The sequence below is a fragment of the Scaptodrosophila lebanonensis genome, unplaced genomic scaffold (assembly GCF_003285725.1).
Source record: "Scaptodrosophila lebanonensis strain 11010-0011.00,11010-0021.00 unplaced genomic scaffold, SlebRS2 tig00000110-arrow-arrow-pilon, whole genome shotgun sequence".
Taxonomy (NCBI): Eukaryota; Metazoa; Arthropoda; class Insecta; order Diptera; family Drosophilidae; genus Scaptodrosophila; species Scaptodrosophila lebanonensis.
The window spans coordinates 2,430,920-2,575,098 of NW_022060573.1; the positions used below are offsets into that span (position 1 = coordinate 2,430,920).

The following is a 144,179-nucleotide window of genomic DNA, read 5'->3' on the forward strand; positions in this document are numbered from 1 at the left end:
GTTCTTGAACTTTGTACAGTGTTGTTCCTATAATCTTTGATTTTATTACCTCGACCGCCAAAGACTCATGAGGGCCTTTTGTTAGGTTAACCAATTTAATCGCTGTCATGAATCGTTGCAAATGAAGTTTCTGTCCATTGAATTCGGGTATGGCGTGCGAAATATCTTTGATATAAGCCCGTTGGGCAACTGGGTCGTCTGCCATTCTGATTTGTTCTCGCTCTACCACACCATTCAATGAATCTGAATCAGACAAATCTTGATCTTGATATTGTGGTACTGTTAACACAGCTGGGATCGTTAGATCGTGTAGATCTTTTTCTTCCACATTTGTTTCTGGATCAATTGCTTCAACCTCTTGGTCAAATTCTTTAGTTTGACTTGTTCCAGGTTGTTCTATGTCTATGGTCAATGGAGTATTCAAAACTGTTGGAATTGAAATATCCAAGTTGAATTTGTCTTGAATCGATATCAAATTTGATCGAAATCTGATCAAAAATTTTGATACCTGCGACCAATGTTGTTCTTTTTTGCGTTCTCTATTTTCATGTATTAGTTTACGTGCCTCGTTAAAACACTCAACCAATATGGTCGCATGCTTATTCACTGTAGCTCCTAGGATTGTCCTATTTTGTGTAAGAGATTTGTATGATTTGTCAAATCTACTTTTATTTTCTTCTAATGATTTGTAAATTTCCTGCCATTCCATTATTGGTTTTAAGTTTTAAATACTACAAAGTCAATGACTCTGCTATGTTTTTGAACAGTCCATTAAGGGCGAAAACTCTAACTGAAATGTACCCATGTACATATATTCGAGCTCTAATATGCTCCTCGGGGTCGTTAAGACCATTTGTAGAATTCTTTTCGTAAAATGTGGGTCCCTACTATAAACTTTCCTAATTGCGTTTAGAGTTGTCATACTTGCCATGTAGACAATTTATATTTTGTCTAAATCATTAGCCTTACTCAAATATTTCTTTTTAATGCATTTATTGTGTAGCTTATAAATTTTGAAAAATACGTTGGCACACATAATAACAACAATTATTATCAATAGGGTATTAGTAAATCCTAAATCAATCTCTTTTGATTCCACTTTATTAATTACATTGGCAGTGGAATCCACTGTCCTGGTGTCCACTAAACCCATGCTGGTTATAATTCTTGCTTTTCTATGAAGAAATATGCCATTTATATATGGCTCATTATTGGTATCATTTCCTAATTTACTTATATTATTATCCCTCATTCATATTAATTGATTGCAAAATTTGATTTTTGGCATGCGCTAATTATTCCTTCATTAATTTTTTTTGTATACTCAATATCAATTCAAATTTCAAATTTAAATTTAGAAGAACAAATTTTTGAAAATATGAAGATAGTATGTGTTAGAGCATATGGCCGATTTACATTGGTTTTGCTCTATATAATTACAATATCAGCCATATGTTTTTAGTAAAAGCCTAACAGATATTAGTATTTTACAAGCAGCGTTTGCACGCATCGACTTGTGGGTAGAAGTTTTATAGGTAAATTATTGGCAATTCAGGCATTGGCATAAATGCAGCCCATATTGCGTTACTTTGCATCGCAAAGATTCCAGTTTAGGTCCTCCAGTTGGTTTTTTAACGATGGCGTAAGGGGCGACAGGCCTCTCACGTTTATATTTGTACGCTGCAGTTGTCCGGGGCCTTTGGGCTCAGGCGGTGCCGGTGCCGGTCATCGCACAGGTCATCTAAGTACGCTCTATGTAGCGTTGTCGGTGCCTTTTCAGGTCTTTATCTTCTTTTATTCTTCTTCCACTCTCTTATTGGAACTTTGTTTAAATTCAGTGATTTGTTAGAAGCACTTTAAACGTGAAATTTGGAAGTGTATTTTAAATCACATTTTATTTTTTTTTTGCGTGAGAACTGTTTTTGCAGAATTTTTCTCAATGTCACATTTCTTTTGCGTGTAAACTGTTTTGCAGAATTATTTTCTTAATGTCACATTGTAAAACACATTTCTTTTGCGTGTAAACTGTTTTGCAGAATTATTTTCTTAATGTCACAATGTCATGGTCGCCATGTAAAACACATTTCACTTTACTTGTAGATATTAAGACATCCGTCTTCTTGAGTTGGCTTTATTCAATTGATTCGAGTATATTTCTTAAATTCTACTTAGCTTAGGGCAGCGTAGCTGCGCTGCCAGCAACGCCGGCAGCGGAGCGGCCGCATTTATGTGTTTAATATATATGTATGTATATATGCCCAGCGCTGCTGATAGCGGGGGGCGCGAGGGACATGCATGCACATTCAAACGGATCATGTTTGGGTGCCGCCGGTTACGTGAAAGACGCCGACGTTGCACTCTTGTCCGCGAGGCATATTTGTGCGATCGTATTACCGTCGCACTCAAGTTATTTATGATTACCTAAACACTGCAAGAAAGTGTTACAGTGTGTTGTCCCTTAAGTACTCTTGGTACAGTGGGTATTTCCTATGCATGCATACTACATCTCCCTCCTTTTGAAAAATAACGTAATATATGTAGTTATTTTAAAAATGAAAATTAATTCTTATTATTATGTATTGTTTAAATGGAAAAATGTATTGAAATTGATAGTATATTTTATGAATGAATTAAATTATTGAATTTGAACTAATATTGGTAAAGTTAAAATTAATACGCTCATGAATGGGTAATGAAATTTCAAATGTTATAAAAATTCCTAAATGTTTGTTTCTATGCATGGCCATGTTACAAATGATTTGGGGTTAAAAATCTTTATCCTATCCTTATGCACTTTTTGTTTCTTTTTCCTATCATCAGAGATTATGATGTTATCTCTTTCTCCGATGTTTTCTACTGTATAGGGACCTGTATATTTAGATTCTAGCTTATGTCCCGATCCGTTTTTTAATAGAACCTTATCTCCTACTGCTATTTCTAAATTGTTTATTTTTAAATCATATAGCTGTTTATTTTTCGCCTTATGCTCCTCGAGCATAATCCTTGCTCTTTTATATGCTCTTTCTAATCTATATTTGCTCTCTTTAGAGTAATCTTCTATATTATATATGGTTGAAGCTATGATCAGCCAAACGAGTATTAGATGGAATTTTCCAATGCGTCGTATCGAAAATAATGTTGGGCTGGTTGTCCGTGATATTCAAAGCCACCAACGCCGAAATGTTGGTTGAATAATCAGACGACCGAGACTCCAGACTAATGTCAACCGCGAATCCATTCGAAATGAAATTTCCCTCACCAAGGCCAGAGAAGCAAATTTTTGTTTTCACTTTGCGCAATTGAAGCTGATGAGCTAGTCGAGAAGTAACTATATGCACCTGCTATCCAGAATCGAGCAAGGCACGACAAGGTACCAATGTACCAGCGCGACTCTTCACGTTGAGATTCTGGCCTGAAATGGGCGGATGCGGAGATGTGACAGTCATGACGCTTGGAAATGATGACGATGTTGGCAAATGCGTTACTGCTTGCTGAGAGGAATCAGAAACTTGGGATCAGATGCAAACACCTGCGCTACGGATCCTTCAAAATGCAGAAGGCTGTGATGCCTTGCACCGCTTGCTGCAGTTGTGTATTGAATGGCCCGTAGCATCACAAAATACACAGACTTTCGTACTAGGATTAGTAGCAACATAAGACCTTCTATTACCTTATATTAGTATTTTACTACTCTTTTCCATCTGTGATCCAGAATTGTACACTGTGGTAGCCTGTTCCATATTTTCCAACTTCTGACATCGCTTTTCCAGAAATGATGTGAACTGTTGTAGCGTCGGAACCGTGTCAAATGGGACAGTTTCTTCCCATTTGGCCTGAGTCGCATTATCCAATCTCTGCAGCAGCGTATGGTCGATGACACAATCGGCGATCTGCTCCGAATTTCCCATTCCATGTAATGCCCGCACGTGCGCATTCAGCTTGTCCGAAAACTCTCGCAATCTGGCAGTCGCACCAACATCAACCTTCTTTAGCCCCAGAACCTCAGCAATGTGTGCCTGAAATATAAGACGGCGGTAATTAAAACGTCGATTAAGCAAATCCAATGCCACTGTATAATTTTCCGTCGATATCTCTAAAGAGCGAATTGCATCTAATGCATTGCCCTTGAGACACGAGCGTAAATGCTGCAGTTTTTCCACTTGGGTTAACTCCAAATCCTTGTCGATCATTGTTGAAAAGAGCGACATGAAATCAGCATAATCCATGTAACTGCCGCTGAGCGGTGCGCAAATTGTGTGCATTGCCAAAAGAGGATGAGGTTGGAAGTCCGTGCCTTCCAACGGGGGGAGGATGTTTGGTCAAGCAGCAGGCGCAGGCAGCGCAGTCGTCCGCAGCAGACGCATAATTATTCATATATACAAATTGTACCTTGCTCTGCGAAGCAAGAAGCGCTAAACGTTTAATCACTCTTATATAGTAATGTTTGCTTTGATCGCGTTCAATAATTGCTTTCTTTGAACATTTCCTTTTGTTATCCTTTTCTTAGTTTCTGCAGCTGCCAGTGCAGCTGCAATCGAAGTTAGTTGACCTAGATTCGCCGTGCCAATCTAACGCTTCTCTCTGTGCTGTTATACGAGACAACGCACTTCTACTTTTGCGCATATTGCTTAAAGGCTGAACTTTTTGAGTTGGTGGCCTCTTAAATTCGTGTATATTAATTCGGTTTACAGACAAACATAATTGGCCCTGCGCGGCAAAATATACATATGTACATTTAAAAAGAAATCGTTCTTGTTTCAAATGTCGTGTCTGACGCCCGATTCAGTAAAATCCATAGACTAAAAAAGGCTACCGAAAAGGCTCGGTGCCTCAACAGTCGATATTAAACAATTACCAAATGAACACCTCACAAATGTGTAATGTTTATCCAAAGAACAAAGTAATTTTGATTTGGAAGGCAGTAGCACGGTAGCCGATTGCAGTGCGCAAATCTTCGCCGTTTGAGAATGTAATGCACCTGTAAGCAGTACCTTCTACAAGAGGTTGCAGGTTGTTTGGAATCGTCGCAGATTGTGCTTCTCACCCAGGACATTTGAAGCCAACCACCCTGATTGACAAAGGTCTTCTTGTTATCAACGATGCGAATTGCGACCATTAAGGTCGAAGATAATAATGGTATCAGTCAGCTAATTTCGGGAACATATCTGGCAGCCTACGATTACCGCATTTCCTTGAACGGTACACTATGCATCAACCATCGGAGCGTCTTGAGGAAAAAACCTGCGGTGTCCGCCATGTCACAAATCAACGTGACCAGGGACCGAGAGGACCTAAGTTTGTCCTTCTAACCCAGCCATCTCAGACAAAACAAGTAGAGAAGCTACAGTCGGATATCCTGACTTTGAAATACTCTGTATATATGTGTAGAATAATTATGCGTGTATCAAACTTGCACAGCGTACGCTAAATTTGGTGTATCAACCTCTTATCCATAAGGCATCTTTGTGCAAAATTTGGTGTCTCCAGCTCTTATCCAGGTGAGATCTAGGTATTCATACGGCAGACAGACATACAGACCGACAGACAGGGCTAAATCGACTCGTGTTGTCATGCTGATCAAGAATATATATACTTTGTGCGGTCTGCCACGCCTCCTCCTGCCTGTTACATTTTTCAGCTCGCGCAAAGCTAATATACTCTTGTACATTTAATGTACAAAGTATAAACACCTCTTAGCACTGGGTCGATTTTTGCCGATCGAATGTGACCTGGGCCAAGGGACCATGGGAGCTTGTTGTCTTTTCAGATGAAAAAAAATATATTAATTTGGAGGCTCTGGATGGCTATGCTTACTACTTTCATTATCTAAGAAAAGAAGAGCATACTTAAGATCTGCTGCACAGCCGTGTCGGTGGTGTAATGGTATTGGAAGCGATTACGTACTATGGAACCATAAAACTGCAATTTCTTACAAGCCGTATGAATGTCACAACATACACCGATGCATTGAAAATATCTTTTCCTGCAATATTTCTGGGTCCTTGGAATGGAAGCGCACATATCTACACTGCAAGAAATGTAAAGTCTTGGATTGGGAGTCTAAACATGCCTTTACTGATGGAATAAGAAGTGTTTGGGAGACCACTTCACTTAATTATATAAAGAAATTATATGACTCCTTACCGAACAGGGTGTACAAGGTCATAGTAAACCGTGGTGGCTCAACACATTATTAGTTATTTAAATAAGTTAAGAAAATGCAGTAATCCACATAAACATTTGATTTGGGAGTATTTAGTGCCCCTTTTCTTGTCATGCGATATTTACCTGAAGGTGTGCTAATCAAATATCGCAAAAATAAAAGTGAATTTTTGGTATTAAATTCGTTAAAATTCAGTACAAATATTATTTATAAAGCTAATACGAGAACTATTATTTTTCCTGGTGTATAATTTAATATACTTAATAAAAGTATATATTAGTTAATAAAACTAAAGAGTTAATTTTACAACTTTGTGATAGGTGCAAATGACCTTAGACCTTGAATATCTTAAGTCGCGGACACGATATTATCAGAGGTGCCACAGAAATCTCTTCCGCCCAAGTTTCGCCTCAAAACCAATTCTCGCTCGTTTTTGGGATGTTTCAAATATTGTTTGCTTTGCTAGGAGTTTTTGTAGCGAGGCTCCTACGGTCTTAGATGATAAATTCTTGTGTTACTTAGCGCCACATAGCGGCCGTATTTTGTTGGTGACGGTTGACATGGGGAAATTTTAATTGTCATAGGACCTGTCACGGCGGTTCAGTGTCTCCTATCATGGCGCTTTCACCACTGTCGGAAGAAAAAAGGGCTTAATCAGGCGATAGAAGCCAACCTTCGGCCTTGTCTATTTCCGACCGCCAGAGAGTGCGGACGTCTCTATTCAGCACCGAAAAAGAGTTTAAAGAATAGTGTAGTTCGCTCAACGAGTCAAACTACGCAACGCACGAAAAACTCCAACGAAGAGGTCGAGTCTAATGCAGTTGAAAAATCGCTAGCTTTTTAGCGAAACGACAACAAGAATATTTAACTATTTATTAATGAGACGCGGTATTCTTCGATTATTAATATTGCTTTATTGGCTTGGATAATTGTACAAACGACGATGTTGACCGTGCGAGAAGTATTTAACAAGTGATTTGCCTGCTGCCGCTACAAGTCAGCGGGCCGGCATAAGAAAAAGAATGCACAAAGAGAGCGCCACAGAGATCGCAGTAAAGGGCGCGATAGAGAGCGCAAAGAAAAGGCTTAGAAGCTAATTAGGGTGCTCCAACATTCCGGCCCCTTTGAAGGACTCCCGGTCTTTCAAATCCACACGGAGCACCGCCAACATCGTGGACTGGTCGCCTAGCAGCGCCGCTGCCTCCAACAATCCTCCTATGTGAGGAGGTCGGGGAAGAATGAACCACCAATCGATTCGTCGCTCTGCCGCATAGTCCGTCAGGGCGTCCTTTCTCCGCTCGAAAGCCGACGGCATGTCCCTCAGCAAGCCGCTTGTTCCCGCGAAGTTCGTCACGTTGTCGCTAAAGACCATTTCCGGCAGGCCGCGCTTCCCGATGAGCCTTGTAAAGACGTTAAGGACAGTATCAGTGGATAAATTAGCTACCAGTTCGAGGTGAACGGCCTTCGAGGCAAAACAAACGAATACCGCTACGTAATTTGTAACGGGCGGTCTTCCGCGTATGCGATAGCTACCATGGAATGGGCCGCAAAGTTCGAGTCCACAAACCCTGAAAGGTCGACCTTCTCGAAGGCGATCACCTGGCAAATTTCTCATTATTTGCTCAACTAACTTGGGCTTGCATCGAAGGCAGTTATGTAAAACTGCTGAGCAAACCCTACGAGTATTTATCACCCAAATCTGTTGCTGTAGCAGCCCAACTAACATCTTAAATCGCCACAGCTCTTGCCACAGAGTTTTGGCCGCTATGACGATGGGGCACAAAGGTCCAAGTTGCTCAGACAAACGAGGTAATATATTCCGCTTTGTCGGCTTCAACCAAGTAAAGCTATCCTCATGCAGATGATAACGAAATACATCATTATGAGGAGCCAGCATGTCGTCAACATAAAAACAATTTTTAATGACATTTAACGCGACATGGTGACATCGAGCATAAATATTTGCCAATTCAAACAACAAGCGCACAGCAAAAAATGGCGCTGATGCAGTCCCGTATGTTACAGTGTTCAACTTAAAGGACTGCAGCTCATGAGGGGCGCTTTCTCGCCAGAGAATGAGCTGGTACTTTTTGTCTTTTTCAGACACGTTTATTTGCCTGTACATCTTGGAGATGTCGGCAGTAATTGCGTATTTATTCAACCGAAAATTTACAAATGTTGAATAAAGCTCCCTCTGAATAGTCGGCCCAACCATTAAAGGGTCATTTAATGATAGGGCCGTTGACGTTTTACTAGAAGCGTCAAACACCACACGCAATTTGGTTGTGGTGCTTTCAGGTCTCAGGACACACTGATGAGGAATGTAGTAGTGCTGTCCTGGAGGAGGAGATTCAAGAGGAGACATATGCCCAAGATCACGATACTCTCTCATGAAGTCATGGTACATGTCATGGAGAGTTTTGTCTCTTGCGAGTTTGCGCTCAAGTTGCAAAAATCGTCTTTCAGCAGTTTGAAAGGAAAGCCCTAGTACAGCGGGGTCGGATTTGAACGGAAGTTCGACTTGAAAACGTCCTGTAGACAGGCGCTGTACTGATTTGGTGAAGTTAGCTTCACATGCCTTTTGTTCAGCTGTCTGGCGCACAGCCTTCGACTCATTTGGGCTCCGATCGAGTTCCCAAAAGCGTTGAACTAAGGTGTCGAGAGAACAATCATTAACTTGAGCGACAACGTTAACGCTGAATTGTTGAGGAGGTATTTGCCCTGTATATCTTCCAGCAACAACCCATCCCAGCAATGTCTTCTGCAACAATGGAAGACAAGAATTGAGCTCGATTTGCCCAACGCATAATAACTTGTAAAAAAGTTCAGCGCCTAGGAGAATATCAACCTTGGCTGGCTTATAGAATTCTGGGTCAGCCAACTCAATTCGATGTGGGCACAAAGTTACCAGGCTGACAAGTAGATATGGATTTAAGAACCCAAAAATTAGTGCCAATGCTGTGAGAATTCAAACGAGATTGAATATCAGCGCACACCTTGTGTCTACTACCAGTAGTGGTTCCACCTGCCATTACAATACTCACAGCTGTGTCTTTACGCTTTAATCGAAGGCGCTTCGCAAGATTCTCAGTCATGAGGTTCAACTGTGAGCCGCCATCAAGTAACACACGAGCAGGATGGTAATGACCGAATCTATCTTTAATTTTTACGACTGCTGTGGCAAGAATTACTTGATCGGCACTTAAAACGTGACCTAAGTACGCTTCTGGAGGTGCGACTGCGTGTGGAGCGGGTGAATTTGGCACAGCTACAGAGTATCTGTGCAACAACGAATGCTGTGGTTTTGAACACACCCGACACTTGGAAGCCTCGCAGCTGGAAACTATATGGCCCATATTCAAACAATTGAGGCACATTTTTTGAGTCTTAGCAAACTCAAATCGCTGCATAACAGATATAGAACCGAAGGAAGGGCAAGAATAAATATTGTGATCCGCAGAACCACAATATGTGCACTTCGAAACCGGTTTTGAAGGCTTTGAAGGACCCTTTGTGCAAGAAAACGAAGCTTTACTATTTCTTGCAGGTTCTACTCGCGGTTTATTTGGAACCCGAGTTGTCTCTTCAGCCGCTAAATATTGGTAACGCCTGTTTAACTGCTTAGCGCAATCATCCCAAGAAGGCAACTTGTCATAATCGAGCTGTTCCTCAAAACGAGATTTGGTTGCATGATCAACTTTGGCCATAACCATATGTATGATCATTGCATTCGAAATGTCCTTTTCACTTCCCAACGAAGTTAAAGACGCATAAATGGCAGAAACAGTGTCAATGATGGACCGCAAAGTAGACGCATTAGGTTTGGTCATACTTGGGATGTCAAACAATTGCGAGATAGTGTCGAAAAATATCAAACATTTGTTGTCGTACACAGACTTGAGGCTAGCAATGGCTTTCGAGTAATTGCAGTCCGTTAACTGAAACGGTTTCACAACTCCTAGAGCCTCACCTGACAAGCACGACACCAAATGATTAAACTTCTCGACGTTGGTCAACGAAGGATCGTCATGAACTAGGCTTTCAAATAAGCACATAAAATTCTTAAATTCGGCATGCTTTCCACTGAATGTAGGCAGCCGCATTTTGGGTAACTGGGACCGTTGACTGGCCATCATAGAACAGTCATGAGAAGTCTGACATTCAACTTTTTGTTTCGTTGCCTTCACATACAACGCCTTAGTTGAAATGCACAAATCCTCAAGTGGCCCCCTACTATCATTACTTGGATTGAGACTATCCAAATCTGCCTGAAGCGCCATAGCTTTCTTTATGTAATCTTCTAACAGCTCGAGACGACACTCGAGTTCTGTTTGTTCAAACGAAATTGTCTTTAACTGAAATGCTGTTCTCATACGAGCAATATCAGCGCTAACCTTATCAAATTTCTGCAAGCATTGTACTAGTTTAGAACTAGATTTAGCTACTACTTGTTGCTTTTCAGATTCCGACATGGTAGAGTATAACCAAAATAAACTCTAAACAAGTTGCAAACCAAAGAAAATGAAAGCCGAACTTTCCTAACAGCCCTCGCAAATAACAACGCGCTAAAACAGCAAGAGACATACTGAAATGCACGCAGATTACGTACACACGCACTCAATACAGTATGCACGCAAGCAAAGTAGCAGTCCAAGCGACCGCAGAAACAACAACGAAATCTGCAAGCAGTCTCAGCTGTACTCAGAAAATAGGCGTCGATTACCGCAAGCACGCTTGTAGGCAACGCTAATCCAAACGGGTAGCGGGGGGAAGTTCGTTGGCCCAGCGACAAGTGTAGCCGAAAAAGGGCGCGCACAAAGGAGAGAGCGACAAAAATTGCGCTAGCGGCGCAAGCAACAACAAAAGCTATGTTTCTATGTATGCAGCTGATGCATCAAATCTTCACCAAAAAACCAACACAATAGAACCAAAATAACTTCAAAATATTTGTTTTCTATGTTAAAAATCAGCTTAACAGCCCTTTTTTAATTATTGTTGTTTGTTTTGCCTCGAGGTTTTGTTAATAGTTATGTTTATGAGGGTGTATAATGTGTTAAATTGTGCAAGGTATGACGTATGTATGTATATAATATGTATTTGTGTATGTAATGTGGTTGCACAAATAATTTAAGTGCCAAAAATTGAGCCTGCATAAGCATACACGTACTATATATACATATGTATGTATGTACGTATGTGACTAGGTTTAGACAACTTTCGCTTGCACAAATTTGCAGCAATTAAACTTCTTAGAGTTTTATGCTCAATTGTTGGCACAGAATACCTGCAAGCTCTCAAAAGAGTCCACCGAAACTTCCCTGGATTCCGAGCGACGATCACCCATTAGCCAAGCGAAACGATGCACAAGTAGGGCAGACAGCAGCTCCACAGTCCAAACGAATGGATGTAGTTGATGATATCAAGAAAGGCACCAAGCTCCAAATCCCAATCAAACGAAGTAATCACACGACCGCGCACAAAAACCAAGCCACAAAGACCGCAAACAATCGAGAAATTAATCTTGAGAAAACCGAAGTCCCTGCTCGGGCGCCAATGAAAAATCGCTAGCTTTTTAGCGAAACAACAACAAGAATATTTAACTATTTATTAATGAGACGCGGTATTCTTCGATTATTAATATTGCTTTAATGGCTTGGATAATTGTACAAACGACGATGTTGACCGTGCGAGAAGTATTTAACAAGTGATTGCCTGCTGCCGCTACAAGTCAGCGGGCCGGCATAAGAAAAATAATGCACAAAGAGAGCGCCACAGAGATCGCAGTAAAGGGCGCGATAGAGAGCGCAAAGAAAAGGCTTAGAAGCTAAGTAGGGTGCTCCAACAGCAGTCATAATATATAAGCCAAGCATTGCGCTCACAACTCAATCAGCCAATTATTGCATTATGAAAACACCTGCACAAGCCATGGCATAGGTGGCAAACAATGATGAATGTCGGCAAAACTAGATCAGCCAAGAAACAATGCAAGAGCCAGCAGAACACCAATAGGGCACAACATCATGACATTTCTAAAAGGGTCAAGCAGTCAGCAGTAAATTGAATAGTTCAAAGGGTAGACACATAAGCATTATTTAAGTAAATTACCGCTATATAAACCCATCTCGGGCTCAATCAAATTCAGCGTAGGAACCACAGTGCACAGCTTTCTGTACGACAAGTGCAAATCAAGCCACGTCAAATTTGAAATCCACAGCCTGGTCTACTCATTTTCAACCTGTCTTTTAACAAACAAGTGTCCAATCACATCAAACTGTTGCCGAGCAGGACCAAGAATCCTGCAACAACAGCATTCAAAGGTGTTGCTGAAGAAGTTAGCAAACTCTAACTTCAATTCGCAATCTGTCCTACACGGACTTATCCTGCGAAGAAACATTGGTGACCCCGACGTAATCCTTGATATAGGATCACAATCACTGAGCACGTAACTCAAAAGACAAGTAACAAGATGTCGAGCGCGACAAGTCCGTAGCCGTGCAAGAGCAGCGAGGCAAGATCGAGGAAATCGAACGGCTGATATCAAACTACAAGAAGGATGGCTGGGAGCGCAATTCCAAGCCGGAAAAAACACTACCTAAAACACACCAGTCGACTGCAAGGTTTGGCCGAGGAGTTGGTAGTGCGCCACAGCGCTCTGATAGCCTCAGGAGAACTGCCAGAAGAGCATGAATATTTTCTGATCTATGATCACACTGAGAAGCAGGCCCAGTGGTACTTAGAGTTCTTCCAGCAGCCGCCGGGCCAGAGCCGCAGCCCAAGCCGAGAGCCCGAAGGGAGAGCAGCTAGCGCCGAGTAAAGTATCCAGCTGCAAGTTCCTCTGCCCAGTGGTTCGCCGAGGCCGGCCACCCCCATCACCCTAGGAGCGGAATTGAACAACTTAGCAGCCTTGGAAGCAGGAAGAATGAGGCCTACAAAGATAACGGCCCCGAACGTAGTCTTCTTCAACTACGAGCTAAACGTGTTTGAGATCAACTGATCAATTGATCAACCCAACCGGTCCTGCCGAAATGACAAGAGTTGGCATTGATGGCGCTCATGGAGCAACCATCAGCCACAAATGACACAAGGGCCATTCTGTCACTGCATGACATCACCATTAAGACGCTTAGCGCTCTCCGGCAGGTGGGACTGGATCGCGTCATCCTCCGTTGGGATAGTATACTCCTGTATGTACTCGCAGTTCGTACATTCTAGCAGAGGACACCGCCGACGAGCGGATGTGTTGCTTGCCACTGCTTGGGTCAAACTGTCCGCGTCCAGCGGCCAGCAAAGGGTGGTGCAGGCTCTGCTGGACTCCGGCTCTCAAGTGAACCTGGTGTCCGAACGCCTCCTGGGCGAGCTCAATATCAAGGCGCACAAGACGGCCACTCGGCTGATGGGAATTTGCAGCTGTAACCAGCCCGTATCTGTGACCCTGTCACCCTGTGACCCTGTCAATTTCGAGATATCTTCCATGGACGGCGTTTTTAACACACACATGGAGGCATTGGCTTTAGACACCATTGTGCCCAACCAGCCATCGACGACGATGGACAAGGATTTCAATCCCAGCTGGGATCCAGTTGGCTGACCCAGAGTTCTACCGCTCAGCAAGATCGACTTATTAATCGGAGCAGAATTCTATCACCCATAGATGAATCCACATCAGTTGTCCCTCGGCGTCGGGCAAACTACGCTACAGAATACACTGCCAGCATTGCTCGGGTGGATAATATCAGGAATGTTCTACACTCGAACCAGGCCATAAACCGCATCCGTAGGAGCTATTACGAGAGGACAAACTGAGCACCTCGCCACGTTAATGGAACAGTTCTGGCAGCTGGACAAGGTACCGGATGACGAGACACCCAGAAAAAGTGCCAAAAAGTAGTGCGAACAGCTCTTTGCGGATCATGTCACAGAAGCCCCTAATGGTCGGCTCATTGTGGCCTTTCCCTTTCGCACCCTCCTAGCGCGCCAGGGTCATCACGGGAATTGGCGACGCGACGCTTCTACGCAATTGAAAGAAGGCTGGTGCTCAAATCACCCTGCATTGTTAGAAGGAATTCCCGCCGCCGACCGGAAGGAAGATTTGGAACTCGGGAGTACGAACGATGTCACCATCAAGACTTTGGGAATGTTCTGGAATCCCGCCCTCAACAAGCTGCAGGGGCGCACTCACACCAGTGGCACGGCAGCAATCTCCAAAAGAATCGTGTGTAGTGAAATCGCTAGAGTTTTTGACCCGTTAGCTCTGTACGGTCCCGTCATCACCGCAGCTAAAGTTTAACTGCAAGGACTGTGGGCACAGAATCTGGGCTGGGACACACCTCTGCCACCGATTATAGCTTCCCGGTGGAAGGATTTCCGTGAGGACCTACCAGCCCTCAACCAGGTGTCATTCCAAAGATGCATCTATCAAGCTCAACATGACAAAGAGCTGCAGCTTCAGATTTTTGTAGACGCCTTGGAGGAAGCAAACGTGGCGGTGGCGTACATTCGCGCCACTTATCGACATAAGCCACCCAGCGTGCAGCTGCCGTGATCCAAGCCTCGTGTCACATCACTTGCAAAGGTAACCATTCCACGTTTGGAGCTATGCGCCGCTGTCCTCGGTGTAAAGTTGGCAGCTAAGATTCAACGTGATAATCAGCTACAAGACCTCACTGCAAGCTTCTGGTCAGACTCGGACATCGTCCTGGGTTGGATAAATGCCAAGGTGTCGTTGTTCCGGACTTTTGTCGCCTACAGGGTGGCCTCCATACAGGACCTGTCAACGGCACAGTAATGGAGGCGTGTGGCCTCAGGCGACAATCCGACCGACTGCCTCTCAAGAGGGCTCAGCGCCACCAAACTAGCAGATCACGCTCTGTGGAGTCAAGGACCCCGTTTCCTACTAGTTGGATTTTGTAGGAGTTTGTTTCTATCTAGTTTGAAAGATAATAGCTTGTGAAGTGGATCAGGGGGTCGGGTTCCCTCATTTTGATAATGAGTTGTTTTCGGGAGATAAGAGTTAGTAATTCGCTTTGTGTTTCTATTTATACAAGATGCGTTCCAAAGTAACAATTTTATGGCGATGATTGCCTATCCCGTAGCAGACTGCAAGAGTGGTTTCACCGTTTCAAAGCTTTCGTGAGGACATAAATGACGATCAAATTCCATCGAAACTGTGCGTGAATTCATCAAAAATTAGCCGAAATCATCATTGAAATTGATGGAAATGGAATTGAACATCTCCAAAACATCGTTTTATCGCATTTTGACTGAACATTTGGACTTACAAAAGATGTGTGCACGGTTTGTTCCGCACATATTGACTGACGACCTAAAATTGCTCAGACGATCGACGCTTGTGACCGATTATTTGACCAAAAATCCGATTTTAACCATTACCCACTCGCCGTGGGGCCTCGGTGGCGTAGTGGATAGCGCACGCTCACACCAAACAAGAGGTCGTGGGTTCAAGCCCCACTCATGGCGAGAGCGTGACCCCCGAACTAACTTTCTCCTCTCGACAAACTCCCCGAAATACATGCCTTCAACGTCGTGGTAATTTTAATAACCACCAAACACACCCATCCACGCTATCTGGACAGCACCAACAGTAACCCCCCCAAGACGCCCCCCCCAGGCGGGCAATCACCAGTTCGATTGACAATTCACTGATTACCGAAACTGATACAAGGGAAATAAATCCAAACGACGCCACTTCGATGACGACCATAGGCATTTCAAAACGGACAAGAATCGGACAATGGAACGTGAGAACTCTAAAGGAACCATCCAGGCTAGCACAATGTGAAGAAGAAATGGACAAGCTGCAGATAGCAATAGCGGGGATCAGTGAGATGAGATGGAGCGGAAATGGGACTACAACAACATCAAACGGCAACATAGTTCTTCATAGTGGCAACAGTAATGGCAGCAAATACGGATAGGGTGAAACAAGGGTAAAAGACAAAACTAAAACAAAACATCGCCGGCATTGCGACAGGGGATGCACTGGCAAAGGCGGACATAACAATGGATGCGGGAAAAAATACACTTTTCCACAATGATGGCTGATTGTAGAGGCATTTAATTAACTCGAGCAAAGATTTTGTCCCTATTAGGCGCGTGTTTACCAATAATATTCGTGCAAGCAATGCCATCCATTGTAGAACATGTTCGCACGAACAAGCGTAAGATAGAACAAGTAGAGAAGCTAAAGTCGGGTGTCCCGACTTTGAAATACTCTGTACATATGTTTACAATAATAATGGAAATTAAAAAAATAATGCTGATCGATTTTACCTGTCACGGTATTCGAACTCACGTAAAGGGTGTACAAATCAATTGCGTCTATGTAAGTGTATGCATATCTGTGTGCGTCTATTCGTGTCTGTGTGAGCATGTTTGCAGTCAACCAAAGCACCAACATCAATAACAGCTGCGGGCAGCGCTTGGGCAGCAATTATATGTATGGCTATAAATTCCTGTTAAATCGTTATATCATACGGACACATAATCAGTAACTGAGGGTTTGTGCAAAATTTGAGTTCGAAATTCCAAGAATTACGGGAGTTAGAGAAAATTACGATTTGCGTGGGAGAGGGCGGAGGAAGGGAAATTAGAAAATACACATTTTCTGCGTATTCACATAGTGCAGTTTTACCAACGTTTCATATCGCCTGAATCGAGCTGGGAGCCCTGGATCGAAAAATGGATTTTATTTTATTTTTTTTATTTATTTACGAGATTACTTTTTAGTTATTACGCTAGTCATTACATATTCATTTCATTCAGTTAATTGTTAATTTAATTACAGGATTAATTTAGTTTAAATTGACATTTAATATTACAATTACATTTAAGAGTTTCACAATTTTCCTTAGCTTTAATTATTATTTCTTATTTTATATTAATAGTTTACTTAAATTAATAATTTCTAAAGTTGTTTCGTTGTGTGTGTTGAAGAGAATTTAGAAGTACTATTTCAAGTGTGCTTGAGTTTTAAGTCTAAAGTGCGTCTCGCTGGTAATTGTCTTCAGGTTATGTGGAAGATCGTTCCACAGCCGAACAGCGTATATAAAAAAGTGCCTTACCGAGCTGGCTAGTTTATAGCTTATGCAGACTAAATTATTTGTTCTTCTCGACGTGGAAAGGGTGATTTTTTCATATAAATAACTCGGTTCTCTGCGTGTTATAATTCTGTGCAAGAAAATTAAAGTTCTCAGTTTTATCCAGGAGTTGAGGGTCAGATTGTATATCTTGTTTGCATACGCCGTTTGTTCGGGTTTACTTCCAATCCACTTAACCTCGCCCATTTATGTATCTCACAAAGATCGTCATTACAGGCACTAACACATTCAACAATTCTACTTAAAGGATTATGTATTTATTGTTACAAATACTCGTGCCAAAGTAACAGTCATGTAAATATTGGCCAACTCTATCTTAGAGCATGATAACTATTGATAGTAGAGTCCAATGTTTTTGATAGTTTTGTATAATCCATCGATACTATCGATAGTTCCATCTAAGTTTGAATGTCATACAAAAAATTAAAGAAAACATATATGTATTTTATTTAAAGTCACGATCCTTTACAATGTTGAAAGGCTGCACATCCAATGCGATCATACGCATCAGAACTTTAACCATAATTAATTATTGAGAAGATTTATTTTTGTACATGTTAATGGGTTGCACTGAAATTTGTACACAATGTTTCTCTCTTTGCTGTGGCGCTTTCAATTTTGGGTTCAGAGACTGTTGTTTCTTTAAAAAAAAAAGAAGAAAAACACACATTTTACTAATACAAGACTTACTCATTGAAAGATGTTAACTTTCACTTTTTATAAATTTGTTTACTTTTTTTCCAACCCCAGCCGCAGCCAACAGCACCAATTGACTTCCAGAAATATTATATTAATGTTAATTAAATAAATATTTAAAAATTAAAATTGCACTTTCCAATTTCCTTTATTTCTTTTAACGTGCAGTTCTACGAGCGAACTATCGATGGTGGTCATAATTCCATCGATAGTTTTAAAAATTTAAAACTGTCGATAGTGCCATCGATATTTCTCATGCTCTATATTTGCCAGCACATCGTAGGCTGGCCATTATCAATACGGAAAATGCTACCAAAACTTAAAGTGTCTATATTTCTGCTCAAGGTGTGTATGCAGCAGTCTCAAACTTAAGTTTTTTATTGTACTTAATTTTCAGCGTCTAGAACGTGTTAAGCTGCAATGTAGCGGCTGTTTATATGGAATCGTCTACGGTGAAGGAACTTTGCTGCTCTTAAGTTTCAACATTGAACCCACTATAGGAAAACGGAGCTACGAGCAAATAGAACATAATTTCCCCGCAGAAATTGATTTGTGCGGGTTGGTTAAGTTTGGAGACTGTGCTGATGGTCTTCTTAGTGAGGTTCTCTCGTCAGTCGACATAACTGACAATCCTATCGTGCTGCAGTGTCAATTAGGCACACTAGTCGGATTGCGCGCTTCATTTTTCGTTCACGGTAAACTGGAGGAAGTTCCCTATGAAGTTATGGAAGCACCGCAACTTTACAATGACTTTTGCTTTGCTCGGCTAAAATGTGGGTTAAATATTAAAACTTCATGGACGAAAGAAGATTTAATGCAAGAGATGCACGTACTACGTAAAAACGTAGCCGATGGTGGACTCGTTTTCAATATACAAAATACGAAGGTTTATGTAAATTGCAGTGGTCCACAAAGCAAAAACATTTCTAACGAATCCCTAATAGAGCATCTTCTACAGGCCTTACCAAATCTAATTCCGAATGACATACAACGGGATAGTAACTCAATGGTTCGAGTTTCTCAACAATCGATTGCGTTGGGCTGTGGCTATGATGTTATTAACATTGACGTCTTCCGGTGTCGCACTCGTGATCCTGTTGCTCGAGATGCGCCACCTCATCCGTCATTGAACATTTGCATTAAGAACGAAGAGCAAGGTAAAGTTGTAGTTCCGATGGAAGTGGATACTATGGCAATACTTTGTAAAAAAACCAAATTTTGCCGCCTCTATGATATATTAATTGAAAGCATTTGTCGTGCGCTTCGATTATTCGAGCAAAGTCTTACCGAATCACTTTTGGAAAACGATACTAATCGGTTACCTGTGCCGCGTAGTTATCATTTTTATCCTCATGAGTTTGGCCATTTTCTAACATGTTGCTACTTGGATAATTGTAGTGACGATGAACCTCATATGCAAGAGAAACGGAAACAGCTGCACCGACAACTTGCCTTACCTGTCACCCGGCCATATTTTCGACGAGCCAACCAATGCCGGTTTAATTATGATATTTCGATTTGGACTCCTTTAATGAACCCACACATAGGCTTGAGGCCTAGTGGCGTGGCTGACGGCAAGAAATATCTAGTCAATGGAAATTATTATTATTATCACTACCTTCAGCAACAGGTACTAGACAAGGGATGGGGTTGTGCATACCGTTCTATACAGACAATATGCTCTTGGTTTATGCTACAAGGCTATACAACCACCAATATAACAGCCGTACCAACGCACTTAGAGATACAACAATATTTGCACAAAATAAACGACAAAGCTTTTTCGTTCGTTGGATCCACCCAGTGGATCGGGTCAACGGAGGTTAGTATGTGCCTGCAAGGACTTCTTAATGTTGAGTCAAAGATTGTGCACGTTGCCTCTGGTACTGATCTAGGTACAATAGCACCAGAACTTGCCACCCACTTCCAAACTCAAGGAACACCTGTCATGATTGGGGGTGGCGTTTTGGCTCACACTATTATTGGCGTGGACTTTTGTGTTCAAACGGGCGATGTTAAGTTTCTTATACTCGATCCTCATTATGTCGGCACCGATGATTTGGCCATTATTCAAGGCAAGGGCTGGTGCGGCTGGAAAAATGTAGATTTTTGGGATAAAAAGAGCTACTATAATATTTGTTTGCCGCAGAGACCAATTTTGTACTAATTCATTCCCATAATTTATCATATGGACACATTTATTATTTAATTACGCAAAATATTGAGTTAATATGAGTAAATATGTATTTTTTTTATTTAATCTATTGTAACACGGCAGTAAAGCAGACGAAAATTTTTATGTGTAATATACAATATTAGATTAAAGTAATCTTGCTATCCTGCGATTTTTGAATATTTTTTCCAATAACGCTTGACATCATCATGGCCATTTTTTTGCACAACCATAGTACGAGTACGCTCATTCTGCCATACCAGTACGTTAATGGACAAAGCATAATCGCGAAGTGTGAGATAATCGTTTTGAGATAGGAACTGATTATACACCACACCCTCAGTGTAGATAAATCGATTGCGCTCCATTTCCCATAGTTTAATTTGATCAACTACAGTAGGTGGCAGACAGGATTTGGACCTAATGGCCGATTCCATTAATTTCATGTTGGGATGCGCGTACTGTTCCAAATAGCTTACGATTTGTTCAGCAGTTATGCCCCCTCGTAGCGCTTGCCTTACCGAATCTCGCGTGAGTACGCCGACTACCAAATTTGGAAAACGATACAGCAACTCTGTAAACAATCCTAGGACAGCTACTTGTAGCGGGGAATCCGTATATGCATAAATACGGTAATTGGTTTCTACCACAATATAACCGGAATTCTGCAGGTGCACATCTTCTGTTAATGTCGTGCGCACTACTTGCCCTTCTTCTTTATTGGTTACATTGACGGCTAGGCGAGTGGGATAAAATCGGCCTTCTTTGCGTTTTCGCTGAAAGACCAAGCCAAATTCCCGCAAATGTTGTAAAAATGTAAGCATTTGACAACTCATACCCTCTGAGCTGTAATCTCGACCGAGTGTTGAAAAACTTAACTGAAAAAGCATTGATAAGCATTCAGGAAGAGGTATTCCACGCTCCTCGCAAGTATCGAGGTATTGCAACATAAAGTGCCAGACTTGTGCTCGTGTGTCTAGCAGCAAGAATTGAAAGCCCTGCCGTGTTATAGTGATTCCGTCGCGGTCATCCCTTTTCATCAAATTCGCATGGAGCAATATGCGTACTGCATCAGGACTGATAGCCTCTGCATCGGTTGTACCGCTGCTACGGGCGCCAGTGCCCACCATGTAATGGAGCACACAACGCCAGCGAGACATAGCATAGGAATCCAAAAACGAAATGTCCCGCGGCTTAGAGTCTTTTTCCACTGTATTAGTCATTGTCCAAGGCTTTCCGCCTCCCAATAATGCTTGTCGTAAGCTTTTTTTAAATGTTGGAGACAATTCCCACGCTGCAAGACCGCCTGGTATGGCTGTTACACGCCATACATTTAGATTAGTTAGGCAGCTAGCTGCCTCAGTCTGATCCCTGCAAATGACCCAGTGGAAAATTACAGTACAATTCTAGTGTATAAATACTCACTTAGCACAGCGTTGCGCTCCCCAGGAACTCACTACAGCTTTTGGCACTGGTTGATCTACAAATAAAATGCGAATTATAAACTGTCGGGCAATTTCGGGGAGTTCTCGATAGACAGCCAAGCAGATTGGTGGATGAGTGTACAGTTTCTCAAGTGTTTCGGGCGTGCGTGATTGTAGATAATCTTGTAAATTCTTGCATTCTAAGTTAGTTAGACCTTGTACAGGTAATGACATGTTTACAGAACTACAGCTAGCATAACGACCGAATTTAGTATCAGCCATTGAAAACAATAATTGATTTCGGTCACGGTCGATGGAATTAAATCATGAAAAACGCTGCAAACTCTGCTTAAATTCTTAATTTTATTAAATTCAAAGGACACTGCTAGAAGCCGAATTTGAAACATGTTCAGTAGAGCTGGAAAAAATATCGATGCCAGCATCGATTTTTTTAAATATTCAAAACAGCAATGTTTGATTTGCCAATATCGATACCCAAAAATAGTGCACATACATATATTCTTGATCAAGATGACAAGAGTTGATATAACGACGTCAATTCGTTCGTCTATTAGTTTTAATGCAAGGATCTTAGAAACTATAACAGCTTGGATAATCAAACTTGGTAACAAGATTCTCCTAAGACAACCTCCACTTCCATGCTATAAGTGAATTGAACAATCACATCCAAGTAGTACTTAACTTGTCAAGTTTAATTAAAGTTAGTCCATTTTTAAGAAACTTATAACCAAAAATGAATTCTGTTTTGCCTCCACAGCTGTGGCTTTGTATTATCTCTGTTCTGCAAACACGTACATAAACAATAAAGTTTGAAAATGGGGGAGTCAGCAACATCGTATGCATCTAAAGCACATTATGCAAAACTGACCTTTTAAACTATGAAGAAGATCCCAAACACGTAGTAAATAAATTGGTATTTCTAAACAAACAAATTGAGATGGAAGCAAATTCCAAACCATATACCATACATTAAAGTATCGATGTTTTGAATTTAAATGATCGAAAAAATCGATGTTCATAAACATTGATTTTTATGAGGGGTGCCACAGAAAACTCTAGGGATTTCAGTTTTTGAAATTTCTTAAAAAATCCGTAGATGACACAGAACTTCGAATGACTTCATTTTTTCGAACTTCCCCTCCAAGCCAGCTGTGAGCAAAAGCTGACTGATGATGACATAGTGGAACAGTCTCGCCAGAGTTTTCAGTGCACGAAACTAAATCAGTTCCGCATTTTCATATTTATTATACCCTGTACCGAAAGGGTGAAAGCGTATACAAGATTTGTGCGAATGTATGTAACAGGCAAAAGGAGGCGTGACAGATCCCACAAACACAACTTTGTGCTGCATACATACATATACGCATATAATCACGCAGAGACACGATTCTGAAGTAAATTTATTCTATTGAAATTGTACACTTATGTATGTGTTCATGTGTTGAATATTTTATATTTAATTTAATTTAATAAAAAAACTACTTTTTTAAATATTTGTTTTTTTTTATTTTTCTTTTTTTGTGGAGAGTACAGTTTATTTTACTGTCGGGCTTGCTCGTTCTATTTTGTTTTTCTTTTCGTGTTGGCATTTTTAGAAAATTAGGTACATACATAACTTTAAATAATTTTTTAAATAATAAAACCGCACACGATATACTTATAAAAATCATCAAAATAAAGTTTAAAATTTTCCGCCAAACTATGCAATTCACATGGCTGCCCTGTTATGCACAGCATTTGTAACAACGGATTTGCCTACTCACCGACAATCAATCTCCGCCAAGTACGTTTAATGAATACACAATTTATTGATACTTATTTGAAGCAAGAATTGAGTCGAATATATTATTTATTTATTTATTTATGGGGCTAGCTTAAAGTTAAAGCTAAATATGTATAAAAACAGGTTTATAGCCTGGCTACCAGGGCCTTAGGCTATATTTGTTTTACTTACAATTAATATTATAATATATTAACTAATTGTACTATTTACATTATTTACATTTATAATATTGACAGGTGTTAATACGTATTGGCCTTAAATTTTGCTGTATAGTTTAGTTTTTTTAGGACGTTTATTATTATTTTTAGGTTTTCTGCTGTAGGATTTGGATGAGGTCATTTCAGATAGGTATTTTGTGCGTGCGGCTGTTAATGTGGGACATTGAATGAGTAAGTGTTCAATATTCATATGGCTATTCGTTTTGCATAGGGGACAGAATTTGGAGATGGTTTTATTCAAGTAGTGTTCGTTTGTGAGTTTTGAGTGACCCAGTCTTATTTTGATAATTTTGGTTTGGTCCAGCCTTGAAAGTTCATTGTGTTGTAAATTTTTCAAGATATTTTGGATGTTATTCTTTTTATACTCTGTACATGAAATGTACAAGAGTATATTAGGTTTGCGCGAGCTGAAAAATGTAACAGGCAGAAGGAGGCGTGGCAGACCCCACAAAGTAAATATATTCTTGATCAGCATGACGAGACGAGTCGATCTAGCTCTGTCTGTCCGTCTGTCCGTCCGTCCGTATGATCACCTAGATCTCAGAGACTATAAGAGCTAGAGACACCAAATTTTGCACAAAGATGCCTTATGTGTGTACGCTATACGAGTTTGTTTTATTTTTTTGATTCCCCCCCCCCCACTTCCCCCCTGGGGGTTTTCCCGATTTTCCATTCGTATAATCGCCTATATCTCGGAGACTATAAGACCTAGGAACACCAAATTTTAGTCCAAGATGCCTTGTGTAAATACGCAGAAAATGTATATTTTGGAATTTCCCTCCCTCCCCCCTCTACCACGCAAATCGTAACTATCGTAATTCTTGGAATTTCGAACTAAAATTTTGCAAATACCCCCAGTTGGTTATTAAGTGTCCGTATGCCAAGTTCACTATGAAAGACCGATTTAACGAGAAGTTATAGCCATAAATATATTTGCTGCTGCAGCGCTGCTCAAGCGCTGCCCGCGGCTGTTGTTGATGTTGCTGTTTGGTTGACTGCGAAAATGCTTACACAGAAACGAATAGATGCGCATAGGCATACATACACTCACACAGACGCAATTGCTATGTAAATGTGCAATTATACACCCTTTACGTGAGTTCGAATACCGAGAGAGGTAAAATCGATCAAATTTTTTTTTTTATTTTCTTAATTTTTATATTTTCTATAATTATTGTAAACATATGTACAGAGTATTTCAAAGTCGGGACACCCGACTTTAGCTTTTTTACTTGTTTGGGTTTATTTTCTTATACCAGATGGAGCAAAGATTGTGGTTTTGTTGGTTCGATGTATATTGAGTTTTATAATATTTGTTGATGTCATTTGTATTGTTCTGTAATGTTGATATGACTTGGTATCTACATAAGCTTTATTTTGTTGGGTAAACGCATAATTAGATTTCTAATTATATCCGCATAGAAGCTGTGGACATCAAAGTTTCTGATCGATTTTAGTGCAGACAAGGAGTCAGAACATATCACAAACTTTCCCCTTTTTGTTTTGATTTGGTTAATAGCTTTTTATTTTATTTTTATTTTATTTATTAACCTTATCCTAGCGTTACAAGTATCGGTTACTTTTAAATTATTATTATTAGGATGGAAATTATTTCTGCTGAGTATATGGATGAATATGTTGGTAGGATTCCAATTTTAAGCAGTGATTGTTCTGTTGTGATAGCAAAAGCTGTTGTGTGTGTGGTTTTTGATCCATCTGTATATATGAACTGGTATTGTTGGTGAATTCTAAAAATATTTGTTAGTATATTGTTGGATTGGTAGAATTTTTTGTATGGTGGGGAAGGGTGATGTTGAAAGTTTCTTGGTTGAATTGCCAGAATGGTTTGATGGATGATTGTATTTTTAGGATGTGGAGTGGAGTGAGCAAATGTTAATCATTTTGGAGATAGTTGAATTGATTATTACTATTTTGTTTATATTGGATTTTTTTTATTATTTTTTCAAGAAGAGAGTTTTTTGATAAGATTAAATCTTTGCTGGTAAGACGTCTCTTCTGCTTGTTATGTACGGGATGTTGGACTCGATGATTAGGTGGTTAATGGGTGTTGTTCTAAATGCTTCTAAGCATATTCTAATAGCACTATTTAGGATTGTATTTTTTTGATTTGTGATATTGGGGCGTAACCATAAAAGGTTAAGCCATATTCTATTTTGGATCCTATTAATGCTTTTAAAATATTTAGTAGGATGGAGGTATTGCAATTAAATCGGGTTGAAGAGAGACATTATATGAACATGTTTGCATTTGTTTGGGAGAGGTTGGCGCCGGATTGGAGGCACCATTCTTGGATAGTGGTAAAAAGTTCGTTTAAGTTTAGAGGTTTTTGCCTCTATTGTGGTGAATTAATAACTGGAAATCGTCGGCGAAGGCACAAAAGCTTATGTTTTTTTGAAGTTGGATAATGTAAGCTAATTTGTTGTAGGCTATGAGAAATAGAATAACTGAAATTGGTGAACCCTGTGGTATTCCGTTTTGGAGAGAATATGTATTTGACACATGGCTATTGACTTTTGTTATTATTTTAATGCTTGTCATGTAGTTTGCTATGAAATTTAATATTTTCAGTCAAATTTCCCATTCCCTTAATTGATTAAGGATTGAATGGTTGCCTACTCTATCGAAAGCCTTAGAAAAGTCTAAAGATATGATAGAGATGTGGGCGCGAGCTGCAAGGGATTTTGTTATCTGATGGTCTATATACAAGTATAATAGGTGTCCGTAACGCTTTTCCCTTGCCTAAAACCTAATTGATTTGGGTGAATTAATTTCTTGGTGTTGACATACCACCATAGTCTTCTGGCTACAATTTTTTCAAGAGTCTTACTTAAACATGGATTAAGGGAAATTGGTCTATATGAGTTGATAGAAGTTTTGTCGGAATTTGACTTTAAAATTGGGACAGTTAGACTGGTTTTGTAGGTTTGTGGGATGTAGTTGTTAAATATGTTGTTAAAGTGTTAAAGTTAAAGTCTAGAATCCTTTGTTTTAATATTATAGACGAATTTTTGACCATTTGGTATGAAATTCTGTCTATTCCAGGAGTTTTTCCCGAGAGATTGGACAGTTCGATCATTGTTATTTTGTTTTCTATAGTTTCAGCTTTTTTTTGATGTGGTGCTGGGTGGCTGTGTTATTGCTGAATATTTATTTGTAGAAAATTATGGTGGGAAATTCGAATCATCTGATTCGTTTTGCCAATGAAGGGCGAAGGCATTTGCTATGTTTTGACTTTCTGTTAATTATTGGTTTGTTATTGGGTCTTGGATACAGAAGATTGTTTTCGGAGGGTTAAGTCCGCAGAAGCGTCTGATGTTGTGCCAGGTTTTGGAAATGGGAGTGTTTGGGTTGATTTCTGACGTAAATTTTGTGGTCGATGTACGTTTTGATTTTTTAATTTCTAGTCTATAGGTTGCGTTGGCTTTGCGTAATGCTATTATGTTGTCTGTGTTTATGTTTCTTTTAAGATTTTTTTTCAGGCGTTGTTTTTAGTTTGTTTTAATTTGGCTATTTGGTTGTTCCACCAGGGGACATTCCGGGTTAGTTTTCTTAATGGAGTTTGGGATATGCTTAAGTGGGCAGACTGAAGGATTATTTTATTGATATTTGCTGTTTCTTTTTATATGTTTGAAGATATGTCTATTTTTGAGTTGAATGTTGAGGTAAGAGTGTGAAATTTGGGCCAGTCAGCTTTGTCTAATTTAAAGATTGGCTTATGGTGTGGTGTGCTATTGTGGTTTTGAAATAAAGTTATTGGGAAGTGGTCGCTTCCATTAAGATTGTCTGTGATGGACCAGTTTGCTTTTGTTATGATATCCGGTGTACTGAGGGTGAGGTCTATATGTGTGAATGTGTTGTGTGTTGTAAAGTGAGTAGGTGACTTATCGTTCATTAGTATTAGATTCCAATTGAATGTTGAACGACGTCGGACGTGTTCCTTTATCGCTCCGCCGTGTAACAAATTTTAAGTGCAATTAACACCAATTTAATTCGCGAAAAGACGCTTAGGGTACGCATGAGCACCTGTGCTCGTGTTACCCATATAAATTATCTGTTAAAGGGTGGAATATTGCTTAAAATAAAGCAATGCTGTTGAGTAAAAGCGCAATGCTGTTGAGTAAGAGCACAAGCTCGGTAAACACCAAAGAAAAAATGAGCAAAACTCGTGCTCAGCAGCAACAACAACAAGACGACCGTCGACTTTCGGCTGTTCGTACCAACAACGCATACTTCACCATACGCTCACCAGAGGTAACGGCACCTGAAACAACTGCATCACTGCAAGTTGACACGGAGAGAGCACGCTCTCTCTCGCCCGCTATAATATGCTCAGTCAGCACATTGCAAAGTGAGTCATGGAGTGCCCAGTGCCCGTCCCCAGACCCCTGCAGCCCACAATCAACTAAAAAAACCAACACACCTAAAATAAAAAAAACATCGGAAAACACTGTGCCAAATGAAGCGCTGAAAACAATAGATTCGCGATTCTCAGCGAAGCCGAAGAAAATAGCGTTGAAACACCAAAGGCCAAGCAGCTAATGTCGGCACCTATTTATGTGCGTCAAGCAAATTGTACAGATTTGGATAAAAAACTCAGTAATAAAATTGGCGAAAACAAATTCTATGTTACGTCGATAAGAAGAGGTAACATCAATGAAATTAAAATACAAATCAACGACGAAAAAAACTATGGATCAGTGGCCAAATACCTCAACGATGAAAAAATGAGTAACTACACGTACCAACTTAAAAATAGCAAGGGACTACAAGTGGTCATCAAAGGAATAGAGCCAACCGTTCCAGTCGAAGAGATAAGAGATGCACTAAAAGATAAGATACTGCACCGTAGAATTACAGTTGAGGAACCGCATAAGCGAAATGGACCTGTCCAATGCACAAACTGCCAGGAATATGGGCATACAAAAACCTATTGTACCCTACGTGCAGTCTGCATTGCCTGCGGGGATGTACACCCCTCTGAGCCCTGCCCCGTAAATAAGGAGGACCCATCTGCGAAGAAATGTAGCAATTGTGGGGGAAACCATACTGCCAACTATAGAGGTTGCCCTGTGTACAAAGAGTTAAAAAGTCGCATAAGCCAACAAAAAACCGCAGCTCGAAACCCTGTCATCCGACAAAACTTGCCATATATACCACCAACTACGATTCCAGGAGTATCTTTTGCTCAGACGTTAAGTAACACTAACGAGTCGAATACCTCAGTTTCTAAACCGAAACTTCAACAAACCACTGCAGGAACAATGCACCATCAGGTACCGCAACAGAGGCCAGAAATGACTGCTCAACAGCCCAATGCGAATCCATCCCAATTGCCTAGTAGAATTGAATCAATTTTGGCAACTCTCACCAATACAATGGTAGCAATACAACAAACGATGCAGGAAATTATGCGCAATCAAAATCTCCTCCTGGAATTACTTATCAAACAGAAATCTAATTAAATGGTCTCTCTAAAAATATGTTTCTGGAATGCAAATGGCATTTCACAGCACAAATGCGAGCTCTTGTAGTTCCTCGATCATCATGACATTGACGCCATGCTCATATCAGAGACTCACCTAACGAACAAAAATTATTTTCATCTCAATGGCTTCAACTTCTATGCGACAAACCACCCCGATGGTAAGGCTCATGGAGGTACTGGCATTCTTATAAAGCATCGCATCAGACACTATCCGCTGCCATCATTTGCCACAACTTATTTACAGGCCACAACAATTCAAATCGAAACTCAAAGCGGATACTTAAGCATATCCGCAGTATACTGCCCACCGCGCTTCTCTGTTTCTGAAGCAGAATTTGTAAAATTCTTCGATCTGTTAGGTAACCGGTTTATAGCAGCTGGTGACTACAATGCCAAGCACACCCATTGGGGATCCCGACTCATCACCCCGAAAGGAAGACAACTATATAACGCCATAATAACACCAAGAAACAAGCTTGATTTTATTTCTCCAGGCTGGCCTACATTTTGGCCCACAGATCCAAAGAAGCAACCCGACTTGATAGATTTTGCTGTTACAAGAAGGGTGCCACAGGCTCAGATTCGTGTGGAGCACTTATCAGATCTATCATCGGATCACTCGCCAATCCTTCTTCACCTTTGTGACCATCCACAGTTATTGGAACGACCACATTTTCTTACTTCTAGAAAAACAGATTGGCTTAAATACAGGAAGTACGTAAGTTCCCATATTGATGACTGCCCTAGCATTTATTGTAAAAATGACATAGATACCTTAGTTGAAGCATTAGTGTCTGTAATGTCACTACAGCTAATAAACTTCACAAATGCAGCCGTGTCCCCAGGCCCGTTGAAGAGCTACTTCGCAATAAGAGAAAACTTCGGCGGGAGTGCCAAGCCCACAGAACACCTGAATCGAAGGAGCGGTTAAAAATAGCAAAAAACACCGAGCTCAAATGGATTATATGGAGCGACTCTCTCCAAACAGCAAACGATTCCCATTGTGGAAAGCTAAATCAGGCGTATGTCCACCAATCGAAAGTGAATCACCATTACGTACACAAAGAGGAAAGTGGGCTCGCAGCAACGAAGAGAAGGCAAATGTATGTGCCGCCCATTTAGAAAAAGTCTTCAAACCACATCCAGCAACAAATAGCTTTGTGCTCCCACCAACCAATTATCTTGAAGCTACCACGCCTATCGTATTTCAAGTTGGAGAAGTTACAAGTGTCATTAACGACCAAGTTTCAAAGCAAAAAACAGCACCGGGCCACGATTTAATTTCCCCCAAAATGATCATCGAATTGCCGAGCTGTGCAGTATATCTTCTCACCATTATTTTCAACAGCATGATGAAATGGGGCTATTTTCCTCAACAATGGAGAAAATCGGTAATCAAAATGATCCATAAAGCTGGAAAGGACAAGTCTCAGCCATCATCATATAGACCTATCAGTCTCCTGCCGATATTCAAAAAACTGATCCTGAATCGCATCAAACAGCACCTACACACTAACAGTGCAATCCCATTGCACCAATTTGGTTTTCGCGAAAAACATGGAACCGTTGAACAAGTCAACCGAATAACCTCTGAGATACGAAATGCATTTGAAAAACGAGAGTATTGCTCCGCTGTTTTTCTGGATGTCGCCCAAGCCTTCGACCGCGTTTGGCTGGATGGCTTAATTCACAAAATCAAAATATTACTTCCACAGAACATCCACAAAATACTGGAGTCATACCTACAGCAAAGAAGTTTCGCAGTTAGATGCAAAGATTTCCTCTCCGAATACCATCCAATTGAAGCTGGTGTACCCCAAGGGAGCGTGCTTGGACCAACACTGTATATTATATACACAGCAGATATACCGACAAACAGTCATACAACAATTTCGACATTTGCTGATGATACTGTCATCCTAAGTCGCTCCAAGTGCCCAAAAAGAGCTACAGAACTTTTATCATCTCACCTCGTGGCCATACAAGAATGGCTAGCAGACTGGCGCATACATGTAAACGAGCAAAAGTGCAAACATGTCACCTTTACCCTAAACAAACAAACCTGCCCTCCATTGTCGCTAAACAACATCAATATTCCACAAGAAACCGAAGTATCATACCTTGGTGTCCATTTGGATAGACGGCTTACTTGGCGTGAGCACATCAAAAAGAAGAGAGATCAACTAAAACTAAAAGCTATTAATCTATATTGGCTGATAAACGTCCCTTCACGACTAAAACTGGAGTACAAAGTACTCTTGTACAATGCTGTTCTCAAACCAATTTGGACATATGGCTCTGAATTATGGGGAAACGCTTCCATTAGTAATTTAGAGTTAATCGAGAGAGCTCAATTGAGGATACTGAGAACTATCACTGGGGCACCCAGATACATACGGAGTGAAAATATCCGGAAAGATTTAAATGTGGGACCTGTTAAAGATGAAATCGCCAAGGTGAAAGCAAGATGAAAGCTTGTCGTAAGTCTCCTAGAGAGAAGATCCGATAAATAAAGAAAGCTTAAAAAAAAAGTATTAGATTAGAATTTTGGATGAATTTGGCAATTGTGTTGCCCTTTTTATTATTTTTTTGGGACCCCCATAGTTGGTGCCAACTATTGAAGCCTCCAACTATTATGGTGTTATGTTGGAAGTTAAATAAATTTTGGAGGTTGAGAATGTTGAAATTTTGCCTAGGAGATATGTATGCCGAAATAATTTTGATCTTTTTTTTTATTTGATTTCGATGCAGATTGCATGAAATTCGTTTTGAAGGCTAATTTCTTTTGTGTGGAGGGAGTTGTGGGTTAGTATAGCCACACCACCGAAGTGCGTTGAAGTGTTGAGTGTATGTAGTGTGTAATTTATTGGTATGTTTGTAGAGGTGAGTAGGTGTGTTTCTTGCAGTGCTATTATGTTTGGGTGGAATTTATTAATTAGTAATTGTAATTCTATATAGTTGTTGAGGTAACCTTAATATTCCATTGGATACATTTAAGTGTCATAGGTATTTGTTTTTTTTTTTTTTAATGAGTTGTTTTGTTGGCTTTTGTTTTTATTTCTGTTTTTTCTTTGGCTTTAAAGGGGGTGGAAAGGTTGCTAGATTTATATTTTTGTACTCTGTACATAAAATGTACAAGAGTATATTAGGTTTGCGGGAGCTGAAAATTTAACATGCAGAAGGAGGCGTGGCAGACCTCACAGAGTATATATATTCTTGATCAGCATGACGAGACGAGTCGATCTAACCCTGTCTGTGTGTCCGTCTGTCCGTCTGTTCGTATGAACACCTGGATCTCAGAGACTATAAGAGGTAGAGACACCAAACTTTGCACAAATATGCCTTACGTGTGTACGCTACACGAGTTTGTTTTTTTTTTTTGGATTTTCCCCCACTTCTACCCTATGGGGATTTTCAATTCGTATAATCGCCTATATCTCGGAGACTACAAGCAGTGCTGTAAAATTACGACGAAGCCAAGCAGTGACAACCTATAGTGCTATATCAACATTTCTACTTGTAAAACGTGGAGTACCCCAAGGTTCAATCCTTGGTCCACTCCTCTTCTCGTTACATGTTAATGATCTCCCAGCCTCGTTGTCCAATTGCAGTGTTCATATGTACGCTGATGATGTCCAAATGTATGTTAGTTGTCCGTTACGTAGTATAAATGAGTGTGTGAATTTATGTAATGATGAACTGTCAAATGTTAGTAAATGGGCTAAGTGCAATGGCTTGTCACTAAATCCTGCTAAATCGAAATGCATTATAATATATAAAAAGTTACTTAGTACGGAAAATTTGCCTAAGTTATCACTCAATAACGCACAAATTGAATACGTGGATCATATTCTAAATCTTGGTATCACCTTCAACCGTTCTTTGTCCCGGAGTGATCACATATCCAAGGCTGCAGGAAAAACTTATGGCTTACTCAGACAACTTTCGTTGACTCAGCAATTCTTGCCCATAGATATCAGACTATTAATCGCTAAAACCTATCTGATACCCACGCTCTGCTATGGTATCGAAATTTTTAGTAACTGCGATAGTGCCTCTCAGCACAAACTAAATGTAGCATATAATAATATAGCCCGATATGTTTATAATGTAAAGAGGGGAGAGCACATATCCAGTTTGGCACACAGCATTTACCATATGAAGTTTAGAACATGGGTAGATTCTAGAAACTTAATTATGATGCTTAAAATTATATATACCAGAGAACCGGGCTATTTATTTAAAAACTACGTTTTAGTGCATCCTCAAGAACCAATAATATAAACAGTATACGATACAATCTTGGCTGTTCTGAACGGCAGTTCTTTATTCATGCTATTCGCCTGTGGAATCAGCTACCTCAATATTTAAAGAAAATTAGTAGTGCACCGCAATTTAGGGAAAAATTAAATTTGTTCTTAAAAATAAGTAACTAACAACATCGCAAATTGCAAATCGCAATTTTCTCTAACTCCCGTAACTCTTAGAATTTCGAACTAAAATTTTGGAAATACCCCCATTTGGTTATTATGTTTCCGTATGCCAAGTTTCACTATAATAGACCGATTTAACAAGAAGTTATAGCCATAAATATATTTGCTGATGCAGCGCTGCTGCAGCGCTGCTCAAGCGCTGCCCGCGGCTGTTGTTGATGCTGGTGCTTTGGCTGACTGCCCAGTGTTCAAACAAGTAAAAAAGCCAAAGTCGGGTGTCCCGACTTTGAAATACTCTGTACATATGTTTACAATAATTATAGAAAATAAAAAAAATTAAGAAAATAAAAAAAAAATTGGATCGATTTTACCTCTCTCGATATTCGAACTCACGTAAAGGGTTTATAATTGCACATTTACATAGCAATTGCGTCTGTGTGAGTGTATGTATGCCTATCCGCATCTATTCGTGTCTGTATAAACATGTGTGCAGTCAACCAAAGCACCAGATTCAACAACAGCCGCGGGCAGCGCATGAGAAGCGCTTGGGCAGCGCTGCAGCAGCAAATATATCAATGACTATAACTTCTTGTTAAATCGGTCTATCATAGTGAAACTTGGCATACGGACACTTAATAACCAACTGGGGGTATTTCCAAAATGTTAGTTCGAAATTCCAAGAATTACGATAGTTACGATTTGCGTGGTAGAGGGGGGAGGGAGGGAAATTCCAAAATATACATTTTCTGCGTATTCACATAAGGCATCTGGGACTAAAATTTGATTTTCCTAGGTCTTATAGTCTCCGAGAGATTGGCGATTATACGAATGGAAAATCGGGAAAACCCCCATAGGGGGGAAGTGGGGGGAATACACACATAAGGCATCTTTGTGCAAAATTTGGTGCCTCTATCTCTTATACTATAGTCTCCGAGATCCAGGTGTTCATACGGACGGACAGACGGACAGACAGACAGGCAGGGCTAGATCGACTCGTCTCGTCATGCTGATCAAGAATATATATACTTTGTGGGGTCTGCCACGCCTCCTTCTGCCTGTTACATTTTTCAGCTCTCGCAAACCTAATATACTTCTGTACATTTCATGTACAGAGTATAAAAATGGGTTGGTGTGAATAAATGAATTATTATCTGTTCTAGTTATAACAATACATTTTCCTTCGTTAGAGTTTTCGTTGCTTGTTGCACTTCTTTTTAAGTCAGGTGGTTTCATTGTTATTGTTTTGGGCTTAAGCCCGGCGCTTGCACTTTGCACTCGTTGCTTTTGGTTTTTTTTCACTTATTGCTTTTTCAAGGCTGGTGAGCGTCTGTTGATGGCTGTGGTTAATGACCTTTGTTTATGCACTGTTGTCGAAGTCACACGTCTATGCTCGAAGAGGGTTGAAGTGAAACTGGAGTCTAATATATATTTTATTCTTAACTTCCGTTTGACTCACAAAATAAGACTTCACTCTGCAAAATGTGATATTCGAAAAATATAATTAATATACCTTGTATCCAAAGGGTAAAATCCTATACTAGTTTTGTGCGAATGTATGTAATAATATTATTGATTAGGATTACAAGACAAATCGATATAGCCATGTCCGTCCGTCTGTCTGTATGAGCACAAGGATCTCAAGAAGTACTAGAGCTAGAATAATCAAACTTGGTATCCAGGTTCCCCTAAGTCCTACGCAGGTCAAGTTTATTTGGGTCCCAGGCCATCGGGACATAGAGGGAAACTGCATAGCCGACGAACTGGCAAAAGAAGGTACCACCGTTCCCCTCCTTCCAGACAAGGAGAGCATCGGTATACCGATGGCCAGCTGTAAACTGTCCATTCGGAACCACTTCGATTTCATTGCAAATCTAATGTGGACCAATGACACAAACCACTACAAAATCACATATCAAACGTAGTCTATCCGCGGCAGGAAACGGACTTTAGAACTCTGTAAGCTGAGCAGATGCCAATGCTCAGCTGTAATCAGAGCCATCACGGGGCACTGGCTGGACCACTATAACTAATATTTTTGACCACTATAACTAATATTTTTTAAGCTCGTTTGCCCCCCTTTGGAGCTCGAATTTACCAAAAGCGTTTCTTTGTGAGCAAATACACTATGATGGATACTATGAAAGGATACTGGAGTCAAAATTTCAGCTTCCTAGCTTTTACAGTTTGGGCTGTGCATTGATCACCAATCAGTCAGGACAAACTGTTTGAAATATATACCATCTGGGGCCCTTGGCAGTTCTTTTGAAGGGGTCTATCAGTAAAAATCGTCACATTGTACTCAGTTTAATTTTAATAAGCTTCGAGATTTTTAGCGTACTCAACATGATTATGTCCCACTAATGGCCATAGGCCTCCTCTCTTAGACGAGAGGGAATGGTCTGTAGTCCCTACGCTAGCCCAATGCGTATTTGAGACTTCATATTCATCCATAGAACATAATATCTCAATGCATTCATCATCTATTCGCTAGCTTTTCATTTTACATTTTCAATGAAATAAAAATAGCAATTTCAATAAGATATTTATTAATAAAATTCTTTTTTTCGAGCTTTATGTTCCGCAAAAGTGTGTATAACATCATCGAAGCTTAAAGATCGGGCCATAGAATTTTCAATAGACAGATTAGCCAAGTTACATAGCCTGTCTTGTCTCATAAAGTTTCTTAAAAATGTTTTTATCAATTTTAGTTTTGAAAATGATCGTTCAGCACTAGAAGTAGGAATTGTAAGAAATATCATTATTGCAGTACATACTTCAGAAAAGCTGCAGGAAATAAAATGTTTTTTTATTATTAATAAATCAGCAAGGTCTCTAATACACGAAGATTTTTCTATTTCGTATCTAAAAGTGGATCGAAAACTGATAATTTCTCTGGCAAATCATTCAGATAGGTCTTTTTTATATATTTCAACAAATTCTAGAGCTTTTTTAATAGGATCAGTGTCATGGCTGCAAAACACTCAAATTTGAAACAATTTCATTCATTGGAAGGAAACGCGATTTGGTTGGTTTATAATGATGTCCAATACTCGATAAAAATATGTTCACTTTGAACAAACTTTCTGGATCTTGGAGACGCTCATCTTCTCAAAGCTCATCAAAATGGCATTTTACCTTCCTCCGACGAGTTTTAGAAAATTCAGGGGTGATGGACCATTTTTCTGCTACAGAATTTGCTTCCATTTTTAATTTTAAAATTCGTGTTGATACCTTTCAAACTCTTCTTCCAAATTTTTAAATGGTTTAAGGCCTTTGAATGATCGGTTGCTTTATACTGAAGTGCTTTAGAGGCTGCATCGATACTAAGTAGGATCTTGCAATGGAAAATCAATAACATAATAAAATTCTAGTGTTTTATCTTCTTTTTGAGTGAAACAGCTTCATTTCTATAATCTGATTTATAATTTAACAGAATTATTTTCGTTAACGCTTTTTGGACTTCAACAAACCGAACTTTTAAAGCAAATACGGCATCAAAACGTCCTGCCCATATAGTAGGGTTTGTTGGGGGTAGGGGTTGTTATTGATGTTGAAAATGCACTTTCTTTATTAGATATGTCTTGACAAAATATTCCAATGTAAAAATATATTTTTGTGCTCGCGGCCTCTTGGGCCATGGCCCTCTTTGGTCGGGGGCCCGTGGTATTTTGCATGCCCTGACACCTATTGCTACACCACTAAGTATGTCCTAATTTTAAATTATAATTTTTTAAATTATTTAAATTTTTAATTAAATGAAATTTGTATGGCATGCTTGTGTGTATATATTTCCAGGCAGAATGGGCGCGACCCGTTTCATCCCTTATAGCTACGCTCAGTTGTTATATTTCCTGCCTTCCTGCTCACAACTGCACACCGCCTCTGCCGGCCTGCAGCGCTGCATGTGTGTGCAGCAGCGAGCAGTGTGCTCTTGGGATGTTTCAAATCTTGTTTGCTTTGCTAGGAGTTTTGATTAAAAACACTAACAAAGACATTTTTCCAAATAAAATATATATTTGATGCAATTCTTGTTTCAAATAAGTAGCACATAACTGGTTATTAATTAAACAAACTTGGCAAAATCGTGTGTCGCCGATTGGGCAGGTCTGTTTGTTAGCGAAAATGTGAATGGTCATAAACTGCCATTTAAATTAACAGTACGGACCACCGAAATAAAATGTACTTACAGTTTTGTACTTTCTGAATTCAATTTCAAATGCTAGTTTTTTGCAAGGGAGTTTTCCCGTCATTAGATCGTCATAACAGTACGCAATTTTAGTCCAATTTATGGATATCGCGTAGAATTCCAAATGATGTTATAAAAAATGTTACAAACAAATTTAATATTTAAAAAGCAATATAAGTGGAATTCTTAAATGGGATCAGATGCGCTTCTCAAGCATTGGCGTTGTAACTTTTCAACAATAAGTTGGTTTGTGCAAATTTGCGCGGGCCATTTTTTATTTAACTTAGTACGTTACAGAATTTAAACACAAATGTAATCGTCGACATTCTGTTGGCGGAGTCGCGCAATGGGTTCAGATATAAAGTCATAAGTGAGTATACTAATGTGCGATGCGCGTGTGCTTAGGTCGAAGTTTACAAGACGAAGGTGACGTAGACGTAGAGAGTAAGTTGCCAAATCGCTACTTTTATGTATAAACATATGTCAAGTATGGCCATATTTCAACACGCCCCCTCAAAGTAGCAGTTCTTCAGATTATTTATAAGTGACGCCCAAGGATGAAATGCACTTTTGATGCTTAGTGCTATTGAGACCCTTCGTTAGGACGTCTGCTGCCATCAGTTCCGTCTGCAGGTATTAAACATTGATGTCGCCGCTCTTACGCTTCTCCTGTATGAAGTGGTGACGCACATCAATATGCTTAGTGCGCGGATGAAAGCCGAACCCGTTGACTAATTTCTGTGCACTCTGATTGTCGTTTAGGAGCGTCATCTGCTCATATTTTCGGCCGATCCTTTTAAGAAGTGCCTTTACGTATAAGGCTTCCTTAACTGCGTCAGGCATTGCCAAATATTCTGCCTCTGTACTTGACAATGCCACTGTGTGCTGTTTTCGCGCCTCCCAGCGGATAGCTCCACCAGCCAGGACGAATGCTAGACCTGAATAGGAGCGCTTGTCGGTAAGGTTTGCGCCCCAGTCTGCATCTACCATGCTATATAAGTCGTCGCTTGTCTTCTTGTATAACAGGTTGTGCTGCTTTGTACCGTTTAGGTGACGTCGTTTCGCTGCCTTCCAATGTTCACCGTTGTAACATGAATTAAACTGCTTCGATTGGAGTTAATGCCGGTTAGCATTCTGCCATTTCAAATCATCTCAAAATTGCATCAGTGTACTACTCCTGACAAACGAAGATTTGTTGTTTGCCCAAGTTTTGTTGAAACTCTATGCTGAGACTAGTTTTAACTGGACCGATGTCCTTCATTTCAAATGTTCCTCCGAGGGATGCCTTGGTTTGATGTAGCCATTCTGCATAATTTGATGCCCATAACAAATCATCGACGTAAATCATGACCAGAAGAATGGTCGCTTCAAAAACATGCATGGATCATTCTTGGTTGCCTCAAGACCCATTTCTTGTAACTTTTCGGTTAATTTGCAGTACCATCGTAGACCAGATTGACGTAATCCATACAACGCCTTCTCAAGTAGACAAACTGCCATGCCTTTGCTGCTTCGATGTGTTTCTTCTTACATGAAGAATCTTTTGCGCCTACTGCTGTCCTCGATTCCAACTTTTTCATGAAATCGGAAAATACCTCTGGGATTTCTTCCTAATCTCCGTTTGGGTATGCTGTTACTACATCCATTTGGTGGACTTCCATATCAAGCTCTGCTTGTAAAGCTGCTAACATTCTTATCGATGTGAAACGCACTACTGGTGAGTACCAGGAATACCATTTTGTTTCCAATCACTTTTCGATCTTTGGGTCTTATGCAGAATGGCTATTTTCCATGTGTTGCTGCGAATATGTGGAATGAACTCGTCTTCGATTGCTTTGGTCCGATTTTCCGCTTCGCTGGAGCTTTTCGCTTCCTCTATTGAAATTGGATCTCCCACTGCTGCAAATGCCATTTCGCAGTCTTCATACATATCCGCTTTTGATGAGTCTGAATGCATCTCATCGTCGTTAGCCTTTTCGGCTGCTGGCTGATAGACCTTTCGAGGTCTTCCACGTTGACCACTTCTCACTAGCTTGGGTCGTTCTCTACCATGTCGCTGCTGCACCTCTTGGAAATCTTCTTCGCTGGATGAGCTTTCACTTAGTTGCGGCTGGTTGCATAAATTAATGCTGATGCCATTCTCTGCGAGCTCTTCTGTGTTGTAAAACTCTCTGTTTTCGCTGTTAAAGCCTGGAATGTTCAAAAATTTGACACCATTACTGATTATTACTGTGCGCCTTTTCGGCACGTATAATCTATATGCTTTCGATTCTGATGAGTAGCCAACAAGTATGCATTCCTCTGATTTTGATTCGAATTTTCCACGACTACTTCCTTTGACGAGAGCGTATGCTTTTGTACCAAATATGCGTAGATGTGCCACTGTTGGAATTTTCTTCGTCCAGTATGTGTGCGGTATCTCTCCAGATAGCCCTTTCGTGATACATCGATTTCGGATGTAACACGCCGTATTCACTGCTTCTGCCCAAAACGATGGTGGTGCGCCAGACTGTTTCATCGTGCACCTAGCCATTTCAATCAGGGTACGATTCTGCCTTTCTGCTGTTCCATTCTGCTGACGTGTATGCGGTACCGAAAATCTACGCAGAATCCCTTGCTTTCTCATATAATCATCGAACTCTTTGTTGCGATACTCCGTGCCATTGTCTGATTGCAAACATAAAGGGTTTGCATTTTTTGTGAAGTTTTCTACTTTAGTTTTATATGTTCTAAATGCTTCAAATACTTGCGATTTCTGTTTAAGAAAATAAACTTCAAAATATCCAGATCGGTCATCTAAAAACGTTACAAAATACTTAGAACCACTCAATGAACTCGTTCTCATTGGTCCGCATACGTCCCTGTGTATAATTTCTAGTAGCTCACTCGTGCGTTTTTCATTTACGCTTTTATACCTGTTTGCAGTCTGCTTTTCGCTTATGCAAATTTCATACTTTGATAATTTCACATTTTTATCAATTTTCAATCCGTAAGCTTTTCCATCCGACGCCAATTTCTTTGATCATTTTCATTTATGCTTCATGCTCTTCGCATTTCAAATAATACAGGTTGCCATATCTTTTTGCATGAAGTCAAACATTATTATTTTTCATAATAACCGCATCATTTTTACGAAAATGCACCCCGTAGCCGTTGTCTGTAATTTTTGATACTGACAATAAATTGTTGCGTAAATCGGATACATATAACACCTCTTTTAGAGTTATGTGTTCTTTGTCTTTATTTTTCTTTGCTGTTACACGTATTTCACCAATGCCTTTTATACTCATTGTGTTATTGTTCGCCAAAGGCAAATTCTTTTCGACTGTTGCCATTTTACTAAAAGCACTTCTATTCGAACCTCAAATGTGCTGAAAACCACTGTCTAGGCACCATAAGTCGTTATTGGATTCCGCGGCGAAAACATTTTCTATTGGGCTTAGCATGCTGCTTTCTTCAGTCGCTCTTCCCGCTTGTTTACCATTTACTTCATTTGTTGTGTAATTCTTCGCCTTACTTTTACAGTACCGGGCAATCTGTCCCATTTTGCCACACGCGAAATATTTTCTGCTCCTTTTTGTACATTGCTGCTCTCTGCTTTGCTATTGTCTTTCCGACGGTTAGCGTACATTACGTTTTGCTCTTCACGATCATCCTTTGCTTTTCGCGCTTCTGACTCTTCTAGTACTTTCACGCGCAATACGTCGGAATGTTTCATATGACTCGGGCTAAGATCGCTAGCAAATCATCGCCAATTTCCTTTAGTATTTTCACTGCATCGAACAAATCGTTTAAGTGCTTGCGCATCATCTCCTGCATTCATTCGTGATAATGCGACTCGCTTCAATAGGCTTGCTTTTCGCACGGGCCCTTTCGATTGAAATATTTCCATTAATTTCGACCAACATTCACTTGCTGTTCCACCATTTTCTATAATAGCCAACTCTGATGGGCTCACCGACAACAAGATATCTGCACGTGTCTTTTCGTCACGTGTTTCCCACTCGTTCCGTTCGTCTCCTCTCTCTGGGCAACTTTTCGTTCCATCGACATATTTCCACAGTTCGTTCTTCACGAGTACTGCACACATCTGTAGTTTTCACGTATCATTGTTTTCCGCGTTTAGCGGTTCTATTTTAATGAATGCACTAGCCATTCTTCACAGCGGACCGCTTTCGACTTTCACTTTTTACTAATTCACTTTATGCTTTATCTGGATAACTTGTTGGCGTAGACGCGCCAATGTGTTCAGATATAAAGTGGTAAGTGAGTATACTAAAGTGAATAATGTTTTATTACTGCGCGATGCGCGTTTGCTTAGGTCGAAGTTTACAAGACGAAGGTGTAAGGCGAACTGCACTAAGAATGAGGCAACTCATAGACATATAGAGTAAGTTGCCAAATCGCTACTTTGATGTATAAACATATGTCATGTATGGCCATATTTCAACACATTACAGGTTTTTTACAGAATGTGATTTATACAAATGTGAGCGTCGACGGTCAACTGTTGCTGACAGCTTGTAGGGGAAGTTCGAAATAATGAAATCTTTCGAAGTTCTGTGGGACCGGCGTATTTTATGGGAGTTTTCCGATACATTTCTAGCCAAAACCACCGGAGTTCAATTATAACAAATCATACATACATACATACCAGAGAACTGTAGTGCGAGTATGTTCGACCACCCTTGCTGAAAATTCAATCAAATCAGATCTTTGCTTGGCTGCAAACGAGCTCGAACGAGTTGAGTACAACAAGCACAGGCCTTGATTGGTTTGCTTTCGAACAATTCAGGCTCGGTCACTTCGGGTATTCTGCTCGTTGCGAACGGGTACCAGCCTTGATGGGTTTGCTTTCAAACACTTCAGGCTCGGTCACTTCGTTTAAGATTACTGGGTCCTGATCGAAGCAAACCAGACTTTGCAGAATGAGCGTTTGATCGAAAAAGTATAGTGCCGTTATTGGTCGAGTATTGTTTGGGTATTGCGCAAGCTATACTCGGGTATTACTCGAGTATTGCGCAGGTTTTACCCGAGTATGCCCGTATAAAATATGCATGTATGTACTCTGTATTGTGCATGTGTTGTTTGCAATTATGCGCAAACATGTATATATGTATGTAGGTATTTTAAATAAAGAGGTACAGAATTAAAAGAAAACATATGTATACATATATTTATTTTTATATTATGATATTAAGCATGATTTTATTTCTTAAAAAAGGAACTCAAATATCTAAAAAAAGCAAATTAATATAAATTAAAATAGCATAGCTTTTTGTAATTTAAATAAAAAGGAAGGTATTTCTTTTCGCTAATAGTTTTGTTGGCTTCCCTAATTTATATGCATTTACATACTTGTATATGACGTTACTATTTAACTAATAACCGAAAAAACAATAGAAAATGCAAGTGCACGTGCACCCGCCGATATCATTGGTCATTTCGGTCATGCGGGTATGATTGTAATTACGACGTTAGATCATTTCTTCGGTCACCGCCGCTCATTCTGAGTCTTTGCAGTTGTGAGTCGAACTGACTGGTTGGCAAGCGTTCGTTCACAACCGATCATTGCTTGCATTCATGCAAGAAGTTTCGGGCACAACCGATCACTTCTGAGTTTTTGCAGTTGTGAGTCGAACTAACTGGTTGGTGAGGGTTCGTTTAAAACCAATCATTGTTTGTATTCATGCAAAAAGTTTCGGGCACAACCGCTCACTTCTGAGTTTTTGCAGTTTTGATTCGAACTGAGTGTTCGTTGAGGGCTCGTTCGCAACCAGTCATTGCTTGTCACTATACCCAAATGAAATAATCATACCGAGTATGGGTAAATACTCGAGTATGACCGAAAAAGTAGTACTGGTTGCAGTTCTCTAATACATACATACGTGTACCCGCAATGCGAAGCAGAATATGCGTAGCTCCGTTATTCGGTTTCTGCTTTACTATCGCTTACTAAGTCGTTGGCTAGCGACGGTCACTGTAAACTTTTAGCATTTTGCCTTTGCAATTCAATTGTAAAATTATTTAATTGAATTTAATTATATAATAAATAATTAGATATATGTATATAATTACTTTATTCTTACTTTTTTAAATATGGTAATATTTTCGAAGCACAATTAAAGTTTTCACTGCACAATTAACGTCAAATGCAACACTTTATGGCAAACTAAATGTCATAAGAAGATAAAGAAATCAGAGGCAGAAGAAACGCAAAAGAACTAAAACAGCAACGTCACTTGCCTAATAATTGTTGGTGTAATTTGACGAGCGAACAAAGTAACGAGACTTGCCTAATATTTGTTATTGTTCCGTGATAACGAAAAAAACGCACGAGCATTAAATAGTTATACTCTGTACATGACAAGACGAATCGATTTAGCCCTGTCTGTCCGTCCGTCTGTCCGTCCGTATGATCACCTAGATCTCAGAGACTATAAGAGATAGAGACACCAAATTTTGCACAAAGATGCCTTATGTGTGTACGCTATACGAGTTTGTTTTATTTTTTTGATTTTCCTTCCAACTTCCCCCCTATGGGGGTTTTTCCGTAACGCCGTTCGTATAATCGCCTATATCTCAGAGACTATAAGAGCTTGCCAACTTTCGCTTATCATGAAAGTGATTATATTTGTTTAAAAATAAAAGTATAAGTATGGAAAGCAAAGATCAAGATATGTAGAATCAATTTCTAAGCCATATCGTGACGTCATTGTATGTGTGTTCGTGTTATCAGGTATTTTGTGTGTCTATTTAGCAGGAATGTATAACAAAAGTAATTGTGTTTTGTGAAGTATTCCTTTAGCAGAGCGCTTCAGAGCGTGGAGCTAACAATGTCAATGTCTTAACAAAAGTACACACACAAAAAAACACACGAATTGTTTTGCTTTTAACATGGTTGTAGAAGTTGATGGTCGTTTTGAGTATTGATTAAAAATGCTACAGTCGAGCAATCCCGACAGTGAAATACCCTGTACCGAGACAAACTTCCGGCACTAAGTTATTTGCGTCCCTAGCGGAAGCAAAAGGAATAAGAAGAGCGGACTTGATGCTGCAGTTTGTAGGCATAGTACTGGACTGAAATTATTTCGCTAATAACTTTTCTATAAATTGATCGATTTCGCTGAAATTTAAAACAAAGCTAGATAGTTGTAAATAGAATCCGCGTCAAAATTTGTTTGTTTTGTTTATGTAGCTTTCGAAATGTGGACAGTATTGACAATATTCTGTATAGGTGAGAGAGGGTGCCCTCCCCTCTCTATTAAAAAAATAAAAACTATTTTGTAAACTGAAATATATTGCACTGGAGAGAATTATAGGCCAATTCCTGTTTTGATACGGCAAAAAATAGCAATGTTAGTGAAAATTTATATGATTTTATATAAATTATTAAAATAAAGAAAATGGGACGCTTGCTTTTTAACGACTTTAATGCGGAAAATTAGCTCTATTCTATTTAGCTCTAGTTTACAAATAAACTTCAAATTGGGCTTACATGCTAAACTAAGTCTAAGGCGGCGGAAAAACGGCGCGAGGCGACGGCCGCAAACGGCCGCTCTCGCACTCTCTTTTCGCCCTAAACTAAAATTCAAATATTTTCTCTTAAACTATCTTAATCTAAAGCAGCATCTGGGCCAACACCGGCCCCCTTGGGGGGACATCGTTTTTCAACAATGGCAATGGCGCCAGCCGGTGAATCGCCCTTCGTAGATTGCCACTACTCGTGGCGACGTCGGCCACCCGCACCTTCCCGTCTGTCCCCGCGTGAGTCGTGGTGACCCTGCCAAGTACCCACTATTGTGGCGGCACGTTGTCTTCGGCCACCACGACGAGTTGTCCCACAACAACGTTGAGTTCCTCCTGGAACCACTTCGCTCGAACCTGGAGGCTCGAAATGTACTCCCGGGACTATCGCTGCCAAAACCTGTGCTTGAGACACGAGGCATTGCGCCATAGCCTTAAGCAGGTTTGGCTGTCGATGTCCGGGAGCGGTGGAGCTGGAGTCGCCAGTAGAGGCCACCCGATTAGGAAGTGGCCCGGGGTTAGTTCGTCGCCGCCGTTGGGGTCCGCGCTGGGTGCTCCCAGTGGCCGAGAGTTCAGCACCGCCTCGACGCTCGCCAGGAAAGTTCCGAGCTCTTCGACGGTCAGGAGCGCATTGCCCACCGTCCGTAGGAACAGGTGCTTTGCAGACTTGACACCTGCCTCCCATAGACCGCCGAAGTGAGGTGCTCTGGGTGGTATGTACGCAAACTCGCATTATTTTCTTGATGCGAATTCCCATCTTGATCGGAACTCCTGCAGCTTCCTGTCGGGTCCCAAGAAGTTCGTTGCGTTGTCGCAGTAAACTTTGCGAGGGACGCTTCTCCTGCCGACGACCCTTTCAAAAACCAGGAGAAAAGCATCAGTGGTTAGGCCTGACACAAGCTCTAAGTGAACCGCTTTCGAGGCAAAACAAACGAAAAGAGTCACGTACGACTTGTACGGTTGCTTGCAACGAATGCGGAGCGTTGTGCTTATAGGGCCACAAAAATCAACACCACATACTTCGAATGGGTGGAAAGACGTACTGTTCGGCGACACACTTTCCTGAGCGTTAACCAGCCAAACTCGCTCACGAAGCAGGCTCACCAGCGATCTAGGGCCAGCATGGCCAGCAATTTGACACATCCAAATAAGATACGTACGATCTTATGAATTGCGACTTTTTAGAAAGCAACAACGGAAACTTGGCTTCGTACGGGATAGGAGCATTTAATAATCTTCCCCCCACTCTCAGCAAGGAAAACAAGAAACAGTCTTCTCTAAACTCATGTAGAAATGGACTCATACGCTGTAAGTTAGCGTTGTATTCTCTTTTTTCGAACCTTGTCGATTTCGTCACCGAACTCATTGTCCTGGATGACTTGAACAATTTTGTTGAATACCAAATTGAGTTCGCTTGGCTTGGCTATAGGATCAAAGGGCTTCGACACTTTTCTGCACCTTTGTATAAATCGAAAAACCCAAACGAACACCCTCAGCAATTTCGAATGTGATGAGTAGCTTTCGATAACTTCGAGAACGTAATTGGCTTGCCGATCTGCGAGTAAAACTACAGCAGACTTACGAATTTCTAGGGCAGCTGAATTTTTAGGCGGCTCGAAGTGAGCATTTACAGGCCAATTTTCTTCCGATTCCATGAGGAAGGCTGGCCCTATAAACCAAATGGAGCTACGCAACTCGTCTACATTACATCCTCTGGACACGATGTCTGCTGGGTTGGATTTCGTTGGGACATGTCGCCAGCCTGTTCGGAACGAATACTGACCATGCCGACGGATGTGACTTGATCCAGTGGAGCGTTATTCCGAGTCAGTCCACATAACTATCTTGTCTATTGGAAAATTAAACAACGGGCGGACTTGACAAAAAAGATCTGCGAGAAGGTGAGCTGCACACAGCTCAAGACGAGGCAAAGTTTTTGTCTTGAGTGGAGCTACTTTGGATTTTGAGGTCAAAAGTGACACTTTCCAACCATTCGCAGTCGAAACACGACCGCGAACATTGAGGCATCGGCGAACGCATGTATTTGAATGGGTGACTGCGTATCTGTATGGACGAATCTAGGGACTGGAATACCGCTGAGGTTCAACAAATTCTGCTTAAATTAGTTCCAAACTGTATGAAGATGCTCAGGGATGGATTCGTCCCAATCTAGTTTCTGTAGCCACAAATCTTGCAACAACATTTTTGCTTTTGTGATCAGCGGGCAAAGAAGGCCCAGAGGATCGAAAAGCCTGGCAGTCACCGATAATATGTTCCGTTTTGTCGAGCGGAGATCTAGGAAGGAATTTTCCAACTGGAACTGAAATACATCTTCCTTCGGCGACCACATAACGCCGAGGGTTTTAGTTGGGTCTGAGTCGACTGTGGCTAATGGAATAACTGTGCTATCAAATGCGGACAGTTCCGAGCAGTTCGAAAACCACTTTGCCAATTCGAAGCCTGCACTTTGAAGAACGTGCGACACTTCTGCTCGAAGCTTTTTTTTTTTTGCTGTTCAACGCTTTCAGCACCAGTTAACATATCGTCGACATAAAAGCCGCTCCGAATAACTTCAGCAGCTGTTGGATGTGAGGAACGGACCATTTCCCTCAGCCTTGTTAAACACCGCACCGCCAAGAACGGAGCTGGCGACGTGCCATGTTACATTGTTTAACCTGAAGATTTTCAAAGACTTAGGCGGATCTCTTCGCCACACTATGAGCTGAGCACTATGAGTTTCTATCTGCTTCGTGCACCATCACCTGACGGTACATTTTTGTAATGTCTGTCGCTAAGGCGAACTTTCGCAAACGAAAACGAAGCAGCGTAGAATAAAGCTCCTCCTGATTTATTGGATCGACCATTAAGGTGTCATTTAACGCAATCTGATTGGACGTGCGACAAGAGGCATCGAAAACGACACGCAACTTGGTCGACGTGCTTTGAGGCCGCAGGACACACTGATGCGGAATAAAATAGTGTGGAGTATCTGGAACTTTGTTGTCCGTTGAGGACATGTGACCGAGCGAAACATACTCGTCCATAAATTCCAGATACATGCTTTTCATTTGAGTGTCTTTTGACAAGCCAAGACTTTTTGGGTCAGATTTAAAAGGTAACCGTACCTGAAATCGACCAGACGACAAGATTTTTGTATTATCAACAAAGTGTTGTTCACAAAGCTGTTGCTCAGGTGAGAGAACTTTCGACTTATTAGGCAAGTCCTCAATGGACCAAAACTTTTGTATCGTTGAGTCTATCGAAAGTAATTGTTCTTCTTGGAAACTTAAATTCACAGCTTATTTTATACTCGTTGTTGGTTGAGTAGGTCATCTGCCTGACACTATCCACCCGAAAAGCGTTTTTTGTAATGTGGGAGACTCAGGGCCTTGCTTTATTTGTCCTATCGATAATAAGTCGAAGAATGACCCTGCTCCAATTAACAGTCAATTTTTGCGGTTTATGGGATTGAGAATCGGCCAATTGAATATTTTTGGGGACCCTCCACCCACTGGTGTGCACCGCTTGATCGGGATGATAACCAGAAATCGATCCCAAGATCCAAAAATCTGCGACTTCACCAATGTATGAATTCTTTTCTTTTATTGGTGTCTTCAATGCCGCGCAAGACCATACACGTATCCTCTCGTCTGAGCTGTAGCTTTTGAGCTAGATCCTCAGTCACAAAGTTGACTTGGGACCCAGAAGCTAACAATGCTCTTGCTAAAACGAAATCGCCACTTTTCGTTTTAACGCTCACGGCTGCTGTTGCAAGAACCACTCTGTCCGAAGCAGTCGCATGCATAGCATGCGAAGTGGAAGAGCTATCTTTAAGTTGTGGTGGTAAGAGTGGTGAGAGGGTGGTGGTAACGCAAGATTTGTGCTGGCAGTATAAATATGTAGCAGTGTGTGATGAGAACGTTGGCACACGCTACATTTCTTTGCCTTACACTTCGCTACTGTGTGGCCTCGTCGGAGACAGTTTATGCACAAAGGCGCACCTTTGGCGATGTCAAACCTTTGTTGCACTGACAAGGCAATATATGCCTGGCAAATGCCAATCGAATGGTCAGCTGAATTGCAAAACTGACAAAGGTTATTCTGTTCGTTTTTGGCAGCAACGAACGAATGATTTATCCTGCTAGCATTTTTGACTTTTTGAGTCTGAGTGTTATTGCTCGACTGGCTGCCCTTCGCTTGAGCTTTACTAGCTTCTTCAGCAACAATATGCTGGTAGCGTCTGTTAAGAGCAGTCTCACAATCTCGCCATAGTGGGAGCGTTGTGTAGTCGAGCTGCTCTTCCCACTTCTTTTTTGTGGTAGGATCGACTTTGCCCATAACTAAATAAATTAAAATGGCATTAGCGATTTTCTTGTCGTCACCAATTGACAGAAGTGAGTCATAGGTGGCCGACACTGTGTCGATCAGGCTTCTCAAAGCTGACGCAGATGGCTGGGAAATCTTTTGTAGATTGAAAAGTGTCGATATGTTATCGAAAAATATTAGGCAGTCATTATCGTACACCCGCTTTAGACTTTCAATGGCATTGCTATAATTGTCTTCCGTCACTTGGAAGGCGCGAACTGTGCCTAAAGCGTCACCAGCCAAACATGATATTAAGTGACTGAATTTTTCAATATCATGCAGTGTGTCATCATTGTGAACTAAAGTTTCAAAAAGACTCATGAAATTTTTAAATTCAGAATGCTTGCCGCTAAAAGTTGGAAGAGCGACCGCTGGCAATCGACACCTTGGCTTTTTTAAAGTAGACGGTGCAATACCGTTTGCCGAACTTGAATTGTCGATGCTTTTTCTTCTTAGTTTTTCCAGCTGGCCTTTTAATAAGGATTTGGTCATAATGCAAGTTTCTTCCAACTCTTCACCCTAGTCATCTTCTGTATCTTTTGCTTCAATTTTGCTTTGCAATATATTTGCAGTTTCTATATGAGTTGTTAGAAGCTTTAACCTGCATTCAAACTCGATTGGCTCTAACGAAATCGAGCCTTCTTTTAATTGCCGTTGCACACGACATATACTCGCGCTTCCTTTTAAGTTCTTCGATCAAGTCCTTACTCATAGTGATTTAAGGTTTTAAACTTTGATCGAACGAAAATTGTCGAGTGACAAACGAGAAATCGAAAATAATATGCTGTTCTCAGCAAGTGTAGGGGAGCGCAACAGATGGTCGTCTAGCAGTGCGAATGAAAACGAGAATAACTGCAGTTGACTGACCGTCGAAGGCGATACTTTTGGAAGCAGCAGCGAAAGTGGCGACAAACGAAAAGAATAATTCTAATGCAAATGCTTGTGGGCGTTAGCAGAACAGCTAATTATTATGCATGTATTATGCGAAGCGCAGGCAAACAAAAAATGCAGCAGCTTAAGCGCGAACACGGCAGCAATGTATTAGCTAAGTTATGTGTGCGAGTATGTCGGTATATATGTACATATGTAACAACGACAACGGTGAATTTGATGAGAACAACGAGAGCAAGCAACAAACGAAAACTGCCGACGGTTGGCTGAGATTGACGTGGGGGGGATGCCGTACGTAAAAGTGGCTATGTATATTTATGTATGTATGTATGTATAACAAAATCAAACGACAATAAATTTGCACTTTAAATAATTGCCTATAGCGGTTCACTTTTATTTAATATTAGTACGACATGCGATTTATATTTCTGTTAATTATACTCAACTATCTACCGTATTATATTATGGTCACGTATGTGCCAAAGGTTGAAAGTTGAAGGCCGAAATAAGCAATTCGCTGGTTAAATTTCACTTTCAAACTTTAGCACAGTACCTGTGAAGTCGACTTTGGCTCAGGAACTTCCCTTTGGTCGACTTGACTCATCCTCCAAATCCAGTTGACGTGACAGCAACACAACACAATCCCCAGTGCAGCAACAACAACACGACCGACGCGGTTCCGCACAAATTAAAGTTTTTAATTTAAAAAAAAAACAAGCAAGTCCCTGCTCGGGCGCCAATGAAAATTTATATGATTTTATATAAATTATTAAAAACAAAGAAATGGGACGCTTGCTTTTAACTACTTTTATGCGGAAAATTACGAACGATTCGGCGACAATTGTGCTTGTATTTAGCTCGGTTTTACAACTAACTTACATGCTAAACTAAGCCTAAGGCGGAGCAAAAAGGGCGCGAGGCGACGTCCATCAAACGGCCGCTCTCGCGCTCTCTTTTTGCCCTAAACTAAAATTCAAATATTTCTCTTAAACTATCCTAATCTAAAACAGCATCTGCGCCAACAGCGTCCATTAAGTCCTGCGCATTTAACATGCGACAAGTTATTGCAAAGCCAGCATGATAAAAACTGATCGGTTGCAATTTTGTTTTTAAACGTACAATTTTTTATGCAGCAGGTAAGCATAGCGTCGATGCGTGTTTGACAGTGCAGTAGCTAAACAGATGGTTGAGATGACAAGCAGAGGGTACGTGTATAGTCCACACGGTAGAAGTATAGGCAGAGATAACAAAAAGCAAAAACAAACACGGGTGTTTGGTGCTAGCGCGGTTAGGAGAGCTTTTAAATCGAGTGAATTTGTGTTGTTGTTTACGCGTTCAAGCACAGTGTATGCAAAAATATATCAAGTCTGCAACAACAATTACAGAGAAAACTGCGGCGCAAACAATATTAATTATTGAGGAATATATAAAATCACTGTCTTTCACAAGGCGATATTTAATAACAACTCGAAGCGGGAGTTGAGCCCGTATCTGCGTGAGTTATTTAAATGGTAAAAAAGCTCGGAATTTAAAGTGAAAATTAATAAAAAGCGGAGCTAAGTAAAAACACGACCGAATGCAAAGACAGGCGAAAGCTGTTTTTTAATGGTAAATTATGTTTGCCAAACTGGATATGTGCTCTCCCCTCTACATTGTAAACATACGGGGCTATATTATTATATGCTATATTTAGCTTTTGCTGAGAGGCACTAACTATGAGTTACTAAAAATAAGATAAGTTTTAGCGATTAATTGTGTGTTATTGAGTGATAACATGGGCAAATTTGCCGTACTCAGTAACTTTTTATATATTATAATGCATTTACTAGCATTTGACAGTTCATCATTACATAAATTCACACACTCATTTATTCTACTTAACGGACAACTAACATACATTTGGACATCATCAGCGTACATATGAAAATTACAATTGGACGACGAGGCTGGGAGATCATATAACGAGAAGGGGAGTGAATTGAACCTTGGGGTACTCCACGTTTTACAGGTAGAAATGTTGATATAGCACTATCGGTAGCCACAGCTTTGCATCGTCCATGTAAATAAGACAATATTAATTTTACAGCAGTGCTTGTAAAATTAAAGAATTTGTGTAACTAGGATATTATGATCTACCGTGTCAAAAGCTTTTCTAAAGTCTAGAAGCGGCAAGTTGCTCTATAACATTTTCTAGGATGGCAGTAGTACAACTTCTAAATTTGCGAAAACCAGATTGTTTATTGCCCAATAATGAATGTTGTGCTAGGTATTTGTTGATTTGATTCGCCATAATATTTTCAAAAATCTTGGACAGAAATGGCAGAATGGTCTGTATTCATCCTTACCTTTATGAACGGGTATTACTTTGGCGTTATATGATTAATTATTTTGGGCATAATTGATTTAAGAAATTTTGGATGCATATTATCCATACCAAATATACATCACAGGGAGTCGTTCCCTTAGCAGTTATGACTATGTCTTCATATCTTAACGACAATGTCGTAATCCTATCAATAGATTCTGATTGTGTCTTCATATCTTAACGACAATGTCGTAATTCTATCAATAGCTTCTGAGTAATTTATGGAGCCATTTGGTCTGTAAAGACAGCAAATTAGCATACCTGTTGAGTTCCCTCTACCAGTGACTTCGAAGAACAGGTACTCTATCGCACTACCAGAGGCTTGTTTTCTTACTGCTTTAGATTTTAGTTTTTTGCTTATGTATGTATATATACCATGACCTTCTCGATCAGATCGATATAGGTCATGGGCATCACATGCAATTAAAACATCATTCAGTTGGGGGACAAACCACGTTTCCGACACACATTCATTACACCGGCATCAGCTTCAAGCTCCATAACTCGATCCTTAAGTTTATGGAGTTCACCAACTTCTGACTTCAGATGCTGTACACGTAGGGTAAGTTTGACGAATGATGTACGTGATGTGCTTGGTCTGCTCGCCCATTTCCTGGTCAATGAGCTGGATTAAGAGGGACATCCAATGATCGGGAGATTTTTAGATCCGCGGAAGTTTGTTCCGTTTGAGTTTCCTGATGATTGAAGAAACTGACAATTTTTTCTGAAATCTGTGTGCATTTAGACCAGCAGCGCAGGGTCTTGTAGTAGTAGTTGCTGATCACATTTATCAATGACAATATATATGACCATGGCATGGACGATATGAGTTGCATTGCCAATGGACTCCAACGAACTAAATATTGCAGAAGCCTTGTCCACTAGCCTACAAAGCTGTTGACTGTTAGCCCTTTCGACTAGCTGTAGCGCAAACAATACGGCATTACCTTCTAGAATTATGAGAGTGGGATTATCGAATCGTTCCTTAAGTCTTACTAGCGCTTTAGGATAATTAGCACTCGTAACTTTAAATGCCTTTATTGTTTCTAATGCCGACCCCTTTAGACAGGTCAGCAGGCAATTGAACTTTTCCGTATTTGATAGCCCAGACTCACAATTATTTGTTTAAACGAATTGATGAAATTGCTGTAATTGGCGTAATTCCCATCGAATGTCGGTAGCGACAGCTTTGGCAGTGACGATGACTTAATAGTAGCTGCCGGCGGATCCGATTGCGAATGCAAAATAGTGTTATTTAATTCTCCTCCAAGTTGTTCCTTAATGCACAACTTAATTTCCACGCATGTGTCTTCCATATCTCTACGACAATAATCGGTAGGGTCCAAGTTTTCGATGTCAGTTTGCACAGTTAAAGCCATTTTAAAATATAACTCTAATATGCCCAAACGACATTGCAATTCATTTGGACAGCTTAGATTTAGACTCATCCTTTATTTCAACCAAAGACCTGACCCGAGATATATTACGTTTAATATTACCCTTCTTGGCCTTAATTTCTTCAATCGACATATTGCCGTGCAATGTAAATTGAACAAACGCGAACTAAATTATTATTAATGCAGCAGCCAAAGACATTACTATATATGGCGAAGTGAAGATTTTTGCAGCGATTATTCGTTTAGCGACGAAACAATAATGTAAACAATGTAAATTCCAATAAACGATACGTCTGCTGTCAGACGAAGGCAGCAGCACTTCCAACAACAAGCAAAGCAGTAACCGTCAAGTCAATGCGCAGTTGAAGGCAACGAAATCTTCGACGTTATTTGACAATATATTAAAATACAAAATTTCAACTTTTTCACACACAACGTTGGGCACCAAAATGTTGTGTCAAGGAGTGTTTTCCTTGCCAGCTTAAACTTTAGGGCTGGACGACGATGTAAATGTATGCTGTTAAAACTGTACATAAACATGTCGTCTGTGTATATATTAAATAAATGTTCTTTATTAATTAATTCAATTTTTATAGCCTGTACCCAAAGGGTGAAAGGCTATAGTACTTTTGTTTTAATGTACTATGTAACAGGCAGAAGGAGGCGTGACAGACCCCACAAAGTATATACATATATTATTGACTAGCAGGTATTGCCCGTCTTAACCCGGCTCAATATAATGTTTCCAATTGTATTTATTTTGTGTGTGCATAACCTACCCATATGTTTTCACCTTATAAGTTACCAGTAGGAAGGCATTTAAGGTATTTAAATGAACATTTTCTGTTCTTGACAAAAAATTGTTCAGTAGTCCGTTACATTTTCGTTCTGGCCAAACTATTTCTTTAAACGAACATGACCACTATAACTAATATTTTTTTAAACCTCCCCCATTTGGAGTTAGAATTTTCCAAAAGCCTTTCTTAGTGTGCTCCTACACTATGATGGATACTATGAAAGGATACTTGAGTACAAATTTCATCTTTTACCGTTTGGGCTGTGCGTTGATCACCAATTAGTCAGGACAAACTGTTTTATATATAGAGATAACGCAACGTTTTAAGATAGACTATGTGCAAAAAAGGGGAATAATTATAGGGGTATATCCTAATTTTAAATTCACATTTGAGTCACGCACAAACTCGGAATATGAAACACGGCACTGGTGTCAATGCCGTGCAGCGATGAGCCACGATCAAAAAACACTGACAATTCTCATCTCAATTTGCTAGAGTAAAACTTTCGATAGTTGAAGCCACCGATACCATCAAAATATCGAAGTTTGAATGCAATAAGCAGAATATTTAAATAATAAAATCTAATTATTTATTGAGATCGATAAGAACAAATCATAGACATACATACATCTGCCTGCAATGCGAAGCAGAATATGCGTAGCTCCGTTATTCGGTTTCTGCTTTACTATCGCATACGCAGTCGTTGCTCAGCGACGGTAACTGTAAACTTTTGGCGTTTTGCCTTTGCAATTAACATTAAATGGTCAAAACGAAAGAAGATGAGCGAGCCAACAACTTGAAGTTGTTGTTGTTGTTTTGTATTTACATGCTTCATACATATACAGGCATAGATACATATGCTTGTACATATGTATGTATGCATGGGCACACATAGACACGAACTGTTCCCAACTATTTGATATTTGATATATGGCAAGTAAAAAACATATTGCTATATTTTAATCGTTGAATGCCAATTTGTTGATATAGTTATGTTGATTACATTACCCAAATTTGAAATCGATCGGACAAAATTTATAACACAAACTATTCATTTGAAAAAGTGAATAAATATTAAAACCCCAATAATAAAATTAAATGCGATATATCGAAAATATCGATACTTGTGTTGATATATCGTAATACATGTCCAATACAAATACATCGAAAAACATCGTTTGAGAGTTATTGATTATAATACTGTATTCGATTGTACACTGTACACATACATACATACAAATTTATTTGTATGTGTACTGTAACTGTAAACTTTTGGCATTTTGCGTATGTAATGAACAGGCGTAAATGATCAAAACGAAAGAAGATTTGCGAGCCAATAACTTGAAGTTGTTGTTGTTGTTTTAAAAATTTTGATTTGAAACCAAAGAAAACTATTTTTTACAATTAAACAACAGTGTTCGATAGCCCACTGCATACTTGTACATACAAACCTATATACATATGTATATAGGAATGTATGAACGTACATACATACTTATTGATGTACATACATACATATGTACATGCTATACATACAGACGTATGTACGTATGTAATACATATGGTGCTGGCGTAATTCATAATGCGAAATTCTTTCTAAGGGGAGAAATGTCCCCCCTGCCCAACCTGCGTACGCCCTTGTAGTCCGTTGTCCTAAAAACCCCTTATGCCAAATGTACTAAACAAAGAAAAAATAGCATAAAAATGTTTATGTTATAATGTTAATAATTTTTAATTAATTAACATTTCTTGCCCTGTCAGTGCAAGACGAATGTACTTTTGTACATACATATGTATGTATGTATGTACATACATGTGTACAAATGAACATTCACACATTGGTGTCTCACATTTTGCTTTGGCTACTTCAACCGTTTACACGCAACTACACGAACAGCTGCTTGTATGTATGTATGTGTGTGTGTGTGTATGTATACTTAGTTGTCCCCAACTGTTTGATATTTTGTATTGTTTGTTCTGCCTGCATTTGTAAAATGCATATTTTAAAAATCGTTAAATGCAAAGTTGTAATTTTAGTTACGTAGATTATATTACCCAAATTTGAAATCGATCTGACAAAATTTATAACACAAACTTTTCATTTGAAAAAATGAATAAATATTAAAACCCCAATAATTCAAGCTCCAACACAAATTTTGAAAAACCGAGTATGCAGTTTTGCTTGTATTCTTTTATAGATTATAAAACCTAAATTTAAAGTTGATCGATTCAAAAATGCAGAATTTTCAAACAAACTTTGGAGCTACTTTTCCCCCCTTTGGAGCTCGAATTTTCCAAAATCCCTTCTTAGTGCGCATCTACACCATGATAGGATACTTGAGCCCAAATTTCAGTTTCCTAGCTTTTACCGTTTGGGCTGTGGGGTGTTGATTGTGTTTCAATTTTTCCACGGAAAACCCCCCTTTTTTCATGCCCCAGGAAAAATGGTGAAAAACCAAGTATACAGTTTTTCTTGTATTCTTTTTGAGAGTATACAAACTAAGTTTGAAGTTAATTGGATGAAAATTGTAGATTTTTCATACAAACGTTGGAGCCCGTTTCCCCCCCTTTGGCGTTCGAATTTTCCAAAACCGCTTCTTAGTGCTCACCTACACCACTGAAGACAACATGTGTCCAATTTTAAGCCTCTTAGCTCTTACCGTTTGGGCTGTGCGTTGATTGCACATAGCTTTTCGTTTACCGAATTTTCCACCGGAAAATCATTATTATTGAGGCCGCAGGAAAAATATTGAAAATCCAAGTATACAGTTTTTTTTGTATTCTTTTTGAGAATATACAAACTAAGTTTGAAGTTAATAGGATAAAAATTGTAGATTTTTCATACAAACGTTGGAGCTCGTTTTCCCCCCTTTGGAGCTCGAATTTTCCGAAACCCCTTCTTAGTGCTCACTTTCACTATAAGAGGGATCTTGTGTCCAAATTTCAGCTTCCTAGCTCTTACCGTTTGGGCTGTGCGTTGATTGCCAATCAGTCAGTCAGTCAGTCAGTCAGTCAGGACAAACTGTTTTATATATATAGAGATCAGGGTGACAAGCCGAGTCGATATGGCCATGTCCGTCCGTCCGTCTGCCCGTTTGAACACCTGGATCTCAGAGACTATAAGAGCTAGAGACACAACATTTTGCACAATGATGCCTTATGTGTGTACGCTGTACAAGTTTGTTTTATTTTTTGTATTCCCTTCAAGTACTTCAAGTCAGTGATTATGAGTCCGTGTGCCAAGCTTTATAATGATAAACCGATTTAACAGGAAGTTATAGCCATATATGACCAAGCAGTGCCCGCAGCTGTTGTTGTTACTGCTTTCCACAGGCACACGAGACATACACAGACACACACATTCACGCACAATTATGTGTACAGAGTATTTCACAGATAGGACTCACGATTTTAGCTTCTCTACTTGTTTTAAATTAATTTTCATCCACCTATCAAGAGAAATCTACACCGCTCTTGTTACAATTAATAAATAAACTATTAAAATGAAATTTATATCTTAAACACATAATGTTTTTGCTAAGCAATTATGTTGGATTTACCATATTTATTATTTTGCCGCTTCTTTCTTCTTAAATACATATGTATGTATGTCAATCATAACATAGAGCATGATATCTATCGATAGTAGAGTCCATCGATGTTTTCGATAGTTTTGTATGAATCAATTGTAAGTTCCATCGATATTTGAATGGAATAGAAAGAATGTTATGTCCGCCTTTGTCAGTGCATCCCCCTGTCACAACGCCGGCTAGCTTTCTGCTCAGGGTCGGATTCGACCGCGGCAGGACTTACAATACATGATTGCCGGTGGATGGCCGCCTGAGAGCTTTGGGCGGTGTGGTGGCCGTACCCGAGACGAACTACAATTTGATTGTTCTATCTTTCTTTAAATTATTTACATTTAATGTGCTTAATACAAACATGTGGTTGATGTTGCGTATTTTACAATTGGGTTTTTTTTGTGTGTATTGTGTTAAATGGATTTGGCGAATATTAGGATATATGAAAGGTATGGTATATCGGTATTTTAATTGTGGTTACTGCATGTATACAATGTTTTCTATTTTTGTGGTATATATTTGGTGTATGTAAATGGCTTATGTGTGTATGGGGTGTATACAAATTATATGTATATGTTTGAATCGGGCTATGTAAATGAGGGATGTATGTGTGTGAGCTGTATATAAATTTCGTGGTTTGTGGCTATGGATGTGTGTTTTACATTGGTGTTAATTGTTTCCTTTTTTTGCTTTTCTCCTTTTTCTATGTTCTGAGCTGAGTATTTAGTAGTTGTGTGTGAGCATATGGGCTATGGCATGTATGCATATAATATTAAGGATTATATGTCTCAATGGGGCTATGGACTATGGGTAATGATGGGTTCATGTACTATATATAAAAGTTGTATGTGTGTGTGTATTTGGATGAATGTATAAATGTAGACGGTGCGTCAAAAAGAGGTACTAAGCCCGGCTTCCAAAAAAACAAAGGGGGCCTGGCTCCAGATATGGCCGAGGTCCTGCCCAGGATACCGCGTCGACGGTCGGTGCTGGCGCTGTCTTCTGCCGCAGATATCACCCGTTTCAATTCCTCGAACGCCGCCACCGCTTCGCTTTTTAATTGGAATTTACCTTTTCCTCTCAGGCAATCTGTCAAAGGCGCGGAAATCGACGAGAAATTGCAGATGAATCACCTATAACAGCCCGCGGTTCCTAAAAACCGCCGGAGTTGCTTCGCGCTGGTGGGCAAAGAAATTCCTTGTACTGCCGTCACTTTCTCAGGATCAGTCCGCAAGGCGCCATCGCCAACGACGAATCCCAGGTACTTTAAATAGCGGTACCAAAACTTGGGTCCCGCCACTTCCAACAACACCTTGCAATGCTGCTCAAACGTCCGAGATATCACCAGCAGTTCATCTAGGTAGACAAAGACATTATTTCTCAGCTTCTGGGGAATGGCATGGCCTTGAACTGGTAGAGAGACCCCTCCGGCATTGTGAACGCTGTATAGGGATGACTCTCCGGATCAAATCGACCTGCCAAAACGCATGCTTTAGATCTAGGCTGCTGAATTACACTGTATCTTCGACTCGGCTCAAAATGAGCTCAATACTTTGCAGTGGGTAAGTATCCTTCACCGTTAACTTTTTCATTCTCCTGGCATCTAAGCATAACCTATTCTTGCCCAGCTTCCTCACTAGGCTCACCCGGTTGCTCCACTGGCTCTCACTCGGCTCAATCAATCGACCTCGGCGAATAGCAACTCTTGTACTGCCGGTGACACAGGATAGAACCGTTCCTTCACCGGTAACGCACCTTCCGTCAAACGGATGCGATGCTGCTCTTCTGAGGTTCTTCCTAGGTCGTGTTCATCGTACGACCTAAGCTGGGCCACCACTCGCTTTAGCTCCTTTTGTTGCCACGAATCCAACTCATGTGGTTCTGGTTGCGCGCTTTGGCAAACACTCCTCATCCAATTCAGCGGCGTGCTGCACTTCACCTGCGGCTGGTATCACACCCGGAGCTAAACCAAATCTGCGCCAAAAATCCACGCCTAAGTATAGTAGTTGGCACAGCGACGGACAAATATGGAACACCATGTCTGTATCAGTTCCGTTCCTAACGCGTGCCTTCACACTGCCAATAATACTATATGGCGCACCTCCGGCCGTTCTAACTGCGTATTTGGTTTTGCACACCACCAGGCCTAGTTCTCGGACCGACTCCATGGCACCATTGCCCTGCAGGCTCACCGACGCCCCGGTATCCAACAGCCCAGTAAACTCTCTGCCCTCAATCGATACTGAAGCATACGGACGATTGTCGTTACGCCCGGCAGATCTCACCGCTGCACACACCGCTTGTTGTTTCTACCTGCGTTCGCGGTGTCTCCTACTTGCCCGCAGGTATGCCCTCGACGACGCCGCGGCTTCAAGTTGCTGGCCTTCCCCGAAGATGCAGCTCCTGACTAAAACGTACTGGCGCTGCTCCAACGGCTTCCGTTGCGACCATTTCTTCGCTGGCCTGACTTTCGAGATTGAAACTGCTGCTGCAGCCCATAGATTCGGCCAGTCAGGCACGCCAGAGGTACGTATATAAGTTAACACGCGCAAGGCAGAATCTGCTGACCAGGTCATTAGACCGGACGCCGTTGCAACACAGATGCCAGTTCACACGCGCAAGGCAATATCTGCTGACCAAGTCATCAGACCGGACGCCGTTGCAACACAGCGGACGGCGGAACCTGACACCCGCATGCCTGCGCCTAGTGACCACTGCAAGAACGGTCACGAGGCGCCGAGTCAGCGTTCTGTTGCCTGCGCTGCCACGGCCCATGGGCTATGCTCCGGCGCTGCCGCGGGCCATAGGCTATGTGGCCTGCATTGAATATTTATTTAAGTTAGTTATAATTTGGAACTCATTATGCTCAGTTGAGCTAAATAAACATCTAAACGAAACCTACTCCAACCGAGATTTGTTTACTGGCGCCCAACGGTGAAGTAATTACTCGCGTTTTTAAATTAACTTAGTAAATACCTCGTTGTGCCAACGCCGCGAGAAAAGTATTTAGTGTTACATTTAATAAGAATAAAAAAAAAAAACATCGTCGTGCCAACGCCGCGATTAACATGCCAAGTGCTAACATACTAAAAAAAATTAAAACAAAATAATATCGTCGTGCCAAACGCCGTGATTGATGTACTAATTGTTACAATTACTAGTAACTAAAAATAATTAAAGTGCTACAACAAGCAGTTTAAAGTGAGACTTCAACATCTGAAAAGTAACTAAAAGTAAAAATAATTGAAGTGATACAGCAAGCAGTTTAAAGTGAGACTTCAACATCTGAAAAGTAACTAAAGGTAAAAATAATTAAAGTACTACAACAAGCAGTTTAAAGTGAGACTTCAACACCAGAAAAGTAACTAAAAGTAAAAATAATCGAAGTGATACAGCAAGCAGTTTAAAGTGAGACTTCAACATCTGAAAAGGTGACAGAAGCTTCAGATGAAAAAAAATATAAATAAAAAATAATTAAAAAAATAAAACCCCAGCAGCTATTGCTGAGCGAGTGAAAAGAACAGAAAAAAAGAAAAAACAGCTCTAAAGTTCAGAGCAGTGCAAAACCAAGCAGCAGCCCCAACGGCAGTCCCAGCAACTACACGAAGAGGATTCGGCACCCTACAGACAGCGCTACACGCATCGGCCACCAGCAAATGGAGTTTCTTAGAAATATGAAGTTAATGTAAGTGAAGTGTTTATATTGCCTTATTTTAAATAAATAAAAATAAAAGAAAGGAATAAAAGAAAAGCGAAACCAATTGTCCAGAATTAGGGTGAGCCAGGAAAATCTCTCTCGTTTGTGTTGCGTAAAGATAAAAAGGAAAAAATATAAAGAGAAAAAAAATTTTTTTTTTTTTTCACACAAATTTTTGCAGTGGAATTTTTTTTTCCTCAATTGACGGAGGTTTGTGCTGCTGAGGTTTGAAATTTTTCACATTTTTCTATGCAAGTTGTCACAACAAATTGACGTTGTCGAGTATAAGATTTTTGATTGTATTTTTGTTGTATTGTTATATTGTTTTTATCATATTTTTATATTATTGAAGCAAAACCTATGAAATTTTTATAAGTTTACCGCAAATTCATTCTGCGGAGATTTGGAAAAAAAAGACAGTTTTATGTCATAAATGTTCAATTTTTTTAAATTTAAATTGTTATATGCAAGTTTTGTTACTGACAAATCCAAAAGGAGTAGATTAGAGACTCATATCTTGATGTACAGAACCGATAAACGAACGGACAGTAGTGACGAAGAGTTAATACCTTCATACAGGGCTATAAGTTCAACTAACAGCATGAGTGAACAACAAGTGGCAAATCTGGAGGTCCAAATGCGGGCGTGCCTTGAACAACAGGCACAGCTTTTCGAGCAAAAGCTCGTGGTAGTTACAGATCAGTTGAATAATCTTAGGGGGACCGTGCCAGAGGTGAAGGTATACCTGGCCACAGAAATTGTACCAGGACAAAGGTGCGACGAGCCCTTAGACATAGTGAAGTCTATCCCCGAGTTTGATGGGAAGCAAGACAATTACGTCTCTTGGAGACAAGCTGCTGCATCGGCATATAAGGTTTTCGAGCCCTACAACGGGAGCTCTAGGCATTACCAGGCAGTTGCCATTATTAGAAATAAAATAAGGGGACCTGCAGATGCAGTACTTGCATCCTTCAACACTGTGCTAAATTTTAACGCTATAATTGCAAGATTGGATTTCACATTTGCCGACAAAACGCCGGTACATGTGATCCAACAAAACCTGAATATTCTGAGACAGGGCGACTTGCCCTTGTTGAAATACTACGATGAAGTAGAGAAAAACTTGACACTAATTATAAATAAAACTCTTATGACTTATGATTCGGCCGCAGCAGCCGTTTTGAATGAAAAATATAGAGCTGACGCGCTTCACACTTTCGTTTCTGGATTGAGAAAATCAATCAAATTGGCTGTTTTCCCAGCTCAGCCGCGTGATCTGCCAACCGCCCTGGCACTTGCACAGGAGGCAGAATCAAGCAACGAAAGAGGCATTTTCATGGCAAATTTTGCCAAACATACTGAGGAAAAAACTCAGAAGCCTAGTGGTCAGCGGCCTCAAAGCTGGCGCCAAAGCGGCCAGCCGGAAAATGAGGGCAATTTTCAACAAAAGAGCCCATTCTTCCAAAAGGGGCATAGGGAACATCAGGGACAGCCAAGGGCGGATAGTTCGAAGTAACGCTTCCAGACACAAAAGCCACAAGGGCAGTGTCCCGAGCCGATGGAGGTTGATACTTCATCGCGTTTTAGGCAAAACACGCAGTCACAGGGCAATAGGAGGTTTCAAAATTATGGCGACCAATCAATGCGAAGCCGCCAAAGATTGAACCACTTGCCTCACGAACATGACGGAGAAAATTATGAAGCCCGATCACAATCGGAAGCAGCAGCGTTCGAAGACGAATTGTCCGAAGCTGAAAACTTCCCTGCTCCCGTACGTCACACGTACAGTAGCGGGGCTAACTATCAAGTTGCTTATTGACACGGGAGCGTCCAAAAGTTTTATCAAACCTCTTTCAGTACTGAAGTACTTTGTGCCTGTTGAAAAAACTTTTCAAGTAAGGTCAATACATGGGCACACAAAAATCGAGCAGAAATGCCCGATTCATTTATTCAATATAAAAACATATTTCTTTGTTCTAGAAAACCTTGGGAGATTCGATGGCATAATTGGTTTCGACCTGTTAAGGCAGGTCAATGCAAAATTAGATTTCACAAAAAATTGTATCAAATATAATGACGGCTCAGAGCCGATTCACTTTGTTAAATGCCAGAATGTAAATTTCATACAAATCGATGACGCGGATGTTCCCACCGCAGTAAAAAAAACTTTTGATAAAATGATTGACCAAACGGTTAAAGCATTTGCGGACGTTAACGAGTCCCTACCTTACAACATCAACACGGTTGCCACTATTCGCACAACCGACGGAGAACCTGTGTACTCCAAGTTGTATCCATATCCGATGGGCGTGTCCGAATTTGTCAACGCAGAGGTTAAACAACTTCTAGCGAATGGCATCATAAGACCGTCAAAATCGCCCTATAATAACCCTATATGGGTCGTCGACAAAAAAGGTGTCGACGAATCAGGGCACAAATTAAAGCGGTTGGTTATCGACTTTCGAAAACTAAACCAGAAAACGATTGATGATAAGTACCCGATCCCAACTATTTCTGCAATATTAGCAAATATGGGAGAGGCACAATATTTTACAACATTGGACCTCAAATCGGGCTTCCACCAAATAGAATTGGCGGAAAAAGACAGAGAAAAAACAGCTTTTTCTGTCAATAACGGGAAGTATGAATTTTGCAGACTTCCATTTGGGCTGAAAAATGCTCCAAGTATATTCCAGAGGGCAATTGATGATGTTCTCCGGGATCAAATAGGAAAGACTTGTTACGTGTATGTAGATGACGTGATAATTTTTTCCAAGACCAAGGAAGATCATGTGATGCATATTGAATGGGTTTTAAAAAGCCTTCGGGATGCGGGCATGAGGGTCTCCCAGGAAAAGTCTAAGTTCTTCAAAAAGAGCGTAGAGTATCTGGGATTCACTGTGAGTAGGGGTGGAATACAAACATCACCTGCAAAGGTGCAAGCTATTAAAGATTTCCAGCCTCCAAAAACCTTGTTTGGTCTTAGATCTTTTTTAGGGCTAGCAAGCTACTATAGGTGTTTTATAGCGGGATTTGCCGCTATCGCGAGACCCCTAACGGACGTCTTAAAGGGCGAGAATGGCAAGATAAGTGCTAATCATTCGAGAAAGGTTAATCTTGAATTGACCCAAAGTCAACTCACAGCTTTTGACAAGCTAAAACAGATACTAGCTTCCGAAGACGTGATACTAACGTATCCCGATTTCAAAATGCCATTTGACCTAACAACAGACGCATCAGGTCATGGTCTCGGAGCAGTATTGTCTCAGGGCGGACGCCCTATTACTATGATTTCGCGAACTTTACGCGATAATGAAGTGAACTTTGCTACCAATGAGAGAGAGCTTCTTGCCATTGTGTGGGCCTTGAAAAATCTTCGGAACTACTTATATGGAGTCAGAAACTTGAACATTTTCACTGACCACCAACCTCTGACATTTGCAGTGTCAGACAAGAATCCGAACGCAAAAATAAAACGCTGGAAAGCTTTTATTGATGAACATAATGCGAATATCATTTATAAACCTGGCAAAGAAAACTTCCTGGCAGACGCTTTGTCTCGTCAGAACGTTAACGCTCTAGAAGACTCTGTGCATTCTGATGCTGCCACAGTGCATAGCGAGGAATCCCTCACTTACACTATAGAGGCGACAGACAAACCGGTAAACTGTTACCGGAATCAGATAGTTATTGAGGAGAATAACACCCCTTCGGTGAAAACTTTCATCTTCTTTAAGGAAAAAGTTAGGCACATTGTCCGGCTCTCTGACCGAAACACTCTCTTGCAAACTTTGCAGGACGTGGTAAGAGCGGACGTAGTCAACGCAATACATTGCGATTTGCCTATTTTGGCCTTTATTCAACATAAGTTGGTAGAAGCATTCCCCTCAACTGTATTTAGATATTCCAAGAATATTGTAACGGACATAACTAATGGCACAGAGCAGAGGGAAATAGCCACGATAGAGCATAATCGTGCTCACCGTGCAGCCCAGGAAAATGTTAAACAAATACTTCGGGACTATTTTTTCCCAAGATGAGTCGATTAGCGACAGAAATAGCCACAAATTGCAGAATATGGGCTATGGGAAAGTATGGTCGACATCCAACCAAACAAGCAATAGGAAAAACACCAGTACCATCATATGCTGGAGAAATTTTGCATGTTGATGTGTATTCCACAGACAAAAAATTTTTTCTGACCTGCGTGGACAAATTCTCCAAGTTCGCAGTGGTACATGCTATTCACGTGCGATCGTGGACATAAAAGCTCCGATTTTACAGCTTATAAACCTGTTTCCAAAAACGAAAACAATTTATTGCGATAACGAGAAGTCGCTTAACTCTGAGACCATAAGATCATTACTGGCAAATAATTTTGACATTCAAATTTCGAATGCACCTCCTTTGCATAGTACTTCTAATGGACAGGTAAAGCGTTTCCATAGTACCCTTGGGGAAATAGGTCGTTGCTTGAAATTGGACAAGAACTTAACAGATACCGTCGATATCATTCTCCTTGCAACCGTACAATACAATAGGTCAATTCATTCAGTGACAGACAGAAAGCCTATAGAGGTTATTCATTCAACTCCGGTGGAACTTGCAACGCAAGTTGAAAACAGAATTAAAACAGCACAGGATAGAAAGCTTGAACAAGCAAACAAAAATAGAGTTCATAAAACTTATCGGGTTGGGGAGAAGGTATTGTTGAAATCAAATAAAAGATTAGGAAATAAGTTGTCACCCTTGTGCTCGGAAGAAGTAATAGAGGCAGATTTGGGCACAACGGTTCTTATAAAAGGGAGGGTGGTCCATAAGGACAGCCTTAAATAATAGCAATAAAATTTTTAAGACTCTTTGTTCTATTTAGACTAAGTCAGAATTTTTACTATATCAGAAACATTTTTCTTCCATATTGATTTGACCGCAGTTTGGGACACTCGCTCGTACTGACTCTGACACTGACCACTCTGACAGCAGCGACATCAAGACTTACCGACTACTCTCACGCTGACTACATACCTATAACTGACGGGGACGTGACCATCTGGGACGAGTATGGGTACCTGGGACATACAACGAACATAACGTCATACGAAACTTACGCTGACGAAACGAAAAAGACCTTGGACCTATTTACTAAAGACCATATGAGGAATTTACTCAACACGGACCTCGGACATATAGAAACATTAATAAACACACTTAAAGTTCATCACAGACAGGCACGTAGTATAAATTTGTTGGGAACCGCGCTTAAAGTAGTAGCTGGTACACCAGACTTTGACGACTGGGAACAGATTAAGTTTAGGCAAGGACAATTAATAGAAGCCGAAAACAGGCAAATTGAGATAAACACCAAATTCCAGACACGAATTAATGAAATCACAAAGACTTTGAACGCCATTCACAGGACGGAAGATTCAGACTATGGGCATTTGTTCGAAACCATTCTTGCAAAGAACAGAATAATTATCAATAATCTTGAGGATCTAATATTTTCCATAACCCTAGCAAAAATCATTTTAATAAGCCCTCTAATTCTGGACAGCGTCGATATTAATGAACTGGCAAATGAACACTTCACAAATGTTAGCATATCAGACATTTTGTCAGTATCTAGTATTAAAGCATTTCAAAATACCAATATGTTACATTTTCATTAAATATCCAAAACCAAAACTAGTTTGTAAGAAAATTAATGTCTTTCCAGTTCAAAAGAACAAATTGATTTTAGATTTAGAAGACAGTAGCACGGTAGCCGATTGCGGAACGCAGACCTTCGCCGTTTCCGAATGTAACGCAGCTGTGGGCACTACCTTCTGCAAGAAGATGCAGACTTCAACTTGCGCTCAACAGCTGGTGTCTGGAATCATCGCACATTGCGCAACTCGCCCTGGACATCTGCAACCGGTGACTCTGATTGACGAAGGCCTCCTCCTGATCAATGACGCAACCATTAAGGTCAAAGATAATGGCATCAGTCAGTTGGTTTCGGGAACATACCTGGTCTCCTATAATGACCACATTTCCCTGAACGGCACTCTCTATGTCAACCATCGAGGCGTCTTGAGGAAAAAACCTGCGGTGTCCGCCTCGTCACAAATCAACGTGACCAGCCACCGAGAACACCTGAGTTTGCCCTTCCTCCACGATCTGAGCTTGAAGAATCTTCAACGCATTGGCGACCTTCAATCCGAACTACAGTCAAGGCCGTTACTAAGCAGCTGCCTTACTCTCGCACTCGTCCTGCTTTGCTATGTTGGCATTCTGAGGGTCCGACGACATCGAGCCCTAAAACGCCGAATTGAACCCGCAGCGCATCTGGGAAAACCCGAGGACGGCTTTCACTTAACCCCGGGAGGAGTTAACACGCGCAAGGCAGAATCTGCTGACCAGGTCATTAGACCGGACGCCGTTGCAACACAGATGCCAGTTCACACGCGCAAGGCAATATCTGCTGACCAAGTCATCACACCGGACGCCGTTGCAACACAGCGGCCGGCGGAACCTGACACCCGCATGCCTGCGCTGAGTGACCACTGCAAGAACGGTCACGAGGCGCCGAGTCAGCGTTCTGTTGCCTGCGCTGCCACGGCCCATGGGCTATGCTCCGGCGCTGCCGCGGGCCATAGGCTATGTGGCCTGCATTGAATATTTATTTAAGTTAGTTATAATTTGGAACTCATTATGCTCAGTTGAGCTAAATAAACATCTAAACGAAACCTACTCCAACCGAGATTTGTTTACTTATACATCCAATACCAATCTTTTGAACTTCCATTTACCAGACAATGAGTGTCCCGCAATACGTGACTGCAAATGTTCCAAGCGGAATATTAATTCCGCCGCCGGCATGCCTTTGGTTTCGCCATCGAACATTAGGCCCCACGGCCGACGTCGGGCCGGAAATCGCCCACCGTGGTTCGTCTTAACAGCCTATGCATGTCAGGGCCCAGATCACGCATCCACGAATCGGCTCATGCCTGCCGCTGCTCCACATGTGCCCGCTGCTCTGCCTCTAGAATTCTGTTGTCAAACAGGTGAGTCGGTGCCGCTGCTGCTGGCCTACTGCTTGCTAACTCTCTTTCTTTTCCTGCCGGCTCGTACCCGCTCATAGTACAATTAAATCAATTTACAATTTCAAAATTTTTTATAAATCTATTGTGAAGGCTCCGCAGGAGTGAAGTTGCGCAGAGCTCTGCAGCTGTCCAAGAAGAGGACGTACCGAGGACAGGAAAGAAAAATTAAAATTATGATTAAATAATGCAAGATGCATTAAAAAAGTAATTTATTCATATAATCAATGAAAAATCTTCAACAAATCCAACTCAGATCCATTTTAAGGCGAAATAGTGCGTCATAATTATGAACGACTTTATAATGCAAAATTTTTTGTAGGGGAGGCCACGATCATGAAACTTAATCACTGATCATGTTAATGCAAATAAGTATTAGTGCTACATGCACGTACATATTTGGGATGGAGGGATTTTAGAATATTTTAACTTACTTTTGAGAATTCTTTCCACTTTTTTTCCCAACTCCATCCGCAGTTAACACCCCCAATCAACTTGTAGAAAAATTATATTAATGTTAATTAAATAAATATTAATAAATTAAAATTGCACTTACCAATTTTCTGCATTTTATTTAATGTGTACTTCTACGAATGAACTATCGATGGTGGCCGTAATTCTAATGTTAGTTACGAAAAATTTAAAACTATCGATAGTATCGATATTTCGCATCAGTACTCCGGTTGTGTCAGAAGCGATACTTTGATTTGTTTACTTACGTCTCTAGTGCCTACCTCGACAAACAAACTTCAGTATTTTAGAGTGTCTAACAAAGTGTACATTGCGATAAGCAGAATGAACTTGGAACTTCTTGGTAAATAAAAGTTGCTTATTATTCTTCATACATTATGTCCTTGCATCAGTCTTTTAGAGTGTCTAACAAAGTGTACATTGCGATAAGCATAATGAACTTGGAACTTCTTGGTAAATAAAAGTTGCTTATTATTCTTCATACATTATGTCCTTGGTCTCCCACAGAGTCATTTGGCCAAAACTACCCTGAGGAATTTGATGGATCATTGGACTGTATCTCACTGGCAGTAACGTGCGCGTTTAATAAGTATGGCACACTTTTAGCAGTTGGCTGTAATGACGGGCGAATTGTTATCTGGGACTTTTTGACTAGATCACATGCTAAAATTATTTCTGCCCATGTACATCCGGTTTGCAGTCTTAGTTGGACCCGGAATGGCCATAAGGTTAGCTGAAAAGATTAATAAACAAAACGTAACGTTTATTTTACTAGTAGCTGCTATCTGCCTCCACTGACAATAATGTATGCATATGGGACGTTTTAACGGGCGAGTTAGAGCACAAATATCGATTTCCTTCCCCGGTTCTTAAAGTGCAGTTTGACCCACGCGACCATACTCGCGTTCTGGTCTGCCCAATGCGATACGCAGCTGTTCTTGTTCAAATGGGCGGTTTGCATAAGTGTCTCCCGTTGGACTCGGATGTGAGTTAGCATTTCTCGAATTTTACCAAAATGTTTACAGGTATTAATATCTACAGGGCGATTTAAATATTGTTGCTTCGTTCGACCGGCGTGGTAAATACATATATACTGGGAATGCGAAAGGCAAGATACTCGTTTTAGATGTAGACACATTCGAGCTAGTCGCTAGCTTTCGCATAATTGTGGGGACTTCAAGTGCAACGGCTGTTAAAAGCATTGAGTTTGCGCGCCGTGGCGAGTATGATGATCACGTATTTATTACAGTAATCTACACAAAGTAAACCTTTTCATATATTTCAGTGCATTTCTTATAAATACGTCAGATCGTGTAATACGCGTCTATGATTCAAACGAAATTATTGCTTTAGGTAAAGATGGCGAACCGGAACCTATTCAAAAACTTCAAGACTTAGTAAACAAGTAAGAATTAGCTATAGTTGTGAATTAAGATGGTTGACACATTGATATTGGCATCTTATAAACTAAGGAATAATGAAACATTTAATGATATAAATGTTTTCACCAAAACTTGCTTTGACCAACATATATAGTTACACATATGTATATGCTTCTATATTATGCATACATATATTTATGTGTGTACTTTAGCATTCAATTTTATTTAATTGTTCACTGAGACTTTTTCGCCTGGTGGCCGAAGGGAAAAATGCTATATTAGGGTTGCATATGTAACAGACAGAAAGATGCATCTCTAACCGGAAAACCCGATCTAGACATGTTCATTCGTCTAGATTTCTTAAAATTTACCATAGTAGCCCAGTCAAATTAGGCTTTCACCTTGGAATTTGAGATAATAAGCTGAAAATGTGTATACACCTTTGTTTTGGCATTCTATATGTTGTGTCAAAAGTCACATATAAGATCGTGTCCGCGTCTTAAGATATTCAAGGTCAAATGTCACGAAAATCGTATATCTCGCTCTTGAATGGTATTTGCACCTATCACAAAGTTGTAGAGTATAAAATTCTCTACAACTTTTCTATCAAAATTTTGTTCATACGATTAACCTTTTTGAGATAGAGCGCCAAGAGTGGGCAGCGCAGTTATATATGTATAGCCTAATGCAAGGTCAAGCATGAATTACGGTACATGACTATACACTGCGCGAAAACCGCCAATCGTATAAAGTTCTTAAAATTAACTCTAGCTAATAAAAGTATATTAAATTGAACATCAGGAAAAATAATAGTTCTTAATTACTGAATTTTAACGAATTTAATACCAAAAATTTACTTTTTTGCGACATTTTATTAGCACACCTTCATGTAAATATCGCATAACATAGAAGAGGCTCACTGAAGACCCCCAAATCAAGTTTTTGAGTTACTGCATTTTCTTAACTTAATTAAAAAGAACTAATAATCATACACCCTCTTCGGTAAGCAGTCATATAATTTAGTGAAATGGTCTCTCAAACACTTTTTATTATTATTTTTGTGGTTCCATAACACGTAATTGCTTCCCATACCTTTACACCACCGGCACGGCTGTGCAAAGTATGCTCTTCTTTTCTTAGATCATAAAAGTAACCGAAGCCTCCAAATTAATTTCTTCTTATACCCTGTACCGAGAGGGTAAAAGGGTATATTAGTTTTGTGCGAGTGTACACGGAACACATAGATCAGGATGACAAGCCGAGTCGATATAGCCATGTCCGTCTGTCTGTATGAACACAAGAATCTCAGAAAGTATAAGAGCTAGAATAACCAAACTTGGTATCCATATTCTCCTGAGCCCGAGAAAGAACGAGTTTGTTCATTTTTCCCGATGCACCCCCACTCCCCCCAGTTAGTGATTATATATCCGTATACCAAGTTTCATTATGATAGGTTGATTAGAAAGAAAGTTATAGCCATATAACCAAGCCCAACCTCTGCCGCAGCTGTATTTGTTGCTGCTTTGACATTATTATGTAATGTGTAATGCACACATACATACATATGTACATATGGCTATGTATGTAACAGATATATATATATATATATATATATATATATCTGTTACATACATAGCCATATGTACATATGTATGTATGTGTGCATTACACATTACATAATATATATATATATATATATATATATATATATATATATATATATATATATATATATATATATATATATATATATATATATATATATATATATTGTTGATCAGCATGACTAGACGAGTCAATCTATGTCTGTCTGTCCGTCCGTATGAACATTTGGATCTCAGCTACCTTATGTGTGTACGCTTTACAAGTTTGTTGTGTGTTTTTGAGGAAACAAGAAAGGAGGGAAGGACCTTAACTCTTATATACGCTGTATCACTCCACAAAAAAACAACAAAAAATTAAAAATTTAACAAAGTTAAACCAAAGCAGCCACAACAACAGCTGCGGGCAGATCGCGAGGATCTCAGAAAGTATAAGACCTAGAATAACAAAACTTGGTATCCCGATTCTCCCAGGTCCAAGAAAGTACGAGTTTGAGTTTTTTCGATGTACCCCCGGTATTGGCGATTTTTTATAACTCCCGTAGTTCTTGGAATTTCCAACTCAAATTTAGTATTTACATCCATGTAGTGATTCTGTGTCCTTATGACAAGTTTCTTTATGATATAGTTTCAAATATGAAGGTATATCTATAAATCTCTGCCCAAGCTCTGCCCGCAACTGTTACTGTTTAGACTTATTGGGTTATCGCGATGGTAACGACCCGGTGGCAGCATAGGGACACACTCGTTGAAAAACTCGGCAGAAGCAAGACGTCGGCTGTATCTTATTATAAAGTCGTCTAACATTTTTAAGTTGATTTTTGTAACCCTCTCTGTTAACAGTTCATTCGATTCATTATTATAACTCTAATTTGGTATTTGATTAAACATTATTATAAACTCGTCCTTACATTTGGGGGCTCAACCAGTCGAAACTAATCATGGCAAAATACGCGAGTTAAATATAAAGCTGGAAGTGGAATGACAAAGTGGCAAACTGTTGTGTTCAAAGGCTATTTATTTGTAATTTCGAACATTAAAAATTGTACAGTTGAAAGTTGTTACGTTGCAAACAGTTGTGAAATTACATTAAAGACGCCAAACGTTGTCTCAAGGCCAGAAAGAGTGCGTTGCGAAACTCCAGTATACAGATCATATTTTCTGTTATTCGCCGAATAGTCGCCATTGTTGTTCGTTGTGTTTGGGTGTTCTTGTAAATATGCCAAAAACGAAGCGGACACCGCGCAAAAAAGAAGTAGTAAGAGGAGAAGAGCAAGAAGTAGATAGCGGAGAAGAGCAAGAAGTAGTAAGAGGAGAAGAGCAAGAAGTAGATAGAGGAGAAGAACAAGAAGTAAATAGAACAGAAAAACTAATGAGAGCAGATGAGCAAGAAAGTGTGAAAGAGAGCGTAGCTGAGATGCCGCACGAAAAAGTAGCGAGTACGCTACCAGTAGACAATAACAGTGATGTCAGCATGCAATTGCAACAGCTAATTCAATTAATGGCATTAAAAATTGAAGTCGACGATCAAAGAGAAAAGCAGGTGAAAATTTCGGCCAACAATTTTGATAAAATTGTGAATGATTTTGACGGCTGTTCAGTCCCAGTGCGAAAATGGTTCGAGATTTTTTAACGTAACGCCGAAGCATATGAGTTGTCGGAAAAACAAAAATATGTCCAAGCGAGAGCTAAAATGTGCGGTACGGCTAAATTGTTTCTAGAGTCGGAAGGTGTGAGCGACTTTGACGATTTAAAAGAAAAACTAATTGAGGAGTTTGAGTGCAGCCGCAATAGTGCCGATATTCATCAATTGTTCGAGCGTAAAAAGAGAAAATCAGAGTCGTTTCATGAGTACCTATTGCAAATGAAGAACTTGGCAAGCATGGGCAATATAGAAGAAGCAGCCGTGTTGAGACACATTGTAAATGGTCTGCAAATTAAAAGCGAGTTCAAATGCGCCATGTATCGTTGCAAGACATACAAATCGCTGAAAGAAGAATACGAGATTTTTGAGCAGGTTCATGAACACCAGAAGAAAAGTACAGACAAAAGGAACATCGAAAGTTATACAGCTGCAAATACAAAGAAAGAGGTGGACAGTGTAAATAAGAAGGGATTTTGTTTTAATTGCGGATCAGCAGAACAAAAAAGAAAAGACTTCACTTTTGAAACAAAATGTTTTAGCTGTAACGAAAATGGGCATATATCACGTGACGTGATTGCCCAAAGAACGCCAAAAAGGTGCATGAAGTTTCCGAGGCTAGGCGTCTGAAAACTATAAACAAAAACGGCGTGAGCATGGAATGCAGGAATGCTTATAGATACAGGAGCCGGCGTATCTGTCGTGAATGAATGTATGCTTAAAAAGCTGGGCAAAATTAAGGTGTTTAATAGCACGTCATTGCTGCGCGGCTTGGGCAATGCAAACACAAAACCAGTCGGCTTTTTTGAGGCACATGTTGAAGTCGACGGTTTGCGCACTGAACACAAATTTTTGATTGTAGCCGATTGCAAGATGGAATACAATTCATTGTTGGGTTTTGATTTCATAAAGAAATTCAGGTTGTCGATCGACTCCAAGGGATTTTGGTTTCATAGTCATGAGTCTGAACAGATGTCTACAGATGAGCATCCTATCGACGTATATACCATTTTTGAAGACCAAAACACAATCTCAGTGCCGCAGCAGTATCGTGGAGAGGTTGAAAAGTTAATCAAATGCAGCTACAAGCCTGTAGAAGAACATCTACAATGTCCGGTGAAGTTGAAAATTGTTCCAGATGGCGTTGTAAAGCCAGGCACCGAGTCGCCTATCACCAGTGGAAGCGGAAGCTGTAAAAAAGCAAGCAGAAGAATGGCTGGAAAAAGGGGTTGTACGTGAGTCATCATCACACGTGGCCAGCCGAATCGTCGTAGTTCAAAAAAAGGATCGAACACTAAGGGTATGCATCGATTATCGTAAACTAAATAGTATGGTTTTGCAGGATCGATTCCCCGTGCCCCTGATAGAAGACGTTTTAGAAAAACTGCAGGCTGCAAAGTTCTTTACGATTATGGACTTGGAAAATGGGTTTTTCCATGTGCCTGTGGAGGAAAGTAGCAAAGCGTTGACAGCCTTCGTAACAAAAGATGGTCTTTTTGAGTTTAACAGAGCTCCGTTTGGCTTTCGAAACTCACTAGCTGCCTTCATACGCTTCGTCAACCATATTTTCCAAAAACTGCTGAATGAAGACGTTATGCAGCTTTATATGGACGATATTGTTATATATGACGGCTCAGTTGAAGAATGCATGCACAAAACGAAAAGAGTATTGGAAACAGCAGCCATATACGATTTAAAAATAAAATGGAAGAAATCTGATTTTCTCCAGCAACGCATACATTTTCTTGACATTTGGTCGAAAATGGAAAGGTTTGGCATAGACCGGATAAAACAACAGCTGTCAGGCGTTTCGCAATACCTAAAAATATTAAAGATGTACAGTCGTTTCTTGGTTTGACCGGGTTCTTCAGAAAGTTCATACCGCACTATGCTGATATAACGCGACCGCTCACGAACCTGCTGAGAAAAAATGTTGAGTTCGATATTGGCGTTGCAGAAATAGAGGCCATTCAAAGCTTGAAGAACGTATTAACGAGTGAGCCGGTGCTGCACATATACTCAAGAGAAGCGCCGACTGAATTGCACGCTGACACGTTGTGCAAGGGATTTGGAGCAATGTTGATGCAGTGGTTTGACGGAAGGCTCCATCCCGTTCATTTTTGGAGCAAAAACACATCGTTGCCTGAATCAAAGAAGCATAGCTATGCATTGGAGATTAAAGCAGCTTACCTGGCAATCAAAAAATTTCGTCACTATTTACTGGGAGTCCGATTGAAGTTGGTAACGGACTGTTCAGCGTTCAAGCAGACTACAACCAAAGAAGAGATGCCAAGAGAAGTTGAGCAGTGGATACTTTATATACAAGGCTTCTCCCCAGACATAGAACATCGCGCGGGAAAGGGTCTACACAGTATCCACGGAGTTATTTGCTCGACTGAAGAAGGCGCAGCACGAAGACGAACACATCAAAACAATCATGCGATTACTTCAAAATGGGCCATACGAGAAATACAAAATTAAGGCCGATATACTGTTTAAAGAAGTCGATGGGAATGAGGTTCTGGTTGTCCCCAAAATGATGGAGCGAGAAGTGCTCGACAGCGCTCATTCAACTGGTCACTTTGCGGCTCGTAAAACCATACACACTATACAGCAGCAGTACTACATTCCACACTTGGAAGGTAAAGTGTCTCAGTTTATATCTAATTGTATCTCTTGTATCATACACAGCAAAAAGTTGGGAAAGCAAGAGGGCTTTCTGCATTGTATCGACAAAGGTGAATTGCCGCTACATACAGTGCACATCGACCATCTGGGTCCCATGGATGCAACATCAAAACAATATAAATTTATCCTGGCAATCGTGTATGCATTCAGCAAGTTTGTGTGGCTGTTCCCGGTTAAGTCAACTGGCCATAATGAAGTCCTCAAGAAGTTGCTTGAGTGGTCAAACGTTTTTGGTTTTCCGAGGCGAATTGTGAGTGACAGAGGCGTTGCCTTCACGTCGAATGCGTTTGTGGATTTCGTTGGTGCCAATATGGTGGAGTATGTATGGTCGACTACAGGAGTGGCCAGAGGCAATGGCCAGATTGAAAGGGTGAATCGCTCCATTCTATCCATAATCGCAAAGCTGTCTACCGATGAACTAACGAAGTGGTTCAAATACGTGCCAGGCGTCCAGAGGGCCATCAATTCAAATATGCACGCTGCAACTCAATCATCTCCATTTGAATTGATGTTTGGGACGAAAATGCATAATAAAGCCGATGACCGTTTACTGGAGCTTTTAAATCAAGAACTCGTGCAGCGGCTTAATGAAGAACGTCAACAGTTGCGCGCGGAGGCAAAGCGCAATATCATGCAGGCGCAGAAACACTACAATATGATAAAAAACGTCGGCCTGAGCATTTTTACAGGCTAGGTGATCTTGTCGCCATAAAGAGAACGCAATTTGTTGCAGGCCGGAAACTCGCTAGTTTTCTGGGTCCATATGTCATTACAAAAGTAAAACGCAGTGGGCGCTACGATGTAAAAAAGGCAGCAACGGATGTCGAAGGACCGAGAGCTACGGCAACGAGCTGCGAAAATATCAAGTTATGGAAATTCGTAGCGGAAAACGATGACCTGTTATCATCCGAGACGGATGAAGAAGATCAGGAGGGCCGAATGTAAGGTGGCTATACACAAGACAACCCTGGGTTATCGCGATGGTAACGACCCGGTGGCAGCATAGGGACACACTCGGTGAAAAACTCGGCAGAAGCAAGACGTCGGTTCTCTCTGTTAACAGTTGTTCAATTCATTCGATTCATTATTATAACTCTAATTTGGTATTTGATTAAACATTATTATAAACTCATCCTTACATACATGCATATAAACACGCATAGACATGATTCTAATGTAGATGTATGCTCTTAAAACTGTACATAATTATATAAATATGTATGTATGTTGAATATTTCATATTTAATTAAATTTAGCATAGCATTTATTTCTTATTTTAATTTAATTAATGAATTTAAATTTGTAGTACAGGGTATTTTAGATTTGTGCAAAGTATGTAACAAGCAGAAGAAAGCATCTGCTACCCCATGAGGTATATATACTCGTAGCCCTAATACCACCTCTTTTAATACGAACTCGGTCTAACACGATTATAAATTTGCTACTTTTCATTTCAACACGCTAAAAACCTCGTTCTTTTACGTCAGAAATTGAACAAATTTTAAAAAGAAGATTATTACTTAAATGAACCAGCCGCCTTGGAGGGACATCGTCTTTTAACGGGTGATGGCGCCAGCCGGTGAGTCTCCCTTTGTAGACTGCCACTACTCGTGGCAACGTCGGCCACCCGCACCTTCCCGTCTGTTCCGCCGTGAGTCCTGGTGACCCTGCCAAGTACCCACTATTGTGGCGGCACGTTGTCTTCGGCCACCACGACGAGTTGTCCCACGACGACTTTGGGTTCCTCCTGGAACCACTTCGCTCGCACCTGGAGGCTAAAAATTTACTCCCGGGACCATCGCTGCCAAAACCTGTGCTTGAGACACGAGGCATTGCGCCATCGCCTTAAGCAGGTTTGGCTGTCGATGTCCGGGAGCGGTGGAGCTGGAGTCGCCAGTAGAGGCCACCCGATTAGGAAGTGGCCCGGGGTTAGTTCGTCGCCGTCGTTGGGGTCCGCGCTTGGTGCTCCCAGTGGCCAAGAGTTCAGCACCGCCTCGACGCTCGCCAGGAAAGTTCCGAGCTCTTCGACGGTCAGGAGCGTATTGCCCATCGTCCGTAGGAACAGGTGCTTTGCAGACTTGACACCTGTAGGCAAACTCGCATTATTTTTTTGATGTGAATTCGCGTACGCTTCCGCTTCCTTTTCCCACCTTGCTCGGAACCAATGCAGCTTCTGGTCGGCTCCTACGAAGTTCGTCACGTTGTAGTATGCTTCCCGTGGGACGCCTCTCCTGCCAACGAACCTTCGAACACACACGGCGCCACACTTCCTGAGCGTTAACCAGTCAAACTCGCTCACGAAGCAGGCTCACCAGTGAGCTTGGGCCAGCATGGCAATATGAGACATGCAAATAAGATACGTATGACCTTATGAATTGCGACTTTTTCGAATGCAACAACGGAAACTTGGCTTCGTACGGGTTAGGAGCATTCAATAATCTTCCCCCCACTCTCAGCAAGGAAAACAAGACGCTGTAAGGTGTTCTCTTTTTTCGAAACTGGTCGATTTCGTAACCAAACTCATTGTCCTGGATGACTTGAACAATTCTGTTGGCTTGGCTATAGGATCAAAGCGCTTCAAGACTTTTCTACACCTTTGTATAAATCGAAAAACGCAAACGAACACCCTTAGCAATTTGGAATGTGACGACTAGCTTTCGATAACTTCGAGAACGTAATTGACTTGCCGATCTACGAGTAAAACTACAGCAGCACTTCTAGGGAATCTTCCGATGAGGAAGGCTGGCCCTGTAAACCAAATGGAGCTACGCAACTCGTCTACATTACACTCTCTAGACACGATGTCTGCTGGGTTGGATTTCGTTAGGACATGTCGCCACGTTGCATTGTCGGACCACTCTTGGATTTGTTAAACTCTGTTCGAAACAAACACTGACCATGCCGATAATATGTTCCTTTTTGTCGAGCGGAGACCTAGGAAGTAATTTTCCAACTGAAACTGAAATACATCTTCTTTTGGCAACTACATAACGCCGAGCGTTATGGTTGGGTCTGCGGACAGTTCCGGGCAATTCGAAAACCACTTTGCCAATTCGAAGCCTTAAGTTTGAAAAACGTGCGGCACTTCTGTTCGAAGCTTTTTTTTTTTTGCTGTTCAACGCTTTTAACATATCGTCGACATAAAAGTCGCTCAGAATAACTTCAGCAGCTGTTGAATGTGAATAACGGACCATTTCACTGAGCCTTGTTAAACACGGCACCGCCAAGAACGGAGCTGGCGACGTGCCATATATTACAGTGTTTGACCTGAAGATTTTCAAAGATTCAGACGGATCTCTTCGCCACACTATGAGCTGATAGTTTCTATCTGCTTCGTGCACCATCACGTGACGGTACATTTTCTTTATGTCTGCCTCTAAGGCGAACTTTTACAAACGAAGCAGCGTAGAATAAAGCTCCTCCTGATTTATTGGATCGACCATTAAGGTGACATTTAACGCAATCTGAGTGGACGTGCGACAAGAGGCATCGAAAATGACACGCAACTTGGTCGACGTGCTTTGCGGCCGCAGGAAACACTGATGCGGGATAAAATAGTGTGGAGTATCTGGAATTTTGTTGTCCGTTGAGGACATGCGACCTAGTGTCCATAAATTCCAGATACATGCTTTTCAGTTGGAGGTCTTTCGGCAACCTCCTTTTAACCAACAACGACGTTTCGCAATTTCGTACGATGAACTGAGACTTTTAGGGTCAGATGAAATCGACCAGACGATAAGATTTTTGTATTCTCGACAAAGTGTTGCTCACAAAGCTGTTGCTCAGGTGAGAGAACTTTCGAACTATTGGGCAAGTCCTCAATGGACCAAAACTTTTGTAACGTTGAGTAACGTTTTTTGTAATGTGGGAGACTCAGGGCCTTGCTTTATTTGTCCTATCGATAGTAAGTCGAAGAATGACCCTGCTCCAATTAACATGTCAATTTTTGCGGTTTATGGGATTGAGAATCGGCCAATTGAATATTTTTGGGTACCCTCCACCCACTGGTGTGCACCGCTTGATCGGGATGATAACCAGAAATCGATCCCAAGATCCAAAAATCTGCGGAAAACTCGCTACAATTGACGCGCGACTTCACCAATGTATGAATTCTTTTCTTTTATTGGTGTATTCAATGCCGCGCAAGACCATACACGTATCCTCTCGTCTGAGCTGTAGCTTTTGAGCTAGATCCTCAGTCACAAAGTTGACTTGCGACCCAGAACCTAACAATGCTCTTGCTAAAACGAAATCGCTACTATTCGTTTTAACTGATGTTGCAAGAACCACTCCGTCCGAAGCAGTCGCATGCATGGCATGCGAAGTGGAAGAGCTATCTTGAAGATGTGGTGGCTGAGAGGGTGGTGGTAACGCAAGATTTGTGGTAGCACTATAAATATGTAGCAGTGTGTGATGAGAACGTTGACACGCCACATTTCTTTGCCTTACACTTCGCTACTGTGTGACCTCGTCGAAGACAGTTTATGCACAAAGGCTCACCTTTGGCGATGTCAAACCTTTGTTGCACTGACAAGGCAATATATGCCTGGCAAATGCCAATCGAATGGTCAGCTGAATTGCAAAATTGACAAAGGTTATTCTGTTCGTTTTTGGCAGCAACAAACGAATGGTTTATTCTGCTAACGTTTTTGACTTTTTGAGTCTGAGGATCGATTTTGCCCATAACTAGATAAATTAAGATGGCATTAGCGATTTTCTTGTCGTCACCACTTGACAAAAGTGAGTTATAGGTGGCCGACACTGTGTCGATCAGGCTTCTCAAAGCTGACGCAGATGGCTGGGAAATCTTTTGTAGATTCAAAAGTGTCGATATGTTATCGAAAAATATTAGGCAGTCATCGTACACCCGCTTTAGAATGGCTTTACTGTTATTGTCTTCCGTAATTTGGAAGGCGCGAACTGTGCCTAAAGCGGCACCAGCCAAACATGATATTAATGATTGAACTTTTCAATATTATGCAGTGTGTCATCATTGTGAACAAAAGTTTCGAAAAGATTCATGAAATTTTTAAATTCAGAATGCTTGCCGCTAAAAGTTGGAAGAGCGACCGCTGGAAATCGACACATTGGCTTTTTTGAAGTACACGTTTGCCGTACGTGAGCGGTCGATGCTTTGCCTTCTTAGTTTTTCCAGCTGGCCTTTTAATAATGATTTGGTCATAATGCAAATTTTTTCCAACTCTTCACGGTAGTCATCTTCTGTATCTTTACCTTAAATTTTGCCTTGCAGTATATTTGCAGTTGCTATATGATTTGTTAGAAGCTTTAGCCTGAATTCTAACTCGACTGGCTTTAACGAAATCGAGCCTTCTTTTAATTGCCGTTGCATACGACATATACTCTTCATACAGCCCTCGCGCTTCCTTTTAAGTTCTTCGATCAAGTCCTTACTCATAGTGATTTAAGGTTTTAAGCTTTGATCGAATAAAAATTGCTGAGTGACAAACGATAAAATAATATGCTGATCTCAGCAAGTGTAGTTGAGCGCAACAGATGGTCGTCTACCAGTGCGAACGAAAACGAGAATAACTGCAGTTGACTGACCGAAGGCAATACTTTTGGAAGCAGCAGCGAAAGTGGCGACAAACGAAAAGAATAATTCTAATGCAAATGCTTGTGGGCGTTAGCAGAACAGCTAATTATTATGCATGTATTATGCGAAGCGCAGGCAAACAAAAAATGCAGCAGCTTAAGCGCGACAACGACAGCAATGTATTAGCTAAGTTATGTACATATGTATGTGAGTATGTCGATATATGTGTGAAAACGGCATCGGAGAATTTGACGGGAAATAATGAGAGCAACTGCCGACGGATGACTGAGATTGACGTGGGGGGAATGCAGTATGTAAATATGGCTATGTGTATTTATGTACGTATATAACAAAATCAAACAACAATAAATTTGGCACTTTAAATAATTGCCTGTAGCGGTTCACTTTTATTAAACAGAGTTTATTCTTTTTTAAAAACAAGGAAGTCCCTGCTCGGGCGCCACTGAATATTTATATGATTTTATACATATAAATGTAGGTAAAAAGAAAGAATGGGACGCTTGCTTTTTATCAAATTTACTGCGAAACGATTTGCGAAAACAAAAAATGATGTGCGACAATGGCGTGTATTGAACTAGTTTTACAGCTAAACTTCAATTTCGGCTTACTTGCTACACTAAGCCTAAGGCGGCTAAAGAAGGAAGCGAGGCGACGTCCATCAAACGGCCGCTCTCGCGCTCTCTTTTCGCCTTAAACTAAAATCCAAATATTTCTCTTAAACTATCCTATTCTAAAGCAGTATCTGCGCCTCACCCTAACTGTAGCTTCTACATTTGTTTTATCTCTAAAAGAGTTAAAGGAGGTAACCTTGAATGGATATTGGGGGATATTGTCGGGTCTGCCACGCCTCCCTCGCCTGTTTCTTTTTTTACTTCCCAAAAACCTTATATTCTCTTGTACATTTCAGGTACAGAGTATACAAATTATTGATAGATTTTACCTCATTTGGTATTCCCATATGCATGTCTGTGTGAGATTATGTATGCAGTAAAGAGTTGAGCCAAAGCAGAAACTGCAATAAAAGTTGCGGGCGTTGCTTGGGCAGATATTACATTTATGGCTATGACTTCTTTTCGAATTGACTTATCTAGATGAAAGTTGGTATACGGACAGATACTTACTAATTGGAGATATTTGCTAAACGAGAAGTTATGAAAAATCTTTAATAGGGGTGAAGTGGGGGAAGGAAGATAATACTCATATAGGGTATCTAGGGTGAAAATTTTTGTGTGTCGAGTCCTTATATTTCTCCATGATATAGACGATTTAACGAACGGCATAATGGAAAATACCTAATAGTGGGGGTACATAAAAAAATTAAACAAACTCGTACTGCGCACACACACATAAGGCATATGTGTAAGAAAATTTATTTTGTAGGTCTTATAGTACACAGACCCCACAGTCTGCCACGCCTCTTTCTGCTTGTTACATTTTTCGCTTTCCACAAACCTAATATACTCTTGTACCTTTTAGGTAAGGAGTATACGAACTTGACATGAGAACACAAGCAGTAGCCGGATATGTAATTGTAAAATTAAATTCCAACCCAAAAATAAATTTTCGATTTATATATTAACCACCTGGTTAGGTCAAAAGCTTCAAATTATTGATTAGCTGTAATATTAGTATTGTGATCTGACATCATGTGCTGGTACTTTCGCCATTACAGAGGCTGCTGTTTATCGGGATATGCCTAACATGAATTTAAATTGACAAATTAACATTATTTTGATCACATTTCACTCAGCTAAGAGGATATTTTTATACCCTGTACCCAAAGTGTAAAAGGGTAAACTAGATTACTGTACTGTATGTAACACACAGAAGGAGGTGTGGCAGACCCATAAAAGTACATATATTATTGAACAGTATGACAAGACGAGTCGATATAGCCATGTCTGTCTCTCCGTCTGTATGAGCGCAAGGATCTCAGCAAGTACAAGAGTTAGGATAACCAAGCTCGGTATCGAGTTTCCCATAAGCCCTAGGCAAATCGAGTTTGTTCGTTTTTTCTCCGTCTGTCTGTCTGTCCGTATGAACACCTGGATCTCAGAGACTATAAAAGCTACTTTGTTGTTACTGCTTTGCAACGGCACACATACACACACAAACACGCATATACACATAATTACTCTACAAATATGTACAGAGTATTTCAGAGTTGGGACACCCGACTTCTATCTTCTCTACTTGTTTTAAAATAATTTTTAAATTTTATTATGTTATGTATATACATTTATTTATTTTGTATTGTGTTTGTGTTTTTTTTCTCACGATTCCTAACACTAACAGGACAACCTGGAAAAAATGTTGCTTTTCGGGGGATGGTGAATATATTTGCGCTGGAAGTGCACGTCAACATGCTTTGTACATCTGGGAAAAGTCAATTGGAAATCTGGTAAAAATTTTACACGGTACTAAAGGCGAGCTTCTGCTTGATGTGGTTTGGCATCCAGTTCGGCCCATCATAGCAAGTATTAGCTCTGGACTCGTATCGATCTGGGCTCAAAACCAAGTTGAAAATTGGTCAGCATTTGCTCCTGACTTTAAGGAGCTAGATGAAAACGTTGAATACGATGAGCGTGAATCAGAGTTCGATATTGCTGATGAAGACAAATCGATAGACTTAAATGCGGATGCACATCAAGAAGAGGAAATCGAAGTCGATGTGCAAAAGGTAGAGCCGGTAGCCGCTTTTTGCTCTTCAGATGAAGAGAATGAAGACGAAAATGCACTGCAATTTTTACCAATGGCCCCTGAAGTAGAGGACCCAGAGGAGGGTTGGGCTATACAGGACAGCTTAGAAATAAATGCTTCCCTTCTAGGTAACGATACTCATGACTCTGAAGGTGAAATAATTAACTCCAAGCGCCGAAGAATTCAATATTATGATGTCAGCCTTCCTGATGCGCCTTCAGATGGTATGTTATTGTAAAAAACTTATATGTACACATATTAATTTGTATGTTATTTAAACTCATTTACAAATCGAAGGAAGTATGTTTAATTTGTTATTTCTATTGGTATGTTATTTATTTGGTATAGCATGGCTTATCCCACAAAGTATATACACTGCGCATCATCAGGTTAGAACACCTACTTTACTGATTTTGTTGTTATTAACTTTAAGCAACTTTTTTGTTATCTATTTTTCTCACCTTTGTATGCACCATCACTGACAACATGTGATTACAATATACCAATTTATTGGTTTTGCTATTTTCTTTTCAATCGAAAAGGGTGCTTTTCGCGTTATCAGATTACCAATTGCATTGGTTTTTCATTTATCTTCAGAATTTGAACAGGTTTTGAAACGAAGCCTCCTTCGTGGCAGACCCCACAAAGTATATATATTCTTGATCAGCATGACAAGACGAGTCGATCTAGCCTTATATAAGAGGTAGAGACACCAAATTTTGCACAAAGATGCCTTATGTGTGTACGCTATACGAGTTAGTTTTATTTTTTTGATTTCCCCCCTCACTTCCCCGTTAGTGGAAGTTTTTCAGTAACGCAGCTCGTATAATCACCTATATCTCGGAGACTATAAGACCTAGGAACATCAAATTTGAAGTCTAAGATGCCTTATGTGAATACGCAGAAAATGTGTTTTTTGGAAATTACCTTCACTCCCCCCTCACAACCGCAATTCATGATTTTCTCCAACTCCCGTGATTCTTGGAATTTTTGATGAAAGGGTATACTAGTGCGAATGTATGTATCAGGCAGAAGGAGGTGTGGCAAGCCATACAAAATATATATTTTTTTGATCAGGGTGACAAGCGGAGTCGATACAGCCATGTCCGTCTGGACGTGCGCAAGGATCTGAGAAGGTTCAAGAGTTAGAATTACCAAACTTGGTATCCAGGTGCCCATAAGCCCTATGCAGGTCAAGTTTGTTTTTTTATTCTGGTACACCCCCCACTCCCCGCTATTTGTGTTTTTCTTTATAGCTTCCGTAATTCTTCGAATTTCGAATTTGGTAGTTACATCCAGGTAGTGCCTTTGTGTCCGTATGCCAAGTTTCACCATGATAGGTCAATTCTGAAGAAAGTTATAGCCATACATAAAATCGCTGCCCATGCTCTGCCTGCAGCTCTGCCCGCAGCTGTTGTTGTTGTTGCTGCTTTGGTTCGACATTGTGCTACATACATACACGCATATAAACACGCAGAGATACGATTATTATGTAAATGTGTGCTGTTGAAACTGTACATGAACATGTCTCCATTTTTGTATATATGTATTGAATAATTTGTATTTAATTTAATTAAATAATTTAATTAATATAATTTTAATAGCCTGTATCCAAAGGGTAAAAGCCTATACTAGTTTTGTGCGGATGTATGTAATAATATTATTGTAATATTATTGATCAGGATGACAAGACAAGTCGATATAACCATGTCCGTCTGTCCGTCCGTCTGTCTGTATGAGCACAAGGATCTCAGGAAGTACAAGAGCTAGAATAACCAAACTTGGTATCGAGGTTCCCCTAAGTCCTACGCAGGTCAAGATTATTTTTATAGCCTGTACCCAAAGGGTGAAAGGCTATACTAGTTTTGTGCGCATGTATGTAACACAGAGAAGGAGGCGTGGCAGACCCCACAAAGTATATATATTCATGATCAGGGTGACAAGCCGAGTCGATATAGCCATGTCCGTCCGTCCGTCCGTCTGTATGAGCGCAAGGATCTCAGAAGGTACAAGAGCTAGAATTACCAAACTTGGCATCCAGGTTCCCCTAAGCCCTAGGCAGGTCAAGCTTCTTTTTTTATATTTTGATACAACCCCCCACTCCTCCGAAATTCGTGTTTTTTCTTATTACTTCCGAAATTCTTGGAATTTTGAAATCAATTTTGGTAGTTACATCCAGTTAGTGCTTATGTGTCCGTGTGCCAAGTTTCATCATGATAGGTCAATTCTGAATAAAGTTATAGCCATAAATAAAATCGCTGCTCATGCTCTGCTTGCAGCGCTGCCCGCAGCTGTTATTGTTGTTGCTGCTTTGGTTCAACTTTCTGCTACATACATACATACACGTATATAAACAAGCATAGATACGTGATGTAAATGTAAAACTGTACATAAATATGTCTTATATGTATGTATTAAATAAATTTTCTTAATTAATTTAATAAATTAATTAATTTTTTTTTAAATTTAATATTAAAATTTTTTTTTTAATTTTTCTTTTTTGTGGAGAGTACAGACTGTTTTACTGTCGGGCTTGCTCGACTGTAGCCTTCTATCTTGTTTTAATAATTTAATTTTAATTTTTTTTTATAAATTTTCCTTCTTGGTGGAGAGAACAGGCTATTTGAACAGGCTATTTGTAGCCTGTAGCGTTCTCTCTTGTTTAAATTCCCTTTAAAAAAAAATTGTTTTTTTCTCCTTTTTCGTGGGAGGTACAGGGTATTTAAGAGTTGAGCTCGCTCGACTTTAGCATCCCTTTCTTGTTCTTAATTAAATCAGAATTCATCGATATTAAAAATAATAGTAATTTTTCTTTAAACTTTTTAAATGACAGTTGAACTTCAGTTAATAAATATTTTAGGAAATTATAAGAAACTTTTTTAAAATTAAATGAAAATTTATTCGAAGGAAATAATTGACCTGATCAAATTCAAAAAACTATATTTCTATTTCAATATACTTGCGTTTTTAGCGTTAATTTCCTAGATATGTCCTTCATTACTATAAATTACTCTTAATATGCGATCTGACATTGAATTAACTGTTTTGAAGAAGTGATCCGTCAAATTTGACCCACTCTGTTACGATTGCTTCTTTTAATTTTTTCCAAAATTGTCTGCAATGCATGTTAACTTTACTGGAAAGGATTCCCCAAAGGTTCTCTATGGGAATAAAATCTGGACTTTTTTCAGGCCACATAAAAAGTATTTTTCTGTCCTCAAAAAATTGTTTTGTGCGCTTTGAGACGTGGATTGGAGCTTTGTCCTGCTGCAATGTCCAATAATCTTCTCATATATATCTTTTCCAAAACAAAATTAATGAAGTTTTCGTTCAATAGCATATAGGACTCTTTCCACAAAGCAAAATGCAGCCCATACTATTAGCGAACCGCCTTGAAAATTTCGTGACGTTTTTCTTGTTTGGGGGTCCTGATGCCACGGTAATAATATTGATAACCATCTAGTCCATCTAAATAGAATTTTGTTCATTGTTGAAAATAATTTTTGTGCACTCTAGCTCCCAAAACTTATGCATCTCTGCAAAGTGCATGCGGGCAACTTTGTGCCGAGGAAGGAATATTTCTTCGAAAATTATTGTAAATTATAATCTAATCTAATATTCTAAGCCTGAATCAAAGTCAAAACTCACTTAATTTATTAGTTTAATTACAAATCCCAAAATTTTGATGTAAATGGCCCATATATGCATTGGTACAATGACAAAAACTTATGTGATCAGCTCAATTATTTCGTTGTATGAAAAGAGGCAGCAAAATCCTTCAAAAGAAATAACGGTAAAAATAACGACTCGATTTCTATATGCTACATACATTCGAACCAAACCCTTTTACCCTAATTTCGTAAATGATATTAGAAAAGAGTCACATGATATTAATTAACACATACATATGTATAGGTACATGGATATGTTAATGTATTATGATATCAATACTCATCAAATTTAATTTATTTCACAGAAGCACACCCGTTAATTTCCTGCAAATCTAGTAAGGAAAAACAGCAGCCTATCGGCACAAAAAAAGCTAACAGTCGGACCAAGAAATAAAAACAGTCATGGATATTTTTATATTTTATATTTAAGTATACGTACATATTATTACTCAACATACTTAATTTTAAATATTAAAAAACTTTTTTATTATCTAATGAGTTTTTGGGTTTCTAACTTGACCAGCAAAAAGCAGCAATTTTGTGGCCTTGTCCACAATCATGTACTGAAACGGTCTATTAAGCAAAAATTTCGGTGGCGTTGATTTATTTAACAAAGTAGCTGCTGTAATTGATGCTGCAGTCGTGCCTTTTTCATCGACGACAATCTTGGTAGAGTGTACACATAGACTAGCATATAAGCCGTTAGCCATTCGGGACAAATCGGCACGCTTTTCATCAAACAAATCTCGTATGCCCATCTGTGTATAAATAAATAAAGGTAAACATTTTTTTACAACAAAGTGCTATAAACTTATTCTTTCCAAGACTTTTTGTCATGCCTGAGCTGGAATGACGCGAATATCCTGCGTCTGATTAGAGTGATTCATACATCCTTTACAAAAAGTGTATTTTTATACTATGTACATGAAATGTACAAGGATATTACGTTTGCGGGATCTGAAAATGTAAGGGTCTGCCACAAAGTATATATATTCTTGATCAGCATGACGAGACGCCTCTATGAGAGTTTACCCGATTTTCCATTATAATCGCCTATATCTCGGAGACCATAAGACCTAGGGACACAAAATTTTAGCTTAAGATGCCTTCTGTGAATACGCAGAAAATGTGTATGTTGGAATTTCCCTCTAACTCCCGTAATTCTTGGAATTTCGAACTCAAATTTTGCAAATACCCCCAGTTAGTGATTATGTATTCGTATCCGTGTATCATCATGATAGACCGATTTAGCAGGAACTTATAGCCATAAATATATTTGCTGCCCAAACGCTGCCCACAGCTGTTGTTGATGCTGATGCTTTGGTTGACTGCAAACATGCTTGCACAGACACAAATAGACGCGCATAAACATACATACACTCACATAGGCGCAATTGCTATGTAAATGTGCAATTATACACCCTTTAGAGGTAAAATCGATAAATTTTTTTTTTTTTAATTTTCTTAATTTTTTTTATTTCTTTAATTATTCTAAACATATGTACAGAGTATTTTAAAGTCGGTTCTCCCGACTTTAGCTTCCCTACATGTTTTTTTTTTAGTAAGAATGCTCACCTCTCCTAATGGTTTCTTTAGGTTGAAATCCGTTGTGGTGATGAATTTTGGCATGAGAACCTCCACTTCGTTATCTTCGGGTGCCATTCTCCTAAACTGTACAATGCCATTCAATAACGGATCAAGTCCCAAATTATTCAGATTTTTTGTAATGTCATTGAGCTTTATTCCGCTTTTTGGAAGAATAATTATCATAGAAAGCCGGTCTTGTGTACCATATGGCAATTCCAAAACGTAGCCATCCAAGCCCGCAATATTCCCTACATAAGCAAAATTAGCTTCCTGCACCATCATTGGTATATGGGTGATAACGTTTCCTTTCTCATCATAGAACGGCTCTATACGGGTAGCTGCTTCATTGAAAGGGTACTGTAATAAAACATTATGATTGTAAAAGCCCCTGATCATTTTATTCAACTCACGTACCTTCCATTGACCTTTAAAGTAAAGAGAAGACAACAAAAACATTTTAACACCAAATATTTCTTGTGGCAGGACCGCGAACGGGATTAATCCTCGAGTCGATTGATAAGTGGCTTCGTTTATATGCTTCACTGTTTTGCGATCAAAGAAATCTGTCGCAACCGGCTGTACATTGTACTTTCGAATGTGATTCAAATATTCAGTTGATATTTCGTGTTCTTTACTTGTATACAAAGCCTGCAAGGAGGCTACTTCTATAGTAGAAGTATTAACGCTGGAATTTATAATTTTTAAATACTTGAAGTATTCTTCAGAACAACAAAAATGGCTTACTTGAGATATGTACTCCACATATTCCAAACATCTCGCAGTGTTTCATCATTGATATTTATGCGCAAAGCATTTCGCAGCTGGGCGTAAGTTTGTCCGCTAGCGCCTTCAAAAAGCAGTATGAGTAGTGACCAAACTGAAAATGGTGAGATCATAAAATCTTTGTTTGTCTTTTCTAATTCGGTGGATATTCGATGTAATAAGTCAAGGCTGAATTGTTGGGATCCCCGAACTATTTGCTGCAGTGCCTGGTCTGAAAAATTTGAGTCTTGCGTGTGGTTGATATTGCTGCTACCAAAAGCGCCAGGCTGTGTCAATACTTCAAGTTGACTTCCAACCGAAAGCTCTGGCACAGAGAGTTGTCCAAGACAGTTGCCAAATATTTCAAACACTCCGAAAATAAATATTGAACCTGTAATTAAAAATAAATATATTTTTTTATTGAGTTGTACGCTACAAATATTTAACAGTATTGCAGATAGCTAAGCTTCTAAGCTAAGCATATTAACGGTGCAGTTGCTTAAACAAAATAAAGTATCACTGCATTCACCAGGGAATATCAGGGTTCAGTGGATGCACCCAATGCCTGAAATCATTCAAGAAAAAATTTCGACTTAATTTTGTGTAAAGAATAATAATATCATGATATCAGGAATGATATAGAAGGAATTCGATTAGGAAGCTATCTTAACACAAGTTAATGAATGACACAACACGGCAGAAAAAAGGACTACATAAAGACAAGTGGAGAAACTAAAGTCGGCTGTCCCTACTTTGAAATACTCTGTACATATGTTTAGAATAATTATAGAAATTAAAACAATTAAGAGAATAAAAAAAAAAATTTGATCGATTTTACCTCTCTTGGTCATCCATCAGTGAGCCCTCGGCTGCTGGTGCGCTTGCAAGGGTCGCGCCCGAGGTTAAAGCGTTGGTCGTAAAGAGAGCGACAAACGTGCCAAGGACAGATCCAGAGAAAGCTGGATACAGCGAGAGACGCGCTGCGGCTCGGATCCTCCGACGTCATGCCGACACGCCAATCGCGCCGGAGCATGCGACGAAGGAGGACTTCGAAAGAATCCAAGCGGATATTCGATGGGCGAAGCTGGTGTTACCCAACTTCGTGTACAAGTTAGAGGTCAGCAACTCCAAGAGACAGCGCTCAATGGACGAAGACCAACAGAAGGTGTCAAAAAGGCCGAAGTTGCAAGGCAAATCCTGGTCCAAGTCCTTTGCGGAAGTGGCCAAGGACCGCAAGGTCGTAGGAGTCATTGACCGCAACAGTGACGAGGGAGGTGGAGGTGTTGAAAGACAACCCTGGCGAACCACCACAGTGTACTGACGCCGGGTGATATCAAGGAGGCGTTAAGCTCATAGCATGCGACGATGAAAGGTCGGCTGAGCTTTATAAGCAAGCCATCAGTAGGGTGGGAGAGGTTTATCCGGGAGCACAGCTTGCTGTGGTCGACGCAAAGGACATACCATCCCGCCCGAGGGCCAGAGCCTGGATCCCGGCCAAGCCCGCAGAACCGGAAAAGATTCTGGAACTCATTCAGCTCTTCAATACCAAGATTAACACTCAAGGCTGGAAGGTAATAAAAACAGAGGCGACAAAAAGAGCATCTATGCAGGTCGTCCTCATGCTAAACAACAAATGCGTAGAGCAGCTGAATGCGGCAGAAGGCCGACTAAACTACGGCTTTGAGAAGATAAAGCTTAATATATACAAGGCGGATATGGGATCACTATGTAATCTCGCCGAAAACGCAAACACGATAGAGCCGCCCAGCGAGGACGAGATGGAAGTCGATGTAGATGAACCCTCCGGGGATCTACAGGACGAGATCTTGACCGACTCCGACTACGGAGATGTGTTGGGCCGGTTCTATACCGAGCGTGAGCTTCTAGAAGACAATAGTGGAGAAGCCGACGCGACACTCACGGAGGAGAGGGCGGACAAGTCTGATGATGCAGATCCTCCAGATAAACCTGCATCACAGTAAAGTGGCAACAGCTGCTTTAATGGTTCGTCTGGCAGCAGGCGAGGCGGACCTAGTCCTGATCCAAGAGCCCTGGATAAACAACAACGCAATCCGGGGTCTTGGCTCACCAAATTTTACCCTGTTCTATGGAAGCGGTAAGGGTAAATTAAGAACATGTATTCTAGCTAAAAAACAATTAAATGCCATTCTACTCCCCCAATTCAGCGATGATGACCTAACCACCATCAGTCTACGACTGGGGGTCAGAAATGGAGAGGTAAATACCACCATTAGAATGGCTTCTTTCTACATGGCCCATGATCAAGATGGCAGGCAGTCTATCAACCCGGATCTGCTGTCGAACTCACAACACGCATACAGTAAGGGCAGGTCAACTGACACTGCCCTTCACTCCCTGGTCTCTAGAATAGAGAACTCACTCCACGTTAAGGAGTACTCACTGGTAGCCTTCTTGGACATTGAGGGCGCCTTCAGCAATATATTACCGTCGGCAATCACCCAGTCGTTGACGGACCTTGGGGTAGATGTCTCCCTGGTAGGCTTCATCAGTCAGTTGCTCACTAGCAGGGCTGTAAGTGCCGAACTAGGGGGACAATCCTGCCGCAAGTTCGTTAGCAGGGGCACCCCACAGGGTGGAGTTCTGTCTCCGCTACTGTGGCTGCTGACGGTGAACGGTGGCCTGCGATGGACAAATCAACTGTTCTCAACCAACTCAGTAGGGTGCAGAGATCGGCGGAATTATGCATTAGCGGGGCACTTCGTACTACACCAACGGCTCTTAATATATTCTTCCATCTTCTCCCACTAGACATAGTCGGAAAGGAACTTGCTACAAACTCAGCCCTAAGGCTAAGAGAGGCCTCTGCCTGGAAAAGCACGTCAAAAGGACATGCAGGCATACTCCTTCAACCCGGCGTTCCGACCCATACGGATTACTGTGTACCAAAACTTATTTTTGATAAGAAATATGCAGTCAGGATTCCCACTCGTGCAGAGTGGGATAGCCTACCACACAGAAGAAACGATGCCATAAACTTGTTCACGGATGGCTCCAAACTGGAACAGAGAGTCGGAGGTGGCATATTTTCTCCGGACCTGGAGATACGACGGTCATTTCGTCACCCTGATCATTGCAGCGTCTACCAGGCGGAAGTGGCTGCGATACAAGAGGTCACAAGGCACCTATCCCCTGATATGGAAGGCGGTAGACCAATATATATATATATTCAGATAGCCAAGCGGCACTAAAAGCGTTAGACTCCAATGTGGACAACTCCAAAGTTATCACTGACTGTCGCAGATCCTTCAACGAGATGGCCCAACTAGTCAGTATCAGCCTTATATGGGTGCCAGGACACCATAATATTGAAGGTAATTGCATAGCAGACGAGCTGGCAAGGGAAGGAACCAACGCAAACATCCTTCCCGATAGGGAAGGTATGGGAATGCCGTTAGCATCCTTTCGGCTTTTGACGCGCAACCATGCACGTCAAATAGCACAGCAGCGCTGGAAGAGCACGAGCTCGTGCGTTCGAGCTAAGCTTACCTGGCCATCCCTTAACATAAAAAGGACTTTAAAGCTTGTGAAGCTGAAAAGAGGTAAGATCTCCATGGTGGTGGGGGGTCACTGTCCGTTTGGCAGACATGCATCGAGACTAAACATCCCGTTTAACGATTTCTGCAGAAGCTGCAGAGACGAAGAGGAAGAGGAAAGTGTGGAGCATCTCCTCTGCCACCGCCCGGCGCTGAGCAGGCGCAGACTATGCACCCTAGGGAAGCCATTCTTGAGCGACCTCTCGGAAATGAAAAATGTAGAGCTCGCGGATCTAGTTAAATTCTTAAATACCACCGGGTGGCTGAAGACTGACCAGCACAATTAGGAATTACATGGTATCACAACGGGCCTTAAGGCCTAAGTGGGCGGGTGAACGTTATCACACCAGCCATTTCAACCTAACCTAACCTACCTCTCTCGGTATTCGAACTCACGTAAACGGTGCATTTACATAGCAATTGCGTCTACGTGAGTGTATGAATGTCTATTCGTGTCTGTGTGAACATGTTTGCAGTCAACCAAACAGCAACATCAACAACAACTGCGGGCAGCGCTTGGGCAGCAAATATATTTATGGCTATAACTTCCTGCTAAATCGGTCTATCATGATGAAACTTGGCATACGGACACATAAGCACTAACTTGAGGTATTTGCAAAATTTGAGTTCGTAATTCTTGGAATTTACGATTTGTGGGGGAGAGGGTGGAGGGAGGGAAATTCCCAAATTCACATTTTCTGTGTATTCACATAAGGCACCTGGGACTAAAATTAGGTGTCCCTAGGTTAATTGGTCTCCGATATATAGGTGATTATACGAACGGAATTTCGGAAAAACCCCCATAGGGGTGAAGTGGGGGGAAAATCAAAAAAATAAAACAATCTTGCACAGCGTACACACATAACGCTTTTTTGTGCAAAGTTTGGTGTCTCTACCTCTTAGAGTCTCTGAGATCCAGGTGTTTATACACACAGACAGACATACAGGCCTAGATCGACTCGTCTTGTCATGCTGATCAAGAATATATATACTTTGTGGGGTCTGTCACGCCTCCTTCTGCCTGTTACATTTTCAGCTCCCGCAAACCTAATATACTCTTGTACATTCATGTATCACCTTATTTTTTATTCTTGACTATTTCGCCAAAACCAAGATATGTATGTACATATTATCCAAAACCACAAAATTGGTGTGTTTCACCTGAAGGCCATTGCAGAAAAGGATTTTTGCACCATTTCGAGAATTAAACAAGTAGAGTAAGCATAGAGCTAAGCAAAAAACAAGGTGCGTTCCAAAGTAAAGAGGAGTTTTTGAATCTAGCGCCCCCTGGTGGCGCTATCTCTATGTCGACCGATGCGTTAGAATCTGCTATCTTTATCGATTGTCCAGTGAGAATTTCATGTTATTTCGTGATCACCGAAAATTCCATCGAAACTGTGCGTGAATTCATAAAAAATCAGCCGAAATCATCATTGAAATTGATGGAAATGGAATTGAAAATCTGCAAAACATCGCATTTTGACTGACGACCAAAAATTGCTCAGACGATCGATGCTTGTGACCGATTATTTGACCAAAAATCACATTTTAACCATTAACCACTCGCCGTATCCACCTGATATGGCACCGTGCGACTTCTACCTTTTCGGAAAAATACATTTGACCATGAAAGGAAAGCGTTATGCAGACGTAGAGGCCATTCAAAAGGCTTGCACTGGCATACTGGCGGCCATACCGGCCAACGAGCTAAAACACTCGTGCTTTTGGATCGTGCAAAAAGCTGTATTGAAGCAGAAGGAGACTATTTTGAATAAAATAAATTGATTTTGCCGAAAAAACCATTTGTTCTGTTTTTTTTTTTTTAATCTGTTTACTTTGGAACACACCTTGTATGGCTATAATCATTATCTCATAATCATGAACTTAAGTTAATTTCAGAATTTCAATGAAAAATTCCTAGAAATACGGGAGTTATGGAAAATCAGTGATTGCGGTGTTGAGGACGGAGGGAGGGAAATTCCAAAATACAAATTGTGTGCGCATTCACATAAGGCATCTTGATGTCCCTAGGTCTTAAAGTCTCCGAGAGACAGGGGTAGATCGACTCGTCTTGTCATGCTGATCAATAATATGTCTGCCTATTATATATTTCACCTCCCGCAAACCTAATATACTCTTGTACATTTCATATATACAGTATAAAAATTATGCTGAATTGGTATGCAAAGAAGGATTAAATGTACACATTGGCAAAGCCTCCGAAATTATCAATTTAATCTACATAACAATAATAGTTGCTGTCCTCATTTATTCACACTTGCACAAATATTTACAGGCAGTACATATTTACATCGTACAACAGGCAATATTTATAGCCTGTACCCAAAGTGTAGCCTGTACTAGTTTTGTGCGAATGTAATAGGCAAAAGGAAGCGTGGCAGATCCCCCAAAGTATATATATTGTTCATCAGAGTGACAAGTCGAGTCGATATAGCCATGTCCGTCTGTATGAGCGCAAGGATCTCAGAAGGTACAAGAGCTAGAATGACCAAAATTGGTATCCAGGTTCCTCTGAGCCCTAGGCAGGTCAAGTTTGTTTTTTTTATTTCTCCCCCGCTCCCCCGCAATTCGTGCTTTTTTATAACTTCCGTAATTCTTGGAATTTTGAAATCAGTTTTGGTAGTTACATCCAGTTAGTGCCTATGTTTCCGTATGCCAAGTTTCATCATGATGGGTCAATTCTGAAGAAAGTTATAGCCATACATAAAATCGCTGCCCATCCTCTGCCTGCCAGCTCTGCCCGCAGCTGTTGTTGTTGTTGCTGCTTTGGTTCAACTTTGTGCTGCATACATACACGCAAATAAACACGCTTCTGATGTAAATGTATGCTGTTGAAATTGTACATGAACATGTCTCCAATTTTGTATTGAATAATTTGTATTTAATTTAATTAAATAGTTTAATTAATATAAATTTAAAATTAATTCAATTTTTTTCGTTTTTGATTAAGATTTGAGCTCGCTCGACTTTAGCATTCCTTTCTTGTTTTAAATAGACAAACACATTCTTAATTCTGATAAGTTTTCTCCTCTAATTATTATTATACTTTCTTTGTACATGAAATGTACACAACGTATATATGTATATTCTTGATCAACATAACAAGACGAGATCTAGCACAGTCTGTCTGTCTGTCATTCCAAAATGCCTTATATGAATAGTGTATTTTGGAATTTCCCTCCTCTCCACCGCAATTAGTGATTTTCCATAACTCCCATAATTCTTGGAATTTTTCATTCAAATTTGGTAGTACATCCGGTTAGTGATTATGTGTCCGTTTCATCATGATATACGGATTTACAAGAAAGTTATAGTGCAGGGCTTGGGCAGAGACTTCGTTTATGGCTATAACTTCTGTATGGGCATTTCATGCTTTTATACTTAAGTATAGATTTAAGTTTGTTGTAAATATTGAATTGTAGATTTAAGTCATTTGAATTATAGATTTAAGTTGTTGTAAGCAATAATTGTAAGTGCGTTCATTTAATGTAACAGCTGTTTATAAGATCCACAACATTTGTTATGCTAATGCTAAGCCTTGCACGGCTAGCAATAAACGCTCGAAAATTGAAAGTCGATTTGTTCGGTCTATTCTTTGCTCCTGTGTGTTTTAGTGCAAGCTACTGCGTTCGCTGTGTAAAAGTACATAAGGTACTTATATACATACCACCTTAGTTACAACGAGGGAACCCTTTACTTTTGCCTACCGGCAATATTGTATGATCTGGTTGATCATTTTGGCGACCCCGGGTGGACTTTTCGTTGTAACGTGTTGGACACTGGACATTGGGTCTGGAGCTATCGCTGCCATCTGGTTGTGCAGCAACGAGTGGGCTAGATATTTGGTTTGGTACTCTCCTTATTTACGCTAGCTGGCGATGAAGTGCCCAATTCCACAGGGAAGTTATACACAGGTAACGAGTGCAAATTAAATAGCGGCCAAATTTGTCTGATTGGACTTGGCACATATGTACATCCATATGTTAATTGTGTACAAAGGCACATATGTATGTGAGTGTATTATGTATGTATTATTATGTATTATGTATATTATATATGTATATTATGTATTATGTATATATATATATATATATATATATATATATATATATATATATACATATATATATATATATATATCTATATATATATATAGATATATATATATATATATATATATACATAATACATAATATACATATATAATATACATAATACATAATAATACATACATAATACACTCACATACATATGTGCCTTTGTACACAATTAACATATGGATGTACATATGTGCCAAGTCCAATCAGACAAATTTGGCCGCTATTTAATTTGCACTCGTTACCTGTGTATAACTTCCCTGTGGAATTGGGCACTTCATATATATATATATATATATATATATATATATATATATATAGATATATATATATATATATATATATATATATATATATATATATATATATATATATATATATATATATATATATATATATATATATATATGATTGGCAATCAACGCACAGCCCAAACGGTAAGAGCTAGGAAGCTGAAATTGGACACAAGATCCCTCTTATAGTGAAAGGGAGCACTAAGAAGGGATTTCGGAAAATTCGAGCTCCAAAGGGGGGAAAACGAGCTCCGTTTGTATGAAAAATCTACGATTTGCATCCAATTAACTTCAAACTTAGTTTGTATACTCTCAAAAAGAATACAAGAAAAACTGTATACTTGGTTTTTCACCATTTTTCCTGGGGCATGAAAAAGGGGGGGTTTCCGTGGAAAAATTGAAACACAATCAACACCCCACAGCCCAAACGGTAAAAGTAAGGAAACTGAAATTTAGGCTCAAGTATCCTGTCATAATGTGCATAAGGTGCTCACTAAGAAGGGTTTTTGGAAAATTCGAGCTCCAAAGGGGGGAAGTCGAGGTCCAACGTTGGTTTGAAAAATCAGCATTTTCCAACCGATCGACTTAAAACTTAGTTTAATTAAAGAATACAAACAATTAAAGAATACAAACAAAACTGCATACTTAGATTCGAAATTTGTGTTGGAGCTTGAATTATTGGGGTTTTAATATTTATTCACTATTTCAAATGAAAAGTTTGTGTTATAAATTTAGTCCGATCGATTTAAAATTTGGGTAATGTAATCTACGTAACTAAATCTACAACTTTGCATTCAACGATTTTCAAAATATGCATTTTACAAAAGCAGGCAGAACAAACAATACAAAATATCAAACAATTGGGGACAACTAAGTATATATACACACACATACAAACAGCTGTTCGTGTAGTTGCATGCAAACGATTGAAATAGCCAAAGCAAAATGTGAGACACTAATGTGTGAATGTCCATACATATGTGCACATCTATGTATGTACATATGTATCTACATATGTATGCATGTACATTCGTCTTGCACTGACAGAGCAAGAAATGTTAAATAATTGAAAATTATATAACATTTTTAAAATAATTTTTTCTTTGTTTAGTGCATTTGGCATTAGGGTTTTCATTAATAACTTTATGCAGCAACAATAAATATCAAATAGTTGGGGACATCACATACACACACTCACACACACAACAAGCAACAGTTCGTGTCTATGTGTGCGGTTCTCTACGTACGGTTGAAAAAGTAAAGAGAAACATACATATGTATGTATGTATGTATGCCTGTGTATGAATATAGCATGTACGTTCGTATTAATGTATACATTGGGCAATCGAACACAGTTGTTTGATTGTAAAAAAAATAATGCTCTAAAAACAACAACAACTGCAAGTCATTGGCTCGCTCTTCTTCTTTCGTTTTGACCATTTAATGTTAATTGCAAAGGCAAAACGCCAAAAGTTTACAGTTACCGTCGCTAGGCAACGACAGCGTAAGCGATAGTAAAGCAGAAACCGAATAACGGAGCTACGCATATTCTGCTTCGCATTGCGGGCAGATGTATGTATGTATATGATTTGTTCTTATTGATCTCAATAAATAATTAGATTTTATTATTTAAATATTCTGCTTATTGCATTCATACTTTGATATTTTGATGGTATTGGTGGCTTCAACTATCGAAAGTTTTACTCTAGCAAATTGATAAACATTTTTCTGCTATCCAATTTCAGTAATGAAGATAACACAGCTGCATGCATTGAGGCTAAGCCAAAGCCTCTAAGAATATGCTCAGCCTATATGGCTTACGAGGAAGCTAACCCTCCACCTCTGTTGACAAGACAGATAATAGAGGACAGCAGGCAGAACAACATTGATCTGCTCATAGGATGCGATGCCAACGCTCATCACACTCAGTGGGGTAGCACTGATACCAATGTACGGGGTGAGTCCATTTTTAACTACATCCTGTCTACTAACATACTTTTATGTAATGCTGGATCAGATCCAACTTTCGTGGTAAGGAACCGTAGCCAGGTTCTTGACCTCACTTTGGCGTCAGACGCACTTTACAATCGTATCTCCAAATGGAGAGTCCTATTAGAACACTCCTTCTCAGATCACAGATACATCCAATTCGAAGTATCTCTAAAGAATGAAAGACCAATAGCGATTAGAAATCCTAGACGCACAAATTGGTCTTTGTACTCTAATCACCTAAGTAACATACTTCCATACTACCCTCCCGAGGGCCCAGACACAGTCGAATTCACCTCGTCGCTAATAAAACAATTCACCATAGCGTGCAACACCGCGCTGCAGAAATCATGCCCCACTGGGAAACCAAGAGGCAAACTCAAGCCTCCCTGGTGGACTCCACAGGTCAGTGAGGCAAGAAAAAAGGCTAGGAAACTCTTCAATGCAGCCAGATCCCAAGGGGGAGACCAACACTGGTATGCATACAAACAAAGCCTGTCAGAGTACAAGAAAATACTCAGACAGGCCAAACGATCTTCATGGCAGAACTTCTGCTCAGATATTGAGAACACCTCCGATGCCGCAAGGTTAAGGAAGGTCCTCTCTAAAACTCCCTCAACGCTAGGGTACCTTCAGAAGCCAGATAAGACTTGGACGACCTCGAGTCAGGAGTCTTTAGAGCTGCTTCTAGGCACCCATTTTCCCAGCTCTACAAGCATCAAACCAACCGGCCGTTCAGCAAGCGCTGGTCCATCTCAAACGCCACCCTATCTTCTATCTGAAAATAATATCAGATGGGCAATAAAAAGCTTCAAGCCCTATAAGTCTGCAGGGCCGGATAATATCATTCCGGCGCAGCTTATTCACGCAGGAAATACTGCCATCAGATGGCTGGCAGATATTTTTCACAAGATCTTCCTGACAAGGAATATTCCAGAAGCTTGGCTGAGATCAAGAGTGGTCTTCATACCCAAAGCAGGTAAAGCCTCGCACACTACCCCGAAAGATTTTAGGCCGATAAGTCTTTCATCTTTTCTATTAAAGACATTCGAGAGATTAATGGGTCTCTATTTGAGAAGTAAGATCCCCCTCTCAGAGCTTTCAAGCTCTCAACACGCATACTGCAAAGGCAGATCTACAGAAACGGCACTCCATGCTGTCACTTCGGGCGTCGAAAAAGCTCTCAAAGTCAAACATTATACTCTAATCGCCTTCCTAGACATAGAGGGTGCTTTCAACAATGTGTCTCCAAGCGCCATCACAGGCTCACTCACCGATCTAGGGATGGACAACTCCATTGTGGAACTGATAAGACAGCTCCTTACTAGGCGGTCCATTAAGTCTACACTGGGGATGTCCACGGTATCTAGATATGTGAGTGGCGGAACGCCTCAGGGTGGGGTGCTCTCACCCTTCTTATGGAACGTGGCAGTTAACTCACTCCTACGATCCTTAGAAGGGATAGGGGGATGCCGCGCGACAGCCTACGCAGATGACGTGACCATTTCCTTCTCGGGTAAATTTCCCCAAACCTTGTGCGAACGAATGACTGACGCATTAAGCACACTTTCAACTTGGGCAACGTTAAGTGGCCTAAGTGTAAACCCCAGCAAAACTGAGCTGGTACTATTCACGAGGAAATACAAAATCCCATCTCTTCGTCCCCCATTACTAAATGGGGTACCATTAGCTTTCAACAGCTCAGCCAAATATCTAGGCTTGATACTAGATAGGAAGCTGGACTGGAACTTGAACATTGAAGACAGAGTGCGGAAAGCCACAATCGCACTCTATACCTGCAGAAAATCCATTGGACTGAAATGGGGCATGGCCCCCCATGTGGTCCACTGGCTATATACTGCAATAATCAGACCCATACTTTTATATGGTGTCTCCATATGGTGGCCATCCCTTTCGAAAAACTCATCTCTTCAGAGACTTAACAAAGTTCAGCGACAGGCTGAACTAACGATCTCGGGCGCTTTACGCACTACTCCAAATGATGCACTAGATGCAATTCTGGGAATACTCCCAATACATCTCATGGGAAAAATGAACGCCACGCTGGCGGCTCTTCGCATGAGAGAAACAAACCAGTGGTCAGAGGAATGCTTTGGCCATGCCAAAATTCTGAGGGGAAATGACAATATCCCATCAGTCACTGACCACTGCATCGCAGAGGAGTATCCACATACTCCTTTCCACACCATCATTCCCTCTAGGGAAGATTGGAACTTCGGCCCGCCAGGCCCAACCAATTCCATCAAAATATATACAGACGGTTCTAAGCTGGACAACCGCGTAGGCGGGGATGTCTTCTGCGAAGAACTCGGAATCAGAAAAGCCTTCAGGCTACCGGATCACTGCAGTGTGTTCCAGGCGGAAGTAATAGCCATTCAAGAAGCTCTTCTTATACTGCCAAGCCCAGCCACACATACCAGAGAAATCTGCATTTACTCGGATAGCCAAGCAGCTATAAAATCCCTTAACGCCATCACGTCGAACTCGACGTCAGTACAGAACTGTCGCAAATCTCTTCACGAGATGGCAACACAGCTCTCTATATACCTCATTTGGGTCCCAGGCCATAGGGATATCGAGGGAAACTGCATAGCCGATGAGCTGGCAAGACACGGTACTACTGCCTCCCTCCTTCCAGACAAGGAGAGCGTCGGTACACCGATGGCCAGCTGTAAACTGTCAGTCCGAAACCACTTTGACTTGGTCGCCAATCAAATGTGGACCACCGACACAGACTCCTGTAAAATCACACGCCAAACATGGCCAATCCTCAACAAGAGACGATCTTCTGAACTCTGCAAACTGAGCAGAAGCCAATGCTCAGTCGTAATCAGAGCCATCACAGGGCACTGGCTGGTGGGCACCCATGCCGCCAGACTAGGACTCCACCATAACGATTTCTGCAGAAGCTGCAGAGACGTGGAAGAGGAGGAAACGGTAACACACCTCTTCTGCGACTGCCCGGCCTTGTCAAGAACAAGACATCGATTCCTAGGAGACAGTCTCCTACCAAATCTATCGGCACTAGCAAACAAGAAGCCCATAGACATCTTCAAGTTCATCCAGGCAGCTGGATGGACGTAATACTCGCGCAGACATGCAGCCAAACACGGGTATTTTGGGAAGTGGACTTGTCCATGCGGTATCACAACGGGCCAATCTACAAGGCCTAAGTGAGTCGGGGTGCATACCCTGGCTGCCGCTCCGACCTACCTACCTACCTACCTTAAATGCCTTCCTACTGGTAACTTATAAGGTGAAAACATATGGATAGGTTATACACACACAAAATAAATACAATTGGAAACATTGCGCTCTCTTCGTTATTGCCGCACTGGTCTAGCAACTGCAAGCTAGAGTCAATATCGCTTGCTTGTGCATTGTTGTTGCTGGACTAATTGCTAATTGTTCTTTGCGCTGCTTGCGTTGCTTACAAGTTCAGCCGTTGACGTGCGTCGCTCAGCTAGCGTCGACGTCATTTCGTTTCCCTGACGCACATATTGTTGTTGCGTGGGTTCGCTGCTATCGTGCAGTTTGCATATTTGTTCAGCATTAATTCTAACAGCTGCGCGTCTCTCGCCTCTGTTATTTGTCAGCTGCTGTTGCGTGCATACATAGGTATTATACGTGCGTACAGTGCTGGCCACAACTGTAGACATTGCATTTTATTTAACATACAAGTCGAAACGTTGCGCCTGCGCTTTCATGCCAATAGTGTACAGTGTATACATTTTTTGTGTATATATTTTTCTGGACATGTCCAATTATACATTTTTACACTTTTAGTCTTGTCCAAACAGTTAAAGACTCGCTATAAGCATGCCGTCAAAACGCACCAAGCAAAGCTATAGCAAGGTGTCGGATGATTTGGAGTCGAGCAAGTTCGATGCATTACTGCAGTCACATACAAATGTTGTCAGAGACATAGAACGCATAAAAGATTCAGGGCAAAATGCCACTAAGCCCATTGAGTCTGTTGAAATGGAGTGCCGGTTGAGAATTTTAACCAGATATATTGACAGAGCGTTCAATCTGCAGGAAGAGTTGGATCAAATCGATCCGGCCTTAGCCTCAAGAGCAGATTTAGAAAATTTGTGCGTCACGACGGAAACGCTGCTTCTGAGTAAAGGTGTTCGGCCTAAGCCTCAGCGGGACAGCCTGGCAAACTCCACAATGTTTGGACCAGGTTGCCATAGCAAGCAGCTGCCGTCGATGAAACTCCCAAAATTCAGTGGGGACAGTACAAGTGACGGAGTACAAAAATTTCATTGGTCTGTTCGAAAACTTGACCATGACGCATCTCTGACAAATATAGAAAAATTTAACCACTTGTTATCTTGTTTGGATAAAGAAGCGCTTGGCACACTCAAAGTTTATCAAGTGACTGATGCCAATTATCCAAAGGCGCTAGCAGCGTGTCTAAGCTGTTCGACTTGCCCAAAATGCAAGTGCCTTCTGCTTCATCTTTGCGCTCCCTAATAGATAATGTAAGGGCAATTTATGAATCGCTGTTGTCATTGGGTGATGAGAAGCAGGTAGCGAACGTCATTCTCATAGATTTGGCTATGGGTAAAGTTGACTCCATCACTCGATCCAAATGGGAAGAGGGCCTTGACTACAGTCAACTTCCATCTTGGGAAGAATGCGAGGCCACTCTCAATAAACGCTACCAGCATCTGTCTGCTGAGGAGGCATCGTCTGGCCGGCCTCAGAAGCCAAGTTCCGATGGGTCAAAAAGGAGTGGTAAAACGGCGTTGGCAGTAGCACAGCCAAGTCAGCCATTGACCCCTAAGTGTCCGTTTTGTCTGTCGAATGACCACTTCATACAAGTATGTCCTCAATTCTCAGCGATCGCTAGAAACGAGCGTTTCAAGTTTGTAAAAACGGTCCAGTTATGCATTAACTGTTTACGGAAAGGACTAAATCCTGCAAGTCTGGTTGTTGCCTGCCTACCAGCCTGAAAAACTGGTAGTAGACGTTGACGTGCCTAATGCGTGTGAACTGGCAGATCCGCAATTCCACCGGCCGCAACGCATAGATCTGCTACTTGGAGCAGATGCTTTTTTTGATTTGCTACGAGAAGGGCAAATAAAAGGTACCAGCGACTCGCCGGCTTTGCAATCTACGGCACTTGGCTGGATTGTGGCTGGTCGTTGCCGTTCTGCAGGGTCAACTGAACTACCGTCAACATCGCTCGTGAGCTTAAAACAGAGCTCTTTGTCAAATTTAGAATGTCAGGAACTAGATAGCCTCATCCGCAAATTCTGGGAGTTGGAAGAAGTTCCAAATTTGTCCGATCAAAGTTTGTACACCCCAGAACAAGTGCTTTGCGAGAAAACATTTCTCGAATCGGTCAATCGCTTACCCTCGGTCAGGCTGACTGTTTCTTTGCCATTCAAATCCAGTCCCAAAAGTCTCAGAAATTCGTATGAGACAGCCTTAAGGCGGTTTTTAGCTCTGGAAAAAAGAATGGCAAAGCAGCCTGATACGCAGTCGATGTACATTACCTTTACGAAAGAGTACATTTCGTTGGGCCATATGAGTGCCATTGAGAACAGTGTACCGAGAGAGCCGCATTATTTTATACCATACCAATGCGTGCTAAGGCCACAAAGCACATCAACAAAGTTGAGAGTCGTTTTCGACGCGTCTAGCAAGACGTCGTCACAATTGTCTTTAAATGACATTCTGATGGTCGGTCTATACTCAACATTGTTGCGATTTCGGTTTCATCCATTTGCGCTGTCGGCAGACATTGCAAAAATGTACCGACAAGTCGAAATCAACGAATCGCATCGCAATTTCCAGCTTATTATTTGGAGAAGCAACTCCACTGAACCACTCCAATTGTATCGTTTAAACATGGTAACATACGGTACTGCTTCGGCACCTTTTCTGGCAATCCGTTGCTTAAAGTACCTGAGCGAGCTACATGCTGTTTCACATCCGTTGGCATCAAAGTGGCTTGCTAGCGATTTCTTTGTAGATGATCTGCTATCTGGAGCAGATACAGTGGAAGAATTGCGAATGCTACGGAATGAGCTAGTTTCAGTCCTCGAATCGTTCGGTTTCACTCTAACGAAATGCGCATCAAATTGTGAAACATTTAAAGCGTCGCCTTCTGACGAAATGGTGATCGGCCATCAGGAGGATACGAAGACGTTGGGGCTCATGAAGCTCGTGAAGACGTTTTTAAATATTCGATTTCGAACATGTCGATAGACATTGCCCCCACCAAGCGCTCGATATTATCGTTTATATCCAGATTGTACGACCCGCTTGGTTTGCTTTGTCCGATTATCACTCGACCAAAAATTCTGATGCAAGAAATTTGGCTTCAAAAATCCGCTTGGGATGAGCAAATTCCAGACCATTTACTGTCCGACTTGCATTCAATTGCGCAGTCGTTCTGTGAGATTGAAGCTATACGCATTCCCCGATATGTCGGCGCATCTGAATACAAAGTCGGTGCCACGCTTAGAGTTGTGCGCAGCATACTTGCTCGCAAATTTGTGGGAGAAAGTTCGACATCTTATCCATGTGCCTGTGGACCAAATCGTATTTTGGTCTGATTCAGAGGTAGTCCTGCATTGGTTGCAAACTCATCCTTCACATTTGAATACATTTGTCGCCAATAGAGTTGCTACCATACAGGAATTGACATCAGACGCCACTTGGCGCCATGTACCGATTGCAGAAAATCCAGCTGACTTAACTTCGCGTGGTTGTACCACTGCGAATTAAGTTGATTCACACTGGTTTGGTGGTCCACAGTTTTTACAAAGTGACCAGAACCTTTGGCCAACTAATTATCACATTCAGTTGACCAAAGAGCAAGAATGCGACGGTTCTCATCGCGGCCGATAATGCTTCAAATCCAATTTTGGATTTAATTGAAAGGTCGTCGTCCTATTTAAAAATTCTCCGCATAGTGTCGTACATGTTTCGATTTATAAACGGAAAAGGGTCAGGACACATATCGCTTGTGCCAACTTCGGCTGAATTACACTTCTCTTTTTTGGCTATTGTGAACGTAATCCAGCATACTGCTCTCGCAGCCGAAATAGTCAAATTAGACAATTCGGTGATCCTGCAACCATCGTACCAAAAGCTTAATCCATTTCTGAGTCCGTATCAGTATGGAAAGCGAACTTTGATGTTGTTACGAGTTGGTGGCCGTTTACTCAAAGCGCCCTTGCCCCATAATGCGATTGTTTTCGTTACAAGCCAATACTAGGCAACCAAATAATGGGAAATTTACCCGCTGATCGGCTACATGGATGTAGGCCGTTTGAAGTCAGCGGAGTGGACTTTTGTGGTCCAATTCCTGTCACACTGGGAATACGTGGCAGAGCGCCAGTTAAGATGTATGTTTCCGTCTTTGTGTGTTTTACGTCTAAAGCTGTCCACATTGATATTGTTGCCGACTTGACTGCTAATTCTTTTATTATGTGTCTCTCCAGGTGTGTGGGTCGGCGTGGAGCAGTCATTCGAATCTACTGCGACAATGCCACCAACTTTGTGGGTGCAGCGCGCTTGCTGGAGGAGTTCCGGGCTACCTTCATCAGCAACAAGGATACCATCAGGTCGTATGCTGCCACCAGGGGAATATCGTTCGAGTTTATTCCCCCTCGAGCGCCGCATTTCGGCGGCCTATAGGAAGCGGCCGTAAAGTCGGCAAAGGGACTCCTCCTCCTCAAGGCAATAGGAAGCGCCAAGCTGCGGCAGGACGAGCTGGCAACCATCCTGGTAGAGGTGGAGGCCATCCTGAATTCGCGGTCAATCGTGGTGGACGGAGCGAATCCCAACGACGGCGAGGCGATAACTCCAGCTCACCTACTCGTAGGCGGAACTCTCGTGCCGCTGCCAACCGGGTCAGGGCAACCCGTGAGAGATGACAGGCTGACCTACTTAAGCAGCGGTTTTGGACAGGCTGAGCCTGCAGCAGTGCCAAAGGTGGGCAGTAGGTCGGCCAAATCTGGAAACCGGAACAGTAGTACTCGTCCACGAGGACAACGCGCCGCCTCAGCAGTGGATGCTGGGAGTCGTTCAAGAGACGATAAAAGCCGCAGATGGAAAAAAGCGCGTGGCGAAGATAAGGACGAAGGCGGGCGTATTTAAAAGGGCTATTCATCGCTTGGCGCCTCTACCAGTCGGGCTGTTTTGAAGCGAATCGTTTCAACGCGGCCGATGTATGGGCATTTCATGCTTTTATACTTAAGTATAGATTTAAGTTTGTTGTAAATATTGAATTGTAGATTTAAGTCATTTGAATTGTAGATTTAAGTTGTTATAAGCAATAATTGTAAGTGCGCTCATTTAATGTAACAGCTGTTTATATTCTCTTGCTTTCACTGTTAACATAAGATCCACAACATTTGTTATGCTAATGCTAAGCCTTACACGGCTAGCAATAAACGCTCGAAAATTGAAAATCGATTTGTTCGGTCTATCCTTTGCTCCTGTGTGTTTTAGTGCAAGCTACTGCGTTCGCTGTGTATAAGTACATAACGTACTTATATACATACAACCTTAGTTACAACGAGGGAACCCTTTACTTTTGCCTACCGGCAATATTGTATGATCTGGTTGATCAACTTCCTTTCAAAATCACTAATTGCGCAGGAGTTGGAGGAGGAGGAAAAATTCGGAAATACACATTGTCTGTGTATTCATAACAGAAACCTGAGACTTAAATTTGGTGTCCCGAGGTTTCTTTCTTCGATACATATAATATACATATTCCTGTACATTTTATGTGCAGAGTATAAATAGGCGAAGTTCAAATTGACAATGCAACCCTCCGCAGTTTATATCAGTTGCACTAATCAGCCAAAATACGTAAAGAAGCCTAAAGTCGAACGAGCCCAACTATTAATCTCACAAAGCAACAATAGAGGAACTGAACCAGTTACCTTCAATTCGATATTTGTTACTGCAAGTTCGAGAAATTACCTTCTAGAAGCAATTGGTGGACAACGCATAAGGGTTGAGGCCTAAAGCGTGTTTAATTATGTTTGGCCGTGCCTCCTAATTAAATGATAGAAAATTGTGTGGTTGGATCCTTCCGAAACTAGTGTTTATGGTGAAGTGAGCATAATTAATCGATTATGAATATAGATAGTTTCGCCAATTTTACATTCTTCATGTAGCCAAGCCAAGCACCATACTAGTATTTCTTTTGGCCGTTTCTAGTTGTAATATTGTTTTGGCAGATGAGTTCCTCGCTGCTTGTGGCGCTGTCGTCACGGTGAAATGTCAATCGTTATGAATCTTAATCCTTTGTTAGTTGATGGAGAAGTGCTTGAGCGATAAACGTAAACGTAAAAAAAACCCGTAAAAACCGTGCATGTGGGCAACGGTAATGTAGTGTGCAGGTAATTCGAATAATTCAGCTCATTTGTAAGCTGCCTAAAAAACGTTCCTTACATATGAGTTAGATGATCAGGTGGCTTCATTTTGACCTGATTAGGCGGGCCAACGATCGTTTAGCTACCAATAATAAGATTCTACTCATCTGAGTTAGATGATCATATGGCTTCATTTTGACCTGATTAGGCGCGCCAACGATCGCTTAGCTACTAATAATAAGATTCTACTCATCTGTAATCTCAAGATGTACAAGACAGCTGACACTTTTTTGTATTTTTATAGTGTCGGGTTGCTTTAATATAAGTCCATGAGTTTCATTCTTAATACTATATGCAAAGTGTAAAAAAAAGGGATAACACTTTAGTGCGTATAAATGTAACACACAGGAGGCGATACCCCAACGTATATATATTCTTGATCAGTATGGCATAATCTACCGTTTATGGCATATCTTGAGAGCAAAATAAGTTGAGAAGCTAAAGTCGGGTGTCTCGACTTTGAAATACTCTGTACATATAGGTACAAAAAGTATAGAAACTTTAAAAATTAAGAAAATAAAAAAAAAATGTTCATCGATTTTACCATTCTCGGTTTTTGATTACACGGTGTGTGTGAGCATGTATGCAGTAGAAAGTTGAACCAAAGCAGCAGCAACAACAGTTGCGGGCAGTGCTTGGCCTGAGATTACATATAGTGTTAAACCTTCCTTTAAAATTAGCCCATGCTGTAAAAACGTACGTACTCGGCTTGTCATGCTGATCAGGAATATATATATACTTTGTGTGTTCGCCACGCACCGTTCTGCCTGTTACGTTTTTCAGCTCGCGCACACCTAATATACTCCTGTTCATTTCATGTACATATGTTCCTAAATACATACATACAAAGGAAATCTAAAATGTTTCTAGTCGGGCCATGAATGAAATTTTAATTTATTAATATTAATTTGACATTAATATAATATTTCTAGAAGTCGATAAAAGTGGACAAATTTCTCAAAAGCATGTTAGTAAAACTGTTTTAAAAGTCCCTCCCACCGAAATATGTACGTGCACCTGCGCGTAGTATTAATACTTATTTGCATTACAATGTTTCAGTGATTAAAGTTTTGTATTAAAATCTTGAATCAAATGTGTGTTTTCCTTCTTCTTTTTTTTTTAAGAAACAATAAACGTTTTTAAAAGGTTCTGAGTGAATATTTGACTCGGTACTATTTCGGATTCATGAATGAACAAGAGGGAACGCTACAGTCGAGCAAGCCCGACAGTAAAATAGCCTGTACTCTCCACAAAAAAGAACAAGAAAGGAATGCTAAAGTCGAGAAGGCTCAACTCTCAAATACCCTGTACCACCCCACAAAAAAGAAATTAAATTAATTAATTAATTTAATTAAATTAATTAACTAAATTAATTTAATTAATTAACTAAATTAAATATTCCATGCATGCATACATACATTTACATTTACATCAGAATCGTGCCTTATGCGTGTTTGTGTACTTGTACATATGTATGTATGTGTGCATTGGGCCTGGTTATATGGCTATAACTTTCTTTCTGATCAACCTAAGAATTACGGGAGTTATAGAAAATCGTTAATAGGGTGGGAGTGGGGGGGTGGTTCAGAAAAAATGAACAAACTCGTCCTTTCTCGGGCTCAGGAGAATCTGTATACCAAGTTTGGTTATTCTAGCTCTTATAGAGATCCTTGCGTTCATACAGACAGACGGACAGACGGACATGGTTATATCGTTTCGGCTTATCATGCTGATCAAGAATATATATACTTTGTGGGGTCTACCAAGCCTCCTTCTGTGTGTTCCATGTGCACTCGCACAAAACTAATATACCCTTGTACCCTTTGGGTACAGGGTATAAAAATTAAAAAAAATTAAATTATTAAAAAAAATTAAATTAATTAATGAAATTAATAAAGAAAATGTATTTAATATATACATAGAAGACATGTTTATGTTCAGTTTTAACAACATACATTTACATCACGTGTCTATGCGTGTTTATATGCGTGTTTATATGCGTGTATGTATGCAGTACAAAGTTGAACCAAAGCAGCAACAACAACAACAGCTGCGAGCAGAGCTGGCAGGCAGAGCATGGGCAGCGATTTTATTTATGGCTATAACTTTCTTCAGAATTGACCCATCACGATGAAACTTGGCACAGGGACACATAAGCACTAACTGGATGTAACTACCAAAATTGATTTAAAAATTCCAAGAATTACGGTATTTATAAAAAAAACACGAATTTCGGGGGAGTGGGGGGGATGTATCAGAATAAAAAAATAAACTTGACTTGCTTAGGACTTAGGGGAACCTCGATACCAATTTTGGTCATTCTAGCTCTTGTACTTAATGAGATACTTGCGCTCATACAGACAGACGGACATGGCTATATCGACTTGTCTTGTCATCCTGATCAATAATATATATACTTTGTGGGGTCTGCCACGCCTGCTTCTGTGTGTTACATTCATTCGCACAAAACTAGTATAGCCTTTCACCCTTTGGGTACAGGCTATACAAATTGAATTAATTAATTAAATTTATAAAGAACATTTATTTAATACATACACAGAAGACATGTTTATGTACAGTTTTTACAGCATACATTTACATCGTCGTGTCTATGCGTGTTTATATGCGTGTATGTATGCAGCACAAAGTTGAACCAAAGCAACAACAAAAACAGCTGTGGGCAGCGGTGCAGGCAGCGCATGAGCAGCGATTGTACTTATGGCTATAACTTTCTTCAGAATTGATCCATCATGATGAAACTTGGCACACGGACACATAAGCACTAACTGGATGTAACTACCAAGATTGATTTCAAAATTTCAAGAATTTCGGGAGAGTGGGGGGTGTACCAGAATAAAAAAAAAAACTTGACTTGCCTCGGACTTAGGGGAACCTCGATACCAAGATTGGTTATTCTAGCTCTTGTACTTCCTGAGATACTTGCGCTCATACGGACAGACGGGCATGGCTATATCGACTTGTCTTGTCATCCTGATCAATAATATATATACTTTGTGGGGTCTGCCACGCCTCCTTCTGTGTGTTACATGCATTCGCACAAAACTAGTATAGCCTTTTACCCCTTCGATACAGGCTATAAAAAAGGCCTTTACAACAGAATACGCTTTGGAAGTTTGTACTAGCGTGCACAAATATATTTGTTCTGAATAAATTAGGATGGATAACGCTCTGATGCTTATGATTGTGGCGTTAAATTAATTATAATGTTATTCTTTAATTCTTTTTATTGCATTTAAACTTCGATAGAATGATCGATAGCATCGATGGATTGTGTGTGTTTCTGTCATAGTAAAATGAGATGAACGATGTGTATGGGGACTCTTCCCAATTATGTATTTGCAACTGTTAAGTTCTCAACTGCTAAATTGAAACTTACATGTACGAGCTTAATTCTGAGCTTATAGGAGACTTCCGAGGCGCCCAAAACCTGTAACCACTGACGAAAACATCGTTAAAATTCACTAAATGGTTCTGGACGACCGCTTGAGTACATATCCGTAGAAGGATAGCTGAGATCACCAAGATGTTGAAAGACCGCGTTTGCTATATTTTAAACTATGAATTGGGCATGAGAATGCTATCGGCACATTAGATGCCGCTTTTACTCACATTCAATCGAATGCGCCATCTCCTATTCTCTAATTGCACATGCATAAGTCAACAATAATTTTCACACAAATCAAAACAGCATATCTTCTCCATAATCCTTGGTAATTTTACATAAGTTAATAGTAGTATGTATGTTCTCTCCGCTAACTCCTAACATTTCGGACTGCCCTCGTACATATGTATGTATACATGTATAAACTAAAAGATCGAACAAAGTAAAAGAACGAATGGACAACGAACTGCATATTAATACACAGTGAAGTGGGATTCCAAACTTGTAGACTTACCTTCAATATTAACGTCGAATTTCCTCATTTTTAAGAATTATAACAGACACTGGCCAAATTGATTATTATACAGATTTTGAACTGTTTTCCAATGCCCATAAATATCAGATATTAAGATCAATCGGATCGAAAAACAAAATGATTCATATTTCGGCTATTGTGTTATGCAAATTTTTTATTGAATATTCGAACATACACATAGACACATTAATACATATACATAGATCAAAAATTAACAATAACAAACAATCCATGGGCAGCTTAAGCATGAACACATGTATGTACATATATACATAATGCTTTAAATTTTCGGACCACTAAAACCGGATTGAAACTTGTATACAGCGTGTACATACACACATATATTTTTGCAAATGTATTTACATGTGTATATACATATATATTGAGATATTTCTTCTTAAGTATATACATACATACATATAAATATGTATATGTATATAAAATATATATATATATATATATATATATATATATATGTATATACTTTGCTTTTCTTGGGCAAGAGCAGAACAATCACAACCGAACAAACTGAGAGCAGCAAACTAACTAAACCATCTGAAATTAAAATAGATTCTCGGCGGTCTCCCAACATTCGGGTCTCACTTGATCTGGGAAGATAAAATGAGAGGAATACTAGGAGAATAAAAATATATATACTTTAGTAAATGCATTCAGGGGTACAACATTTGTGTGTTTAACGCGTATACATACTAATATACTTCAAAATTATAAAAGTAATAATAACTTAATAAATACCCGACAGCGAAATATCCTGTACCCAACAAAAAACACTCTACTGTGTTATAAGCATGCAGGCATAAAGTTATATTGTAAAAGGTTTTCTCAAGATTGACCGTTTAGGGCAAAATTCTAAACAGATGTAAAGATTTAGAAATATTTTATGCAAAATTAAGTTTTTGAAGATTCGTCACTGTGGGAAGTTAGGTCACTGTGGGCTCAGCTGTTTCTGCAATCCTGGCGTTCATCCAGTCGGACGGATAGACAACTTGAAAATATGAATTCGTTTCGCCATTAATATCAATATCGGGTATAGAGAATAAAAAACTTATTCTAGTAAGATGATTTTTATACTCTGTACATAAAATGTACAAGAGTATATTAGGATTGCGGGAGCTGAAAATGTAACAGGCAGAAGGAGGCGTGACAGACACACAAAGTATACATATTCTTGATCAGCATGACGAGACGAGTCGATCTAGCCCTATCTGTCCGTCTGCCCGTCTGTCCGTATGAACACCTGGATCTCAGAGACTATAAGATGTAGAGACACCAAACTTTGCACAAAGTGCCTTACGTGTGTACGCTGTGCAAGTTTGTTTTATTTTTTTGATTCCCCCCCTCACTTCCCCCCTATGGGGGTTTTCCCGATTTTCCATTCGTATAATCGCCTATACCTCGGAGACCTAGGGACACCAAATTTTAGTCCCAGATGCCTTATATGAATACGCAGAAAATGTGTATTTTGGAATTTCCTTCCCTCCCCCTCTCCCATGCAAATCGTGATTTTCTCTAACTCCCGTAATTCTTGGAATTTCGAACTCAAATTCGGGAATGGTAATTAGTAATTATGTGTCCGTATGCCAAGTTTCATCATGATAGACCGATTTAACAGGAAGTTATAGCCATAAATATATTTGCTGCCCAAGCGCTGCCCGCAGCTGTTGTTATGCTGATGCTTTGGTTGACTGCGAACATGCTTACACAGACACGAATAGACGCGCATAAACATACATTCACTCACATAGACGCAATTGCTATGTAAGTTCGAATATCACATGAGGTAAAATCGATCAACAAATTTTGTTTCTCTCTTTCTCTTACTTTTTTTAATTTCTATAATTATTGTAATATGTACAGAGTATTTCAAAGTCGGGACACCCGACTTTAGCTTTTTTACATGTTTTACCCAAACTATGTATATACATTTTATTATACGAATATCGTTCTTTTAGGTATATCTATAAATTTTCAGCATGATTTAATTTTAATTTTAATTTAATTTTTTAATTTTAATTTTTACTAATTCTTACAATTTAAAGATAAATTTTAAGTTATACCTTACAACTATGCGAATAATCATTATTTTTGAACAAAAAAATATAAAAAATCGGATGCCCCCACTTTGGAATACTCTGTACGTATAGAATAATTATATATTATAAAATTAAAAATGCTAGTGTCGAATATGTGTGTAATATTACAAAATAATTTCTTTTATCGATTATATGAAAAGGGTGTATAACTGCATGACAAGACGAGTCGATCTAGCCATGTCTCTCTGCCAGACACGCATAGACTTACATAGACACAATTCCTATGTAAACACGTGTACATGAATACACAGCATAATGAAACACATAAAATAATGATTATGTACAAAATTTGATCAAAATTGGTTTCGGAATCTATACTGATGTATATATGTATATACATATGTATATATGTACATATGTATATACATGCTTCCATTTCATCATGTTGAAAATTTATAGATAAACCTAAGAGAACGACATTCGTATAATAATCTTCTATCAGGTCTTGCCCGTCTTTGCTGGCTCAGTATTTTCTTACAATTATACGTTTATTTACTATGGTAAATAACTTCTATATATAAAAAACAGTTTGTCCTGATTGATTGGTGATCAACGCACAAATTCGAGTTCCAAAGGGGGGCCAAAAACAGGCTCCAACGTTTGTATCAAAAATCTACATCTGATTAACTTCAAACTTAGTTTGTATGCTCTCAGAAAAATTCCAAGAAAAACTGCACTGGTTTTTTCTTGGTGGGGGGGGGGGGGAACAAGCTCCAAAGTTTGTTTGAAAAACCGATTATATACATGTGTATATGATAGTCCAATTTTAAGGACAGATATATGTACATAATATTACTTTTCCGTAAAATATTAATTTATTTTATACAAATGTGGACAACATAAACATTTTTTTTTTGGATATGCGCTCCAATTCCCCTGTTTTTTCAACAATAAAATACTTACATATATGTACACTAGCAGGTATTGCCCGTCTTAACCCGGCTCAATATAATGTTTCCAATTGTATTTATTTTGTGTGTGCATAACCTATCCATATGTTTTCACCTTATAATTTACCAGTAGGAAGGCATTTAAGGTATTTAAATAAACATTTTTTGTTCTTGACAAAAAATTGTTCAGTAGTCCGTTATATTTTTGTTCTTGCCAAACTATTTCGTTAAACGAACATGACCACTATAACTAATATTTTTTAAGGCTCGTTTTCCCCCCTTTGGAGCTAGAATTTTCCAAAAGCCTTCCTTAGTGTGCTCCTACACTATGATGGATACTATGAAAGGATACTTGAGTCCAAATTTCATCTTTTACCGTTTGGGCTGTGCGTTGATCACCAATTAGTCAGGACAAACTGTTTTATATATAGAGATAATGCAACGTTTTAAGATAGACTATGTGCCATATTGAGTCAATACGGTCACGCACAAACTCGGAATATGAAACACGGCACTCGTGTCAATGCCGTGCAGTGATGAGCCACGATCAAAAAGCACTGACAATTCTCATCTCAATTTGCTAGAGTAAAACTTTCGATAGTTGAAGCCACCAATACCATCAAAATATCAAAGTATGAATGCAATAAGCAGAATATTTAAATAATAAAATCTAATTATTTATTGAGATCAATAAGAACAAATCATATACATACATACATCTGCCCGCAATGCGAAGCAGAATATGCGTAGCTCCGTTATTCGGTTTCTGCTTTACTATCGCTTACGCTGTCGTTGCCTAGCGACGGTAACTGTTAACTTTTGGCGTTTTGCCTTTGCAATTAACATTAAATGGTCACAACGAAAGAAGAAGAGCGAGCCAATGACTTGCAGTTGTTGTTGTTGTTTTGTATGTACATGCTACATACATATACAAGCATACATACATATGCATGTACATATGTATGTATGCATGGACACACATAGACACGAACTGTTGCTTGTTGTATGCATGTGTGAGTGTGTGTATGTGATGTCCCCAACTATTTGATATTTGATAAGTATATGGCAAGTAAAAAACATATTGCTATATTTTAATCGTTGAATGCCAATTTGTTGATATAGTTATGTTGATTACATTACCCAAATTTGAAATCGATCGGACAAAATTTATAACACAAACTATTCATTTGAAAAAGTGAATAAATATTAAAACCCCAATAATAAAATTAAATGCGATATATCGAAAATATCGATACTTGTGTTGAAAGATCGTAATACATGTGGAATACAAATACATCGAAAAAACATCGTTTGAGAGTTATTGATTATAATACTGTATTCGATTTTTCACTGTACACATATGTACATACATACATACAAATGTATTTGTATGTGTACGGTAACTGTAAACTTTTGGCATTTTGCGTATGCAATTAACAGCCGTAAATTATCAAAACGAAAGAAGATTTGCGAGCCAATAACTTGTTGTTGTTGTTGTTTTAAAAATTTTGATTTGAAACCATAGAACACTATTTATTACAATTAAACAACAGTGTTCGATGGCCCACTGCATACATACAAACCTATATATGTATGTATGTATATAGGAATGTATGAACGTACATACATACTTATTGATGTACATACATATGTACATACTATACATACAGACGTATGTACATATGTATGTACGTATGTAATACATATGGTGCTGGTGTAATTCATAATGCGAAATTCTTTCTAGAGGGAGCAATGTCCCCCCTGCCCAACCTGCGTACGCCCTTGTAGTCCGTTGTCCTAAAAACCCCTTATGCCAAATGTACTAAACAAAGAAAAAATAACATCAAAATGTTTGTTATAATGTTAATAATTTTTAATTAATTAACATTTCTTTCCCTGTCAGTGCAAGACGAATGTACTTTTGTACATATATATGTACATATGTACATGTGTACAAATGAACATTCACACATTAGTGTCTCACATTATGCTTTGGCAGGAAAAATATTGAAAATCCAAGTATACAGTTTTTCTTGTATTCTTTGTGAGAGTATACAAACTAAGTTTGAAGTTAATCGGATAAAAATTGTAGATTTTTCATACAAACGTTGGAGCCCGTTTCCCCCCCTTTGGCGTTCGAATTTTCCGAAACCCCTTCTTAGTGCTCACTTTCACTATAAGAGGGATCTTGTGTCCAAATTTCAGCTTCCTAGCTCTTACCGTTTGGGCTGTGCGTTGATTGCCAATCAGTCAGTCAGTCAGTCAGTCAGGACAAACTGTTTTATATATATAGATAACACAATGTTTACTCTCTGTACATGAAATGTACAGAAGTATATATGGTTTCCGGGAGCTGAAAAATGTAACAGGCAGAAGGAGGCGTGGCAGACCCCACAAAGTATATATATTCTTGATCAGCATGTCTGTCCGTCTGTCCGTCCGTATGAACACATTGATCTCAGAGACTATAAGAGATAGAGACACCAAATTTTGCACAAAGATGCATTATGTGTGTATTCTATACGAGTTTGTTTTATTTTTTTGATTTTTCCCCCCCACTTCCCCCCTATGGGGGTTTTCCCGATTTTCCATTCGTATAATCGCCTATATCTCGTAGACTATAAGACCTAAGAACACCAAATTTTAGTCCCAGATGCCTTCTGCTCTGCCCGCGGCTGTTGTTGATGCTGGTGCTTTGGTTGACTGCTAACATGTTTACACAGACACGAATAGATGCGCATAGGCATACAAACACTCACACAGACGCAATTGCTATGCAAATGTGCAATTATACACCATTTACGTGAGTTCGAATACCGAGAAAGGTAAAATCGATCATATTTTTTTTTTTTATTTTTTTTTTTACTTTTTTTTGTTTTCTATAATTATTGTAAACATATGTACAGAGTATTTCAAAGTCGGGACATCCGACTTTAGCTTTTTTACTTGTTTAAGATAGACTTTGTGCAGAAGACTGAACTAAATATTAGAGCATTTCTTAACTTTAAATTACATTTTGGTCGTGTTGTTTTTGTTTCTATCCCTTTTTCACGTTCGTGTATTTTCGTGTTTTATTGATTCAACACGAACACGCACGAAATTGGAATATGAAACACGGTCCACGTGTCCACGCAGTGCAGCGATGTGGCACGAACAATAAAAAGCACCGACTTTGCCCATCTCTGTTTGTGTCTGTAAGCGTGTCACTATGTAAGTGTCTCTCTGTGTAAGTTTGTTTATGTGATGTCCCCAACTGTTTGATATTCGCGTTATTTTTTATTTATTGTTGCTGCATAAGGCAAGTAAAAAACATATGTATTTCCATATTAATAACATTAATAACACAAACTTTCCATTTGAAAGATAGTGAAGAAATATTAAAACCGCTGTTGAATCAGGAGTTCCTAATTATAAGTTTAATTATAGATTGAATTGTTAGAATGTAGTTATACTTATTGTAAACGTAATTTGTAAGCCAGTGAATTTTAGTATAATAGTAAACGTAGTGCATAAGCTTAAGTTAACATTGTAGCGTAAGGCGCGCTGTTAGAATGTAAGAAAAGCTCGCATTGTCGTAGGCCTAAGCACATGAAAAAACGAATATAACTGGCACTCGTGAAGCAACATCGAAGTAAGCAGCACGAATTTGTCAAAAATAAATTTCGCCTTTTCGCCAGCAACCCAACTGTCTCATTACCGCGGTCGAACTAAAATTTCGTTTGTATGTACATAAACATTAAAAGTTTATGTATATAAAATTGCAAAACGCTTGCAATTTTACACTGGCGCCCGAGCAGGGACTTCGGTTTTGAGTGTTTCTCGTTGCAATAATTAGTGCATTCGACACTTATTTTGCATATTTCGTTGTTGTTGGGTTTGCTGGTCGCGAGTGGTTGCCGTTTCAACGCCAAGCTTGCTGGAGTGGACGATTATCTGGAATTTCCACTAACCAAGACGATAGATGTCCCGTGTTGAGCCAAAGGCTAAGAGGGAAGTGTCGGAACAATCCATGGACAGTTCACAGGTATTTCGTACTAAAAATTGAATGTTTCCTCGAGCAAAAAAGACAAACAAATACTTAGAAACAAAATAATTCAATTTTTGGTACTGTGAATTTTGCATGGTCATTATCGCACATATATACGTTATATACGTGTATTATAATAAATTGAAAAGAGGTTTAAGCCTGATGTTGGCACACTAAACTGCTAGCCCCTTCGCCCCCCTTTTCCTTTCGCCGTTATATGCACGCATAATTGTCGGACGGCCGCTAAGTACATTGCCCTTACAGCTGTACTTGCCGTCGTTGTCATTTCGTTCTCTTTGCGCGAGTACCGTATGGTTAGCTGTTGGTGCTAAACGTTGGTAGTTGTAGTTGCCTTTATACATTGCGTACAAGAGAGTCGCGTTCAAACTACGTACGTACGTTTGAGAGCATAACCGCGCGCATTGCTATAGCTTGCACTTCTGGGCAGTTATCTTTTTGCGTCGTCGTGGGTAGCTTAAGAGATCGATCAAGCGCTCTATTTTCGTTGCACTTGCAAATCTCTTTGGCTGCTAGCGCGCTGCATAAGGTTTAACTTAGAAAGCTGCAAACTAGATACATGCCTAAACAAACATAATTGTATTTATTCTTGCTCTTAAATCAACGCATAGGCGCGTAATTATTCTTCCACTGCTAACTCACTGTTTTCTTCGTTGGTTGCGTCAAAGGTTAATGCCAAACTCACTTTAGCAGTGCAAAGGTACGACAGAGTCGTAAATAACATTAAAAATCTAAAAAATGGCTTTGAGCAGAAGACCATTTCATTTGATAAGGTTCAATTGAAGTGTCGTTTGGAAATTCTGACTGATTACATTGATAAAGCAATGGCAATTCAGGCAGAGATAGATACGCTAGATCCCATCAATGATAGTAGGTGTGCACTTGAGGATATTTGCGTGACTACGAAAGCGTTGTCCCTTTCGGCAGTGCAGCACGATGAGTCACGCATCGAACACAATTGTTCGGCGAGCATTTCCCATGGCCACAATTCTCAGTTGCCAAAGATGCGCTTGCCCAAGTTCAGCGGCAAGCACGCTGATTTTAAAAGCTTCGTAAATTTATATGAAAATCTCGTGCACAGCGGCCCGACGTTGACAAATGTTAAAAAGTTCAACCATTTAGTTTCATGCCTTTTCGATGAATCTTTAGGTACAATAAAGGCATTCCCAATAACAGACTGTAATTATGAAAAGGCTCTTGCATGTCTTAAATCAGTTTATGACAATAAATGTCTAATATTCTTCGATACAGTGTCACAACTTTTCGAAATTTCTGCAATGGCCAAACCGTCGGCATCTGGATTTAGAAACATTATCGATACAGTTTCAGCTGTATACGCGTCTCTATTGTCAATTGGCGACGATAAAGAAATCCTGAACGCAGTCTTAATCCTTTTGGTGATGTCTAAAGTAGACCATACCACCAAATCACGGTTTGAGGAGCAGCTCGATTATAATAAGCTGCCATCTTGGGCTGATTACGCAGCACAATTAAATAGGCGCTATCAGTATTTATTTGCAGAAGAAGCAACTGCAACATTTTCTTGTGCAAAAAGTGAAACAAGATCTGCGCACAAGTGCAACTACTGCAACTCAACAGACCACGACATAGCTGATTGTCAGCCTTTCGCAGCAATTCCTGTTGCAGAGCGATTCACTTTTATCAAAGCGCAAAAGTTGTGTATAAATTGCCTAAAAATCGGTCATGGTGTGTCGAAGTGTAAGGCTTCGAAGTGTCGAGTCTGTTCAAAGGCTCATCATACGCTGCTTCATCGGTATGAATGGCAAGGTGCCAATAATGCGGCAGCATCGCATCCGGACAGTGAGGCATATGTTAGCCATGTTCGAAGCAAGGATCAGGTAATCCTTGCTACAGCATTTGTAAAAGTTAAGGATAGAACTGGCTTATTTCAAGTCGCTAGGGCATTGTTGGACTCTGGGTCCCAAGTCAACTTCATGTCGGAGTCGCTGGCTCAACGCTTGCGCCTACGCCGAGAACATGGTGCGCTAAACATTTTAACAGTTGGCCAGTCGAACACTTCAGTTCGGCATAAAGTCAATACTTGTGTTCAGTCACGCACCACGGCATACAGCTTCGTGGCAGATTTTTGGGTACTAAGCTCAATATCTGCTTGTCAGCCAAGCGATGCCGTGCGTCTCGATCAGTGGAAGGTACCACCAAATGTCGAACTGGCTGATCCTGAGTTTTTCAGACCAGCTAAAATAGACCTGCTGCTGGGAGCTGAAACATATTTTGAGCTTTTGTGCGTTGGTCAAATAAAACTCGGTCCCACGCTTCCAATTGTACAAAAGACGCTGTTAGGTTGGATTGTGTCTGCAAAATGCACCCAAATGCACCTTCTGCGTCAGCAATATGTAATTAGTTTTCGGCTGCATAGATATGCAGCAAGTGCCGACATTTCTAAGATGTACCGGCAAGTCGAAGTGGCTGAATCAGATCGCAACTTTCAGCTGGTTCTCTGGCGACAGAATGCCTCTAAAGATCTGAAAACGTACCGTCTGAACACGATCACTTATGGAACTGCTTCGGCGCCATTTCAGACAATTCACACAGCAGCTCGCACCCAATTGGAGCGCAGTCATAAAGAACGATTTTTACGTCGATGACATGCTCACAGGAGCTGACACTTTGGCAGACCTAAAAGTCATCTGCAAAAAAGTTTCGGAAATATTGGAATCCGGTGGTTTCCAGCTAGCCAAGTGGGCAACAAGTCACGCTGAGTTGTTTGCCAATGGTGGCGACGAAAAGCCGCTGCCGTTCGATATGTCAGAATCGGTAAAGGCATTAGGTATGAGATGGACGCCCCAACAAGATACTTTTTACTATTGTTTGGACAATACCTTTGAGTCGCTGAAGCCCACTAAGCGCAATATTCTGTCGGTCGCTTCCCGTCTATTTGACCCGCTTGGGCTGCTTTGCCCAGTTGTTACAAAAGCGAAGATATTGTTGCAAGAGTTGTGGAGGCAGAAACTTGATTGGGATGAGGCAATCCCAATGAGCTTGCATACGTTTTGGGACACGTTCAAGTCAAATCTGCTTAAGCTCGACCAAATCGTTATACCGAGATATGTAGGTCTCGCCGGAAGTCGAACCATCCAAACACATGGCTTCGCAGATGCATCCAGCCACGCTTATGGCAGCTGCATCTACATTCGAACCGACAATGGCAGCAATGTGGTTTCTGTCTTGTTGACGTCAAAGTCTCGCGTTGCTCCTCTAAAAACGGTGACAATTCCACGCCTTGAATTATGCGCTGCGCACTTGCTTGCTAAGTTGTGGGCTCAAGTGTCGCCTTTGTTGTCCCAATTTGATATAGAGAGCGTTAATTTTTGGTCAGACTCACAAGTTACGTTGTACTGGATCAAACGAGATCCGTCTTCGCTGTCTACATTTGTCGCCAATAGGGTTGCGGATATACAGGCAACTGCAAGTCAAACGGTTTGGCGTCATGTACCGACCGAATGGAACCCCGCCGATTTAGTGTCTAGAGGCACTAATGTTGACGAGTTGGTATCGTCCATTTGGTTTAATGGTCCCGAATTTTTACTACAACCTGTTGATCATTGGCCAAGCTTACATCGGTTTGAGTTAGCACCAGATTTAAAGTCGTCTGAGGATAAAAAAAGTGTTTCGGCCAACACTGTCACTGAGACGTGCTTAAGCCCTATTGAGTCCCTAATTGAAAGGTGCTCAAATTTTAGAAAACTGGTTCGTATAGTGGCATACGTGAATCGGTTCTTTTTCAGTTCGTAATACAATAGCTTACTTACTGCAAGTGAGCTAAAGTTGGCCTTCCTGAAACTAGTAGAAGCAGTCCAATCAATAGAATTGCGCCAGGAGGTTGAAAATTTAAAGGCGTCCAAATTGCTTCAACCGAAATATCAGCGTTTAAATCCGTTCTTGCATCAGTACAAGCAAAACGGAGTTAACTTGCAACTTGTGCGAGTAGGCGGACGATTGCTCAACGCTTCGCTACCGTACGACACAAAATTTCCTTTGATGATGCCACGAAATTCACGGTTTGTAATTCTTTTCGTTCGCGCCTTGCATTTTGAAAATCATCATGCAGGTGCCAAAGTCATGGTTGCGCCCCCCTCAGCAGCGATCCAAGCGACGGCAAGGCCCTCACTCCAGGCCACCTGCTAATAGGTCGGCCTCTACGTTCGCTGCCACATGATTCCGAGCCAGGAAGGGCTGGCAGAAGGACCAGCTCCGAGTTGTTGAAACGGTGGCAGAAACTTTCGGGGCTCAAGCTGCAGTTTTGGCGCAGCTGGTCCAGGGACTACGTCCTCAGCCTACAGCAGCGAACTCGGTGGGACAAAGGAGAGCCCAACGTGGAAGTCGGCGCCCTCGTTCTCATCCACGAGGACCATCTTCCACCCCAAAAGTGGCTGACAAGGCGCGTGGTTCGCACAACCGTCGGGCAAGACGGTAAGGCGCGTGTGGCAGAAGTGCGCACAACAACAGGAGTGGTGAAACGGCCAATTCACAAGCTGGCCGTACTGCAAATAAGTTAAAGCCTATCGCTTTAACGGGGCCGGAATGTTGAATCAGGAGTTCCTAATTATAAGTTTAATTATAGATTGAATTGTTAGAATGTAGTTATACTTATTGTAAACGTAATTTGTAAGCCAGTGAATTTTAGTATAATAGTAAGCGTAGTGCATAAGCTTAAGTTAACATTGTAGCGTAAGGCGCGCTGTTAGAATGTAAGAAATACTCGCATTGTCGTAGGCCTAATCACATGAAAAAACGAATATAACTCGCACTCGTGAAGTAACATTGAAGTAAGCAGCACAAATTTGTCGGAATAAATTTCGCCTTTTCGCCAGCAACCCAACTGTTTCATTACGGCGGTCAAACTAAAATTTCGTTTGTATGTACATAACCATTAAAAGTTTATGTATATAAAATTGCAAAAACGCTTGCAATTTTGCAACCGCAATAATTCAAGCTCCAAGACCAATTTCAAAAAACCGAGGAAGCAGTTTTTTTGTATTCTTTTATAGATCGTAAAAACCAAATTTGAAGTTCATCGGTGCACTATGGTCCCACAGCGGCATAAAATCGAAAAATTACTGAAAATATTTAAAATAATATAAAAAGACACCCAAATTAGAACACAACTTTTTTTTTGAGCTTTGTTGCAATCCTGGTAATTTGTCACGCTCATGAACTTAGGTGATCGGTGACAGCCCCTGTATTTTCAAATTGGAGGAAACTTTTTGCCAACTTTCGCTTATCATGAAAGTGGTTATATTTGTTTAAAAATAAAAGTATAAGTATGGAAAGCAAAGATCAAGATATGTAGAATCAATTTCTAAGCCATATCGTGACGTCATTGTATGTGTGTTCGTGTTATCCAGTATTTTGTGTGTCTATTTAGCAGGAATGTATAACAAAAGTAATTGTGTTTTGTGAAGTATTCCTTTAGCAGAGCGCTTCAGAGCGTGGAGCTAACAATGTCAATGTCTTAACAAAAGTACACACACAAAAAAACACACGAATTGTTTTGCTTTTAACATGGTTGTAGAAGTTGATAGTCATTTTGAGTATTGATTAAAAATGCTACAGTCGAGCAATCCCGACAGTGAAATACCCTGTACCGAGACAAACTTCCGGCACTAAGTTATTTGCGTCCCTAGCGGAAGCAAAAGGAATAAGAAGAGCGGACTTGATGCTGCAGTTTGTAGGCATAGTACTGGACTGAAATTGTTTCGCTAATAACTTTTCTATAAATTGATCGATTTCGCTGAAATTTAAAACAAAGCTAGATAGTTGTAAATAGAATCCGCGTAAAAATTTGTTTGTTTTGTTTATGTAGCTTTCGAAATGTGGACAGTATTGACAATATTCTGTATAGGTGAGAGAGGGTGCCCTCCCCTCTCTATTAAAAAAATAAAAACTATTTTGTAAACTGAAATATATTGCACTGGAGAGAATTATAGGCCAATTCCTGTTTTGATACGGCAAAAAATACCAATGTTAGTGAAAATTTATATGATTTTATATAAATTATTAAAATAAAGAAAATGGGACGCTTGCTTTTTAACGACTTTAATGCGGAAAATTAGCTCCATTCTAACTTCAAATTGGGCTTACATGCTAAACTAAGTCTAAGGCGGCGGAAAAATGGCGCGAGGCGACGGCCGCAAACGGCCGCTCTCGCACTCTCTTTTCGCCCTAAGCTAAAATTCAAATATTTTCTCTTAAACTATCTTAATCTAAAGCAGCATCTGGGCCAACACCGGCCCCCTTGGGGGACATCGTTTTTCAACAATGGCAATGGCGCCAGCCGGTGAATCGCCCTTCGGAGATTGCCGCTACTCGTGGCGACGTCGGCCACCCGCACCTTCCCGTCTGTTCCGGCGTGAGTTGTGGTGACCCTGCCACGAACCCACTTTTGTGGCGGCACGTTGTCTTCCGCCGTTGGGTTCCGCCTGGAACCACTTCGCTCGCACCTGGAGGCTCGAAATGTACTCCCGGGACTATCGCTGCCAAAACCTGTGCTTGAGACACGAGGCATTGCGCCATCGCCTTAAGCAGGTTTGGCTGTCGATGTCCGGGAGCGGTGGAGCTGGAGTCGCCAGTAGAGGCCACCCGATTAGGAAGTGGCCCGGGGTTAGTTCGTCGCCGTCGTTGGGGTCCGCGCTGGGTGCTCCCAGTGGCCGAGAGTTCAGCACCGCCTCGACGCTCGCCAGGAAAGTTCCGAGCTCTTCGACGGTCAGGAGCGCATTGCCCACCGTCCGTAGGAACAGGTGCTTTGCAGACTTGACACCTGCCTCCCATAGACCGCCGAAGTGAGGTGCTCTGGGTGGTATGTACGCAAACTCGCATTATTTTCTTGATGCGAATTCCCATCTTGATCGGAACTCCTGCAGCTTCCTGTTGGGTCCCAAGAAGTTCGTTGCGTTGTCGCAGTAAACTTTGCGAGGGACGCTTCTCCTGCCGACGACCCTTTCAAAAACCAGGAGAAAAGCATCAGTGGTTAGGCCTGACACAAGCTCTAAGTGAACCGCTTTCGAGGCAAAACAAACGAAAAGAGTCACGTACGACTTGTACGGTTGCTTGCCACGAATGCAGAGCGTTGTGCTTATAGGGCCACAAAAATCAACACCACATACTTCGAATGGGTGGAAAGACGTACTGTTCGGCGACACACTTTCCTGAGCGTTAACCAGCCAAACTCGCTCACGAAGCAGGCTCACCAGCGATCTAGGGCCAGCATGGCCAGCAATTTGACACATCCAAATAAGATACGTACGATCTTATGAATTGCGACTTTTTAGAAAGCAACAACGGAAACTTGGCTTTGTACGGGATAGGAGCATTTAATAATCTTCCCCCCACTCTCAGCAAGGAAAACAAGAAACAGTCTTCTCTAAACTCACGTAGAAATGGACTCATACGCTGTAAGTTAGCGTTGTATTCTCTTTTTTCGAACCTTGTCGATTTCGTCACCGAACTCATTGTCCTGGATGACTTGAACAATTTTGTTGAATACCAAATTGAGTTCGCTTGGCTTGGCTATAGGATCAAAGGGCTTCGACACTTTTCTGCACCTTTGTATAAATCGAAAAACCCAAACGAACACCCTCAGCAATTTCGAATGTGATGAGTAGCTTTCGATAACTTCGAGAACGTAATTGGCTTGCCGATCTGCGAGTAAAACTACAGCAGACTTACGAATTTCTAGGGCAGCTGAATTTTTAGGCGGCTCGAAGTGAGCATTTACAGGCCAATTTTCTTCCGATTCCATGAGGAAGGCTGGCCCTATAAACCAAATGGAGCTACGCAACTCGTCTACATTACATCCTCTGGACACGATGTCTGCTGGGTTGGATTTCGTTGGGACATGTCGCCAGCCTGTTCGGAACGAATACTGACCATGCCGACGGATGTGACTTGATCCAGTGGAGCGTTATTCCGAGTCAGTCCACATAACTATCTTGTCTATTGGAAAATTAAACAACGGGCGGACTTGACAAAAAAGATCTGCGAGAAGGTGAGCTGCACACAGCTCAAGACGAGGCAAAGTTTTTGTCTTGAGTGGAGCTACTTTGGATTTTGAGGTCAAAAGTGACACTTTCCAACCATTCGCAGTCGAAACACGACCGCGAACATTGAGGCATCGGCGAACGCATGTATTTGAATGGGTGACTGCGTATCTGTATGGACGAATCTAGGGACTTGAATACCGCTGAGGTTCAACAAATTCTGCTTAAATGAGTCCCAAACTGTATGAAGATGCTGAGGGATGGATTCGTCCCAATCTAGTTTCTGTAGCCACAAATCTTGCAGCAATATTTTTGCTTTTGTGATCAGCGGGCAAAGAAGGCCTAGAGGATCGAAAACCTGGCAGTCACCGATAATATGTTCCGTTTTGTCGAGCGGAGATCTAGGAAGGAATTTTCCAACTGGAACTGAAATACATCTTCCTTCGGCGACCACATAACGCCGAGCGTTTTAGTTGGGTCTGAGTCGACTGTGGCTAATGGAATAACTGTGCTATCAAATGCGGACAGTTCCGAGCAGTTCGAAAACCACTTTGCCAATTCGAAGCCTGCACTTTGAAGAACGTGCGACACTTCTGCTCGAAGCTTTTTTTTTTTTTGCTGTTCAACGCTTTCAGCACCAGTTAACATATCGTCGACATAAAAGCCGCTCCGAATAACTTCAGCAGCTGTTGGATGTGAGGAACGGACCATTTCCCTCAGCCTTGTTAAACACCGCACCGCCAAGAACGGAGCTGGCGACGTGCCATGTTACAGTGTTTAACCTGAAGATTTTCAAAGACTCAGGCGGATCTCTTCGCCACACTATGAGCTGAGCACTATGAGTTTCTATCTGCTTCGTGCACCATCACCTGACGGTACATTTTTGTAATGTCTGTCGCTAAGGCGAACTTTCGCCAACGAAAACGAAGCAGCGTAGAATAAAGTTCCTCCTGGATCGACCATTAAGGTGACATTTAACGCAATCTGATTGGACGTGCGACAAGAGGCATCGAAAACGACACGCAACTTGGTCGACGTGCTTTGAGGCCGCAGGACACACTGATGCGGAATAAAATAGTGTGGAGTATCTGGAATTTTGTTGTCCGTTGAGGACATGTGACCGAGCGAAACATACTCGTCCATAAATTCCAGATACATGCTTTTCATTTGAGTGTCTTTTAACAAGCCAAGACTTTTTGGGTCAGTTTTAAAAGGTAACCGTACCTGAAATCGACCAGACGACAAGATTTTTGTATTATCAACAAAGTGTTGTTCACCAAGCTGTTGCTCAGGTGAGAGAACTTTCGAATTATTAGGCAAGTCCTCAATGGACCAAAACTTTTGTAACGTTGAGTCTATCGAAAGTAATTGTTCTTCTTGGCAACTTAAATTCACTGCTAATTCTATACTCGTTGTAGGTTGAGTAGAGCATCTGCCTGACACTATCCAGCCGAGAAGCGTTTTTTGTAATGTGGGAGACTCAGGGCCTTGCTTTATTTGCATATCAATTTTTTGCGGTTTATGTAATTGAGGATCGGCCAATTGAATATTTTTGGGGACCCTCCACCCGCTGGTGTTCACTGCTTGATCGGGATGATAACCAGAAATCGATCCCAAGATCCAAAAATCTGCCGAAAACTCGCTACAATTGACACGCGACTTCACCACTGTATGAATTCTTTTCTTGGCACGCGCACTGGTGTCTCCAATGCGGCGCCAGACCATTCACGTATTCTCTCGTCTGAGCTGTAGCTTTTGAGCTAGATCCTCGGTCATAAAGTTGACTTGTGACCCAGAATCTAACAATGCTCTTGCTAAAACGAAATCGCCACTATTCGTTTTAACGCTCACGACTGCTGTTGCAAGAACCACTCTATCCGAAGCAGTCGCATGCATGGCATGCGAAGTGGAAGAGCTATCTTGAAGATGTGGTGGCTGAGAGGGTGGTGGTAACGCAAGATTTGTGGTAGCACTATAAATATGTAGCAGTGTGTGATGAGAACATTGGCACACGCCACATTTCTTTACCTTACACTTCGCTCCTGTGTGGCCTCGTCGAAGACAGTTTATGCACAAAGGCGCACCTTTGGCGAAGTCAAACCTTTGTGTCATCATTGTGAACAAAAGTTTCAAAAAGACTCATGCCGACGGTAATATGTTGTTGAAGGCGCCCTTGATGTCCAGAAAGGCTACCACTATATGCGTGGTGTGAGTTTGACAGCAGTACCGGCTTAATGGACTGTCTGAGGTATATCTCTATGAGTCACTCTAAAGTTTTTAGTAGAAACGAGGATAGGCTGATGGGAATTAATCTTTTGGCTACTTGACGCGCAACCTCAGATAATACCCCTAGCTGGTTGTTCTTGGATTACAATTCTTAATGGCAGCAGAGGTGGTCTATGCGAAAGAAAGTCGGACGCCAACGTGATGTCTAATACCACGATGCGGTTTTTAGTTACGAAGGAAGGGTCGTTCCCTACATTGCAGATCAGTAGTTTACGACTTAAAATATAGTCGTATAATGACTCACCTTTTTCATTAATGCCACTGCTAGCCCATTGGGTATGGTGAGCATATGAATTATCTCTGCTATTGCCGACTAGGGCTCTCAGAAGCTGCGAGGGGGGGCTGCCTTCTTGGTCGTGGGCCATATAGACAGAAGCCATTCGTACGGTAGTTTTACCCTCACCATTTTTGTCCCCTATTCGTAGACTGATCGTTGTTTGGGCATCTTTGCTGAATTGAGGAATTAGAATGGCGTTAAGTTGTTTCTTAGCTAGAATATGGTTACCCTTACCGCTCTTACAGAACACGGAGAAGCTTGGTGATCCAAGACCCCGGATTGTACTGTTGTTTACCCAGGGCTAGCACTAGTTTCGCCCACCGAATGTCTTGGACCTTCTCATAGTGCTCTTTCGATACTTACCCTTGCGTTATTGTCACGTCAGCAAGCCAGCAAAGAATCTGAGCTGCTGTGCGTCGCTCGCTATAACCGGCCTTTTCCGGGTCTGGCCTTGTAAAACTGATTGCTCTGGACTCTTGTTACATCTTGTTGCATTTCGCAGATGGCGAACTATGCTGATTTTTCGAGCAACTTCAAGTTCACCGCCACATTCAAAATCAATAAGATTAGCACAGAAGAGCTGGATGAATTCGACAAATTCATAGTACGTCAGGTTAAAAAGCTGCCAGTCACAGCAATTTCTATTTCACAAAAAATCACAAGAATGCACACTTAGGAAAAATTCTACGAGTACTGAAACTCAACTCCTGAAAAATTAAATCTGCTGGAATTGGCGAGAGATTCGAGGCATAACTTCGCGCAAATATATTACGAGGTAAAATCCAGGCTCTCCAGGCAGCTCGACCATCTGCGCAGGGACACCGTGTACAACAGTTCTTCAAAGCATTGATGATCAAAGCTCATTATTAATTCATTGCCTGAATTGCAGCTCCCAGGATTGTCTGGCGCTTACATTGATTGGCCTGACTTCTACGCCGTCTACAACTCCGTATCAAGACTTCACTGTATGCCAAAGGCAACAATAAAAAAAAGGGATCATATGACACATGCACCGGTAGCTGCATTGACAAGCCAAACGGGTCAATAAAACTGCATGATAAGCATAAAGGGCAGCCGCGTGGTATGAGCCACTGGACAATCAGTTCAATGGCACATTTACTTCGTTCAATTGCAGTGCCTGACCAACGTCAATTAAAGTAAACGCATCAAAAACAGCCCCGCAATGACCTACTGATTTCTATCCAACATATAGAGTTCAATTGTTATCTCATATCATACTACACCAACATACCAAACATAGCATTAAGTTCAAATTGTATAAATATCCACGATGTTTGCCAATAAAGAATAATTCTGTTCATAGCTCCAAGTTGAGCTCATCCTACTCGCCTCGCTTTCTACATGGCGATCCTGCCAGCTTGCTTAAATTAGCATCTGAGACGATCCTGCCAGCCTGTGCATAACATAATAAAAAATACACACAAATATCTATACACACATAATGTATATGTTTTATGTATAACATAACAAAAAATAATAATAATTTTTAAAAACTCAATACACCCAATACACACACATAACTACATGTACACATTAAACACACTATATTAAAATTTTTTTAATTATATGAATACTTAAATATATTTAAGTCATAAACACTTTTCACTTAAAATGGGTTCAAAAGAGTCCAAAGTTAGCGGGTCACCAGCTAACGTCATAAACACAGTAGAAGTAGTAGATCATACAGATTCAATAGAAAAGGTCTACAACATTATGTTATGTCTTTTATTAGTTTCAGTCAATAATTTTGTGTTGCGATTATAGAACGCTCACACAAAACACATGAAAAGAAAATATTCCACGATAACCAAAGGTTAAAATGGCAACTTGGTTGGAATTAGAATCTGTCATAGAATCCTATAAGAATGAAGTAGGCAGCTGAAGTAGCTAGGGGCAGCTCTGCCGGCAGCGCTACAAGCAAGTTATGGCTATAACTTTCTTCAGAATTGACCTATCATGATGAAACTTGGCATACAAACACACAATCACTAACGGGATGTAGTTACCAAATTTTAGTTCGAAATTCCAAGAACTACGAATTGCGGGGGCGTGGGGGGTGTATCAGAATAAAAAAATAAACTTGACCTGCCTAGGGCTTATGGGAATCTGGATACCGAGTTTGGTTATTCTATCTCTTGTACCTTCTGAGATCCTTGCTCTCATACAGACGGACGGACATGGCTATATCGACTTGTCTTGTCATCCTGATCAATAATATATATACTTTGTGGGGTCTGCCACGCCTCCTTCTGTGTGTTACATGCATGCGCACAAAGCTAGTATAGCCTTTCACCCTTTGGGTACATGCGTACAAAACTAGTATAGCCTTTCACTCTTTGGGTACAGGCTGTAAAAACTTAGAACTTATTAACTTAGATTTTTTATTAGAAGAAGAAGAAACCAAGATAGTAAAAATGACTAACACTGCTAGTGAAACCCGTGCACCAACTGCACTAGAACTAACGGATATCACAAAAGGTGAATTCGAGTCAGTAGCAGTTCAGATCATAAAATCAAAAATAATTGGCCCAACATTGCATGGAGTACAGAATGAAACAACGATACAGGGCATAATTTCTAAATTAAAACTTGAAATAAAAGGTGATACATCGATTGTGGTAAAAGCCAAATTGCAAAGTGTCCCGCAATATGGCAAGACAACTCAGTACACCAACGAAATTGAGGCACTGCGTAAGGCATTGGAAGCAGCATACATAGGCGAAGGTCTAGATATTACAAATGCTGACGCAATGAGCAAATATATTCAATGCACCACAGAAATAGCTTCAAACACAAAAGGAATAATGTACTTCCAAACAGAGGACAGTACAACCAGAGAGGAAATTATAGAGGTCGCGGAAACGGACGACCAAACCACACTGGTAACAACAACAATTATACCCACAGAGGAAACAATCGAAGTAGTAACAGAAATAACAACCGGAGCAGCAACATTAGAGTTACTCAGAGTAATTCGGAAAACGCACAAATTCCCTTAGTTCAACAGTTCATTCCTTAAATCTTAGCCTAAATCTCTATATATATAAAACAGTTTGTCCTGACTGACTGACTGATTGGCAATCAACGCACAGCCCTAACGGTAAGAGCTAGGAAGCTGAAATTTGGACACAAGATCCCTCTTATAGTGAAAGTGAGCACTAAGAAGGGGTTTCGGAAAATTCGAGCTCCAAAGGGGGGAAACGAGCTCCAACGTTTGTATGAAAAATCTAAAATTTTTATCCGATTAATTTCAAACTTAGTTTGTATACTCTCACAAAGAATACAAAAAAAACTGTATACTTGGGGTTTCAATATTTTTCAGGGGCATAAAAAAGGGGGGGTTTTCCGTGGAAAAATTGAAACACAATCAACACCCCACAGCCCAAACGGTAAAAGTAAGGAAACTGAAATTTAGGCTCAAGTATCCTGTCATAATGTGCATAAGGTGCTCACTAAGAAGGGTTTTTGGAAAATTCGAGCTCCAAAGGGGGGAAGTCGAGGTCCAAAGTTGGTTTGAAAATTCTGCATTTCTGAATCGATCAACTTTAAATTTGGTTTTTATAATCTATAAAAGAATATAAACAAAACTGCATACTCGGATTTTCGAAATTTGTGTTGGAGCTTGAATTATTGGGGTTTTAATATTTATTCATTTTTTCAAATGAAAAGTTTGTGTTATAAATTTTGTCCGATCGATTTCAAATTTGGGTAATATAATCTACGTAACTAAAATTACAACTTTGCATTTAACGATTTTTAAAATATGCATTTTACAAATGCAGGCAGAACAAACAATACAAAATATCAAACGTTGGAGACAACTAAGTATATATACACACACATACAAGCAGCTGTTCGTGTAGTTGCGTGCAAACGGTTGAAGTAGCCAAAGCAAAATGTGAGACACTAATGTGGGAATGTTCATTTGTACACATGTACTATGTACATACATACATATAGTACATAAGTACAAAAGTACATTCGTCTTGCACTGACAGGGCAAGAAATGTTAATTAATTAAAAATTATTAACATTATAACATAAACATTTTTATGTTATTTTTTCTTTGTTTAGTACATTTGGCATAAGGGGTTTTTAGGACAACGGACTACAAGGGCGTACGCAGGTTGGGCAGGGGGGACATTGCTCCCCTTAGAAAGAATTTCGCATTATGAATTACACCAGCACCATATGTATTACATACGTACATACATATGTACATACGTCTGTATGTATAGTATGTACATATATACATCAATAAGTATGTATGTACGTACATACATTCTTATATACATATATAGGTTTGTATGTATGCAGTGGGCCATCGAACACTGTTGTTTAATTGTAATAAATAGTGTTCTATGTTTTCAAATCAAAATTTTTAAAACAACAACACATACAAATACATTTGTATGTATGTATGTACATATGTGTACAGTGAACAATCGAATACAGTATTATAATCAATATTGTTAAAATTGATATCATATGAAACACAACCTTTTACAACATATACACAGTAAATTAATAATTGTAAATGGAAATCAGTGGGAAACCATTAAATAACTACACATCTCCAATGTTACGTTATTTCTCTAAAACGGGAGGTGTAGCGAGAGACAACTGTCATCCCGCGTATCAAGACTTCACTGTATGCCAAAGGCAACTCTAACAAAAAGGGATCATATGAGACATGCACCGGTAGCTGCATTGACAAGCCAAACAGGTCAATAAAACTGCATGATAAGCATAAAGGGCAGCCGCGTGGTGTGAGCCACCGGACAATCAGTTCAATGGCACATTTACTTCGTTCAATTGCAGTGCCTGAACAACGTCAATGAAAGTAAATGCACCAACAACAGCCCCGCAACGACCTACTGATTTCTATCCAACATATAGAGTTCAATTGTTATCTCATATCATACTACACCAACATACCAAACATAGCATTAAGTTCAAATTGTATAAATACCCACGATGTTTGCCAATATATAATAATAATGTTCATAGCTCCAAGTTGAGCTCATCCTACTCGCATCGCTTTCTACAGTTGTCAGGTTCCGCAAGCAGTCTACTAACATTAAGCGACAAAATCAATTCCCATCTGCGAGCACTAAGCACAGTGGCAACCACACAGGAGCTTGCTGATGGCTTGCTTATTCATCTAATCTCAAACTGGACAAACTGGACCAGCAAACGCATAAGAAGTGGGAGGAGGGTTTGCCCATCGGTAAACTTCCAAAATGGGCAGACATGTCGCAATTTCTGCAGAAGATATGCTGGATGATGGAAAATTTGGAAAGCGCTACGGTACACAAGACACCTAGCCAACAGGTGGGCAAGAGCTCAAGTAGATCGAGCCGTAACACAGTTATGGTATCAACTAACCGCACACAAGCACTTTGCACACTGTGTGGCTCTAAGGACCACTATTTGTCCAAATGTCCAAAATTTTTAAGCTTAAACGCCAACATGCGATACAAGGAGGCAAAACGACTGCATCTGTGCCTCAATTGTCTTTGCAAGGACCATTCCCTGCAGCTATGTAGGTCAGGGCATTGTAGACGCTGCCAGGCAAAACACCACACGCTACTTGATATGGGTGAAGATTCAGCTTCCAGCGGCTTGCAGCCTACACCTGCAACTGCCATGTAGCCACATTTATCGTCCACATCAACCGCTTCGCTTCAAACAGAACCAACAGCTTGAAAGCCAATTCGATAGACTACGTGTTGCTTGCCACCGCACTCATTTACATCCAAAATCGTTCGGGCATGTTCGTAGCATGTCGCGTCTTGCTGGACCAGGCTAGGCTGGATTTTATCTGGAATTCTTTCAAGCATCAAAGAAAGGCATTCTGCATTAGCCACACTTGGCAAAGAGCCCAGTTTACAGTCACGCGCTGACTCGTTGTCCAACATTGTAAAACGATTCTTGAAAATATATAGCTGCTGCTGTCTTTCTTCGATCACCTCCGATGACGACGCGCTTTGTCGGCAGCTATTTCAGAAAGGATGTACACGGCTTGGATCTGGACAATATTCGGTTAAGCTTCCGACCAGAACAAACTTCGATAATCTCGGCAACTCATATGGCAGAGCCCTCCGCCGATTTAAAGTACTCGAAGCAAAACTTAATAAAAATCCATCGCTTAGATATAGGCCATATGTCGTTGGCTTCAAAGCAAACAAATATTCTGTTGGGGATGGCACATAGTTATAAGTAGTTGTATGTTAAAATTGTCAGTATAAGAACTCAGCTAAGAGGACTTGCATGCGCGCGAACGTAATCTAAGTCAGTTCCATTAAGTTCAACCTCTTATACTCATTATACGAAGTAAGTTCGGCTTTGAAGTGCGCCGGCTTACGCCTTAGATTAAAATTTTTAGTTTTACCACAGCCACTTCTGAAAATATAGTCGCCAGAAGCAGATCTATTTGAATTAAATCATTTAAAAAACCAATAGCTCGAGTGTTTATACTTGTACGCGTCTCAATAGTTTTTCGTTTCGATATCTAGGGAAATCCTCCTAGATTTTTCATATTCCTCAATATTTTCTACCGCATCACTGTGTCCAATAGTTGGATAGCACAACAACAAAGCTACGAGTTGTTTTTGCTGGATATTCTAAAACATCAGGCGCTTCATTGAACGATTTGTTATTAGCGACTTCAAATTTGTGTTGGAGCTTGAATTATTGGGGTTTTAATATTTATTCATTTTTTCAAATGAAAAGTTTGTGTTATAAATTATAAATAGGAGACGGAATGATAAAATCATTGGGACTTGCATTTGTTGAAATTAGGTCACACAGATACTCGTATATAATACAGCATAATTTTTACTTGGTTGAACAGTCATTTCGTATACCTTGCGATGGAATTCTCGGAGTAGTAATAGCAAGCACAATATCACATTCTAAAAATACATTTATTAGAGTACTAAATACAACAAATAAAAACATAATATTAAAAACTGAACAAATTAAATTCGAACAGCTTAATCAATACGAAATAGTAACCGACACTACAGAACGATCAACAGAAGTAATAACTAAATTTAACAGAACTTTCCAAAACAATTTGAAAAATGTTTAACAAAACTATGCACCCAATACAGTGACATCAGAGACAATAACGACAAACAATTTTTACAAATAAAAACTAGGACAAAAAGATAACCAACCAGTGTTCATCAAAAACTATAGAATACCACACGCACACAAAGAAGAAGTCATTAAGCAGGTAGATAAACTATCCGCAGACAATATAGTTGAACCTTCATGCTCAGAATACTATATAACAGCTCACTTAAAAAATCACTCCCCAATAATGAAAAGAAAATATGGAGGTTAGTTGTAAACTACCGCCAAATTAATAAAAAACTGTTGGCATATATTATATATATATATTAGACCAACTAGGTATAGCAATGTATTTTTCCTGCCTTGATTTAATGTCAGGATTTCATCAAATAGAACTGGACGAAAAATCAAGAAATGTAACATCATTTTCAACAAGCAATGGCTCGTACAGGTTTAAAAGACTCCCCTATGGACTTAAAATAGCACTCAACTCGTTCCGACGAATGATGACACTTGCATTTACGGGTCTTAAGCCCTCACAAGCTTTTCTGTATATGGATGATTTTATCGTAATAGGATGTTCAGAGAAACACATGGTTCAGAATCTCACTGAGGTATTTGATCTGTGTCGATCTCGCAACCTAAAACTACACCCAGAAAAGTGTTCATTTTTCATGCATTAAGTTACAGATGATAAAAAATATGAAGCAATAAAAAAATATCCAGTGCCTAAAGATGCTGACGAGGCTAGGCGATTCATAGCTTTTTGTAATTACTATAGAAGATTTATTAAAAATTTTGCTGATCATTCAAGACACAAAACTGGACTTTGCAGGAAAAACAAAATTTTCATTTGGACAGATGAATGTCAACAGGCATTCGAATATTTAAAATGTCACCAACTTTGCTTCAATACCCAGATTTTGAGAAAGAATTTTAAATAACGACTGACGCTAGTAAACACGCATGTGGAGCAGTACTAACACAAGAACACGTCTAGAGCTTTCACAAAAGGAGAAAGCAATAAATCAACAACTGAACAGGAATTGGTCGCTATTCACTGGGCAATAACGTATTTCAGACCTTATATCTACGGCAGACACTTTAAAATAAAAACAGATCATAGACCATTAATATATTTATTCTCCATGACCAATCCTAGTTCGAAATTAACAAGGATGAGATTAGACTTAGAGGAATACGAGTTCACAGTTGAATATCTTAAGGGAAAAGATAATTATGTTGCTGACACACTATGCAGAAATGCGATAAATGCCAAAAATCAAAAACAACGAAACATAAAAGACCCCACTAACAATTACTGACACAGCAATTTACGCTTTTGACCGAGTATTGGTTGACCCAGAAGGACCATTACCAAGGTCAGAAAAGTGAAACGAATATATTGTTACACTTATTTGCGATTTGACCCAATACTTAGTTGCAGTACCAGTCCCGAATAAAATCGCAAAAACTATTGCCGAAGCAATATTCAAATCATTCATACTCAAATACGGTCCAATGAAGACGTTCATCACCGACATGGGTACAGAATATAAGAATTCAATAATTGACGAATTATGTGAATATCTTAAAATAACGAGTATTACACCAACAGCACATCATCACCAGACAATGGGGACAGTAGATAAAATTTTACTCAAAAATGAAACAGGTCACAAACTGGAAAACCAATATCTAGGACCATTTGAAGTAATACAAATTGAAGATAATGATAATATAGTTATTAAAGATACTAAAAACAGAAAGTACACAAATATAGAATAAAGAAGTATAAGGACTAAGCCACATTTATTAATTTGACCTAATCAAATATAATTAAAATTAAAAAAAAGAGATAAAGTGCGCATACAAAAATATATATATTTCAGTATTTATATTATTCTTTATAATATATTACATTACATATATTGTACTACAAAAATAAACAAAAATATTGTTAACATTGATATCATAAGAAACACAACCTTTTACAACATATACACAGTAAATTAATAATTGTAAATGGAAATCAGTGGGAAACCATTAAATAACTACCCATCTCCAATGTTACGTTATTTCTCTAAAACGGGAGGTGTAGCGAGAGACAACTATCATCCCGCGTATCAAGACTTCACTGTATGCCAAAGGCAACTCTAACAAAAAGGGATCATATGAGACATGCACCGGTAGCTGCATTGACAAGCCAAACAGGTCAATAAAACTGCATGATAAGCATAAAGGGCAGCCGCGTGGTGTGAGCCACCGGACAATCAGTTCAATGGCACATTTACTTCGTTCAATTGCAGTGCCTGAACAACGTCAATGAAAGTAAATGCACCAACAACAGCCCCGCAACGACCTACTGATTTCTATCCAACATATAGAGTTCAATTGTTATCTCATATCATACTACACCAACATACCAAACATAGCATTAAGTTCAAATTGTATAAATACCCACGATGTTTGCCAATATATAATAATAATGTTCATAGCTCCAAGTTGAGCTCATCCTACTCGCATCGCTTTCTACAGTTGAGTCAGGTTCCGCAAGCAGTCTACTAACATTAAGCGACAAAATCAATTCCCATCTGCGAGCACTAAGCACAGTGGCAACCACACAGGAGCTTGCTGATGGCTTGCTTATTCATCTAATCTCAAACTGGACAAACTGGACCAGCAAACGCATAAGAAGTGGGAGGAGGGTTTGCCCATCGGTAAACTTCCAAAATGGGCAGACATGTCGCAATTTCTGCAGAAGATATGCTGGATGATGGAAAATTTGGAAAGCGCTACGGTACACAAGACACCTAGCCAACAGGTGGGCAAGAGCTCAAGTAGATCGAGCCGTAACACAGTTATGGTATCAACTAACCGCACACAAGCACTTTGCACACTGTGTGGCTCTAAGGACCACTATTTGTCCAAATGTCCAAAATTTTTAAGCTTAAACGCCAACATGCGATACAAGGAGGCAAAACGACTGCATCTGTGCCTCAATTGTCTTTGCAAGGACCATTCCCTGCAGCTATGTAGGTCAGGGCATTGTAGACGCTGCCAGGCAAAACACCACACGCTACTTCATATGGGTGAAGATTCAGCTTCCAGCGGCTTGCACCCTACACCTGCAACTGCCATGTAGCCACATTTATCGTCCACATCAACCGCTTCGCTTCAAACAGAACCAACAGCTTGAAAGCCAATTCGATAGACTACGTGTTGCTTGCCACCGCACTCATTTACATCCAAAATCGTTCGGGCATGTTCGTAGCATGTCGCGTCTTGCTGGACCAGGCTAGGCTGGATTTTATCTGGAATTCTTTCAAGCATCAAAGAAAGGCATTCTGCATTAGCCACACTTGGCAAAGAGCCCAGTTTACAGTCACGCGCTGACTCGTTGTCCAACATTGTAAAACGATTCTTGAAAATATATAGCTGCTGCTGTCTTTCTTCAATCACCTCCGATGACGACGCGCTTTGTCAGCAGCTATTTCAGAAAGGATGTACACGGCTTGGATCTGGACAATATTCGGTTAAGCTTCCGACCAGAACAAACTTCGATAATCTCGGCAACTCATATGGCAGAGCCCTCCGCCGATTTAAAGTACTCGAAGCAAAACTTAATAAAAATCCATCGCTTAGATATGGGCCATATGTCGTTGGCTTCAAAGCAATCAAATATTCTGTTGGGGATGGCACATAGTTATAAGTAGTTGTATGTTAAAATTGTCAGTATAAGAACTCAGCTAAGAGGACTTGCATGCGCGCGAACGTAATCTAAGTCAGTTCCATTAAGTTCAACCTCTTATACTCATTATACGAAGTAAGTTCGGCTTTGAAGTGCGCCGGCTTACGCCTTAGATTAAAATTTTTAGTTTTACCACAGCCACTTCTGAAAATATAGTCGCCAGAAGCAGATCTATTTGAATTAAATCATTTAAAAAACCAATAGCTCGAGTGTTTATACTTGTACGCGTCTCAATAGTTTTTCGTTTCGATATCTAGGGAAATCCTCCTAGATTTTTCATATTCCTCAATATTTTCTACCGCATCACTGTGTCCAATAGTTGGATAGCACAACAACAAAGCTACGAGTTGTTTTTGCTGGATCTTCTAAAACATCAGGCGCTTCATTGAACGATTTGTTATTAGCGACTTCAATACAGCCAAAAATTTTCATCACAGTTCTTCGTTTTAGATTCTTGAAGGTTGCATTATGCGGCGACATATGCAAGATGTATCGTTGTGTGCATATGACGCGGCCAGATCAGTATCTGCAATGCATCCTATGGCGCGACTATCCATCTGAAGAAATTAAGACTTATACTTTGGACACCGGCACAAAGTTAGCAGCATGCACCAATTGTCCTATGACGAGGAGGCTGCATTTCCTATGGCTGCCAAAATTGTTCGCAAACATTTCTACGTCGACGACTTTATTTCGGGAGGCGATACCATAGAGCAGCTGTTGCGGCGAGGTAATTTTCCATGGTTGGAGCTTACTATGCAAATCTCATTCGTGACGTTAATCAAATTTCCCTGCTTTGTATTGTTGCCAAAAGCTACATGGGAAATTTAAATATTTTGAGACGCCAGC

General features: G+C 40.3%; 4 protein-coding genes across 10 annotated transcripts; 2 read left to right on the top strand and 2 right to left on the bottom strand.

Annotated features, from left to right (window-relative positions):
- Nucleotides 1-18,241: 18,241 nt before the first annotated feature.
- Nucleotides 18,242-20,286, top strand: LOC115628172 (probable Ufm1-specific protease 2). Of its 2 annotated transcripts, XM_030524158.1 has the most exons (3): nt 18,242-18,321; nt 18,374-19,133; nt 19,375-19,517. In XM_030524158.1, exons 1-3 carry the CDS (start codon nt 18,283-18,285, stop codon nt 19,506-19,508), a joined length of 933 nt encoding a protein of 310 aa, XP_030380018.1. In that variant the 5' UTR covers nt 18,242-18,282; the 3' UTR covers nt 19,509-19,517. The 2 variants fall into 2 exon arrangements, with proteins under 2 accessions (XP_030380018.1, XP_030380017.1); XM_030524157.1 differs by having other exon boundaries at nt 18,374-20,286.
- LOC115628173 (general transcription factor IIH subunit 4) lies at nt 20,198-21,952 on the bottom strand. Its single transcript, XM_030524160.1, has 2 exons — nt 21,575-21,952; nt 20,198-21,520 (listed from the first exon to the last, which is right to left on the bottom strand). Exons 1-2 carry the CDS (start codon nt 21,853-21,855, stop codon nt 20,311-20,313), a joined length of 1,491 nt encoding a protein of 496 aa, XP_030380020.1. The 5' UTR covers nt 21,856-21,952; the 3' UTR covers nt 20,198-20,310.
- Nucleotides 21,953-70,141: 48,189 nt separating this feature from the next.
- Nucleotides 70,142-89,604, top strand: LOC115628161 (retinoblastoma-binding protein 5 homolog). 5 transcript variants are annotated; one of them, XM_030524138.1, is made up of 9 exons: nt 70,142-70,236; nt 70,286-70,346; nt 70,401-70,621; nt 70,672-70,878; nt 70,935-71,116; nt 71,179-71,298; nt 85,077-85,705; nt 85,830-85,870; nt 89,458-89,604. In XM_030524138.1, the coding sequence occupies exons 2-9, from the start codon at nt 70,328-70,330 to the stop codon at nt 89,470-89,472; spliced, it is 1,434 nt and encodes a 477-aa protein (XP_030379998.1). In that variant the 5' UTR covers nt 70,142-70,236; nt 70,286-70,327; the 3' UTR covers nt 89,473-89,604. The 5 variants fall into 5 exon arrangements, with proteins under 5 accessions (XP_030379998.1, XP_030379996.1, XP_030379997.1 ...); XM_030524136.1 differs by lacking the exon at nt 85,830-85,870 and having other exon boundaries at nt 70,143-70,236; XM_030524137.1 differs by lacking the exon at nt 85,830-85,870 and having other exon boundaries at nt 70,221-70,236; nt 70,294-70,346.
- On the bottom strand, nt 89,560-114,953 carry LOC115628162 (serine protease inhibitor 77Ba-like). Of its 2 annotated transcripts, none has more exons than XM_030524142.1 (5): nt 114,825-114,953; nt 91,484-91,892; nt 91,154-91,424; nt 90,728-91,096; nt 89,560-89,910 (listed from the first exon to the last, which is right to left on the bottom strand). In XM_030524142.1, the coding sequence occupies exons 1-5, from the start codon at nt 114,850-114,852 to the stop codon at nt 89,644-89,646; spliced, it is 1,344 nt and encodes a 447-aa protein (XP_030380002.1). In that variant the 5' UTR covers nt 114,853-114,953; the 3' UTR covers nt 89,560-89,643. The 2 variants fall into 2 exon arrangements, with proteins under 2 accessions (XP_030380002.1, XP_030380003.1); XM_030524143.1 differs by lacking the exon at nt 89,560-89,910 and adding an exon at nt 90,181-90,228 and having other exon boundaries at nt 114,825-114,952.
- Nucleotides 114,954-144,179: the final 29,226 nt, after the last annotated feature.

What these genes read in the sequence shown, in the direction of transcription:
- LOC115628172 (XM_030524157.1), top strand. Translation starts at nt 18,283, where the DNA reads ATGCTACCAAAACTTAAAGTGTCTATATTTCTGCTCAAG. An exon ending in TGTCTATATTTCTGCTCAAG is followed by an intron (nt 18,322 to 18,373) that starts GTGTGTATGCAG and finishes CTTAATTTTCAG; the next exon opens with CGTCTAGAACGTGTTAAGCT.
- LOC115628173 (XM_030524160.1), bottom strand. Translation starts at nt 21,855, where the DNA reads ATGGCTGATACTAAATTCGGTCGTTATGCTAGCTGTAGTTCTGTAAAC. An exon ending in GGAGCGCAACGCTGTGCTAA is followed by an intron (nt 21,521 to 21,574) that starts GTGAGTATTTAT and finishes GGTCATTTGCAG; the next exon opens with GGATCAGACTGAGGCAGCTA.
- LOC115628161 (XM_030524136.1), top strand. An exon ending in GGACCCGGAATGGCCATAAG is followed by an intron (nt 70,622 to 70,671) that starts GTTAGCTGAAAA and finishes TTTTACTAGTAG; the next exon opens with CTGCTATCTGCCTCCACTGA. An exon ending in GAGTTTGCGCGCCGTGGCGA is followed by an intron (nt 71,117 to 71,178) that starts GTATGATGATCA and finishes CATATATTTCAG; the next exon opens with TGCATTTCTTATAAATACGT.
- LOC115628162 (XM_030524142.1), bottom strand. Translation starts at nt 114,852, where the DNA reads ATGAGGAAATTCGACGTTAATATTGAAG. An exon ending in ATGTGGAGTACATATCTCAA is followed by an intron (nt 91,425 to 91,483) that starts GTAAGCCATTTT and finishes TATAAATTCCAG; the next exon opens with CGTTAATACTTCTACTATAG. An exon ending in TAAAGAAACCATTAGGAGAG is followed by an intron (nt 89,911 to 90,727) that starts GTGAGCATTCTT and finishes ATTTATACACAG; the next exon opens with ATGGGCATACGAGATTTGTT.